Source organism: Hyalella azteca, unplaced genomic scaffold, assembly GCF_000764305.2.
Source record: "Hyalella azteca isolate HAZT.00-mixed unplaced genomic scaffold, Hazt_2.0.2 contig9910, whole genome shotgun sequence".
NCBI lineage: Eukaryota > Metazoa > Arthropoda > Malacostraca > Amphipoda > Hyalellidae > Hyalella > Hyalella azteca.
In genome coordinates, this window is record NW_025939966.1 from 14,416 (window position 1) to 125,209 (window position 110,794).

Consider the following 110,794-nt stretch of genomic DNA (forward strand, 5'->3'; position numbering starts at 1 on the left):
TTAACAATTTTAATGAAAATCCTGCCGCAGAACGATAGTTGTACTGAAAATCATTCCGCAGACGAGTTATCGCTCTTCAGCGAAGAACGTTGGTTTCACTGCCAGGGCTTAGCCCCAAAAATCGATAGCTGGCGACAACGTCTGGGTTTCAATTTTTTTCTCAATAGGAACTTTTGCATCTCGTTTTGTTTCATTTCTTTGTAGTTTGCATAATTATTATAGTTTTAATTTTCAGTGCAAAACTAATGTGATTTCTGTTAACTAATAAATTAGTAGAAGTAATAAAAAGATAATCGATTTAAAATTTAAATCCTAAGCCGAGGTAACGAATTAATCGAAAAAAACTTATGAATGAACATTAACGTTAAAGTATGAAGATGAAAATTTAGTAACAACATTCACCATACTCCCATCGTTCGAGTAATTGCATTGTGATACATAATCGCATTAATTGTGAAACTGACAATTGTGAAATAAATTGTGATCATCTATGATTAAATTAACTATGAATTCTTATTATCTGCGATTAAATTGACTATGAACTGTGAGACTCTTCTACGTTTCGACGTCAGGGCCAAGTTAAAATATACATTGCTATTTATTTAGCACATCTTCCACGAAAGAATGAACATTTTATTCGATACGCTAAATAAATCATGCGATGTATTTATTTTGAAAGGATTATTTGGTGCTCTGCGTGATGCCTGTGCTTAGACTCCCCGGATTTTCGTTATTTTTCATTACCACTATAATACGCTTATCCTTCGTTTTAAAATATACATTTTTCAAATTGCTTTTAAATAGCTGACTAATTGTTGATGTCACTAGGATTTTCCCTTTTCTCCCATTATCTCAAATTCGCTCTCTCCAATTCAGTGTTTGCCATCTTTTCCATTCTCACTTCCAACTTTCTGTAATGGGCCTGTTACTTTTATATCGCATCCTTCCTGCAAACAGGACATTCATTTCTTCAATTTCCCTTTTCTTCCTCGTCATTTTCCCTTCTCTTCTTCAAGTCTTATTTTCAACCAGCTCGTCCGTTCATGCATCACTCTACTTTTTAAGCTCCACTTATTCAGTTTACCTCTCTTTTCACCCTCTTTTCCAAACTCTCTTTAAGTTTCGAATCTTCCCTCTCCCTCTTTCCCTCTCCTTCTCTCCCTCTTTCCCTCATCCCGCACCGCACACGTCAGTCGAGTGCTAAGGTTTCAGTCACTTTAAAGCTCTCGCGACGATCGGTGCGCGCTCAAGGAGCTCCGCAGCTTATGCAAACAAAACCATTATTCCATTATTATTTAGCATTCGAAAACCAGTATCTATTAGCAAATCGAAGTGTAAATATTCCGGGGAGCTCCCGTAGAGTTTTGTATCTGTATATCGTTGTGTTGTCGAATGTAAAATATTCAGCCATGCTACCAAACACATGGAAGTTTCCCCTTTCGATTTCCCGTTTCGTGAATTATTGGATTTTAAATGGCTACAAGGCAGAATAAGTTTTATATATAAGTCATTTTACGTGTTTTTAGATTCCCTACCATCTCCACGAGCATGTAGTAATTAAAAAAAAATATGCGTTTACCAAATAAGTAGAAGAGAAAATCGTGTGTTTGCTCTCAAAATTTATAACCCCCAAGCATCTCGTTTACTTGAGGTGGGCTTTGGTTTACCATGTTTGACATGAACGCGTTCTCGTATAAACGCATAATTTATTTCCCGTATAATCAGGTGCATGTTTTTCATGAATTTGATCCTTTTTCAATATCTTTTTATAGGCTTAGGTGTTGTGTTATTATGACGTGAGATGCAGTAGGTAAAGAAACATAACGTTGAAGCAATCATAAGAGGAACTATTTTGAAATTTGAAAAGAATGTTTTTCCACGGAAGTTATACTGCTAGGGCAATAATTTGGAAATTATACTGCGAGAGCGTATGCAATAATTAATATCCTCTATCATACAATACTGAATTGATCAAAATCTTACACATATCCTCTACAGACTCCATTGTTACGTGATCGAAATCAATGTTTAACTGATCGAATAATTCCATACATCAGATTTTTATGTTAACAGATTTTTCCGATGAAATTCTCACTTCGCAGTCGATCATAACTTATCAACGATCAATGTTTTTCGTGGTACCATGTGTTTTGGATGTTTTATTTTTTACAGTGATGTCTTCATAAGGACGGATAGGGATATTTTATTGCAATGATTTCTTGATGAAAAGTAAAGTTTGGAATATCGTGAAGAATTGGCAAGTGATAAAAACGTGATGGAGGCACACGATGCAAGGATTAATGGTCCTGATGAAGCAAGGAATAAGAAAAGTAAGCAAGAAAAATACTTATTAATAAATTGAGTTTGTGTATTAATAAATTATTTTAAATTTTAAGTAAATGAATTTGTCTACAATTTGCTTCTTGTTTTGGCTAAATTCAAAGTTAATAACCAGCTTGGAAGGTAGTATTGAAATTTGCGAATGAATTAAATTTAAAATACGAAAGTTCATTCAAAAATCAGATAATTTCCTTTTATTTCATCGTTCAAATTAGAATCGGAACCCAAATAAGTTTTCCAAAATTTCAGTGGATAATTTCTAGGATAATTAGTGTTTTTTGACACACTTAGCTAATAAATATTTACTGATGATAATATTAATCAATATATTTTAACTCAAAAGGTTTCTTCCATTTTTTCTCCTATTTTCATTAATTAGTTTTTGCATATGTTGAGATAATATTCTTACGAATTAACTTTCACAGCTGATCTTCAAGTCTATCATTCAAATCGAATAAAAATTTTGCATTAGATGGGAATGGAATAAATAAAAATAAATTTATTGTGTTTCAATGATTCAAAAACATTATTTTTAGAGGGGTAACTTATTCTCTTTTAACCATTTTAAGCTAGTTGATCATGATAACAAATTATTTATTCTCATCCTCATTAAGATATGGCTGGACATATATTCTTCAAAGATTTTTTTTATAATTGATAACGATATTCTTCGACATAACTAAACACTGTTAATTTCTAAATGGAAAATGTTTGTCCACCAGGGGTGACCCTGTCAGAGCTGTCGAGTAGGAAGGCAATGGAGGCAGAACGACGGGCTTTGTTTTTCCAGGGGCTCATGGATGCCCTGACCTTCTCCAGCGTCATGAAGGTAGACTTCTTTCGTTATATTGCAATCCTAATGATATTATTAATTTCTATTGGACTACATGCTGTTTAAACGCCCAGCGTCATGAAGGTAGACTTTTTTCGTTATATTGCACTCTTAATGATATTATTTTATTTCCATTGGACTACATGCTGTTTAACCGCCCAGCGTCATGAAGGTAGACTTCTTTATTAATTTATTTTCTTATATTGCACTCTTAATGATATTATTTTATTTCCATTGGACAACATGCTGTTTTTCCGCACACATATCATCCACATATCGAAAGCATTTTGAAAAGCACATATGATTATATTACAGATTAACTTGTTTTCTAATCTCAATGTACATCATGACTGTGAAGTCTCCCTAAAAAGTGCAGATTAATAAATATGATATAAGCGGCAAAACGAATATTCTATCTTGTAATTTCTTATATCCATGAACATCCATCAAAATTTCAAATATATCGTGAATGCCAATGTTCTCCAAGTTCTCTTCTGTCAATTAGCCAACCCAAAATTCAAATTGAAAATAAAGTTCAAAAGTGTAACGTTGAACCTTTATCAAAATGCAAGTAATCGGCTATAAGTTATAATAGATTAAAGTGAAAATTTTTAAAGGTTATCTCTCCATGATATAATTTGATGTAGCATTGGTTCATAGAAAATCTGTCGTTAAAATTATCATGACAAATGGTTTGGCCTAATGTGAAAAATCATAAACGAATTTACCAGTAAAAAAATAATTTTTGGAAACATGTTTTACATCGATATAGATAGAAATTTTTATTTATATACTGATATTAATAGAATATTATTCATGCAAGTAACCATACCTACGAGTGAACTGCGAGTCAAGGAAATCAATCATTAAAATGGCTTTTTAATTTGGAATCAGCGGGTAATCAGATGGATTCTCATGATTTACAGTGAAATATCGTAAAGAAAAACTGCTCCTGTGTCAAGAAATTGAGTGATGTTATCAAATAAAGTTTAATAATAATTATTAATTATTCATGAAGTTGTTAAATCAGATTAAATTGAGATAATTATTTTTTTATTGCGATAATATAAATAATCGACTTTTTCACTTTAAAATTTTCGATTTCGAATAATTATATGTTATATAATTTAAAATGTGGAGCATCGATCATCGAACAATTGCACGAAAGTCATACAGTGAAGCCGGGCATCTCTTTCTTTTATTTGCAACTTGTGAATTAAAACTTGATGGTCATAATGGTGCACGAAATTCATCATTCTCTCAAAGCACTGACGCGTGACTTTTTTTTATATTATGTTGACTGCCAAAAGTCATCCCGATGAGTGGTTCGAAAAGATTATGTAAATCTGTTAACATATTAGCTTACATGGATCTATAGACTAAAAATTTCTTCCGGTAGTATAATTTAAGTACATATCGCCTCAAGTTTATTGCCCAGCTTCATCTTCTATGAAGTTTTTATTTCAAGATTATTTTTACAATGAACATAAACAACATGAGGACTACAACGGCAAACGCTGAAGTTATCCAATCCAAGTGGCACTCTGTTTAATTGACGAAGAAGCTTTTGCCGCAAGGAAGAAAATTTTTCATAGAGAGATATTGCCGCATGTTCTAGTATGCCAGCTCATTCCACATCAGCATCTCAAGATCTTTCCAGACTATCATCTCGAGCTATTCCACTGCAGAATCCGGAGCTCATTCCACACCAACATCTTGAACGCATTCCATACGTGCATCTTGAGCTCATTCCATGCCAGCATCTCGAGCTCTTTCCATACCTACAGATCCAGCTCATTCCACACCACCAGCTTGAGCTCATTCCATACTTCAAGCTCCAGCTCATTTCATGCCAGGATCTCAAGCTCATTCCATACCTCCAGCTTCAGCTCATTCCACACCATCAGCTCCAGCTCATTCCATACTTCCAGCTCGAGCTCATTCCATACCACCAGCTCGAGCTCATTCCATACCACCAGCTCGAGCTCATTCCATACCTCATGCTCCAGCTCGAGCTCATTCCATACCACAAACTCGAGCTCATTCCATACCATCAGCACCATCTCACTCCATACCATCAGATCCAGCTCATTCCATACCACCAGCTCCAGCTCACTCCATAATCCTATAAGACGTTCATCAACCCTCAAAACCTATACGTTTTTACGACTTACTTCTGGATGCCAACGAATTTCTTTAGCCTCGTCGTACGTCGTTGATTTTTTGCGTGTTTTATTGCACTATCAACTCATTAAATTAGCTTGATTATCGCCGCTGTCATGAATGATGTATGAATAGGAATAGTTATAGTGATAAAATTATAACGGATAGATTCTAATAATATAATTAAATCCTGAGAATTTCGTTAACTGTGAAATCCTTACCTATAGATTATTTTGGTTTACATTTTATTTATATAATTGGAAAATGAAAACTATGGGCCTCGTCTAAATCCCACTGATTGGAATCATGAACCATAATAATTTTTTTATTATATATTTTTATTAAGTAATTACGAAATGTAACCTTTTTGAATAAATATTATATTGTTTGGCAGTAACGAATTTAATTGCGACGCTATCTTACTTTGTCTCCAAGAAGTGAGAGTAATCTCACATTTATTTATCGAATAATTATTGAGTTTATACATACCCAAAAATTAATTCATAAAATAAATGTGTTCAAATACGTTTGATACTTAATTAATTGAATTTATTTAGCGGGTTTTTGTTAACTAAGATTTTGCTTCAATTTATTATTATTATTATTAATAAATTATTATTTATAAAAACAATTTGAATTCAATTCATCAAATTACATTTCAAGGAGGAAGGCATTTTATTTGAATTACATCCATTGTTTTACTACAATTAGTTTATAAACTTTTAATGTCTACAATTTTTTACCCAATTTCAAACACAGAATCACCAAAGTACTATCAATCATTTGAAATATTGCAGACGATCAAGTTCGACTTCTGAGATTAATTGTTATTATGAAACATTGTGGTCGTTCAAAAAATCCTGAGATGTGACCGGTCGTTTGAAACTAATTTACCGACTCAAGTTTCGATAGATTGACAGCCTTCGAACAATCATGTAGTTTCTCTTGATCTGGGGACTCAATTTTAATTGTTATCGAAAAAGTTTACTGTAAATATTTTAGCAAGAAAGTGGTTAATAACTGAAATCAATGATGAATATTTTGTGTGGTTCAGTGAGTTCCTTAAAATAAAAATGCATAAAAATGCTTCTCAGTTTAAGCTAGAATCGCATAATCAACACTGATCGTGTTTAGTCGAGTATATAACATTAATGTAACCATTTAAAAATTTTCCCTTTATTATTAGTAAATATTTTTCATTGAATAAATGTTCGAATCGGATATTCAACGGTGCATTTTATAATTGGATTATCTGTATTCACTTCCATAAAAAATTAAATAAATTTGAACAATAAAACCACGTCCTGGAGCAAACGCCAGATGTTAAATGATCAGTAAATATTTCGTTGAAACCAAGTAAATGCAAAGAAAGTTCAAAAGATCCTTCGATTGACTGTGCTTAATGATCGTTTACGATATTTTTTTAATTATAATAAATTCGAGATATTTCTAAATATCCCTCTAGGTAAATTGAGAATATTTTTATTGCTGTTAAATTAATAATTGATATAATCTACATGAGGTTTTATTACTAAACAAAATTCATACATAAGATGAATACCGTTTGTAATAAATTTCATAACTGCCAAGAACTTTCTAATTCCAGCTGAAACTAGGTAATGGAAAATATATCTCATCAAATATTCTCTCACAGAATAAGTATTCTCTAAAGAAATTCCTATTAATCATCAGTAGTATGGGCTCACTGATATTCAACGTGATAAAATTATTGTGAAGAAGAATACAATCCATCAATGATCGAAGCTCGTCGATAACCTGTGATAAGTTAGGATTGAAAACATTGTAAGTCGTCGCTAAACTGGCATAAGTTATGGTCAAAAACATTGTAAAGTTATCGTCGTATATAAACGATCTATGTCGTAGATCAAAGACATATCAAAGACGTCTTTGTTTATTCATGTCTCTAATTGTTTATTCGTAATGATCGCACATATTTATCCTAATTATAAGTTGTTGCCTTTTTAGTCATCACATGCCCAGGTTTGGGACGAACTGGATGTCTTTGATTTTTTATTTTTAACTCTCTCACTCATTCATCATTACAATAAATTATTATCAATGTAATCATCACGAGCCAGGTTTACGACGAGCAGGATGTCTTTGATGGTTTATTTTTATGAATTATCACCATTTTAGTCATCACGAACCAGGTTTACGACGAGCAGGATGTCTTTCATGGTTTATTTCTATGAATTATCACCATTTTAGTCATCACGAACCAGGTTTACGACGAGCAGGATGTCTTTCTTAGTTTATTTCTATGAATTATCATCATTTTAATCATCAGGTGCCCAGGTTTACGACAAGCAGGATGTCTTTGATGGTTTATTTCTATGAATTATCATCATTTTAATCATCACGAGCCCTGGTTTACGACAAGCAGGATGTCTTTGATGGTTTATTTCTATGAATCATCACCATTTTAATCATCACGAGCCAGGTTTACGACGAGCAGGATGTCTTTGATGGTTTATTTCTATGAATTATCATCATTTTAATCATCACGAGCCAGGTTTACGACGAACAGGATGTCTTTCATAGTTTATTTATATAAATTATCATCATTTTAATAATCACGAGCCAGGTTTACGACGAGCAGGATGTCTTTCATAGTTTATTTCTATGAATTATCATCATTTTAATCATCAGGAGACCTGGTTTACGACAAGCAGGATGTCTTTGATGGTTTACACAGAACGGTCGCACGGGTATGTCGTTAGGAGGCAATTGTAAACAACTCGGCGCTCTGCAAAACATTTATCGCAGAAGCGGAAACTTGGCTGAGAGCTCTCAGGTGACCGCGACAGAGTTATCTTATAGCATCAAAAATTATTCGTCTGCAAGGAATTATTTTTTAATACAAATAATTCTTTCATTTTGGTGGTTATAAGTCCGTCGAAAAATTTCTGACCCGGAATAACCTTTGAATACAAAAAATCATCTATTTTGACAGTAATATGTGTGTGCGAAAATTTTTTAATGACATTCATATCATTTGTTTATGTCGATAATGGGTCTGCAGGGAAACATTTGAAGAAAAATAAATAATTTATTTTAGCGAATATGAGTTATATGAGAATATGAGATTTCCAGAAATATATGCGGTGACTCAACGGTTATTTAATTATATTTTAAACAACTTATATATTTAACGACGTAAATTATTTCCGTACATCCATGCGATTCATCTATAGAATTCATCATCTAAGTAAACTGAACTCCAGCAATCCTCCATCCTCCGCAATCATCCATCCTCTGCAGTCATCCATCCTCTGCAATCCTCCATCCTCTGCAATCATCCATCCTCTGCAATCATCCATCCTCTGCAATCATCCATCCTCTGCAATCCTCCATCCTCCGCAATCATCCGTCCTCTGCAATCATCCATCCTCTGCAATCATCCATCCTCCGCAATCATCCATCCTCTGCAATCATCCATCCTCCGCAATCATCCATCCTCTGCAATCATCCATCCTCCGCAATCATCCATCCTCTGCAATCATCCATCCTCCGCAATCATCCATCCTCCGCAATAATCCATCCTCACAATCATCCATGCTCCGCAATCATCCATCCTCCGCAATCATCCATCCTCACAATCATCCTTTCTTCACAATCATCCATCCTTTACAATCATCCATCCTCCGCAATCATCCATCCTCCGCAATCATCCATCCTCCGCAATCATCCATTCACTGCAATCATCCATCCTCTCCAGTCACCCATCCTCCACAATCATCCATCTTCTGCAATCATCCATCCTCCGCAATCATCCATCCATGCAATCCTATATATATAACGCAAGGCTACACGTCCTCGGTATGCAGGGCGCCTGCTGCATGATAAGGTATTTGTGTACGGCATCCGAGATGCAGGTGCCTAAAGCTAGCATGAGTAATACAGATGAGTATTGATACCGATACAGAAAATACCGCTGCGCATGGCAATAGATGAAAAGAATCAGAAGGTATCAGGGAAGATATTACCGTGTTGTTTACTGTCAAGTAACAGTTGAATAACTTTAGTTCTTAAATGAATGTCGGTTATTAAATAGGGTTGAATTCCTCCTTTGAATTTGCGTCTGTTAGCTGATAAGATGCTAAGGGTGGCCATGTGCTGTTCGCTCTAATTTAGCGTCTAAAACTTATATACAATGCGATGAATATATTTACTATCGACGGAACCAACAGAGAACTTATTACTCTTGAACTCCGAATAAAGTTCGGTATTCAGTAATGTTACGAACTGAATAAAAATAGAAGAATTCTAACCGATATACGAACTTTGACCAGTAATCTTACTGAACATTTTTGTTCAGTAAGTAACACCTTCTTCATCCTCTGCATACTTACTTTTTTACATTCAAACCTGGCCAAATAGAGGAAAAAACTGCTAAAGGGGAACTACTACGTAAAAATTTGTCACTTTTAGATATAATGTATTACCAACTTGGGGATTTAGGCATTGAGGTTTGAAGTTTCCAATAATGCTCAAACTGAAGGTCTCTAAACCGTCTCCGTATTCTTCAATATGAGCCTGAATGACACCATAGTTCCACCAGTGTAGTGGCAGAAACCATTTTCCTTGTACTGGCAAAGATATATCACGTTAAAATGAAAAATGTAAATTTTTTCTTGGTATGCGTAATTTTTTTCATGAACTCATTCCCAACCAATAAAATAGAAATATTGAACAAATAAAAATTCGTTCATTCGTCTGCTGGTGATTACTTTCTAAAAGCTAATAATATATTATTTAATAATTATTAACATACATGTCAACCCTTTGATCATAATCATTAGCAATTGTTTTTTTTTCACTTTAAATTTCGAAAGTACATTGCGAAAAAAGTACTGCCAGCGTTCTAGACATGTTCATTTATTAACTAGTATTAATGTACTTAATAAACCGTCAAGTTAAAACAGTTTTTTTATTTGTGACTGTTAAATGATTTCGTAGAAAAAAAACATTTGTTATTTGACACAAAATCCCCTGGCAATAATTTTATATTTACTATTTTCATTGTTTCTCTATACTGACCATTATTAAGGAAGCTGAATAAATCAACAAAACGACGGAATTGAAACTTCTAAAAAAATATTCAATCAAGTTATTTATTATTTTATACCGTATTATAAAAATATCATTAAGCTGTTAATATGTTGGTGATACTTCAGTAAGTTGGTTATGCTGTTATTGCTGCTTCAGTAAGTTGTTGGTGCTACTGTTATTGCTGCTTCTGAAAGTTGTTGGTGCTACAGTTATTGCTGCTTCAGTAAGTTGTTGGTGCTACTGTTATTGCTGCTTCAGTAAGTTGTTGGTGCTACTGTTATTGCTGCTTCAGTAAGTTGTTGGTGCTACTGTTATTGCTGCTTCAGTAAGATGTTTGTGCTACTGTTAGTGCTGCTTCAGTAAGCAGGCAATGGTGCTTCATTAAGCAGTTTATGCTGCCTCATTAAATTGTTCATGATACTGTTTATGCTGCTTCATTTAGAAGTTGATGTTACAGTTGGTGTTGTACTAATGCTCTCAGGTGGTATTTCTACTGTTTTTCCTGTTTTTTTGCTGTTTTTGGTGGCATGGTTGTTAGTGTTGTTGTTGCTGTTGCTGTCGTTTGGTGTTGTTACGGTCGTATATATATTTAAGAGTCTATTGAAGCTATAGATAAATTATATTTATATTATAAATATATTTTTATTACTATATTTTATTGAACATTGTAACAATTTTTGTTGTCATTCTAATTTTTTCATAAGCAACACATGAAAAATATTGTCTTACTATGCAGGAGAAATCTGTGAACCGACTCGTGCAAAACTAATATTTGTATATGATGACAATTAATTTTAAAATTAATTAATTTCATTAATATATGTAATTAATGTCTATTTGATGCAAGTAAGGAATTACTCTGAATATTTTTTTCAAGGAGATTTCATCAAAAGCTACGCTATTTTGCATATGAAATGGGTTTATATTACTCAGGGAAGCAAGAACTTGATAACAAATAGGACGAAGGTCTTATTTGTTATCAAGATTAATATAATAAATATAATAGATATAATATAAACAAATATAATATAATAGATAGAAGACTCCTTTGAGTCTTCTATCTATTATATTTGCCTGGCATCCAAGGACCAAGCTACACGAAAATGTTCTGTCCGTTAAAACATTTTAAATTCTGGTCATACAGGTAGCGTCTAGATGCAATATTGCAATTTATCTAACATTAAATGATTTTACTTCAAAATTTGTTAGCTTTTGTTCAAAATAATAACATTAATTATCATTAAAAAGGTTTAGGAAGCATACTAGCAATGTTCTATTGATTAACCATGTGGTGATACTATTTCTTGACAAGTTGTTTCGTAATTCCAGGCGGGATAATTACGGCTTGGCAACTTTAGCGTTAATCAGGACTGAATCAACAGGTTAGATACGTTCATGTAAACTCTAGGGAAATTTATCGAACAGCATATTATAAATGTGCGGGCCGTTTTTTCGTAGCGGAGACATATATTTAATTACATAAACGAGTATATAATGGATGTATATTAGGGACAAAATTTCCAATGAAAAAGTAGAATTTTTACTCGCTTCTTTAGGAAAATGTTGCAATTGAAACACTAGGGAACCACCTACGCTGCAATACATTCACCAGACGTACTGCGATTGCTCATTAATTATTAAATAAAACTAATGCTATAGAATATATATACTTTCTGAAATATGTACTTTGTATTAGAAAATTTTCCTTATTTATACAATTATATTTTTTTAAGAATACGCTCAAGATATCAAACCTCGGCATCGAATTACACTATCGTGAACGCTCAAATCACCTGGAGAAGCGCTTTAAAGTGACGCCATGCGTTAGTTACCTCCTGGCTGTCGGAGTGAGAGGTTACGTTTGTTTTTTCCTCCGCATTCTTTACATAGCGTGACGTACCTGAGCCACACCTCTACAACACAAGTGCGTGCATACGTTCACACTCCTATGGTGTATTTTTGTAGTGTATTTGTATCGTAAAGAAAGTGTTTACGTTTGCGTATAAACACGCGCTGTGTTGTCCTTGCTACCTGGAACTCACACACACAGAGTAAGTGTGTAGATTCTGTACACACCTGTTCTTGTAGGAAACGCCTGTGTGAGAGGCGCTTCCGTCTCATTACGTTGAGTCTCCAAGCATACTATTTTTACATGGCTTATTTACTCATATCACATTAGTGCTTTTAGATAAGAAATAATAAAGAATTAATAATTGATTTGAGAAATAACATATTTTCAATAATAATACAATCTTGGTGGCTACAAACTTGGATTACATTATAGCTTATTGATAATTTTACTTGGCAATAGCTTTCAGATAATTAGGACAATTTCCTTGAAATGAATGTACAATTCTAAAGTTTAAATCTGACATTTCTTAATAAAAACGGTTGGGGGGGGGACGCTTAGCAATTAATCGCACCTAATTTATAAAAGAGAAATTTAGAAATAAATTTAAAACGAAAAAAATATTAGAACCTAAATATTGATCTCGATATTTTCCCTTTTTCTGCAAAATGTAAATATGCATATTCAGACTTTACTTATTGAGTGATTTTTATGTAAAAAATAATCTAATAATATTTTATCGCTAATGTAATCGTGAGATGCTTTAAAAAAATAATAATAATAGTAAAATAATAACTGGATATTTCAATGTTCTTTGTCACTCTGAATTTAGCCAATCGGTAAGTGTTACCTTCTTTTGGGCAGATGATTGGGTGTTTCTTTCTTCAGTTGAATGATTTTTTTTAATATCTCAAGCATTTGAATATCTAATAATAAAAGCCGTAATATCATTTATTACGGCTTACATTTATACAATTACGTAATATCATTTATTACATTTATCATTAACACAATAAAATCATTTTGTTACATGCGTTTCGTCGTTCATAAGAAGCTTTAATAACGATGCATAAATGAACATCGATAATTTAGAAGAAATTCATACCAGAGATGAAAAAAATTTATGTCAAAAAATGTTTCTACGAAGAAAAAAATTCATTGCGATTCGCCAATTCTAGGTCGAGCCACCTCGATTAATCTAGAAGATTACTAGACAAATTCTGATCATTTTTTATGCTGTTTTTGCTAGTCATTTCCTAGGATTTCTTTTTTAATCTTTCCTTATGTTTTTTTTCATTTATGATTTGTTTAAATATTTCTCTACTTCTCTTTTCCTTATATTTTCCCGCGTCTAATAACTGCTTATTTAAATTATCATGAATAATTTATATACTTTTTTAATCAAATTCATTCATCGAATAAAATTATATAAATATTTTTACTATATCTCTTAATCACCGATTGCGTCTTCATGAAAATCAATATTCCTTATATTCTTAAAAAACGAACACTTACAACACTATCTAAACTAAAATTCGCATTGAAATTCAATGGAAACACAGAAAATTCGCATGCATTTGTCGTGATGGAGTGCAATCATTATATTAAATTTCTAGAAACAATTGCAACTTGCATGTGGTCGAAACTGTCGTTGAAAAGTGAGAGTTATTCATTGCTGGAAGTGACGTGGCATGTTCAAGTCTACATGTATCAACATGACTTGGAATAATGCTTCTGACAAGGTCTCGTTCAAACTTCATCCAATTTTACCAATGAATCTTCCTTTTGATTCATCAGATCATACGTTTAGCTATTCATTTTATTCATTCATTCATCAGATTTATTTTAGCTATTCATAGACATTCATAAATTTTAGACATTCATCAATTTTGCATGTGTGTTGAATGGACTCGTTCATCAGTACTCTGTTGTTGATCATTCCCTCAAGGTCAGATTCCAACGGCAAGCTTGTCACCTGTGTGAAGTTTATTAGAAGTTTACAGAAACTTCCTGCAGTTTAATTAACGTGCCATACAACATTTATTTCTTCCATTTAAAATACCTAAAAATTGTTGAATTTCATTCACATGACTCTCGTCCATTAACACTTTTGATATCAACGCCCGAAAAAAAATATGATATTTACCAACTGAACTACTATGTATGTAAAGTGAGATGTAAACTTGTCTTATTCATATGGGTTGTACACAAATATGATCAATAATGATCATTATTTTGTTTCATTTCTCAATGTATACACGCATGAATATTAAAAATTGGTTAATTTATGTTGTACAATTCTCGGCGTAGTAGGTTCACTGTTGATCTCATTTGCATTGCTCGTTCATGGAATCAACTTTGAGTCTAATTATACGGCAAAAGGTTCTATACCCTATTGAGAATCATAGCAGTGCTAGTGGCTTACATATACAGCTTTGTCACCCTTACCGCTGGCAGTTCATTTGCCAGCTATACACGCGTGCTCTAAGTTTTTATGGTGATGCTGAAATTGTCATTGAGACGTATTAATTGTGTTATATTGTCAGGAGGCATGCTTACAAAGTATTTACTCTAATTTTATAGATTTTCTTATGTTGCATCAATACGGTAGTAACGTTATGATTTGTTAAAATATTTGTCTACTTCTCTTATCTTTATAATATTTATTATATTAGAATCAATATAATAGGTTATATTTATTCATACTTGAGTGAGTAGCTGGCATTAACAGAAGAATATTATGCTCTTGTGTATAACTGCTTAGTGAAATATATTCGTATTCGTTAATTTCCCTTTACGGCTGCACTTCAGTGCTTAAACTTAGCCAAAGTAAAAGCAGAGTTCACCGAGTTTTTAAGGGTTAAGGCGTCACCACCGCAGTGTTAATAACGAAGTTATGCCTACAGCCATTTGCACTCAATGTTGCAGTATTTCAATAAACGTGCCTCGCAATACTTGATTCACTTCCGGAACTCCGGCCGAGAATTTGTTTCTTGAATATCGCTCGTTCGGCGATATTCGGTTAAATCTCGTTATATTATAATTATATGTTAAAATAATTTTGTTTTCAGTAAATTTATGTATCTTAGGAAAGCCATTCAAGCACATTATTCAGAGCGATATGACTGATTGTTTCTAAACTAAAAATAATGTGAAACTTGTACCATAAAAAATTAGGTGGAAAATTTTTTGGTACAAGTTTCACATTATTTTTTTTGGTGGAAAGAAAGAAGTTTAGGTGGAAAGAATTTTGGGCCTAAATTTATTTTCTTTACGTTGAATTTCCGTCCATGGATTTCCATATCATTATTAAGTTCCTTCAACACAAACGCAACACCACTATTTTGTTATTGCTACACGTTTCATGAAGGTATCTTATTCGGACTCTGAATTCTTCGAAAACCTTGTGTTTACAAAGGCTTAATTTGGTTATTAATAACATTTTGTATCCATGCTATTGGTCCGAGACATAATTTTGTCTTCGGAATATTTTATGTAAAATTTGTTTCGGTGTAATTTTCGTTCCTGTGACACATTACGTTACCATAACTTGGTTCCTGCAACGCATATTCTTTTAGCAAATTGCCAAGGGACTCACAATCCACAGGGTACGATTTCAAGGCTATAGCGTTTTAGGAAGTAACATAAGAAAGAAAAAAAAATAAAGCGATGCGTATGTCATGGAATTTTTTTTAACGAGGAAGTATACGGTGAGCTTCGCATCCATACTTGTACAATAATGTACTTCGTATCTATGCAATTTTGAATGCTGTTCTATAACAGGCAATGAATGAATAGTGAATAGTATTAGGACAAATATGTTATCGATTTCAAAACATGACATTTACGAAAATGTGAAGTTAATTTTCCTGCTGATTAGGATATGAGACAAGATGTATTCAATTTCAGAATGCTGATTTATTAGTAATGCCTTGGAAATTATTATATAAAACCCTGAATAATGTGTAGGTCTCCTGATCGATGTTTAAAAGATAGTTCAAGATTTTTGAAAAATAATTTAAAGTGTTTTCCAATGCAAATATCGGTGTCTATACATGATTTTTAAATTCAGTGCCATGAGCGATGTATTTTCTTATTGATCAAATGCAAAGAATACATTCTTTCCTATGATATTCAAAAATTATTGTGTTTTCGGTATTTTTACCTTATCTGTCTTCGCATCACCGCCTAAATAGACGAGGTGAAATTTCCCTTACTCTATAAAAGAGCAGCAAATATGCAGTTCTCGTCATTGTTTCTTTTGCTTCCTGGCTCGACATGTTATTTATTTATTATTATTTGTTATTTTATTATTTGTTATTTATTTGTTATTTATTTATTATTTTGTTATTTGGCTCGACATGCTACTTTATTTATTAATATTTTCTGCAAGAATCGACTCGACTTTTAAAATTTTTTTGCTATTTTTATCGGTGTCGCGAAACGAAAAATTAGCCGCAATCCTATTTGTGGCCAAGCAGAATTTTTTTGCTAACTATTATATAGGTGAGAACAAATTTCTTGATCTTTCGTCAAACAGTAGTTATACTTGACAACAAATTACCTAAAGTAAATTCTTTTGATTACTACCGCTTTGAGATTCATACAACTCGAAAATTTGTTTATTGAGTTTCCAAGTCATAAGAACTTGGAAGTGATTCTATACGAACCTGCATAAACTTGTTTTATTAAAAAAAAAGAAAAATTTCAGAGCAAATAACTGGCTACTATTCCACGTTTCAAATATATTTTATTTCATATAACGATTGCAAAATGAGATATTGTTGATTATACTTTTTTAAAGTGCTAATGTATTTATTTGATTTTCTTGTAGAATTTATTTTGAAGACTCGAAGAATAATTTCCAAGCTTTGCTTCCATTTGTACATACAAATTTTCTGCGTGGCATCGCTGGCTATAGGCTTAGCAAGGTAATACAATAGGCACAAAACATCAGTACTGATACTTTAATTTTTGATATTTTTAGCGTATTTTCTCAATTATGGAAAAAGGCGCCATTGTGCCCGTCATGTCCGTCCGTCTGTCTGTCCGTCTGTCTGTCTGTCTGTCCGTCCGTGACTTCACGTTTTTGCGCTCTCAGAGAAAATGCGCTCTCTGTCACTCACTGCAGTGAGTACTGAGTTATATTTTTGCATTTATGGAAAAAAAGGCGCTATTGTGCTCGTCATGTCCGTCCGTCCGTCCGTCCGTCCGTGACTACACGTTTTCGCGCTCTCTGAGAAAATGCTCTCTCTGTCACTCACTGCAGTGAGTACTGATCTAATTTTATTAATATTGCATCAGCGGTTGAACAATCCCCGGTTACCGGCCAACGTAGAATAGGCCGTGATTTGTACATAAGGATGACGTAATGAGCTATTGCTGGCCATGAGTCACTGCAGTGGCTGTTGTGCTGCTGGTACTGTGTTGTTGCTGTCCATGAGTCACTGCTGTGTGTGTTGTGCTGCTGGTGCTGTGCTATTGCCATGAGTCACTGCAGTGTGATCATATCTGGCTGAATGGAATCATACAAGGTTGTATGTTCGGTAGAAGTATGAATGAAAAACTTGGGTTTCATGTGTAGAGACCTAGAATTCAGAATTAAAAATCAAATCGAATGAAATCAAAGATTTTGCTCTCGCAGGAAATGATTTTTCATCTGTATTCAAATGGAAGTGAATGGTGAATTTTTCATTGAAAACGTGAAACACGACTGTTGCTCTAAACGAGAGTCCTATGTTGTAACATATTATATTAATTATTATTACAAGGCACATGGAACGCCATCGATAACTAATTTTGAACATCATTATTTGTTACATATCGTGAAATTCTACAGCTTTTTGTTACACATTATATTACTTTCTTTCTTTTCAAGGGCATTCCTGCCGAAACCTGTAATTTTCAATGCACTGCGCATGGGTATTTCCCTTTATAGGAGCAAAAATTTTTGTATCATTTTATTATTATGACAAATAACATTGCCTAATTTTAGCTTACATCTAAGAATTTTTCCATTATCAATGTGTGGCCATTTGAATTTTTCTGTCGGGCATTGAGAGCGCGGGTCTTAATCGTTGGCATGGCAACCTACTAACAACACATATGTGTTCTCCATGAAAACAACTGTAAGACTTTCATAGGCCTTATTGCTCTTCATTACTTACTGTGTACCTATCTAAAGTCCTTGAATAAATTTTCAAGATTCAAAATGTTCATACAACTTCAACATTGTTCAGTTGCATAGTTCAAAGTTATTTTATCTCATGTATAAACTGTAGGAAGTTTTGTTTACAATGCCGAGAACCAATCGTAAGTTACATAGCTAAAAGAAAGGCGAGCGAAAACAATATAAACAGGCATTTATAATACATCAATTCCTATACAAACGGTAACACAATCCTTTAGTAATGATAAGAAATTTTTCTTTCGCAGTCAGACAGAGATGCGAGCCATTTTGTGGAATTATAGTCGTACTTGTGTTGTAAATTCCATGTACTGTGACACGGATTACAATGAAGGAGAGAGCTTGCGTGCTGTAAGATCGTTGATACCTTGAACCTTATGTCCAGGCTTCGTGTTCTGAATATTTTAGAGAAGTAATAACAAACAGTTTGCTGTCCCTTCTATTCTACAGTAGCAAGTTTCTTCAAATGTTAGACTCGTAATGTAATAATGTTACTGTTAATCTAACTGTTTGGCTATGTTTCTAAGGAACTTCGATACATGGAAATTAAAGTTAATAATTTTAATGAAGAGAAACGAATGAAAGAACAACGCAATTTTAATAAAAACGTTGAGAAAATCGACAAAGAATGTCTCATATTAGGATTCCTTGATCAATTAAAATGGATTAAGTTCATTATCGTGAAACTTAAATAAAATCTTATCCAGTTTTATTACAATATCAATTCGCAATAGTTTACCCAATTCTTCAAATACAATTAGTTTACAATGTTTCGTCATTCAGAATCGCGTGAAAAATTGCGTGATTTAACGGACGTTCAACTGGAAGCGCACGTGAAGAACGTTACTATTCACAGACAGGTGACTTTTCGGGGAGAATTTTGAGGTCTATCCATTTTTTTAATTTTTTTCTGTTTGCATGAAGCATAGTATGCAAAAAAATTATCCGAAACATTTGATTTTGTCATTTAAATTTGTTAAAATAAGCCCGAATTTAAATTTTTAACACTAAGAAGAATAAAATAGGACCCATCGGCAAAAAATTATAATTGAATAAGCAATCTTAATCTTTTGAGTACAGAAGGTAATTCAGTACCAGACTTTGGTGAATAAACTGTTTTGTAAAAGATTAAATTGCAGTCGAAAGAATGTCAAATCGCATTTTTTCGTTCAATATTTGCATGTTTCACCAGCGTACAAATATCCACTGGCTACAACTTTCTCCGCGCACTGCTTCTACTGAACCGTGGCTCGCTTCTTCTTTTACGTCTGATGTCACGTTTCTTGTTCCGTTTTGTCAAACTTGAACGATGTAGCTAGTTTCTAATTTGTTTGCCAATGCATGCAATTATTGTTTTTTTAGTTATTTACCTTTCTTGCTGATATTTCTATTCCACTGATTGAATTATTGCAAGTGGACTGGCTTCAATTTGTTGAATTTAAAAAATTCCCTTGCTTCTGATTTGCACATATTCAGAAGATGATAATGAAATTAAAGCTGAGATGCGTCACTCCAAATTTATGCAAGAGTTACAAGTGCTGAAGTGGCAAATGTTTTAGGGAACGTGATCTGAAAGTTAAATTGCACCGCTAAATAAGTTGGTATTATTGAATGAGTTTTCCACGCATAATTATCTGTTCCATTGAAATTTCTGAGACTGTATATTTGTTGTTACATAACTCTTACTGAGAGTACATTATGGTGATGCTACAGCGCTAGTGCGCCAATGGTCACTGCTTTGTAGTCTTTCTCTGCAGCGTAACTCTAATATTATCAATAATGCTTCCGTATTGGTAAATTCGTACACAATTCTTCCATTGTGAATAATATCTCCCGTCATATTGTAGATATATTTATTTATCCTCATTGGTATTTTATACAGTATTAGAATAAAAGCTAAGATGCGTTTACATTGCAATTTACATTGTCATTCATTAAATTATTCATCATTCATTACATTGTCATTCATTGTAAAAGCAATTTACATTGTCATTCATTAATATTGATGGTTCTCAAATGAATGCATGTATGTGAATTGAATTTAGGGATGTACTTAGAAATATTTTGTCTATTTATATGCCGACGATTTTCCTGAAGACTGTTTGAAATTAATAGTTATATATAATTATTGCTGTTCCTGTTAGTAAACTATGACCTCTGATATATATAATTCATTCATTTGAGAATGTCTGCTCTTGCACATGTATGTGTTGTTTACGAAAAACTTTTCAAAAGTTTCATTTCGTTGCAAACTACAAAAGTTATTGAAAAAAATCGTGAATGAGTTTTGTAATTTATATTCTTAAATCGTATCATCACAGAATACTTGAGCAAAAGGAAGCAAAGTGAATAGTATATCTTCCAAATGCAGTTACATTGCTAAAGTGACTAATAAGGAAAATGTTGTTATTTTAATTTACAATTTCCATCCATTAAGTCGTTAAAGAAAGATACTTTAGGCTCAGTCTTTTAGATTTCTTTACATACGTAATCCCTTTCAAAAGTTTAAAAAGTAATCAATTTTGCATTTTTTTATTTTTTAGTGGACGCTTCACTCCTGAACAATAGGGTACATAAAAACAATGCAGTCTGCGAAACAACAATTTTAGTTCCTCGAATTTTATGTCATGTTCATTTCGCTTCTCGTCTGCCATCATTTCCTTTACGGAAACAACTTGAACTAAAAATCACGGTATTGTTTTCTCACGCACGCTATTCCTACTCACGATTTTCTTCATTTCTTTTGGTCCATATCGATATCTTTACTGAAAAAAATATATTTCCATACTCTGACATCGCATCATTTTTTCAAGGGCTATTAAATCAAAGGAGGGGTATTTTTATCTCATGCACCCTATTTCTCCGCCCGAATTTTTCAATTGATTTGGTCCATTGCCGATTCCTAAACTGAAAAATATCTCTTCCAGCCTATAACATTGCATATTTTTTTTTTCTATTGCTATCCAATGGAAATACCGATCTATTTTCCTTGTGATCGCTACCCAATTTTTTACATTTTCTCCGGTCCACCATCGATTCCTTGACAGAAGAAAAATATCTCTTCGGTTCTTTGACATGGCAACATTTTTTCCAGGGCTACCAAAGCTTCGCGAAGACTGAGATAAAAGAGTTGGTGCCAGTGACGCCTAGTGGGGCTATATTACGTCGTGACGTCATACATTATAGTGAACTATCAACCACTCCAGCCGCCCAAGCTTTGGGCGACCTGCTCCTACGACCACACGTCGTGGTATGGCAGCTACCAAGTTCGCAACCGGACCTGTAGCTACCCTCTCCACATCCTTGTTCTCGCCTTATGTGAGGTTAACTAGCGTTAACTTCACAGCCACGGCCGATAAATCGGCTAATTAATATTTTAGTACTTTTTTTCTCTACTCCTCATCGAAATTTTGAAACTGATTATCTTGAAAATCAATTCCAACAACCTTATACCGACCATGTTTATTAATTGTTAAACTATTCGTTACAACATTATTCTTAGTGGATTTTTATATATTCATTTGATTTCAGTCTTTCACTCCTTGTTTTTTTTATTGTAAATCCTTGATTAATCCACATTTTTCTAAAGTCTTTTTTCGGGGATTTGGCACTTCAAATATCACCGAGTTTTCTAATATATGTTTGAGTTTCCCTGAAGGCTGCAAGGCATGCTAATGCCTTAGCCTGGCATCCTTCCTTGCTTCCTGGGATCCTTCCGCAGGAAAAGTCACTAGTCGGTGTATTAAGTGAATCAATTTCATCGTTTTACTTGGCCAGTTATTCCCTTCATTAAGGCAATCACTGAATTAATATAAGTAAATTAATTAAATTTAAAGTTCCATTTTGTGTCGGAACATTTTCTATACATTTCAGGTGCGCATAGCATTCTAAGTATAATTATGTTGATGAATTCTTTCGAATCAAAATATCATAACTAAAAAGCTTTTACTCGCTAATGTGATGAAAAATCACCCATAACTTCTTCTACCTTTTTTAGCTTCAATTCCTGATCTTAGTTCCTACGATAATTTGCCAAACTTCATATGCATATTTCCTTCGATTTTTTACCACATTGTTTTCTACCATATTGGAAAAATTCACTCACAATCTCTTCAGGAATATAACTATTTACCTCCGTTTCTAGCCTAATTTCGTATTATAACTGAACTGAATGAATATAACTCAATGAAAAAAAAAATTCATTGAGTATCCCAGCATGTTCTATTTTCCATTGATTCCATTCCCTAACAAACCTTTTCGGTGTTGCCCCCTGTTTCCTGTACCTTATTCCGGGCATCTGTCATATTATCGTCAATAATTTCCAAACGGACTGCCAGTTTTCGTTAATTAAGCAAATTAAGTTGTGCAGAAAAACGAAAATTTAAATAAATTAAAGAATTTCTGTTGAGAACAAGGATGGTGAGCGAGTCTGGTCTTCTGCATGTCTTTATCTTTGTGTATATTGGATATTTCGTACATACTGAATATATTTTTTATAGTTGTGAAGCATTAATTATGAGACATTGGTACCCAGGTTTTATGACATATGCAAATAGAAGGAAACCGCGCTCTTATACTATTGAATGAATAATATAGGCATGACTGTAAATAAAATAATTCATTTCATGATTCTACGTAGTTCATATTTTTCTACTGTTATTATACCCCAATTAAATTGCTTCACGACGAAATGAGCACAATTATCTCAATTTAACATAAAATATTTTCATGTGAGACCATCACTGATTTTGTGAAGTAAGCTGCATGAATAACGCCATAATTTAGCATCCTCCCCGTTTGCTTCTGTTTTAAATAATCCAGTTGTAAGAAATTTTATTGTCCTATTAACAATTTTTCCCAATATATGCGCGACATCGATGTCCCGCACTCGTGACCATAATAATGCTAACTCAGCGTATCCTATTTCATCATCCGTTCCCAGCCTAGTAAATAGAACAAGCTAACTAAATTTCCAGACATCCTAGACTACAATTTTATGTACAAGACTCGAATTGTTAAAATTATAATGTAGTTTTAAGTTTATATTCTTAATTATTATTGTAATTTGGTTCTCCGCAACGATCACAAACGTGCAGGCTCTGTTAGACGCGCACGACAGCATAGCAGCTGATCGTCTGCCCCAGCCTTTCCTTCCTTTCAAGAGCAACAAAGCTGTGCACGAGCGGCCATCTAATTCTAGGTGAGTGATTGCTCTGGAAAATGAGTAATTCCCTTGATATGTGAGTCTTGGTAGATGAGTCATTTGCTAGATATGGGTCATCTCATTGAGAGGTTAATAAATTACTTGATAGGTGAGTAATTTCATTAAAAAATTAAATTTCCCTCTCTTGATGTGTGAGGTTCCCTCTCTTCCTTTATTGGGTAAGCAATTTTTTGATGGTCGAGTAATTTTATTGCAAGGTAAAACTTTCTTTATACTTGAGACATTATCTTGATATGTGAGAAATTTTCTTGATATTTCTATTCATTGAAAATTTTATTCTTTGATGATAAATTACTTTCTGCAGTATTAAGGATTTTTGTTCTGGAATGAAGATTCGACATAAATAAATTCTATGTCTATATTAAAAATAGATCATTTTTGTTATTTAAAGCAATATTTAGTATGACATCAAATTAGTTATTTTATTGAATAATAATATTTAATTTATAAATTTGGATGTTACCAGATACTTTTTCCACTCAAGTCCCGCGCAATGTTAACTTCAAGTTGTTCCAATTAAAGTTACTAGATTATAATAACAATATTCTGGTTGTTTGACGAAATTTAAATGCTGAATGCATTTAGGCTGAGAGTTTCATTTAAACCCAATTTATTATTGCGGATAACTTTTTTTATTTTAATGATGCGTTTAACATTTTTCATTTTACCTCGCAATAATCTAGATGCTGCCTTGAAAGAGGATATTGAAATTTAGTGAAAATACTATTTCGTGGGTACTACGCTTCAAAATCTGATTAGCCAAAGGAACCAGTTATTATTAAAAATATTACAAATGCAAATTTTCGTACCACAAAATAATGACATGTTCCTAAAAATAATTTCCGGTTAATTGGTATTAAAAAAATCATAAATAAAAAATACTCAAACTTTCTTATTATATGTAAACTAATTAAGAGATTTTTTTAGAATATAACTGGAAGATGGTCAATATTATGGTTTATTATTTTAGTAATCCTGCAAATTCCCAATCAAGTCAGATAAGTCAAATAAAAAACTATTCATTAATCAGGCCATACTGATTCCCACAGTCAAGTGAGATACGTCAAATAAAAAACAATTCATTAACGCGGCCATCCTGATTTCCGCAGTCAAACTGGTCACGTCAAATAAAAACTTTTCATTAATCCGCCCATTCTGTTTATCGCAGTCAAACCGGTCACATAAAATAAAAATTATTCATTGATCAGACCATCCTGATTTCCGCAGTCAAACTGGTCACGTCAAATAAAAACTTTTCGTTAATCCGTCCATCCTGGTTCCCACAGTCAAGTCAGATAAGTCAAATAAAAAACTATTCATTAATCCGGCCATCCTGATTTCCGCAGTCAAACTGGCCACGTCAAATAAAAACTATTCATTAATCCGTCCATCCTGATTTCCGCAGTCAAGTCGGCCACATAAACGAAGTCTTCATGCCTGAGGAGAATGGCCACCTCGTGGACACCATCAGGATGGTCGGGATACGTAGAGTGCCGAAGGACCAACCCCTCGGCCTGACGGTGAAGGAGGACGAGTCAGGATACGTGGTCATCGCCAGGATACTCGCAGGAGGCCCCATTGAAAAACAAGGACTTTTAAAAGTCGGGGATGCTATTCTCGAAGTCAACGGAGCTGAAGTAAATTCAAAATTTTCAAGGAATATGAAAATTATCACATGCATTTATTCATAAAAATAAATATCATTTTTTTAGCTAATAAATTTGTGTATGCAAGTATCTTCTTGCCACTGAATATCATTTAATTACTGGAATTTGCAATAAAGTTCGAAGTTATTCAGTAATAAATGAAATGTTATATAATATTAATTAAATTTTATTGGTCGATAAATCGTCTTATATTTATTTACCTGAAAAAGTCTCCACTCTTCTCTGATGATTTTTTATATAAACGGAGCTTAAGAACTCTTCTGCAACGTCTCTTTTTTTGAGTATAGAGCAATATAATATTTTTTTTCAGCAGCGAATATTTATATGTTTTGTTGAGTTCTGAGTATTTTTTGAGTACCGGATGAATATCCATCTGGTACTCGTGAATGAAACCAGATGAATATTCATACGTAATGGCTTGCTTATGTTCTGAGCATGAACTTATCTATATTGTGCAGATCCTCTCTTTGGAAGATTTAAACAAAGAAATCAGCAAATGTGGAGAGACTGTCAATTTAAAAGTTCTTCCCGCCCCAAAAGACGTTAATGCCACCAATCAGGTAAACCAGAAGTCATCAAACATCGCTGAAACTGCCAGAAACATTGTGAGTATTGAGTTCTTTTTTGATACGCGTAAAATACAAGCTTTGGGCATTTGGTTCTTCTATCCTTTTCTTGGAAATATATCACGGGTTCTTTTCAACATTTACACTCCACTAACTAACTGATTTTTGAATTTAAAAAATTCATACAAGAACTCCACTAACATGCACTTCATTGTAAATATTCTCATCCCAACTATGCTGAAATTTTCTCTACGGCGAAAAATGATTTCTGATCAAAATTTTCTCCTCTAAAATTTTAACTGGATTTTCGAGTGTCCGCCAAAATACACTACGTTAAAGTGAAGCAAATACCGTCGAGTTATGAGTAACTTTACCTATCACAGTCAATATCTACCCGATGAAACCAGGCTTTTTCGCAAGCCCTTTCCTTTCTGCATTTTTGCGACACATTTTCAGCCTAAACAATTGAGTATGCGCAATTTGGGTAAGAACTTTCAAAATTAAACCTTGAAAGTCAAATATTCGTTGGTTGAGTCTATTAAATTTTTATAATTTCCTGTGAATGTTGAAGGTGAAAGCCGCAGTTTCATTTTTCTACCATAAAATAGTTGAATTTAGTCAGTTGGAACATAACAATGGAAGTTTGAGTGCATCCTGTTCGTAGAGGTTGCAATGATTTCTGCCCTTCGCCAAGGTTTGTACCTACATTTTGGAACTATAGTATAATTTTATCTTTTTCTTTGTAACTATGCTTATATAACCCCAATTTAATTAAAGATTTCACTTTTTTCTAAAATTCCTTCGCTCGAGGCTGTATTTACGAAATATATTATTCTCGCCTTACTTTTTTGACATAACGATCTCGTCTTTCGGTTCTTACAACGCATTCATACTCTCTAACCCTTACCAACTTCTATCGGTTTTCGTAACGTCTTATCGTTGATTTACTCGTAAAATGTTTTCTTAATATTATTTCTAAATATATATTGAATTATATTTATAATTATATATTATTATATAATTATAAATATATTTATTATAATATATATTATATAATTATATTTTTTCATTTACAAATATGTATCTGTGAATTAATTTTTGGTTTATACCTATTTAGTCTTGTTTAAATTTTACAAATATTTTTTTTTCTAAATAGATAATTACAGCCGACCTTTCAAAAAACATGTTTCTCTAATTCTATTTAATAAATTTAGTGTGCTATTGTGCTTATTATATGATGAAGTTTAATTTTATATATATATATTTTTGTAGTATTATACATTGAAACAAATTATTCAAAGTCAGCTTTATTTACATAACGTCGTCCCAGTAATTGTAATCATGAGGATTTTCAATAAAATTTAGAAAAATTGGAGTGAGGTTGATCTACAAACAAGCTCTTAGCTTTATCATGCTGCAATGTTCCATTATCATTTCTATTAAAATTTCCTTATCAAAATATAATGTAGATTTATATCACATTCGCAGTGCTACCTGCGAGCGTATTTGTAAATAATAAAATAAAATTCAGTTTATATCAAAATAAAATATATTTATCAAATACATTATCAAATAAATCTGCATTATTAAATAAATTGTAGATTTACATGACAAAATATAATGTTGATTTATATCACATTCGCAGTGCTACCTGCGAGCGTATTTGCAAACAATTTAAATAAAATTCAGTTCATACCCCAATAAATTATATTTATCAAATACATTATAAAATAAATCTACATTATAAAATAATACATAGAATTATATGACAAAATATAATGTAAATTTATATCACATCCGCAGTGCTACCTGCGAGCGTAATTGTAAATAATAAAATAAAAATCAGTTTAGATCGCAATAAAATATATTTATCGATTACATTATAAAATAAATCCAAATTAGAGAATACAATGTAGATTTATATGACAAAATATAATGTAGATTTATATCACATTCGCAGTGCTACCTGCGAGCGTATTTGCAAACAATAAAATAAAATTCTGTTTATATCACAATAAATTATATTTATCAAATACATTATAAAATAAATCTACATTATAAAATAATATATAGATTTATATGACAAAATATAATGTAGATTTATATCACATCTACAGTGCTACCTGCGAGCGTATTTCTCCTACGACCCAAAAGACGACAAGCTCCTTCCTTGCTGCCCATCGCAGAGTCCTGAGGTCATAGGACTCAAGTTTGAGAAAGGAGATATCCTTCAGGTAGTTTTATTAAAGAATCCCAGGGGACTGGAAGTATTAAGTATTATTATTTGTATTAGTAATATTATTATAATTATATTTCTGGAAGTATTATTATTTTATTAAGGAATTTGGTAGGAACTCAAATTCCAAAGTAAAGAAGATGCGCAATGAATGGATTCTTGTATGAAATATGTTATGGTTTATCACGTAGCGGACGAAAATTCTGATGCCAGTGCCTGTTACGATATTTGTCCAAGTTTAGAGATACGCCAATTTTATTTAAGCTAAATCGAAGGATGTTCAACAGCGCAATTTATCACAGCTAACTACTGAAAATATAGAGAATCGTATTGAATTTATTTTACATAATCTAACGTGTCGTCGTAATAACCTGATCTGATATCTGAAATTTTGATGGATTGAATTTCACACACTATGTGCTTCTGGCTACAGGGTTTGGGGGCCATACTGTACTTAAACTGTTCAAAGAAATTAAAATATAAATCACTAAATTGCCACATTTAGGACACAGTGTAGACCAGAGTGACATATGAGTTGGTAGCAGGCTACACATATTTTATCCTCTCAATATTAAATAATAATTTGATAATTAATTCTTTAAAAGTTAACAGTTTAAACATGTGGTGGATCAGAGTGACATGACTTGGCAGCAGGCTGCACATATTTTATCCTCTCAATATTAAATAATAATTTGATAATTAATTCTTTAAAAGTTAACAGTTTAAACATGTGGTGGATCATAGTGACATGACTTGGCAGCAGGCTGCACATATTTTATCCTCTCAATATTAAAAAATAATTTGATAAAGGCCAGGAATTAACACTTTAAAAGTTAACATTTTATACAGCTTCTGGATCAGAGTGATATGAGTTGGTGGCAGGCTACATGGGATCTATTATATCCTCCCAATATAAAAAATTAATGTTAAAAATGTTAATTAAAAAAATTATCGTTAAAAGTAATTACTAGAATAAAAATAAAAATTTACTGCAGGTTGTGGACCAGAGTGACCTGAGTTGGTGGCAGGCGCAGGTTGTGGGGTCCGAGGATCGAAAAGTTGGTCTCATCCCTTCACAGGAGCTGGAAGAACGCAGGAAGGCCTTCGTGCCGCACGAATATGACTTTGTACATAAAATTGGCATCTGCGGCGCTAGGGTAAGATTGTCTGTGAATAATTGGCATCTGCGGCGCTATGATAATATTTACAGTAAATAATTGGCATCTGCGGCGCTATGATAATATTTACAGTAAATAAATGGCATCTGTAGCGCCAGGGTAAGATTGACGTTAAATAAATGGCATCTATGGCGCCAGGGTAAGATTGCCAGTAAATAATTGGCATCTGTGGCGCCAAGGTAAGATTGACAGTAAATAAATGGCATCTATGGCGCCAGGGTAAGCCTGACTGTAAATAATTGGCATCTAAGGCTCTATGATAATATTTACAGTGAAAAATTGGCATCTATGGTGCTAGGGTAAGATTAACTGTGAATAATTGGCATCTGTAGCGCCTTGTAAGATTGACAGTAAATAATTGGCATCTGGCGCGGGGGTAAGCCTGACTGTAAATAATTGACATCTGCGGCGCCAGGGTAAGATTGGCAGTAAATAATTAGCATCTAAGGCTCGATGATAATATTTACAGTAAAAAATTGGCATATGTGGCGCCAGGGTATGACTGACAGCAAATAATTGGCATCTATGGCGCCAGGGTATGACTGACAGCAAATAATTGGCATCTATGGCGCCAGGGTATGACTGACAGCTAATAATTGGCATCTATGGCGCCAGGGTATGACTGACAGCTAATAATTGGCATCTATGGCGCCAGGGTAAGATTGGTGACAAATAATATAAATCTGCGGCGTGTGGATAAGATTGATATTAAATGATTGGTTTCTGCTGCACTAAGGTAAGATTGATGAAAATAATTCAAACGTTAGGGTGCGAGGGTTGGAATGAAAGTAAGTATACGGGTTATGAACTCTACAAGCTTAGAATGCTTGGCATAACATTATGTTGGGCAATGATACTATACGATCTACATACAGTAAAAAAACTGTGAAGTTTGGGTAGCAGGTACAATTTATTGCAGGAATGCTTTTGAAATAACTTAAATTTTGGAATTATCTGCAAATGCTCATTTGTAAATTTTTATTTGAATTTCGGTAATACCATAGCGAAGAGTCGTGACCTGCCTCTCTTAAGTGATGACTTCCACTACAAATATTTTATCCAGGATTGTTAGGGATGAGTAATGATGGGATTAGTGAATTAATATCATACATATTCCTTGAATTCAATTAGATGCAGTGTTTTTTTAGGCTTACGCATCTCTTAGAGCGCAGACTTATGATTAGTAAATTTTTCAGAATAATTGTAAGATTTCACCCATTCTCAAAGTCTCGAAACACCTATATAAGTAATTTATTTAGGTTAGGATTTTTTATTTTAATCTAATATTTTTTGTTCAAAATGCTTTTCAACATATCTAATATATTTCAACATATCTCATGTTCAAAAAATCACGTTGACTGTTTATGGTATTACAAAATCATGGGTTCATCGAATTGTGAGAAATCACTTGTGTATTTTATTGACCAATTTTTTATGGATGACCGAAGGTTTTAAGCGCTGTATGAATATAATGAAATAGATCATAAATATCTCAATGTTCCAAATTCTCATTATGTCAAGGTACATTAGATAAAAAGTGTTTCTCAAAGATCTTGAACATCTAAGTGTAAAAGGTTGAATTCCGACCTTTGAATAAATATTTCCATCTTTGTGCTGTACTGTTTAAAGGTTACTTAATATTTTTCGCAAATTTCGATGTGCAAAAAGAAGTTGTTATTCCCATCGGAAGTTTCCATTTCGTGTGACAAAATATAAAAGATTTCATCTTAACCTTTGAAAAAGTGATCCATCCGATCGTTGTGATCTATTTTTTAAGGTTACTCTAAACTTTTTACAGATCTCAAAGCGCAAAAAGAAGTTGATGTTCTCATCGAAGGCGTCTAGTTCGTACGACAAAATACGAACGATTTCAACTTAACCCTTGAAAAAGTGATTTGTCCGTTCACTATGATCCATTTTTTAAGGTTACTCCAAACTTTTTACAGATCTCAAAGCGCAAGAAGAAGTTGATGTTCTCCTCGAAGGCGTCTAGTTCGTACGACAAGGCAGAACTCATCATGTACGAAGAGGTAGCAAGGATGCCACCTTTCATGCGCAAGACTTTGGTGCTCGTCGGCTGTCATGGCGTCGGCAGAAGAACTATCAAAAACCGTATAGTCAACTCAGATCCGTCCAAATTTGGAATTGTTCTTCCACGTGAGGGCTTTGAATTAGTGCGATATTTCGTCAATGTACAATAACTAATTCAGAGTCACATTTTTGAGGAATGGAAGACAAAAAATTTGATTTTAACTTCGAACTGTAAATCCGCAGATAGATCTTGATAAATTTATTTTCGTCGGGCTTCCATTTCTTGCCCAATAAATATTTTTCACCTTGTGCCCGATCGAATTTATTGCTTTGCACGTTCCGAATTCACTCACATCTTACTAATTCTCTCTTAATACTTCGCTCAACCCAGTGTATTTTACGTAATGACAAAACAAAATTTTATTTTTTTCTCTACAAGAACGATGTATGTATCCTAATGGTCGATAAGAATAACAAATGAGAATGTCACTGATACATATTTTTATCATTTCGTAGTAACACGAAAGATAGAAGAATTCAATGTTGTTATATTAATAAATTCATTTTCTAGACACATCTCGACCAATACGTGAAATGGAGGAGGATGGCAAAGCCTATCACTTCACCAGCCGTGATGCCATGGAAGCCGACATCAGGAACGGCCGCTACCTGGAGTACGGCGAGCTGAACGGTCACTTGTACGGCACCAAGATCGACAGCGTCTTGGCTGTCATCCGCTCTGGCAAGATGTGCGTGCTCGACTGCGCTGCTGATGTGAGTGCATTATCCCTTGAAATGTAAATGTAATAGCCTATGAAATATAAATGTAATAGGTATTATTTACTGAAATGTGAAATGTAATGGCTTATGATAATGTTTAGTTGAACAGTCGATTATTTTCGCTGCAAAATCCGAAATATCCCTTTAGATAGTTTATACTTTATACTGCTCATGTTAAGTTACACAGTCGATTCTTTTCACTGGAGAATCCGATATGTTCCTTTAGATAGTTTATACAGATGATGCTTAGTTACGCAGTCGATTATTTCACTACTAAATCCGATATGTTCTTTTAGATAGTTCATGCAGATGAGAATATTCAATTACGCAGTCGATTATTTTCACTGATAAGTCTAAAATCATAATTAGATCAGTATTCCCAAAGTTAGTTTGTATATTTTTCATTTGTGTTGAATTCCTTCTATTTTAATGCTAGGCGAATTTTCATTATCTAAAACACATTAAATAACTCGTGAAATAAGTTTTGTAAATTTGATTCTAGAACTTGTTTACAACAGCCATTCATTATTAGGTATTTATTTTGCAAATTCCGTCCTTGAGTTGTCAACGTTATCTCAGGTACAAGTGATACTTATATTGTCTGAGGGCAAGGAGGAAGTGAACTGAAATTATGATAATCGTTGCTAAATTTTGAGGCTCTTTATGGGATACACAAGCTGTAACTTGTATCCTATTTAAGCGGATATCCATACTAAGTTTCGAGTAATTGAGCATGGTTCCTAAATTTAATTATTAACCATCATGCCTAGCCTTCCGCCTAGCCGTGCGACGTCTCTAATGTTTGTTAATGATCTTTTCATTCCCAAAATGGTTTTAATCACCAAAAAGAGTAGTAAAAGACTTTTTCCGATTATTTACTTGGTTTGAATTGTAGGAGCAGTGCCATCTTCTTAAAAAAGTTCATTTCTACGGTTGGTTGAATTCCATAATGTCTTAATATAAAAATGTATGAAATTTACAGTAAAGGTAGCATTCAATACCTTTACAATTATTCTTCCATTACCATTTTTTCATATTATTATTTCATTCATATTAGTAATAATTTTTATTCGTCCATTTTAAAAAGCGAGAATTAAAAAACATTATTGACTTTCATCATACATATCCATTTTTACAAATATTTTTACTTACAATTTGAAAGTGAAGATAAAAAAATTTATTCTACTTCATCAGAGTCTGAAGTTCCTCCACAACTCCAGCGAGCTGCTGCCGTACATTATATTCCTAGCGGCCCCCGGCATGGACCAAATCAAGCACATGTACGCCGAGAAGAAAGGCTTCTACGGTTCCTCAGCCAAGAGCATGACGGTGGGTGTTCAGTATCTGCCAGAAACCACTACTCACCATAAAATTCACGTTGAAATAAGGTTGATTCAACGTTGTTTCAACTAAATAATGTGCGTAATATCAGCTAGGAACCCCTACTCACCATGAAATTCACGTTGAAATAAGGTTGATTCAACGTTGTTTCGACTAAATAATGTGCGTAATATCAGCCAGGAACCCACACTCACCATGCAATTTACGCTGAAATAACGTTGATTAAACGTTGTTTCGACTAATTAATGTGTGTAATATCAGCCAGGAACCCCTACTCACTATGAAATTCACGTTGAAATAAGGTTGATTCAACGTAGTTTCTAATAAATTAACTAGTTACCAACGTTTTTTCAACGTAATTTGCCGGATTGTAGCGTCTGCTAAGAGTAGGAGTGGCCAAGTGTTAATATCTCAAAAATTAGAACAACTTGACTAGAGGGGGAGGGCTAGAAAACCCGCAACAAGTTGTCAGAATTCCGATCGTAATAAGCAAGTTTGACAGATAATTGAAATTTGACCACAGTCCAGCATGGCCTAATCAAAGGTGGCACTTCTATACTGAATTATTATAAAGAATTCTTAACGTCAAAAGCCTTTGGCACCAGCCAACAGCCCTTATCATCTTTCAAGAGCCCTAGCAACTGCAGCCTACATGGAAAGCTGGACTCACACGTCTGACTTACTTATCTTGTGTTCATTCCACCTTTGTCTTCATTTTTTAGATACCTGGAAGATTTCAATACGTAAATAAATTGCCCCAAACCTGCAGCGTAAATATATATTGATTTAAGACTGGACCAAATTGCAAAACGGACGTTTTACTTTACCACGATAGAATACCCAAATTATTGTCTGGTACAATGTTCCCATGCTAATTCCAAGGAAAAGTTCAATTTTGAGTAAGAATGATTTGGAACAGAGATTATTGTAGTTAACATGTTGGTAAAATTAAGTACAAATTCTAATCTAAACGATGTTTTATGATTATTTTGAGACTTTGCTTCTTACTTGCAGTTTGATCGGCAAAGCTCCAGCCGTTACAGCTCCCGGAGAGCTCGCACCCTCGAGTCGCTTGCCTCTCTCTATGAGGTTAGAATAATCACCACATTCATGATTATTAATTTAATTTTTCTCTGTCAGGTGTAACTAATCAAGTTTTTATTTTGATAATTGAATTGTAAGAAGGCTGTAACAATTTTTGATAATCATCCCTTATGATTTTGGGTTAAGCATTCCTACTTATGAGTGTCTTGCTATTGTCATATAAATTACCCGCTTCTATACTATCAAAATATTGTTGTTAGAGAATTGAAGTTCTGAATATAATAGTCCTTACATTATTAAAACCTGTGGATTATAAAATTTAGTGTTTCTTAATCATTTGTAAATAAGTACTTAACTTTATTTGCGAATATTTATTCTAATTATCGTCATCACTAGTTCACAAAATCCCAAGTTTCTTTTAAAAAGCTAATTACTCACGCGGAAAATAGATTGAGACATGACCCTGATAATATTAGTCATTTTAAAATATACATATAATATAGTGTTACTAAAATACTATTTGACATAGAGTAAAAGATTCCAAATAGGTGGAAATTAACCCCTTAAAAACGATGTATGCATCCTAATGGTCAATAATATTAACAAATGAGAATGTCCCTGCTACATATTTTTATCATTCCGTACTAACACGAAGGATAGAAGAATTCAATGTAGTTATAATTTTAACGAAAACTAAAGACGAATAAATATTTAGTTAATTGCTCTTTAATTATAAGGAAATATTTTTTCAAGTCGAAATTTTATTTATTTTGATCAAATAAATAAATTGAACTAAGACTTCAGAGAGAAAATATAAAGCTAGTTGCTATCTAATGGTAATGATATTGTATTTCAGGAGGATGATTTTAAAAGAACTATCGACGAGAGTGCTCGTCTGGAACGCAACTACGATAAGTATTTCGACATCACGATCATCAACAACGATCTTAACGATACCTTCGACCTTATCATGGATGCTCTCAACAGACTTGCAACAGAACCACAATGGGTGCCAGTTACCTGGGTCTACTGAAGACCGTTTCGTTGTCTGTTGAATGTCTATCAATGGTTTGATTATAGACATCTTCGGTATTTTGATGATAATTTGACAGACTTCTGATAGTGTGGATGATATACTGTTGATGAATGGGTTCTCCAAGATCTGATTAATGGATCCTTCAAGATCTGATGAATGGTATCTTTAAGATGATATGTATGATGATTTTGGTCTTTCGATCTTTTGAATTTTCTGTGTATTCATATTGGCTTAATTTGGTTTGATTTGGAGGTCGCTGATGCAATTCCGTTGACATTTCCAACGACACTTTTTGCAAACAATATCCTATTGCCTTTGATATTTTATGTAGGTCGATCGGTGGATTTTCATTCCTGGTATAAAATTCAAAACAATTAATTGTAACTGATAATTTTGCAATATGCGAAGTAGGTTGAATTCGGAATAATGGTTCAACGTGACAATAGAATCAGCAAGGCAGATGTACTCAGATGTACGAATTTATTAAGCGTGGAATTATTCAGGTAAGTTCACTTTGATTACTGAGAATCAGTAACAATATTTTTGTCATATTTAAGAGGGCAAGTATTGCCACTACTGCCTCTACACAAGTTATTTTAATGAATTACTGATGTTGTTGGTATTTCACCACATTGGTAAATGATTCACAAGGTAAGTTTTTGACGATTGCTAATCGTTGAATGATAAAAGTTTTACCATAAATCGAAATATAATGAAAACATGTTAATTAAGTCATAGATCGCCCTTGAATGTGGAATTTTATAACTGATATTTCCATTTTCGACTGGGGCCATTATGAACGTTCTTGATTATTAATGATTATTTACAACACAGGAAACAGAAAACTTCATGTTTGCCTGTGGCATATGATTTATGCCGATACATTACCGCTATTATCTTATTTTCCGCGCAAGGCCATCGTCTATTCATTAATAATTTTCGAATGAGAAGACCAGCGAGTCATACATTTTAATTTTCAATCCGAAAATAATTTTTTTTTTCATTCAACTGACCATGCTTGATGCCATGATTTCTATCTCTGCGGATGACATTGGAGTAATATAAACAGTGTTACGTCTCAATCCAACACTTACCAATTTGAGAACCAGTTTTATTTCAAAGTAACTCTAAATTTCTTAACCCTCACTATGCTTCCTTCCATCTTAAATGGATCTCTTAACGATTTCAGCATGATTCGAGATTCGGTTAACATGTCAATGACGGACATCATGTATTGTTTTGGCAATCAAGTCGCCATTATAAAATTATTGTGAACTGTCCCTTGTAACATTTATTGCAACGCTCAAATTCATCTTGCCTGTGAAACTTCACTACATTTTAAAGAAAAAACTAATTCTTTCTCAAAAAAGCTTGTTTCATGAAACTTCATATACAATATACTTTCATATACAATATACTTTCTTTGGAACTTCATGGAAGCCTCTAAAAGAAAATTTCATGCATCACTTCAGACATTTAAAATATTTTTTACTTTTGACTACACTTCTTTTAATGCATTGTTCAAGTTCGATAGAGCCCGTTGAAATGTTATCTGACAGTTCGCATGCACATCAATTCTTCTTTCATTTAATAATTTTTCTGATTCAATTTGTGTTAAAAATAAAAATTCTAATGAAGAAAATCTTGCTAATTAAGACGTACCTAATCTATTTGTTGTCTGCTGTATATTTATTACATAAATATTCTTCTCAATTTTAGATTTCATCTGATGTCGTTCAGTTTTCTATATTATGTAATCAATATAATACTGATAAAAACTGTTGATAGTGTGCAATATAAACTCAAAATTATCGGCAAAAAAATTACCTTCGATGACTTAACATTTTTCGATAAATGAATACTTTAATTATCTTTTACTTAAATTAGTCACAATTATGTAAAAAACCAACTTACATTTACATGCACTTGGTTAAAAGTTATTAGCTCACATAATTAATTTCATGTGCTACTTGGAACAATGCATACTATAATTATCATTATTATTATGTTTAACCCTTATCATCCCTATAGTTTAAAATCTGTGTCATAAAGCTTACAATGAGCAATGAACAAAAAAGTCATTTTAAGTGATATTCATGCTAATAATATTCAATTAGTAATGCAATTCACGAAATTGCAATATTCGTGCTCAGTTCATTTGCATTGTCATGAACGAATGTGAAAAAATGCAAACAAGATTAGAAAAATGCGTGATAAAAGGCAGTATTAAAATTGTTTTAATTAAATTTTGTTTCTTCGTCAAGAAAAAATTTGAATAAAATATGTGTGGAGCGTTAAAAAAATTTTATACTGTTTTAATGATTGTTGAGAGTTCTAGCAGCCTGTGCGCAACGAAAGAATGTGTATAAGAGAATGACGCCTCATATTAACATAATAAAGTATAACAAGCGAAATTTATTCCTACATGTTACGATTCTGTACAAAAATATCACACCTTCACAGACCATGGCCTATACTTTAAAAAAAGTTAAGATATAGTAAGTTCATCCGCCAATCATTGACGGCCTTTCAAGCAAAATCCACCAATCACAGACAAGAAAATAGAGCGTAAGTACTTACGTTCACTAAGCGAGTTTTGAAAGTAAGGCCCCAGCACAGTAAATATTGATAAAACGTATGAGCTCCTGAATACGTACGTACACTCAAAGAAATGAGTGGAACTCTGCCCAAATAATATTGCACTTTTCACCCTTGATTGGATCATCCTGACCCAGTTTGTCCTGCTATAAGGGCGTATAACCAGCAGAAACACTGTTAGAAAAATGACCGTTAACGGTATTACCGGCGTTTCAATGGCCGGTCGGCACGTGAAAAGAAACACCGTGTAGCCGTTTTTATTCCAATTTAACACCAGAAATCCGTAAGACATCTGATAAAAACGGCAAAACAGTTTATTTTCAGGGGGCGACAGGACACTAGGATGCCGGTGGGACCGTTTTTTCACCGTTTTTTCTAACAGTGAAGTTAGTTACAATTTGAACAATATTACCCAATAATTCTTCTACATGCATACGGGTTATAGTGGCCTTCGTGTAATCGTAGTTTGGGTTCACTGCCGGAATTTGAACGTCAAACATAATATTCAACCACATAACAGATTTAAATACAACGAATATTCATCTTAATTCCACCTATAATTCCTGCCGTATAACGTAAATTTTTTTCAGAGTTCGTAAATATCAGAGTTTCTGTATAGCGTAAATTTGTTTCAGAGTTCAGAGTTCTAATTTGTTTCAGTTCACATAAACTAATTTCTAATTTCAGAGTTCTAACTGCAAACCTTTTTTTAATTCTTTGCTGCATTAACCTTGAATATAATTTAGAAATCGATTCCTTTATTCTCAACATGAATAAAGTCATTTAATTTATTATGTGTTGAAGGTGCAATGGTAATTTAGCCTAATAATATTTTGATATAAAAATACAATGTATGATGTTCAGTTTTTTTTTCGACCGAAGCTGTTGTTCGAAAACATAGTGGGTCGAATTTAACTTTATTTTATTAGTTGTGGAGTCATCAACTGTGGAAAAATATGAATTTATTTTCCGAGATAATTCTTCTCGAAAATAACATAACTTTAGAACATCAATTCCTCATGTCATCACCAAGACTGTGCGACCTCAATAAAGTTGTTTACAACTTGTAAGTTTCACTACAAAGTTTTACAAAGCAATGAACGATTTAGTTTTATTATCCTTTATCTTAAAGTTTCCAGGATTGAAAATTCATAAATATATTGACTTTCACTAGCTAAAAAGGAGACTGTTTTGAACCTGGTGTCTTTACGGTTAGTTCTGAAATAATTGATTTACAGACACTAAAAACAATACATTATTTATATCGAAGTAAAGTCTTATCGCGACGCTTGCCTGCAGGTTAGATATATTAAAATATGTTTCACCAATAACTGCTAGAGAATTTAAAGGGAAAATTATTTCACTCTCACTGATTTGAAAATCCCACGTTATTTGAGCGAGTTTAAATACCAAAGAAAACATTCTTCAATTTGACGCGAAACGTCGTTAAAACAGGATTTATTAAGTTAATCTGGCATGCAATATCGTAGTCTAGGAAAAAACGATCGATAAAGTTAATTTTTTCTAGTTTTGTAGAAAAAACAATTGAATTAACATTTCCTCGATAAAATTGAACCCACTTTTCCTCGACAAAATTGCTTTAATCTCGTTTGCCCGAATCGCATGTGCCTATTGGAATCGTCTTGCCAACCATGCAGGCGCATGTTGATAATCAAAAATATAGTTATATATTTAATAAGTGCATTTATAGTGCTGTATGACATAATAAGAAAAAAAATTTGCTGTTCGAATTATTTTTTGTCGATGTACACTATTTATTAGCGATTTTAGTATTACCTAAATTGAGTTTTGATGTGTTCTCGTTTTATTATGTGCGGTTTTCAGTTCGGACACGATTTTCCAGTGTATTAATTTTATTAAGTGAACAAAAACAGATTATTGATTAAAACGAAGAATAGTATTTGCATATTTTATGTAATGTTATCTCAGGAGCGCAACTGTAATGATATTTAGAATATACCGCCATCTCTTTTGCTTCTCAACAGCTAGCAATTCCTCTTTACTTGATAAAATTACTAAAAAGTCATGTAATACTATAGTGGTATTAAATTATTGTTATTAAACTTGCTTCTGTATCCAGCCGTACTAATCAGTATTACTGCAAGAGTAATCTACTTGCAGTAATAATAACCCCGTAGTAAAATTAGAAATCTTTTGTAATAATGATACTGTAATAATATGATTAAAATGCCCCATCATCAGATAAACTGCGTGAACAATGGGTAATAGTTCTTGTATATAATTGTCTTTAAGAAGAATCTATACTTTGAAACGTGAGTTAAATGGGAGTTCAATATTATTTGTAAATGATGCATGCGAATTGGTTTCTTGATCTGCAGCAATTATCGAACGCGGTTAGTGCTGAGTTAATCTGATTAAATATAGCATTTGAGTCTTAAGGAGGAGTTCTCAGTTTATTTTTTGCATATATGAATTTAGTCAACGTTGCGGAAAGATAAATTATTTGCATTAATGTTTAAAGTTGAAAATTCTTCCTAGTAAATGAGCGTGTCGTTTAAAGAGATATGTTCGTGCGTTTCATTTTTGAATCTAAATTATTGTTGTTATTATTTTTCATTATTATTACTACTCGTACATACTCGTACGATTGGTTTGGGTAATATAATTGGTTGGGTAATATAATGATGAAAAAGCTTTAGCTCTATGCAAATAAACTGATGTACAATGCTTTTTGGCAATTTTATATCACTGTCTTGAAGAAGAATTTGGTGTAAGCAAATGCATTTTTCCTTTCAGCGATGGCTAGGCATATCAGTTCGAGAAAATTTGTACCTTTCGTACTATTTTTTATTTTTTTGGGCCATACATGGGTTATTTTCATGATATTATATATTAACAGTGCCGGTGATTCTGAAAAAATTCTTTACGACGATTATCATGAGAAAAAACCCACAGAAAATTATTTAAATGCTTCTCCGAAAAACAAGAATAATCTCAACCAAAAAGTGCTAACAAATATTTATGGGAACTTAATAACTAATGAAAAAGTTGTATGGGATTATACTCCTGAGATTATACAATACGTGTTAAATTATACCATCGATGACCAAACCGTTGTCGTGCCCGTGTCCGAAGACAATTTCACTGCCAAAATCCAGGTAGTGTTGATTTTGAAAAAAGAGTTGAATTTCAAATTGCTGTACAGGATTATTTTAAATGAAGGACCAAATTTAATAAATTCGTATTTATTTAAATATAAACTTAAAATGAATAATTTATACAACAATGGAAAGAGAAAGATTCAGAGTTGTACATATTTATAAATGATCTATATATGTATAAACTTAAAATGAATAATTTATACAACAATGGAAAGAGAAAGATTCAGAGTTGTTATAAATGATCTATATGCCAGATCTTCATTCATTTCCACTTGGAATTGACGATCTATGAATAAATACGAACTTAAATAAATACGAATAAATAAAATTAATTATATATGGGCATATTTATACGAGTGAATATATTTATTGTATATATATATAGACGTCTGTAGACGTCAACACTTCTCATAGTGCAAGTATATTCTTTTAAAACGTATATACACGTTCATAGAAAATTACTTTGTTTTTTCCAGTACAAGTTAGAAAATTGAGGTTGTGCATTTTGTGCAAATGCAACACAACGGCTAAAGCCGTTAGCGAGCGTTAACGTATTAAATCGTCAGTGTTATTGATGATTTTGATACTATGAATAACATTTAATACCTCATGTGCTGCTGATAGGCTTTGAATTTCCTTTACACCTGTGCACCAGCAGCTTTAATTAAATTATTATATATATTTATTATTATTTATTATTACATGCTATTATAGTCGAAACCATAATATCTTAAAGCATTATTGGCTGTTGTATTCGATTTATACTATGAATATTTAATGAAAATTTCGTTTTTTTCACAATGACATCAGTTACTTATAGTTATTTTTTCGCAGGACGTTGATTATTCTGCATGGAGTCCGGATGACCTGATCGAGAAACTATCAAAACCGGAGAGAAGCTGCCGCAGACTTTTACGTATTGGGGGCGGCATGCATCTCTCTGCAATGGACGGACACAAATTTGTTTGTTTCGATCCTGACGTAGCACCGAAGCCAGTCCCCGTCATTAATAAGAGCTTACTCGAAAATTTGTTCTGCCCTGATGAGTATCGCGTATCGAATACAACTTCCGAAAATAAATACCTGCTGAAGAAAAATTCTGAATCAGCCTCTGCAAAGTCCAATACCGATTCCGAAGAATTTTATTCATGCAGTATAAGTACTTTAGAAAATGGAAATACATGTGAGAAAGATTATTCGTTTCCAAAGCTCTTTGATGAGCCTAATCAGATCAACATTAAATCTGATCGTGGTTCTTACATAGATTTGAATTTATTGCGTTCAAAGGATCACCAATGTCACACATATTCATTTGGAATTGGGAACGACACAACATTCGACTCTGCAATGCAGAATTTTGGATGTAAAGTTTATTCTTTTGATATGACCATCGTGAATAGCACCAGTACATCAATTAGCCCCAACTGGAATTTTTTTCCTGTTGGGATAAACTCGAAATCTTTGATCGTGAGTTTTAAATTTTCTTCTTGAAACTATTCACCACTCCAACATTTTTTTTCTAATTTTAGACCATCTGTAATTTAATTATAAATATCGTTCTTGCCAGTCAAAGCAAATTCGATTCATTATTCTGATGTCACTCGTTATCCTTCAGTTTTGCAAGTCAAATCATACATCCAGATAGACAATCAAGTTTATTTCTTTCCGCTTCTATCGACCTGACGTTCTATTTATTGCATATAATAATAAATTTGCATGAATTATTTAATTATGTATATAGACACATATATACATATGTAATATATGCCTATACCTATATACATATGTATATATGTATCAGTATATATTAGAGTACAATCATTTTAAAAGATTATAATCTTTGTATTTTCAGAGAACCGTCATCTTACTACCGGTGAGAAATCCTATCGATGTTACTTTTAAAACAATGCAAGACATCTTAGAAATTTTTGACCAAGAAAATTCGGTTATCGACATTCTAAAGGTGAATTTTTAGTTACGTCTGAGATAATCAATGTAGTTTTGAAGCTTGTGTGAATATTGAATATTTGAATTCCTTATTATTTTTTCACATATTTTGTGTCCTTCCGAAATAAATGAATAGATAAAATTTATTTATTTGATTGGCTAGATCTGAATTCATTCGTGAAATAATAAATTTCACCCAGTATCCACTCCGTTGAATTAAATTCAAAAATATATAAATACGGTCGCTGTCACGATGACGTGATACATTTTTTGCGGTAGTTTTCATCATACTATTTAAATTTTTACTGGATGTTTACACCTGTGGAAATAAACAGAAACCACATCGCTAACATTAAATACTGAAACCTACCGAACTACCACATCACACAGAAGTGGGAGGTCAATTTCAACGAAATAATTATTTTAAATCTATCAGATGGACGTAGAGAATTCCGAATGGGAAATTTTACGTCAGTTACTGCGGCAAGAAGATGGGAGAAAACTTTTATCCCGTGTCAAACAAATGCACTTAGAGGTGAATGCATAACGACTTCTATTACAATCATACGTACATAAATAATCATACTTATCATATATACTGATAAATAGGAATACAAATCAGATGAACGAGATGATCAAATGATGATCTAATTACCTGTTCATCTGGCATTGCAAAATGAAAACAAATAATTACATTTAATTAGAAAATATAGGATATTATTCGAATGAATTGCGAAAAGTTGATTATTGTCTATAGATTAGCTGAAATAATATATTTTGCATCAGCTATAACTGTTTAATAAGTCTTAGATTCGATGTGTTTTGTTTTGAAATATCATTTCAGATTCACCTGGAGGATTTACTCAATGACTCAGAATCCGGCAGGATTGAAGCAGGAAAATATTACGAATCTGTCTTAGACGGCCTTCGCGAAATTGGATTTGTTCTCGTTCATACTTTCATCAACGAATTTTCTCAGGTAAGATTTGAACATTCAATGGATTCAACGATTTGTAGCAATTAAGTAGTAATATTTAACTGTCCCGACTTTTTAATGCAGATGCAATATTGTTTGGAATGTTGCATAACATGTTTGTAGCGTGGCAAAATATTAAGCTTGTTCAAATTTTTGTGGCAGATTTCAAGATAAATTAATTCAACCCCTTCTTGCGGGTTGTAACATCCACTTATTTCCCCTTCAATTATTCAGTTAACGGTTTATTCAAGGACTTCATAAAGTAAACTCAATTAGTAAACTTTGCCAGTGAGCTTTTCTGTGGGAATTGACTTCGTCAGAAAACTGTGCAACAACAAGTCTTTTTATCTTTTTTTTGTTCTTCTCAGGACACTTGAAACGTTTGAATTTTTGTTGAACTCCTCTCGGAACTAACACCATTTTTCAACCATTTTTCTTCCCCACAACTCTGTGTACTTATTGATTGTAAACTTATTTCAAAAACATGCATACCATTAGATGAAAAGTTCATTTGACAGAATGTGCCACGTACGGAAATTCTCATATAAGGATTCATATATAATAATTTTCTTCATTATTTTACTCCCCCAAGTAATTCCGTCTTTTGATCTCATACAGTACTACGCGAACGTGAGGGGCAAGCTTATTCCGATATACAGAGAATCTCTGTATGTTCTAAGTCCGTAACTACAGAACTGGAGACGTGCCGCAAATTCAGTCCTGCAGAGTTTACAGAATATGAAACAACAGAGTGATGCTTGCAGAACAAGTATAAGCACACATTATAAACCAAGACAAGGCAGGAGCAATTCCCAGACTTTCAGTCTCTGCAGAGCAGCAAACAACAGAGTACATGTGCGCAGAGCAGAAGCACTTCTTGAACCTGCAGACTTAACAGAGCAGTTCTTACTCATGGGACATGAGCAACCTAATGACCAAGGGAATGAGGACATCGTATATCATTTAAAGTCAATATTTAAATTCAAGTGCTAATTGTTCTTAAACGCCCAGTTGCTAATAGGAATGTGGTATAATAGAACATTTAAAAATTATTCGTTGTTGGAATGGAGCGTCTAGGTAACTTTTATTATCACGAGGCAATAAAAGTTACGTTATGTCATAAAAAGTTATGTCAATGTGTTATAATAGAACATTTTAATTTTATTCATTATTGGCATGGAGCGCCTATGTAACTTCTATTGTCACTAACGAGGCCAATGAGTGAGCAAATTTGAAAAATCGGCGATTAAATTCTTCGCTTATAAAATTCTTTGATAAATAACCTCTAATATTTTTCTTCGAGCATTAACATCGCGCACTGGACGGTTGAAGCACTTCAAAAATTAAACGTTGGTTGATTTTTAAAACAGGATTTTACCGGAAAAACTATAAGAAAACCTCTAATTTTTATCGAGTTTTCCTGTAGACTATCAAGTCGCCAGCGCATGGCATCGTTCTGTGTAGGATAGTGTCATTGAATTTGCTTTCCTCGTATGTGCGTGCCTGTATTTAGCTTACGAAAAAAACGCAGAACAAACTTCTTTATTCACACTCATGTAACGATACTTAACGTTGTGATTAAAGTCATTATTTACATTTCGTGAACAAAAAGCATCTCTCATCATTGAATTCTATTTTATTTTGATTGGAATAAGATCTGTATACTAGCAGGAAAGAAAGAATTAGAATTTCAGGGTCATATATAATAGAATTCCTACGTCATATTCACACTAAGTGTAATATACAAAGCAAAAGGTACGATAAATGAATAATTATCGGTCTCAGCATTGTAAGTGAACAATATTTCAGTTTAGAGATCCGGTCTACTGACGATGCCGGTGGCTTTACAAGTTTACATCATACAATAATGACCCGTTGGAGTGAAAAAATTACCATTGCTAACTTGATATACGGTGTGGTTGTGTGAAACAAAAAACTCTGCTTAAATAAATGCAAATATATATATATTATTTTCAAACATATCGTGAGCAACAAATTAACAGGACTGATTTGAGATGAGAAAATAAAGTGAAAGGCAAAACATGCATTTCTGAGACACATGTGCAATCGCTCGAGGATTTGCTGTGATCAGGAATAGTTCTACCTTAAGAATCTCCGACGAATTTTAGATCAAGTGTTTTGAAAGTTAATCAAGATGAAGTGTTTGAAAATAAATTTTGTGAATTTATTTTTTAAATTGACTAAGAATAGGACTCCAAGGCTTAATTGATCAAGGGTCATAATTGGTTAAGGCACCATAATTTCCTGAGAATTATCTCAGGAAACGAATTTTTAGGATGCGTACATGGATCCATGATTTTAGGATCCGTACATTGAATAATAGAACCATTGCATTTCGTATACCAAGGAATCATATAAATACATGGAGGATTAACACTCAAGATTCTATATGTATTATTTTGGCAACAAGTCAGTCTCCTAAATTTATTTAAATAAAAGCCATGGAAAATTTACGGATTTAATCTGCCCTGAAAGCTTAGTGATAATTGAGCCAGTGAATTCATTTAGTAATTAGTGGAAAACGCAATTGGTGTTTATTTCAGTTAATTTGTCATGAGTAGATAATTGGCATTTAACAAATAAAGCAAAACTGTCTTGTCTGAATTTTCTTATCTTTTCAATATTATCATTAGTGGCAATAATCGCTTTTAAATTTTTTTACAGCATTCGTTTTAAGCAATTGATCTAACACTTTGATTATATGCGATCAAAACTTTCTCAAATCCGTATTAATTTGAATTGTTGATAATCCGTTCCACGAAAGAGCCTTGAACGAAAATTCAATTAAATGGCAGGCCATGGTAAATTATTAATATATTTCATTAGAATATTATTTTTACTGACCTGTGCATGGGCGATTTTGCTTTTACAATTTATTAATTTCAGTAATAATAGACCCAATAAATTTTTTTCGGTGAACAGCAATTCCCGTGAAAATTTTAATTTAGGTGAGAAAACGCATAGTTTATTTAAAATCCTTTCAGCACGAAATAATTCTCATAAACTTCAGTCAAAAATAATCTCTGATGTATATAAAAATTCTGAAGAAATTTTGCGTAATGGCGTCGTACATTCCAGCGAATACTCCACTATCAGCGCTACAGGTTCCAATAAATATTCCCTAGTTACCGAAACGGGAATTAATGACCAGAAAGATGAAAATTATCGATTAAAAACGATTTCCAGTCGTGAACAACGCAAACAAATTCATGTTTGGAAACATTCAGTCTCCGACGTGCGGTATGCGATCTCAACAATTGGAGAGCCTCTCATAATTCTACCACCTTCGAGAAAAAACTTTACTGCCAAAATACAGGTAATTAACGGATGATTTATCCACAATAGTTCTGAAGTTTCGTGCATTGTTGGTAATGAGGTTAAAAATTTACGTTTTAAGATAGCAAGTTAGCATGCGGTTTACTTTTTTTAATTTCCTCCTGTGGAATATCTTAGAAGAACAACGTTTCATACGTGAAGAAAACAATTGGCTGATAATTTTTTAGAATACCGGAGTTATCGTACGGACTTTCTTTTCATAATCGAAAGAAAACCCATGCTATTAATACGTCCCTCTATGTCCAATATATTTTTTGAATCCGGTAGGATCGATAGTCTGATTCAGGATGCTATTTGTTCAAGTGATTAAAATGAAATCATTCCTTAAAAATCAATTAGTAAGTCGAAACTTTCGTCGAAATTTTTTCAGCAAATTTAAGTACATAAAAGATGTGTTATTGATTATCGTACATTAGCAACATAACTAATAAGGCTAAACCCGGTAGAAATAAAAATGACATGGTACGATCGAATAACTCTATTTTAACAATATATGTTTCAGCTGTACTGAAATATTATTTAAAATTAACTATAGTATGTCTCTGCTTATAATAATTTTCATTATATGAACGATTGGTTGAATAAACTACTAATATCGTGTAATGTAAAAGTCTCCCGTATCTACGTATGTCTATTGCTTTGATATGTTAAACTGCATTGATTTCGTAAGAAAAAAGATTATTAAAAAATGCCAAATTTTCAAAGTGATACTCTTTTTTATCTATTCATTAATCATTAATTTATTTTTCCAGGACGTCAGCAACTATTCATGGAATCCAGAGAATCTGATGAACAAAATTTCCAAACCTGGCACTAGATGCCGTAGACTTTTGAGGATGGGAGGAAGCTTGAGCTGTGGTGCCATGGATGGTCATAAATTCGTATGCTTTGACCCAGACGTCGCGCCGAAGCCATACATTATTGCAAATAAAATAATTCTTGAAAGCTTTACAATAAATGAATCGGCGCCCGCCGTGGCGTTGACAAAACCAATGAGCGACAGCGAAGAGGTTTTCTGGGAAATCTACAGCCAAAATTTTGATACTGAACACAAAAAAGAAGATTATCCCATGTTTAGAATCACAAGTCCCGAATTTAATATCGAAAATTTGCAAAACACAAGTAATCAGCAACACCTAAATAAAACAAGCAGGACTAAAAATGACCGAATACCAAATAAGGAACCCAAATTTGATACCCTTTTTAAAAAACCACCGAAAACGAATATAAATTATACTCGTAATTCCTATATACATTTTCTTCCTTCACGCCCGATGGATAAATTATGCAATGTTTACTCGTTCGGTATTGGATCAGACACAACATTCGATTACGCCTTGCAACATTTCGGCTGTAAAGTTTTCTCCTTCGACATGACCATCGTGAACAGCACCAACACTCACGTCACTCCCAGCTGGAATTTCCTCACTTTAGGAATAAGCAACGAGTCTGTGGTGGTGAGTCCTGTTCACTTTTTTTGTATGTAATTCATGGAAATATTTTGTTTTGTATTTCATTTTTGAGGGAGATTTGCCGTGCGTCAATATTCTTCCAAGCGAGTATTTTTTTAATTAAATCATAATTCGCATAATAGAAGTTCAATAAAATTGATGATTATAAAATTATGTAAACTTTTGTGTTTCCTCCATTATGAAATATGAAAATTGTGAAATTCACATACCTGTATTCGATAAGGTTATCGACTGAAGTAAATGCCACTTTTCTTATCCATGCTATCGAAGAGAGTTATAATTTCACTACACTGATACTATGACAGTGATGATATAATGTACGAAGGGTAATGTATACACAGTATGACGATATTATTAGTCTTGTTAAGTATTATTAACACTTAATAATAACACTTAACACTTAACATGTGAGTCTGGTTAAGTATTACGTATTAACACTTAACAAGACTCACTAATTAACTAGCAAGCAAGGTTATGTCGTACGGCGGGTCTTTATCTTGAACAAGTTTTAAGTTAAGGAACCTAAGCGACATAGGCAAAGGATAATGAGATAATCGGCCCATAAATTTGTTAGACTCTGCACAAAAACACAGATGAATAATCATGAAATATTTCACTTTCGGAACGTTACCATTTTTGGTCCACAACTTCATACCTATACTTAATTTATGACGTGTTCATCTGATTCATAATACAATCTATGCTTAAAATTCATATGCATAGTGGCACACGATACGTACCAAATGAAACTTCAATGACGCTTAATATATATCAGGACCGAGTCGTTGACGTTGACGTCATCGTTGAGTCGTAAATTGCTATTGTTATTATTTATTCTCCTCTAAAACGAACAATTTTCATACCTTAAATGTCCCTTGAAAATAGATCTTATTGAAGCATTCAGTCTCCTTAAAACGGTTGAACATCTTAGCATTAAGGAACACACTCTAATTATTAATTTACTGTTAAAATATACAATTATCTTGCAACAGTTAGACATGACTATGCGACCATCGGGGAACACCATCGTTGCTACCCTGAGGACCTTGGAAGAAATCCAAGAAATTTTCGACAGAAGCGATTCAACGATCGACATCCTGAAAGTAATTTACTTCCTTATACTTTACGCTGCTAATATTGCATTATCTTTTATGAGAGAGTTATTGTGCGGTGGTGATAGCGAACATTGTCCGGATTATGATGCTGAGTTAACTTTCACAATTAAAACTCGAGTGACAGTAATGAAATTATTTTTAATTTGACATGTGAATGGAATGCGAGTCTCATTTTAAACTGATTTTAATAAAACCGGCGGCATCAATATCGGTTTATTCATTAACATATCAATTGTTAGCTAGAACAAGGTTGAAAAAGGTATTTTTCAATAAAATTATATCTAAATTGGGCTCGTGAAATAACACACTTATTAATTTTTTAATCGTGGTATGCCGCGCTTACAGCATAGATTCCGAGTCTACTTAGCATCAGTAGACGTTTGCTGGAATTTTTTAACGCATTGTTAAATTTTTGTGACCACAACTTATAAACTCCGTTGAAAAAATGGTCTGAGCGTTCAAATTATTTTTTACTATAATTTCGTTCGATTGTTTTGTTTTGAGGTTGACTTATTTTACCCTTTCCCTTATCAACCTCCGATTAGCTGGACGTTGAGGATAACGAATGGAAGATATTTGACCAACTACTTCAGCATGAGGAAGGACGGCGACTTCTGTCTCGTGTGAACCAGATGCAGTTAGAGGTGAATTTGAAATAATTTTTATTTTCTAATCACCGTTGAAATGTTTTCTACGATGTAAATGATTTTTTTTTTAAATTGACTCAGGGAAAATTTTCAGGTTATTTAAAAAAAACACTAATTTCCTAATTAAATGTTTAGCGAAATATATCTATTTTCGTTATCATTATCAATTATTCCGTTTTTGTATAGATTAAATTATTAGCCATCAATACTATTGCCCCGCATCAAATTTATTTTTTTTTCAATTATACGTATTGCATGATTTGTGTTTCAGATTCACCTCGAGAAACTGCTCAATGACACAGAGTCTGTAAGGGTCCAGGCTGGTCAATATTATGAGTCTGTTCTGGACAGCCTCCACGGGCTGGGTTTCCGTCTCGTACACACTTTCCTCAACCAATTCTCCCAGGTACGAAAGTTAACAGTGATTAAGTTTTGAACTTCGCTCTATGAATTTCAATGATTTAGTATTTTTCAATGGAATTCAAGCGGTGAATTATTATTTTTTAATTTTGAATTGGGCTGCAATATAAGGAAAAAATTTCTTCATGTTTTTCTTGCTTGGCCGCATTCAAGCTTTCATCACTAAGACGTATACTTTGTAAATAAAATTGATATTTATCAATACAAGGGTCATTTAAAGGATGTTATAGTGTTTAAATTTGTATTGCTTTTTCTCTGTTGCTACGAAACGTATCTATTTTATAGACCATCTTTTCAAGTCTTATAAGACATAAAATTTTTAAAATTATTTACTTATTTAAAGTGCAACATACTATGATTTTCTGAATGTTGCAAGTGCATTTTTGAAAATACAAATAATAATTTCATTTCACTCGAAACTATCGTTGCAAAAATTACGTAGAAATTGTATAAATTTCACAGATTTAATGACTTTTTAGTTTAAATTTGTTTTAATTGCCTGGAGAAAATTTTCATCATGAGAGCATGTTTTGCTATAAATCATTTAAATTTTTGTTAGCAAAGTTTTAACTTTGTTGAAGATGAAACGTAGTTTGTTCGAGAACGTGAATTTTTGCAAGTTGGATTTATAATGGTAAATTTATATTTTTTGGTGAGTTCGATTTCACTTTTTGAATGGGTTTTGTCGGCGGGTCTTCATTCAAAATTACATGTAAAATGATTTGCTTGACTACATTTCAGCAGTAATTCTTATTTAGCTTCAGATCAGCTTTATTCACTAATCTCAAACCTTCATTAATGCTCTTTTTCTACAACGAAATCTTGAAAAACGACCCAAATAAATGTGAAATTCCCTGCTTCCAACCACTCTATTCCTGATATGAAGTATTATCTTCTGTTTGTTCTGCTTTAAATATAAACATTTTTCGTTAATTTATGTTTATTCACAGAAATACGTTGACATTCGGGGCCACGTCATCCCTATCTATCGAGAATCGCTCTACATTCGACGGCCGTAATCTACATAACTTAGGTCATAATTTCTTCATAATTATTTATTTGAAAGTCATATAAAGCTAGAGTGTGCACTTCGTAATTTATGCATTGAATGCATCCATTTTGATGATAAATGTGTGACTCACAAACGCGTCAGCGTAATAATAAGTGTGTCTACTTTCCGTGAATGACACTATCCTGATCTCTAACTGTATTAACAGTAGGACTTTCATTTCGTATGGTTATCGGTGTTTATTCCCATTTAAATAAAGAGTTTTTTTATTGATTTAAAATCTTCATGGAACGTTCAACGAAGATTTTGTTCATTTTACAGTTTGGATGATAATGCTCACTGGAGTTCTAGGCGTGAGGATCTATGTAAAGGATCTATTTAGTTTTTATTTCAGGATTTGTTTGAAAAATGACAAGCTAGTGGAAATACTTTGACGATTTATTGCGTCAATATTTCAAAGAACTGAAGACATCTTCAAGTAGCTAGGTCGCTGTTTTTCTATTGAAAGGAGGTTAATTAATGTTCTTTACGACTCAAAAGTTCTAATTAGCCTTCATACATATAAAGAGCATTTTATTCTGATTTACAAGATTATATTCACGAGTTAACCTGATTTATTTTTCCCATAATAATAGTTCTATGTTTACCCTCCTTGCTTTCAGCAGTGTGTCATATGGGCTGGGCTTTTGAACATAACAAAAATATCCAGATTCGTCTAGTTTAAACGGAAAGTTCGACTCGTGTGTGATTAAAAATTATGTATTAAAAAAGCTTCGATATTACTTTGTCCTAACTTCACTCAAAATTGTTCACCAGTTAGAATGTGACTTTTCTACTATTCAGTACAAGTATTTGAGCCTTTTGCTAATCTGTTATGTTCAAATTATGCTATTTACAATTCTTGACACATATTATTCACACAATCCTCATGAACTGGGAAAAACTTCCCTGTTATCAAACGAAGCACGAAGCACTAAATGAAATTGTGAAATAACCAACAACCAAACTATTGTTGGAAAGTTGTAATTTCATCATCAAATCAAAGAATTAATGCACGAAACACCGTAATTTGATGGATTATATGATTTCTATATCGGTTTATCGTTCTCTCCAGCGTCTCGCTAACACTACTTATGATTAATATTTCGTAACCCTTCGCCATCATCAACATTTATTATATCCCATTTATATGTACGGATTCACTTTCGTGTACACGGAAACTAGAAAATGAATATTGACCATCATTTATCTAGCATACTATTAGTTAGCTAACAATGCTGTTGATTTACAGAGTGTGAGACGATGATGTGCCGCTCTGGCCAAAATGTCCACAGATATGTTTTTCTGATTTGAAAACTTGATAAAAGATTAGGCTGCAGTTTTTGGTGAACTCAACACAAGTATGACATCGATGCATCGTTATTTTATATATTTCAAGCAATGTTAAAATATCCCATTGTGCAAATAAAATATTATAGGAAATTTAAAATTCAATAGTTCTGGCAGCATAAAAGAATTTTAGTGTTTGCTGATAAAATCTCCTGATCTCATATCGAAGAAAATATGAAAGTCGAATTAATAATGTTTAGGTATCTTTTTCTCAATCTAAACATGCATTGGGATATAAATTTAACAAATTTAATCCATTGTGCCAATCGCATGGAATGTTTGCCTTCTGATAACTTATCATTGATAGAGTATCATGATAAAGGAAACCTTTCGGCACAGCTGCATTGGTGAAGTTTTTTCCCGAACATGATGACTTTCATCTTCTAGAGTCTAGACCAAACCTAGTCTTTTATAATTCATTTGATAACATGAAAAATATTTACTCTTAAAGTTCTGTCAGGGTTTTTGCAATAGTAGATTGATTTCCGGCACAAATTTGTTACTTCCATTTTTGAACGCAATTGAAAAAGTTCTTCATTAAATTAACAACTCTCATTCATCCTCAAACAATCAAAATGTACCTACCCGTGATTATTTTTTCACTGTAATTTTTTTAAGCACGCAAATTTTTATTCGCGCCAGAATCTAAACATTCACTGTCGGATTAAAATCTAAGCTTAAATTTTTCGTATATGAAACCATAGCAATTTGCAAATAACAATATGAAAAAATATCTATAATACTATAAATAATATTAGTGAATAATGATATTAATAAATAATAATATGCATTTATTTGCAAGTAATACGATCCACAGTTTTTGCAGATAAAATACTTTTCCCACAGTTCTGATTAAATAATAGATTTTCAAACAACGAAAAATATCAGCTGGCCTCCAAGGCCAGTATATAAAAGACAGCCAATCAAGGCGTTCACAAGCCTCTGTGACAGTTGCCCAAATTATTTCTATTCTTTCGAAATCAGTTTGGCAAGAAAAACAAAACACATCACAAACATCTGCAAGCCACTATCGTTGCAACTTCACTAATCACAATTGAATTTAATTCCAGTACGAGTAATAGTAGTAATATGCAACTTGGTGCTAATGAATTAATATTAATTGCGAATTTAAAGAGGACGTTGAGGTTATTATATAAACAGTCAAAAATATCGTCATCATATCATGCTTATATCACAAATTTTCTAAGAATTTAAAAGCAAGGAAAATGGCCAAGAATTCACTACTTCTTTATAAGAAAAAACGTAAAAGAGAGAAACGTCCAGTTCCATTGTCAGTTCAAAATCTTAGAACACAAGTACAAAAACTCTCTAACCTAGAACTAAATTAGTAAATTAACAGTAAATTTACTTACTCATCCCTCTCATTTATGACGATCAGTACAATATTCCGGTATCTGATTTTGATTCTGGAATTTTAGCAAGTAATACAACCGATGTTTCTAACAAGAAAATTCAATAATCCCTGTATATATTTTAGCAGATGACTATAGTTTAAATGCCGCCTTCAGTTCTATCCTCTTGAAATCGTTGACTGATGGGTCTGTTTCTTCATGTTTGTTTCATCTCTATTTGTTTTTCAATTCATGTTTATAATTTGACATTTCCCTCGTGAATTTTAGTTTACTAATTGTTTTTTTGTATTCCAATATTTTGAACAATATATGGGTGGAGATGGACTCTGAAACGATAGTTCCTTGATACTAAAGTTCTTATTTTATACAAAATTTCTTGAAAAAAAAACGTCAAAGTCAAGCTTAAGAGTTTAATTTTATTAACATGAAGCTAGTACACACGCTCGCTGTATGCCTGCAACTATGGGCAATCATAAGCACCGTACACGGAGGTAATGTCATGCTGGTGGGCGGAGGTCTCACGGATGAGAATGCGGCCGTGTGGAGTCGGTTCGTCGAACTCGCGGTGAGAATATTAAAAAATAGATAAAATATCATCAAAGATTACTAATAATGCTACATTCATATCTAAATTATGTATTTAATTCTGAAATATTATTTGGTATTGATGCGACATTTCATTCTTTGTAGATCTGTAAATCCCATGCTTTTACAGGGGGGCGAAGGCGTTGCAAGAGTCGGTGTAATCACAACTGCTTCGAAAACTCCTGAAGACGATTACCCTTATTACCAGGTGCTTGATTTTATTTTTCTGTCCATTACTAAAAGTTTCTGAATGAGTCATTGCACATCTCATGGATTTAAACTGAAGATATTGCCACCCATGATTGGTGACATCAGGTTAATGTGAGACAAAGATAAATTGTAATTATGATATTTCCGATCTCGAGTTAGGATCTGTTATCGCCAAAAAACTCTTCATGTTTCAAGATTCGAAGCATGAACTTTCAATATTATTCATGTATTAAATAATACCAGATCAATTGAATCTATAAACACGTATTGCCAATCTAAGTTCAAGAATCCGTTAAGAATTAATGGAACCATTTCTAAATCGACTTTGGACTATACCTGATGATCATAATAAGATTATGATATCATTAATTTGTTTATGATTATTTTCATCATAATTATGATTATTCTTATCATCATAAGATTATTATCATCGTAAGAAATTGGTGATTGGGGATGCTAAAATTTTCGCAATGAGGTTTTGGGTAAATATTCTCGCGCCTTTATAAAGCATTGAAGAAAATCTCGTAGATGTAGCGTTTGAGCAAGAAATTCATGTCATTCAGCCCAGTCAATTCATTCCTGGTCTGTAGCACAAAGTAAATAGAATAAATTTCTTTCATTCATTATAAGTAGGAAGGACAACCATGAGTGGCTGGTTTGAATATTCTATAACGAAAGTAATTGTAATAATAACATATCAAATGTTTGCAAAAATTTATGTATCTGAACATATTAAGATAATTATGTTATCTTAAATCTATGGCATTTCTTACAAACTATATTTTATTTATTGATAGGAATTTAACAAGTTCAAGTTGCAGATTCTGTTTTTACAGGAGCTGTATTGATTTAGTTCATTGCTGGAATAGTGAGAATTGACAACTCGAAGTTCGACTTCGTGTTCACGATTATAAAACGGAATGTTAGGTAATTTCATAAATACATTTTCAGTGTGGATTTTTTTCACCATACTTTTTCTTCCCAGGACATGTTCATGGCGTACGGAGCAGCTTCAGTTGAGTGGATTCCTATCACACAGAGTAGCAATAATGCCAACGATGCTGAGGTGATTATTATTTAATAATATTTTTCATTAATTTTATTATTCTCGATTTTATTGGTACACTCATGGCTTGGGAGTGTCTTTCTCAAAATTTGAACGAAACTTACTGAATAAGCTTTATTAGATATTAAGAAAAATTTTATTAAGAGAGTATTGTGTGGAGGTAAAATGTAAAAATAGTGGATTTCTCTAAAAAATCTTCATATGGATTCAGTCTATCGATATATAAAGTGTAACATACACATATATATTATGAAAATGGGCTGAAAAATCGAGAAGTAATATTTTCGTTTATTTAATTATTTCTTCATCCTTCATTCATTTTAATTCAGAGGTTAATTGCGTGCATCGTTAATTTCTATGCAATTCAGGTTGCAGACTTGGTGGCATCACAGACTGGCCTCTTTTTCGACGGAGGCGACCGGCTCAGAATATTGGCAGGGTGGGTCAACGCAGATGGGTCAGGTGAGGCTGCAGGCCAGAATATTGGCAAAGTGGGTCAACGCAGATGGGTCAGGTGAGACTGCAGGCCAGAATATTGGCAGGGTGGGTGAACGCAGATGAGTCAGGTGAGACTGCAGGCCAGAATATTGGCAGGGTGGGTCAACGCAGATGGGTCAGGTGAAGCTTGAGGCCAGAATATTGGCAGGGTGGGTCAACGCTGATGGGTCAGGTGAGACTGCACCTGCTGAGCTCATACGGGCGCAGGATTTCAAACGTTAATTTTTTTGTACTTGATTAACCTTTATCCCTAAAAAATTAAATAATTCCATCAAGAAACTTTCGCTGATTTCAAATCAGACAATTTATAGCATTAACTGTTAACTTGAGCGCTGCGGTTGTAATTTTCTTCTACTGGTAGTGATAATAGTTCTATGTATTAAAATGAACAAAAGCTTGATGTTACAGACACTACGAGTCTGAACGCTTTACGGGGAGTGCCAAAAAGAATATAAATATAAATTAATTTTAATTTCTGCCCCAACAAAAGTTTAATAATGTAGACATCGTGGGTCAGAGCGCCGTCTGAGGAGAGGCATATTGTATAAAAATTATAATGATTTCAAGTTCAGCACCAGCAAGAGTTTAATATTACAAACACTGCGAGTCTGAGCGCTCTACGAGGAGTGTTGTCTGCTGTAGAAGTTGTGAAAAAATATAACTCGGTACTCACTGCCGTGAGTGACAGAGAGCGCATTTTCTCGTCGACGAAAACATGAAGTCACGGATAGACAGACAGACGGACGGACATGGCGAGCACAATAGTGCATTTTTTCATAAATGAGAAAATTCGCTAAAAATATATAATTCATACAAGTCTAGGTTTAACATTAACAATAGCTTAATATTACAGACACTGCGAGTCTGAGCTCACTACGAGGAGTGTTGTCTGCTGGGGGCATCGTTGGCGGCACGAGTGCAGGGGCGGGATGCCAGGGCACCGGACCCATGATTGCATATGGACTTTCTTACAATGCAGTCGAGTGAGTTTATTTTTCCTAATAAAAATCTCGCCAATTACAGGCATAAAGGGAGCCGTTACGTATACTTAGACCGCTGTGAGCACTTGGGTTGCATCGTGTACTGATCGAAGACAGTTTTGAAAGTACGGCCCAGATCGATAGAAATGAGTCTTTTTTCAGGGGTTTACGAATGGTGATGTTTATTTTAAAGGCTAAGCTCGCTGATAGCTTGTTTGTTTAATTTTGGTACATTTGCTGATTTTGATGTTTGGCAAATTCCTGATCATTTATGAGTCCAATATTACCCGCAATAAATGGCGCGTAGAGATGAAAATTGTTTTGAACAAACTGTAATCGAGTTTGCATTTTTCATATCAGTTCCGGTGCTCACGAGGGAGGCTGCGAAACTGCCAACAGAGACGATCTGTGCTACATCGAGGACGGCGGGCTGGGGCTGGTGAGGGGCTATGTGGTGGATACTCATTTCTCCCAGCGCGGCAGAGAAGCCAGGTAATCGAAATTAAAATACATGGTATTTTATTTGCTTCAAAATCAACTTGGTAATTCTTGGTATGTGCTGGACACTCATTTCTCCCAGTGCGGCAGGGAAGTCAAGTAATCGGAATTAAAATACATGGTATTTTATTTGCTTCAAAATTATCTTTGTTAATTCTCGGTATATGTGATGGATACTCTTTTCTCCTAGCCTAGCAGGGAAGCCAGGTAATCGAAATTGAATTGCATGGTATTTTTTTTCTCCCGTATTCCTTTAGTAACACATATTAAGTTCAAAAATTTTTTAACTAAATATGTGTTAATAAACTTACCTGCATCCCAAGTTAAAATTGGGATGCAAGTAATAGCGATTATTAAAAAAATTATTTGCATCTCTTTTGCTTTTGTATTTGATTTTTATTCATTTAGGAAGGCTAAGAATTAAAGTATTCAGTAGCAGTTCCAGAACTTATACATACACAATTTGTTATCGCAAGTAATCCTTCTTCTTTTGTACCTTGCAGTCTTAATTCAGCATCCTTACTTCACGAAACTTGATAGGATTAAAACCTTTCGTGTGTTGCCTGAAGATGAAATTGTGCCATATAAAGTTAATATTATTTGACATGCCAGTATTGCTGGTTATCCATTTAAAATATTATGCTTCTACGGCTGAAAAAGTGAATTGGACGATAAGATAAAATGATCAGGTATTTTTATTATGAGTTATTACAAATTTTTCGAGCAAAATTCTGTTAATTGCGATTTATTATTTTTTTATTCTTTATTACTGGCCTGGCTATGAGAACGAAAGATAAATAAAGGCATGTTCGCAAGTGACTACGCAAGGTTCAATGTGAATGTTTGTTTAAGCGTACAAAATTCAACGAATGAAACATAATCTACTTCAAACTTTCCTGTTAAGCAAAATGATAGACATGTACAGTATGTAGTATGAAACCTAATTCAATGGAAGATTGCCAAATGAGTTACGTAGGATGAAGCAAGTTTATTTCAAAATTGATCGATTGACTTTTCTAAAAGTTTAGACCCAACATGCGTGTGAAGAAAGTGACAACTTTTTGAACATTTTAAAAGCATGTTTGAGTTCACCATATCAATGCACGATTTAATTCCAGGTTGATTGAGTTGCTGCTGGACACGAAGACTTCAGACCCCAGCACGCAATTGGGCATTGGCATAGACGAAGACACCGGCGTGCTGATAGCCGAAGACGGAACTGCTGAGGTCATTAGCCTTCAATTATTTTGAACTTTTTAATGAAAATAATGCTATTTCGGAGAAAAAAATGCTAGTTCGAAGACAACAAGACTAGTTTACTATGGACAAATACAATTTGAAGACAACAGCATTAATTTGAAAAAAAACTAAGCTCAACCTAGTGAAAATTTACAGACGCTTCAGGTTTTGATCTGGAGTACCAGAAGCTGGGGCGACTCTAAATTTTGTTAGGGGAGACAACTATATATGTTTGACGACCACACAATTAAATTGAATACAACACATGTTTGAAGAGACATATACCATTCTTTATGTAATATCGGCCCTCGCGCCCCCAGATCCTGGGCTCGGCGGGAGGAGCGATGGTCGTGAGCGTCGCCGCTGCTGTCAAGGACCCCGCGGCGCCCCACACGCGAACCGCGGGCGTGCGAGTCTCATACTTCACGGAGGGCGACGTGTTCAACCTATACGATGGTGAGGCTGATGTGTTCAACTTGTACGATGGTGAGACTGATGTGTTCAACCTTTACGATGGTGAGGCTGATGTGTTCAACTTGTACGATGGTGAGACTGATGTGTTCAACCTTTACGATGGTGAGAGTGATGGCAGCAGGAGGTTAACGTGTTCAACCTTTACGATGGTGAGGCTGATGTGTTCAACCTGTACGATGGTGAGGCTGATGTGTTCAACCTGTACGATGGTGAGGCTGATGTGTTCAACCTATACGATGGTGAGGCTGATGTGTTCAACCTTAACGATGGTGAGGCTGATGTGTTCAACCTGTACGATGGTGAGGCTGATGTGAGCAATGCTGTGTACAAAAGGCTGTTGAGTGCAGTAGGCTGAAATGTGTGCAGTATAGGCTGAAGTTTACAAAAGGCTGATGGGTGCAGTACGCTTATGCGGGCAGTAGGCTGATGCAAGCAGTAGGCTAATGTGTACAGTAGACTGATGTGTGTAGTAAGCTGATGTGTGCAGTAGGTTAATGTATGCAGTAGTCTGATTTGTATACTGTACAGTAGGCTTATGATTGCAGAAGGCTGATATTCAACTGATGGCGTACACCCTATCGAAATTTTTATTCCTGTCAGCCGCGTTACAAGGACGCCCCACGCTCGCCTTAGCGGCTTTATGTCCGCTTTAGATTCCGGTTGCCGGAGTGAAATAGTCGCCGAAACGGAATCAAGTGAAATACCTGTCGAGCTTAAATTGGAGCGATCGTGGGGTGCGCGTATTTGGTACCTGATACGTTCGGGACAGGCACGGCCGAATCTGAAAAATTCGTTAAAATGTAGAACTACATAGCTCGAGCAGACTCGAATGGAAATAACAACAGAAGCTCCGGAGGTAACGTGGTCAGCGCCACCAAGCAGGCCCACCGGCGTACCTTAAACAAAAAGGACATGGTCAATGTCAGGCTGTAGGTGCTGCAGCGCCATGGCGTTCAAGCGAGCAGACCGTTGGGGCACGGACACCATTAACAAAAAAAAACCTAAACATGGCAACCAGCAATCAACATATTGCCAGCGCAAATACATCTCAGGAGCCTACAAAGGCCAGACCTAGCCGCAAGTGGGAATAGGCCGGACAATTAAAGTCACATCCACAATTTAAGCAACCCTCCTTTAATATTTACCTTAAAAATATCAATAATTTAGGCGAAAGAATGAACGCGGTAAACGAAAATTATAACACCGGAGATAAAAAGCTATAGTCCTACTCAACTCACCGGGCTAACGGCAAAACGAGGAGCGGGAAGTGCGCGTTCCTCCACGACGGAGATAGCAGTGAGGCAAGTTTGCCAGCACGCATGTTGTGGCGTGCAAGTATGGCAAGAAATCTGAAATTTCGTGAGCTTTCCCTCAGTCAGTTATGGAAAGATCGGGTTCCAAATGCCGGATCCCTTGTGAATCAAGTCCCGAAAAGTTCATGAATCGGCAACAGGCCATGGGCCTATTTCTTCAATGCCCACACTTCTATTCTATTCTATAGCAAATGAGGATCTTTCTGCATCCATCGTCTGCTGCTGCAATGACAGTATTGAGCTTCACATGTAGTTCTTCTCACCTATTAAAGTTATCCTGCACTCTAAATTCCTGGAGAGACAATCAAATAAATAGCTGAATATACAATAGTTATGGAAATCCTCAAATCAAGTATGTTAATCACAGAGGGGCTCCTCAAAAGCGATAGTTCATAAGCTATCTTATGCTTGAGCAATAAGCTCAAGCATGCAGACATATGCCATAAGCTGAACAGTTCTTTTGTTGAAGAAATCATTCGTCTAGCAAAAAATTTCACCCGGGTTTGAAAATACTGCTTGCAACTGCTACAAAATGAATAATAGAAGCATTTCTAACGTCAAATACCATTCCAATATTGCTGGGCTCGATGGAGATTACCTGAATCTATCCTCATATACTTTGTAGTTCTTCAGAAATAACCAAATTCATCCTTAAACTTATATATAACTCAATAATGAAACCTGACGATACAACGAAATAGAGTAGATAGAACAGAACAAAGGCAACTAACTTGCTTGCGAATAATCGGAATACGCTTTGCATTGCAAACCTTTTCCATCGTGCATCAGCTGGCCCGTCCAGTGGTGTGAGACTTGCGACATCCTGACAACGCGCCGAATGTTGGTTAGGTAGCATCGTAGTCAATGATAAACTTTCGATTGAACAATTGATTCAGTTGACATGTTTATTTAGAAATTAGAACCTTAAGCACGTGAACCGGAACAGCTTGAATAACATGCTTTTGTTGACATGCCCGAAGTTGAAAATTTCTACCGCTGCCAAAATCTTGAACTCACAAATGCGTTGTCATGATGAATTTCGCCTGCCGACGAGAAGTATTGCAACGAACTTCACTTTTGAAAGCACATAACAGCAAAAAGTAAGGAATTTTCATTTCTGAAAATGTCAAAAACGGTAATATTCAGTTTTTAACACTGAGTTGTTTGCAAGATGTACACTTCCTTATTCACGATAAGATTACACAATTCGAGTGAGATGCGTGTATCAACTAACGTTCGAACGGAACGAACACCAGTAAGCCACTGCTCAATTTGGGTCGCCTGCCGAAGACCACCATTGCCCTCGATATAATGGACCATCATGATTCTTGCCTTCCGGAACGTAGCCTTCAATACTTCAAGCCGTCCGTATCTAGGCCGTGGGTCGAACCAGCCCTCGGTCGAACGGCCACTTGTCGAAGGACGATAAATTTTGGAACAGAACCTCAGATGCGGTGAACGTAAAATTACGTAATTCAACGATGCCCGGAAGTCTGATTCGATCCGCGGCCTGGTGGTGCACGGCAGGTTCTAAGCGAGACCGAAGGAAGACAAAGCCGAGTTGTTCACGGCTGATTGGTGGATGTCCAGAGAGATCCAAGGCGTTCGATTCAGGGCTTATTGGTGAACAAAATTGGTGGTGCACGGCTGCGCTCCCCTCAATTTCAGCTCAGCGCAGTGCCTCCTCGTCCGAAGTCCGAACTACCTCTCACTGATTGTCTCAAGCCGGGTAGTTGATAACTAACCTCCCACTCCTTATTAGGGAGTATAAAGGGGAAAATTTTGGCACCCCTGCCTCTGAAACGTTGGTGTTTTGGTGAACACATGCAATACACGCATATTGACGCACAAGCAATGCACGCGTGTTCATGTACACATATTGCAAGGGAGTTCGCACAAGCTTAAAGCAAGCGTGTTCACTGAAACGCAACGCAAGCGTCTTGACACGAACGCGCTGCATGCGGGTTGAAAACAACGCGACGCAGTCGTGTTAGTTAAGCATGCGTAAAGGTCTCGTGCCGATGGACAATCATTGCACGCGTAATGAAACGCTGGTGCGACCCTAAAATTTCGTATCAAAATATTGTCTCAAAAATTTCGAAGCGGTTTGCGTGTGCATAAAAACATTCCAATCAAGAAGACGTAACGCCAACATGTTGACGTACACGCAATGCATGAGGGGTGAAACGCACGCGTGGAGAAACTCGTGCGCCTACTCTTGCATCGTATTTGTATGGGTTTTTTGAATCAGAGGCTTGTCACGCTTGCGCTGAGAACTAATGCCAGCTACTGAGCAGGGCAAGTTAATGGTGGCCTGACCAGCCGCTAATATCGTGTGTCATTTGACCCTTATATTTTTTACCATGGAACTACCCAAAATAGCACCTATTGGGCAGCTGATTAGGGGAAGCGGACATTTCAGATCTGATTCATCTCTAATCCGCGAGGGCGGCAACTGAAACCCGAACGACAGCCACGTCTGAATTTTGACAGGGCAGTGGCTCCTGTGGGCACTTAAATATCATTATTATTTGGAATTTATACATATCAGAGTGCACTAGTTTTTTCTCATTTTTCTAATAGTTTACTGAGCGATTTTCCTTTTTCTTCGTTTTTAGTTGGTAATTAAATAATTCAATAAGACTATTTCAACTTTACAAACTCTAACATCCCATGTTTCTTGAAATTATTCTGAGATATTTTAAATGTAATAAACGTCTAAAATGTAACCGTTTTTCTGTAGATTCCGTAGTCTACCCGAGCTGGAAAACGCCCATAGCTGACAACGAACTCTACGTTGACGCCACAAGCAGCAACAATATCTTCTCGTCGCCAAATAACCCAACTGCCGAGGACGGAGTTTTCAGAGACGTTGCGCACCGACTTTGGGACTCCAAGTAAGTATAAATTAAAATTGTTTACGGGTGATTGATTTCTGGTTTTTATTTTATTAGCTTTGTTGGGTAGTCTACTTTTTTATCATGCTTAAAATTGTTTTATATGATGACTTCTGAAATTTAAACGCATGATCTGATCTGCGACATATGCTGTTGGAGCCTTTAGAACTCTCAACTTGCGTGAATGATCGTATAGGTTGAGAAGGTTACAGATCAATCAGTATCGCACAACTCTCTGAAAGAACCTCTATATAACACACGGGTTGTGGACTTGACTAAACTAAAAAAAACAATGAACATTAGCACCTTGAATTGTATCTTCCTTCCCGAGCGGTGTTATACAGCTCGAAGTTAACCTTTTTTACAGCACTTCTCTTTAACTTAACTTCTTGTTTGTTTGTCTGTCTGTCTGCTACAAATCTTATAATTGAAATTTAAAGCACTTCTACTTATCCTATCTATCTGAAATTTTGCACACTTGCGTAAAGTTGGAGACAATGCAAGAATCAAATGACAAAAAAAATGATTTTAAAAACTAAAAAAAAAATTCAATATTAGAATAATTGAAAAAATAATTTTGTCAGCTACAAATCTTATAACTGATATTTGACACACTTTTACCTGACCAATTGATCTGAACTTTTGCAGACTTGTGTGAAGTCGGAGGCAATGCATGAATCAATTGACAGAATAAATAATTTTGAAAAAAAAATTTATATATTAAAAAATTGGAAAATTAATTTTTTTATATTCGAAAATAAAATGAGAAATTCATTGTACACCTTTAACAATGGAGACATAGGATTTTTTAGAAGTTTTGTATTTAAAAAGTAATTCTTAAACGTATATTATTAATTGAAAGAATGCGCTACAAATTTCAAAAATTTAATTGAGCCTATTTCAAAGCTACAAATTTACACAAATTAAATAATTTTAGTCCGGTTTAAGCTTGTTAAAGTTTTTACTTAAGGCTAAAGCGGGCAAACCAGTTTTGAAAAGATTTGGTCCATCAATCTTACTGAAAAATTCAATCCTCATATAACAGGGCGGACTCGGCCACAAGCTATTCTTACGAGACCGGCCCGACATTTTCCGTGACCATGAAGAAAGAAGGAGGCACAGCCGTTGTCGGGGACTCTCCAACGCTCTCGACGCGCGTGGTGTCTTACCTCAACATGGAAGTCGACATTGACTATACTATTCTTGAAGAGCATTAAATCTAATTAAAAGCGCTCAGAAGTTTTAGAATGACTGCTAAATTTTCATGGAGTGCCGTAACTTGGGTTAAAATTTATAAACGTGTAGTATATCGCTGATCATGCATAAGCGACAATAATATAGAAGTTGGTATTGACTATACTATTATCGAACATTTAACATTAAATATTAAATATTATTAATATTAATAACACATTAAAATTAATAGTTAACATTATTATTAATACTATTACATATTAAATATAAACATTTAATAGTAAAACCTATCAAAACACGAGGAAAATTACCCTTGTATTAAATTGCAGGCCGATACTAAATTTTGACAAAATTGTAATTATCGTACTATAATTCCTTTGAACGAATCCCGAACTCATGAAATTCTTTGGGCAAAATTCAAAAAGGTAATCACTATAGTAAATTCTGTACCTGTCTGAATTTGTAGGGGAAAATGTGCATGAGACGGAAGCCCAGCCCATGGAGGCTGTTCAGAACCGGTTCAAAATTTAGCATAACTTGGACTCTTACAGACTCTGTATCATCGAACAGATTCTCGGGTGAATCTGTAACGCAAATATTGCAATAGAAATTACTTATATATAATTTTTTTTGCAGGAAAATCTTATATATGCCTGATAATTTGCACAAAAAACAACAACCAGGGAATGTTTATTATTGACAAGGAAAACAGACCTATTTTACCCAACATTAGAAAATGGGTTCTACTATGAATTAACGTGGAAATGGTACTGAATCAAATGTTTGACCCCAATATTTGGAGTAACAAACATATTCTTCCTAAAAAGTTTACAGAAATTAATCTGCTTATTCTTTCACATGATAGAAGACATTCCAACGACGAAAAGGAAATAAATAACATCAAAATTAAATCAAGTTCATCTCAATCTTTATGTTTATGGTTTATACGAGACAAAATTCGACTTCTTATTTCTCGTTGAGTTGGTCTGATATTTTCATTCATACTCTTATGCGTCCATATAACTGAAATCAATAATTAAAAATTAATCTTCCCCAAAAAGTAATGATGTAGTAACAATTATGTGTAAAGAATATATTTGAATCAACTGAATACATTTTTTCTCAGAAGAAAAACTAGATTCATTAGTTCGCATAACCATCACAAATTCCTGCATATTTCTTAGTTTGTTGCCGCAAAGATTTTATTTCAAGAAATTAAAATATTTTTAGTCTGAGAAAATGTGAGATTAAGTGTGAGCAGATGTGTGTTTTATCTCTCGAAAAAATGTATCTCTTTTAAACAAAATTTCGTGTTACTCGTAAAGGAAATATTTAACTCATAAAAATATGAACGTAAATTTTTTTACCATTTATACCCAGATCTACATGTAAACCGTAAAACTAAATACAATAAACAATGGCGGCAACATTAGGGATGAATTACCACAAAATGTCATGCAAAATTTTAGTTTACGAGTGAGAAAATTACTGCCACAAAAAATCAGCAAACAAATTAAATGACTAACGATAGCTCATTAAAAGGAAAGAGAACGTGTTTAGTGAAGGAAAGTTGAAGAAAAGAAAACACATTGTACCATTTGAGTCGTTGATTCACTTAAATGAATGATCGCCTCTACAATTCAATGGGTCCCAAACTTTATCAGGCTGACGCTCCCTTTGGCTCCCCAGTGAATCTCTAGCGCCCCTCCCTACAGACACATATAAAAACAAACGCATCTTTCTTGATATTTAGTACGCTGCAATTTTAAAAGAGGAAGGTTAAACACTGTGAGATTGTTATGTCAAGGTTCAATAAACAAAAGATCTTTACAAGTCTAATTATCCTAACTATTAAGCAGAGAGGCGCATAAGAGTTATCTGAGAGCAATAATGAGAGTAGCGACGTAATGAGAGGAGTCGCGAGAGAAGAAGGACTCCGCTGTGCCCTAGAGGACGGACAACAATACTTACAATTAACACCAATGAATAAATAATCTGACTATATTCGCACGACATAACCTTCACTAATAACAAATATAGAAAATAATAGTTAACCTCGTCAAACTCATACCTTAGAGTCGTGCTCTGCAGCCTAAGTAGCTCAGACCACCTCGCAGGGACATACAGGACGAAGTGCATCTATAATTCTATGACTAGGCTCAAAGAAAGCTTGCATGCCTGTCAGTAGTACGGAATGGGCTTACAATACTACAAACACAAAGGTGTATTTTACAAATAGAGCCCCATTTTGTAAACCAATATATTTTTTTACAGTTTTAACTGTTTCAGCACTAGAAATTCAAGACTGCTCGGGCAAATTTAGGGCCGGACTCGTGGCCGGTCTCGCAGCCGGTCTCACGGCCAATCTCCAAATTCAGTGACCAAGGAATATCTCCCAAACTAATGAACGCAGCACTATAAAACTTTGAACACGTATTCATTAGGACCTAACGGTGATGTTTAGCACGTTAAACTTTTTAAATTTTACATCAATTCGGGAGTTTTATGGTGATACCAGTCGAAGTTCGCAGCGACCAAAGAATTTTTTCCAAACTAGTGAACATACTCGGACGAAAATTTGAATATAAATTCCTAACAACCAAATTGTGATTTTTAGCTCGTGAAAATTTATTCCAGTCGGAGTCATGTTCTGCACGTGTTGTGTACAAATCGTCAAACAAACGTACGAACTTCTGACTTCGATTTCGCGGACTGCCGCCCACTACTGCCCTTTCTTCCTCACCGCCCCCCCCCCAGATCTTTTCACCGCCCCCAGGGGGCGATATCGCCCACTTTGGGAACCGCTGCTCTACATTCACGCTGGACGCCACAAAAATGCAACAATGTACCGCAAACGACGACTAATGGTTGCCAAAAAAAAATAATTGATTACAAAAGAACTTCAGAATAAAAGTATTAAGCAAGGCATAATATGAATGAGGAAATAAATGATCGTTAATTTACATGCCAACCCATGTGTACAATTTTGTAGGAATTAAAGTACCAAATTTAATCTTAATCTAGCAAACGGAATGAATTTCATTTTTTATATTCGATAATAATGAATTTAAAAGCATTTTCTAGCAAAAAATTGAAGTTTAAATATTTTATTTAATTTCAATGAATTTCTATTAAAGTTCACTGTCCATACGTGTTATATTTGAATTAATTTACGTAACCATAATTTGAGATTTAATTGTGAAACTTAATTTAACATAGTATTTCACACAATATCCACCTTACTGACGTACAAAAACTTTCACATAGAAAGTAATGCAATATTAGCAGCGTAAAGAGTAAGAAAGTAAATTACCTTCAGGATGTCGATCTTTGAATCGCTTCTGTCGAAAATTTATTGGATTTTTTCCAAGGTAATCAGGGTAGCAACGATGGTGTTCCCCGCTGGCCGCATCGTCATGCCTAACTGCTGCAATATAATATTGTACATTTTAATTATAAAGTAATAATAAATCATGAAAACTATTTTGAAAAAAATCGTCATATGCGAAGCAAAATTATGCGTTTTAGAATAACATTATGAAAACACAAGCAATTTATAGATTATATATACGTGGACAGGTATTGAAGACATAAAATTATTCGTAGACAAAACAAGGTCGGTTGAGCTAATTTCAAGATAAAAAATGTGTGCGCTCTAATTGGGAAGTCAAAATTTTATCAACAGCTTGCATTTAGTGTGTATTGATAGAAATTATAGTTTCCTTTGCTGCTTTTAGTGGGCTGTCGCTGTGAAATTATTCAAATAAATGTTTAGGAGATGAAAAATTTTCAACAGATGTTCATGTAGGAAACAAGAATAGGTAAGATGTTTTAAAATAAAAAGCGTGACAAGCTAAAATAGAACGATTTAAGAATTATTTTCCAGTGTCCTTGTGAAAAGGCGAGCAAAAGTCATCCTGAATCTCATTATTCTCATTTATGTGGAAATTATTAGTGATAAAGTGCCTTGATATGAAACCACTTTGTTTGCTAGTTAATTTCTGTGTCTTGTTTAATTTTTAATAGTAAAAAGATCATCATACGGTATTTAATTAAGTATCCCTAGGGAAACTTAGCTCATCATTTTTAATTTATCACACAAGGAAAATTATGACTTTCGTCGATATCGTAGATATGACCTCATCGATCGCATATACGTCCAATTAACGATTATTTATATTTTTTATAAGCGTGCATAGTCATTCAAAGATTACAGGCTTATCGTCAATACTTTAATCATCAACAATCGTCACTGCAATATTTTAATTACGTGAAGTGGGATTTCTTTAAAACAATGCACCCATTCGGAAAAATATCGTTGCACGGCACATCTCCCACGAAAATTAATTAGCCATACAAAAAAAGGAATATGACTCACCACCACAGACTCGTTGCTTATTCCTAAAGTGAGGAAATTCCAGTTGGGAGTAACGTGAGTGTTGGTGCTGTTCACGATGGTCATGTCGAAGGAGAAAACTTTGCAGCCGAAATGTTGCAAGGCGTAGTCAAATGTTGTGTCTGATCCGATGCCAATAAATAAACTTGACATAATTTGTTCATCGGGCGTAAATGAAGAAAATAATTTTCAAAATTAGGAAGGTAATTTATATTCATCTTCGGAGATCTTATTTCTGAGATTTTACTTTCTTTCGGACATCCATAGTTTTTCTGGTGTTACCCTATTGTTTTAATTGCTTTACTTGTTCGCTTCCAAGTTTTCAATATGAAATCATGGATTTGTGATTTTAAATAGGCTATAATCACTGTTGTTATATTCGGTTTCAACTTCATGGTTCACTGTCAGTCATTTATTTTCTCAACACCACGGCGGGGGCGGATTCGTTCATAGTTAAGTTCTCGAATATTATTTTATTCGCAATAATGTATGGCTTCGGCGTGACGTCGGCGTTAAATAAAATACGCAAACTCCTATTTTACTAGCAATGTTCTTATTATAAGGTGTGTGAAAATTTGGAGTTCGATTTTTGAGAAACATGCAATCTTGCTAAACTATGGCAAGCTGCTCTAGTCAATATATAGGCCCGTATGCTAAATAGGGTACTAGCACTTCGAAGTAGCACTACGCACTACAAGCCGTAGTGCCTACTATAGTGCGACATGGAACACTGCGGTTGGCCTGCTAAATAGGGCACTAGCACTATGAAGTAGCACTACGCACTACAAGCCATAGAGCGGCATGGAACACTACGGTTGGTATGCTAAATAGGGCCAAAAGCATAACGCGCACTACAAAAATCTGAAGTGTCCTACACACCGCACTTCACGACGACACTACGGTATATTTAACCTTGTTTACTTCGTCAGCTATGGATCTGTTTGGCTTACAGCAAAGGCATCATCGCGTAAAAACCTCAGGAACTACATGCCATGAATATAAAAAAGTGTACCGCTTCAGTGAACAACATGTTATTCTTATGGCTGACATTTTCCTTGGCGAAACAGATGAACAGCGTAGTAGTAGAAAATACTTTTCTTGTTTTTGATACCATGCTTAGATTTTTTTTCTGGAGCCATTTTGAATTTTTCTGCAAGAACTTTCCATACTTCTCTCTTTTGTTCGATGTCTTCGATGTTCGATGAAAAGCGTGGCCTTTGAATATATGATGGGAAAGGTGCGCAGACGCATTGCGAATTTCAGCTCACCATTACAATTTTTAATAGTACCATTATATACCATCACAATTAGACATTTTACATCAATCTTCTGCAAAGAATGATAATTACTTAGGGAATAATTAACTATTTGAACACTTAACTACCATTCTTCAATAGACTCATAGCGTAGTGCGGCACTATAAAGTACTCCAACAGCGAAGTAGCACTTCAAAGTCTTTCTGCATACGAATCAGTAGTGCGACACTAAGCGACACTAAACATTGTAGAGCTACTTCGAAGTGCTTAGTGTCTGTGACGTATTTAGCATACCAACAGGACACTTCGTAGTGCATAGTGCTACTTCGTAGTGCTAGTGCCCTATTTAGCATACGGGCCATAGTCAAAGATACTTTCCTGCTTTTATTATTAGATAAAAAATTCCCGTGATATTTCAGTTTACTCATCCTAAAAACATATTACTTCGATACATCATCTATATACCTGATGCAAGACAAATATTCGGTTATACAGATTAAATCTCATGAGAAAATGAATGTTTATTAATTGAGGTAACATATTACTATTTCATTATTGAGATAAAATTTATTAATTCATCGAATAATCAATACTTCAGGCAACAAAATAAAAACATTCTAAAGTACAGGTAACAAATTACTTTGTGCTGGTTATTAAGGTTATGAAGTGGAAGGAAATTAATTATTAAACTTTTGAATTTTTTAATAATAAGCACGTATTAGGATGGAAGTTATTCAAAAATCGTCTATGTTCTCAATAACATAAAATGTTTGCCATCTGAAGATTTATCTTTGATAGATAACGTAACGAGAGAGAAAATCAGGCTTTTACCAATATTGCGCACACAGCTGACATGACGAAGCATTTTCCCAAATATCATTACTTTCATCTTCTGAAAAAAATTTATTCTACTCGATTTCATTTTATACAATGAAAATCATTTATTCACTGAGTACTTAGACAATTTTCCAGCGTAACTGCAATAAAAAATTAATTCCCAACAATTTTTTTTTTTATTTTAAAACCAATTATAAGTTATTCATTAAATTAATTCCTCCCAATCTGCATTGCAAATTCAACATCCATCAAACCATGCCAAATTTTCACTGCTATTTTCTCAAGCTCATAAGTGTTCAATGGAGCTAGAATTTTAACATTCACTATTCCTTTGAAACCAAAGCTAAAACTATTAACACGAGAAATCATACCAATTTGCATAGATACTCAGAATACGAGCCACTGTTACTGTAGATAAAATACAGTTCCCACAGTTCTAGTGCAAGTCAGATTGACTTGAACAGAACACGTCATGTGTTCTGGAAACCCACGAAAAATATCATCTGGCTATCGAGGCAGGTATATAAAGGACAGCCAAGTCATGGTTACAGTCTATGTGACGTTTGTCAAGTAATGACACTTATCTTATGAGCTTGAGAAAATAGCAGTGAAAATTTGGCATGGTTTGATGGATGTTGAATTTGCAATGCAGATTGGGAGGAATTAATTTAATGAATAACTTATAATTGGTTTTAAAATCGAAAAAAAAATTGTTGGGAATTAATTTTTTATTGCAGTTGCGCTGAAAAATTGTCAAAGTACTCAGTGACTAAATAATTTTCATTGTATAAAATGAAATTGAGTAGAATATATTTTTGAGTTTGGTAGGGAAAAGAAAACACTCTACAAGCATTTGCAAGTGACTAATCACGGTAGAACTTCTGAAATAGCAAAGAAATATAACTTAATTAATATTATTAATTTAGAATTGGGTCCATATTATATAATTTTATAGGTGAATGTCACGGAAACGAATAGGTTATCGGATAAACAGTTATCATTCAGAGATAAATTATGTGGATCGATACGACAGTAGCTCTTTCATACAATAATAATATTTAATTTACTTTAGTTTGATTGGATAGTTTTGCATCTATTTAAATATTGCAAACATTGTTCAATAATTCTGTTAAACGGTTGTAAATCGTATTATTTTAGGTCAATAAATTAATGCGATATTACTAACGTCCCTGCTTTGAACCCCGTAGGTCTGAAAAGAATTGTTAATTTCACATTTGATAGTTTAATTTTATTAACATGAAGCTAGTACACACGCTCGCTGTATGCCTGCACCTATGGGCAATTATAAGCACCGTATACGGCGGTAATGTCATGCTGGTGGGCGGAGGTCTCACGGATGAGAATGCGGCCGTGTGGAGTCGGTTCATCGAACTCGCGGTGAGAATATTAGAAAAATTAGATCAGTACTCCCTGAAGTGATTGACAGTGAGCGCATTTTCTCGCGTCCGTCCTTCCGTCACGGACGGACAGACGGACGGAGGACATAGCGCCTTTTTTCTATAAATGAGAAAATGCGCTAAACACAGCAAAAATATCATTGAATAATAGTAATTTCAATAATGTCTTTATTTTATAAAAAGTTTATTAAGTAGTAGAATCAAAAAATATTGATTGATATGTATATAATTTTTTTGTTGTATAAATATTTATAATATAAATATTATAAATATTTATATTAACACCCTGTGCTCTTGCAGGGTGGACAAGGCGTTGCAAGAGTCGGTGTTATCACGACTGCATCAGCAACTCCTGAAGACTCGGCCACTTATTACCAGGTGCTACATTTTTTGTTGAATAATTTCATTTGTTGTTTAATTTACGTAATTTGTCTTGAATTAATAGGAGTGTCTTAATAGATTATTGTCCCTTTCTTGGGATTAGGCTGAATATGCTTTAACCCACAATCGGTGAGTACAGGTTAGTACTGGACAAATATTAAATGCGAATAATGAATACCCGAAACGTACAATATCGTTAAGGAAATCATCATGATGAAAGATTTATCGCGTAAACTTTCGATAATCTGCCTTCCGGATTCAATAATCTTCATTTCACATCTCCGATGCGAAATATATTGATAGCTGAAGCGATAGCAATCTATCCTGCTAGTACTCCTTCACATGAATACTGGAAATTAGTGGGGTATATAATCACGTTAAGTTACGTATATTTAAAAAAAATCGTTAATGGGTAAATATATAAATTTTATTTCGTCTTGAGCAAATGCACCATGCCGTGTCTAACAAAAATTTCTGTGTGTGGACATAATGATATATACATAAATACATAAATGTTAACTGAAATTTGAAGAATTTCTAACAAATTAAATTTTATTCATTGAAAGGAATTTAACACTGGACTCAAGTTGTAATTTTTGCGTTCACCACAGCTGTATTAATTTTTTCATCGCTAGATTGGTGACAATTAATAACTTGAAGTTCACCTTCATGTTCACGATTATTAATTGGAATGTTTGTCATTTTCATAAGAACTCTACAATATCAATGACTTTTTTGCCCTTACTTTTTTATTTCTGCCCAGGACATGTTCTTGGCATACGGAGCAGCTTCAGTTGACTACATTCCCATCACTGAGAGGAGCCATAATGCTAACGACGCTGCGGTGATTATTATTTTATTTAAGATTCATTCAAATTTATTTTATAGACCAAATTCTGTATTATTTTCGTGAAGTCGTGGCCTGAGTGTTAATTGCATTCAATTGCAGTCGAACTGGTAATGGAACCTGGGGATTTAAAATGGGGAATTTAAATGGGGATTTTCAATGGGGATTTTATCTGGGTATAAGTGTAAGTGTAAGTTTTGCGATCAGTATCATATCTAAAAATAGTTGATTTCTGAACAAAGTGTCTTAATGGATATATATTTTTTATTTCATAGAGTGAAACGATGCAAACAATGCCATTAAAAGTCGAGTAAATGCGATTAAAACTCGAGAAGTCAGATTTATACGTAGTAACTTTTTTCTTTTACTTTGTTTATTTGTAATTCAGCGATAAATTAAATACAGAATTTATTTCTTAGGTTGCAGACCTGGTGGCTTCACAAACTGGTCTCTTTATGGGAGGTGGCGACCAGGCCAGAATATTGGCAGGGTGGGTCAACGCTGATGGGTCAGGTGAGGCTGCAGGCCAGAAGATTGGCAGGGTGGGTCAACGCAGATGGGTCAGGTGAGGCAGCAGGCCAGAATATTGGCAGGGTGGGTCAACGCAGATGGGTCAGGCGAGGCAGCAGGCCAGAATATTTGCAGGGTGGGTCAACGCTGATGGGTCAGGTGAGGCAGCAGGCCAGAATATTGGCAGGGTGGGTCAACGCTGATGGGTCAGGTGAGGCTGCAGGCCAGAATATTGGCAGGGTGGGTCAACGCAGATGAGTCAGGTGAGACTGGACCTGTTGTATTCAAATTTTGTTCATGTTTCGTAGTTTATTCACATTTTGTGGTTAGTCAAATTCCATCAGGCATCTAACGTTAAAATAACGTTGATTGAAAGTTTCAGAGGAATCAATTCATGAACAACGATCTTACAACGTCATTTGCCTAAAGGGATTCTAGCGTAAAATATGTATAATGAAGACAATCAAGAATTTTCTTACAAATTTCATTAATACTGTAATAATTTGAAGCATTATTTAATTATTAATTTGAGCATCTCTCATGCGATTATTTCTTCTAGAGAAGGTAGTGAGTGAAATCAAGTTCCGCAGCAACAAAAGCTTAACATAGCAGACATAGTGAGTCTAAGCGCTTTCTCAAGGGTACCATAAGTCGAACAAAAGTCTAATAATTCTAATTTCTGCGCCAAACGTAAGCTTAATGTTGCAGCCACTGCGAGTCTGAACGTTATCTGAAGTGCTATGAGGCATTCAAAATTATAATATTTCTAAGATCTTCATTAGCAATTACGAAAGCTTAATATTAGGACACGGCTATATAGTCTGTGTGCCCAATAAGGAATTCCCGAGGGAATATATACACTGTAAGTCAAGTAATTCCAAGTTCAGCAACGAAAAAATTCTAATGTCACAGGCATAATGTGTCTGAACGTTCTGTGAGGAGTGACCTAAGTTCTACTAAATTCCAATAATTTTAAGGTCCACGCCAACAAAATTTAACAGTGCCGATACCGCAAGTCTGAGCGTCCTACGTACAATGAGTGTTGCCTCCTGGAGAAGTAGTGAAAAAAATATGATTAAGAATAGATGTAAATAATATTATATATTTTATTGATACAAATATAGGTTAAACATTAATACAAGCCTGATATTAGACACTGCGAGTCTGAGCGCTCTACGAGGAGTGTTGTCTGCTGTAGAAGTAGTGAAAAATATACAATTCATACAAATTTGGGTTAAACATTAACAAAAGCCTAATATTACAGACACTGCGAGTCTGAGCGCTCTACGAGGGGTGCTGGCAGCGGGGGGCATCGTTGGTGGCACGAGCGCCGGGGCGGCCTGTCAGGGCACCGGACCCATGATAGATGGGGGACTATCTTATAATGCAGTCGCGTGAGTGGATTTATTGGTAGTGCAGGAGTTGTATGATCAAGAATAGCTTCTAGTTCGAAACTTCGTCAGACAATCTATGAGGGTTTTTCTAGCAAAACCACCAATCATAAACGAGGAATAAGCCACTAAGTGTCCATTGGCCGCTACTTAAACTCATGCAACTACGTGTATTTTAGCCGCTCTGTGTACTGAAGCCGATGCTTTTACTCAAGCGAGTTGTAAAAGTACGGCCTCATTGCGATTGCAAGGTGGTAATTTGTTAGTTAATTCGTTCGAATTTAGGTTCAACAAACTTCTATTTATTTTTAGAGCAACATGTTATCAACCGCCAGAGACGAATTGCTATGAATGTTCAAAATCGACATGAACAATTCAAAATCGATGGTTATGATCCATTTTGTTCATCCATTCTCTAATTTATTCAAGACAAATAGAAATTCTAAATATATATATCTCTCATAAGAAGGATGAAATAAAAAAATTTTTGATTGTTGAAGCGCTATTATTTAATTCGAATTTTTCACTTCAGTTACGGTGCGTATGCGGGAGGCTACAACCCTGACTACCCCGACGATCTGTGCTACATCGAGGACGGCGGCCTGGGGCTGGTGAGGGGCTATGTGGTGGACACCCACTTCTCCCAGCGCGGCAGGGAAGCCAGGTAATCGGAATTGAATTACCTGGTATTTTATTTGCTTCAAAATCAACTTGGAAGTTCTTGGTATGTGGTGGACACTCTTTTCTCCCAGCGCGGCAGGGAAGCAAGGTAATCGGAATTATAATACACGGTGTTTTATTTGCTTCAAAGTCAACTTGGTAATTCTGGTCATGTTGTAGACATTCACTTCTCCCAGCGCGGCAGGGAAGCCAGGTAGTCAATATTATAATACACGGTATTTTATTTGCTTCAAAATCAACTTGGTAATTCTGATCATGTTGTAGACATTCATTTCTCCCAGCTAGGCTGAGAAGCCAGGTAATCGGAGTTACAATACACGGTATTTTAATTACTTCAAAATCAACTTGGTAATTCTTGGTATGTGGTGGACACTCGTATCTCTCAGCGCAGCAGGGAAGCCAGGTAATCGAATTATAATACACGGCATTTTATTTGAATCAAAATTACCTTTGTTAATTCTCGGTATGTGGCAAATACTCTTTATTTCCCTGTGTGGCAGGGAAGCAAGGTAATCGAAATTGAAGTGTATGGTATTTTATTTGCTTCAAAAATACCTTTGGTAATTCTTGGTCTGCGGTGGATACCCATTACTCCCAGCGCGGTAAGGAAGCCAGGTAATCGGGATATCAATGTTAATGGCGATCACGCATTTGAGTGAGTTACCTGCAATTTCCTTTGTAAAGATTACATGGAATTATAATTTTCCATTGTTTATTCTTTATTATTTACTTATTAAGATAAAGAAGAATAACTAAAACATAATCGCCAGTGACGATGATGGTTTCCTAGTTGTGTCTGTCCAAGCTTGTAAGATTTAGAGTATAAAAAGTGATTGAATTCAAGGTTGCTTCTCTGAAGCTAAAGGAACATGTTGGATGAAGAACGGTATTAATTTGCTCCAAAATACTTGTTATTTGGTGGATACTTATTACTCAAAGCGTGGCAGGGAAGCAAGGTAATCGGGATTGAAATTCATGGTATTTCATTTGCTTTTGATTTCTATTGAGGAATTAATTATAAAGTTAGGCGTGTTTCTGAAATTTTTATACATGCAACAACAACCACATCAAATTGTTTGCCTCTCCCGAAAAATTCCCATGAACGGTAATTGAAATAATCATTGCCATTTTATAATCACAAATTCCATTAATTATACCAAACATTAACTAACCTAATTAATGGAGAGAAGTTAAAAAACAGATTTTACATAGGGCGTAGAACTCGACTATATAATATGGAGGAAAAGTATTGAGGAAAAACTCTCACACAGCCTCTATATTCCTGGAACACATAGAAAAAACTTTGAGAATAGATTTAATATCGTGAAAGCTAATAACGAAAGGCCTTCGTTGCAGAATACTTTTATCTCTTATTGGCCACACAGAATTTTAATAATTGATGAGGAGCATTACATTTAGTTTGACGCAACGAAAACATTTGACTGACGACAAAATTGTGTCATATTGAAATAAATTACTTTGCTGAATTATCTTTTCTGCACTTACAACATTGTGCTCCTAGGTGTGGAAAGAAAATTGTTTTAATAATTAAATGGCGATTACGCATTGGAGTGAGTTTGACATTTACTTGATAAAGATTAAATGGAATTCTAATTTTGCGCTGTTTATTCTTCATCATTCACTTAATATGAGAACGATCGAAGCATAAACACGATCGAAGCTTCCTAGTTATGTCTGTCCAAGCTTGTAAGATTTACAGAATGTAAAGTGAATTAATTCAAGGTTGCTTGTCGATCTGAAGCAAAAGAGACATGTTGAATGAAGCGTGACACGATTAGAAAAATAATCGATTGACTTTTATGTACAGAAATTTCATTTCAAAAGCAAAAAAAAAAAAAACTTCTCAAAATTCAACCAATCATCATAGAAAACGTTTCGGATTCCTACTCCATCGTCCGTTTGAAAATTCAGGCAAGCAGATAAAAAATATAACAAAAAACGATAGAGATGATAAAACCAAAATTTGCAAAAAAGTCACTCACTCTGTCTGTCTCTGTCACTCACTGCAGTGAGTGACAGAGGGCGCATTTTCTCGTCGACGAAAACGTGAAATCACGGACGGACGGACAGAGAGACAGACGGACGGATAGACCGACACGGCGAGCACAATAGCGCATTTTTTCCATAAATGAGAAAATGCGCTAAAAAGAGAGAAAAAAGTCAAAGCTCATCTATTCACACTTTCAAGTGGGTAAGAGCTAAAAGCTGAATTCAAACTAGGACACTGTTCTTCAGTTTTAAAATACACAAGGACTCTAAAATATGCAAGTCATAAGCCCCAGGAGTGGAAGCTAAAACCTCAATATCACTATCAGTAATAAGAACATCACGCTGATAGGCGTGAGCAGCACAACCCAATGAGGGAGGCACGATTATAAGTGGCCAGTCCTAAAACTCCTTCCTTTATGCTCCGTGACTCTAGAATAAAAATCACGTGACGTCATACAAACAACAACAAACAGTTTTATATGAATGGGGAGAGTATCTTTGTCTCTTTTCTTTGAAGAAATGTTGAATTTCTATGGAAATCTCTTCGTTTTAAAACTCATAAATTTCAAGCCTAAAAAATTGCCAACTTTTCAAACATTATTCAATCAAGCTAAAGGTTGGTACATTTAGGTATGATCTATTTCATGGGTGATGATTGAGTTGCTTTTGGAGACGATGACTTTAGATCCAAGCAACATGTCAGTTCGTGCTAAAATTTTGAACATTATTAATACATGTAAAAGTTCATTGTATGTAATGCTTAATGACTGATTAATTATGATAAAATGATTAATTTCCAGGTTGATTGAGTTGCTGCTGGACACGAAGACTTCAGACCCGAGCACGCAAGTGGCTATCGGCGTAGATGAAGACACCGGCGTGCTGATAGCCGAAGACGGAACTGCTGAGGTCATTATACTAGCCTATAATTATTTTTATTATTTCTGTATACTAATATAAATTTCTTATTGTTATTCATTTACATCGTCACAATAGCCTCAAATTATTCGGAATATTTCGGTATACTGTCATAAAATAATTATTATTATCTACTCACGTTTCAAACGAATTTAATTGTATAATTGCAGTAAGTTTTAAGTGAATAGGATCATTTGGAATACAAACATATGTGTTTCTTTTAAATTAAGAGTGAGCTTTTGAAAAATTGCATTTTTGGAAATCTTTTCGGACTGATATAAATGCAATGAATGCCCGCATTGGGAGATAAAATCCTTAATTTGATACAAGTATACTAACTTATGATTCAAGAAATCTTCAGGAATTTTCGCAATTAAAATTAAATGTGATTTTTCAAATAAATAATTTGAGTCGTGCATACAACCCAAGCACATGAGGACGCAAACTGCAAAACTTATTACATTAACTACGTAAATGCTTTATTAAAAATATTGTGAACTAACCGTTTCAAAGAGCAGACTAATTCAGATACAAACTTGAATACTACTGCTTATGTGGCAGTGAAGATTTGTTGAAAATAATTTTATCTGTAAAGCCAATTTTTATCTGTAAGACCAATTTTCCGTAAAATAACGAAAGTCCAATCATTTTTGTCCCGGCAATATTTTAGTGTTTTTACACTATTACATAAAACTTTGTCCCTGGATTGGCTGCTGGTTTACAGTCAAATTTAAATTTAATTTATATTTTACCAATTCGGTATGCATCATGCAAGATGCACGCTTCCAATATGCCCTTTGTCCATTCTTTTTCACGTCTCATTACACGACAGGCTTGAAGAAAACCATTACAGCTTGTAGATATTAAAAAATGTTCAAATAACACACAGCTATAGAGTTATTAGTTTAACAAAAATAACACAAAACAACAAATAACGCACAACAATATTAGTTTGCATTCAACAATACCAGTGTGAAGACATCTGCACTAGTTTAAAAACAGCAACAATAGTTTAAATACCTCTTTGAACATGACACTAGTTTAAACACAGCGTCAATAACTATGGCCTGAAATCAACGATACCAGTTGCGGACGACAATATCTGTTTGTAGACAAGAAAACCAGTCTGAGGAGAAAATACCAGTTTATTGACAGCAAATCCTGTTGATAAAAAATAAATACAATTCCTCGTGTAATATCGGCCCTCGCTCCCCCAGATCCTGGGCTCGGCGGGAGGAGCGATGGTCGTGAGCGTCGCCGCTGCTGTCAAGGACCCCGCGGCGCCCCACACGCGAACCGCGGGCGTGCGAGTCTCATACTTCACCGAGGGCGACGTGTTCAACTTGTACGATGGTGAGGCTGATGTGTTCAACCTTTACGATGGTGAGGCTGATGTGTTCAACCTGTACGATGGTGAGGCTGATGTGTTCAACCTGTACGGTGGTGAGGCTGATGTGTTCAACCTATACGATGGTGAGGCTGATGTGTTCAACCTTTACGATTGTGAGGCTGATGGCTGCAACATTGAAGTTCTCCAGGAGCTGCCAGACGGTAGAGGGTTGGAGACCATTGAGTTTGGACCGGAAGACATGGAAATAAGTATCAAGGAGCTGGCGACGTTTTCAGCGCCAGGACCCGACGGAATTCCGGCTGTTCTGTTGAAGAAGTGTGTTGGAGCACTGAAGGCTCCACTCACAATGCCCTGGAAAGCCTCGGTAACAGAGGGAATTATCCCTGAGGGTCTCAAAGTGGGACTGGTAACGCCAATCCACAAAAGAGGTCCGAGGGACAGACCCCAAAATTACAGGCCTGTGACCTTGACCTAACATGTGATCAAGGTTTTAGAAAAGGTAGTGGTCAGGAGGCTTGTCCGGTACATGGAAGAAGCTGACCTGTATAATAACGGGCAACATGATTTCCGCCGCAATCGCTCCTGTTGGTAGCAGTTACTAGAGCACCATCACCGTATTGTGGCCCAGCTGGAGGAGGGAGCTGGCGTGGACGTGGTTTACAAAGACTTTACTAAAGCTTTTGACAAAGTTGACCATGGGGTGCTCTTTAGAAAGCTGAGGCTGTTGGGGGTAGGAGGAAGCCTGTTGAGGTGGATCCACAACTTCCTTACAGATAGAGTACAAGCTGTCGCAATTGGAAACTCGAAATTGAGAGATGCGAAGGTGAAAAGCGGAGTTCCACAAGACTCAGTGCTTGGGACGATCCTCTTTCTCATCCACATTACAGTTATTGACTCGGAACTAACCCACGCATCTACTCGTAATTTGCGGACGATACAAGAGTGCTGATGAAGCTCACAAATGACCTAGACTGCGGGAGGTTACAGGATGACCTATCGTCAATCAACGATTGGGCCCTAGTGAATATTATGCAGTTCAACGGCACCAAGTTCGAAGTAATGAGATACAGAGTCCTCACTGAGATCGAGATGCCACATCGCTATTTGGCATCAGATGACACAGAAATTGAGGAGAAGCAACTAGTTCGAGATCTCGGAGTTTTGATGAGTAATGAAAGCCACGTTCGAAGCCCATATCGAAGAAATTGTCGCCCGCAGCCGACAACGGATAGAGTGGATATGGCGTTCATTTAGAACAAGAGAAGCAGCACTAATGATTGCACTCTCCAGAGCCCTTGTGCTCCCCAATCTTGAGTATTGCTGCCAACTTTGGTCACCACTCAAGGCGAGTGCAGTGCGGAAACTAGAGGCAGTGCAGCGGCCTTCAAGTACAGGATCAGCTGCATGAGGGAGCTGAACCTGGACTACTGGGAAAGGCTGAAACACCTGGAACTGTACTCACTGGAGAGAAGAAGAGAAAGGTATATCATACTGTACACTTGGCAGATGATAACCAGACTGGCTCCCAACTTTGAGAGTGAGACCTCCAGAATAGTGTCACGTTACAACGAAAGGAGGGAGAGACTGTGCGAGATTCCCCCATTCAATAACCGAGCCGTGGCCATGAGGGATATCTCCGTGAGGGATCTCCGTGAGGATACAGGCTCTCCGTGAGGGATCACTGTTTCCCTCACGGAGGGATACAGTGAGGTTGATGAGTTCAACCTATACGATGGTGAGGCTGATGGCTGCAATAGGGTAATAAGTACACAATAATTTGTGCAGTAGGCTAATAACGCTTGGCTAATGGGTGCAGTACGCTAATAAGTGTCGTTAATAAAGCGGTAGGCTGATGGGTGCAGGAGGCTGATGAGCTCAGTGGGACAATGTGTACATTTATGAATATTACATGGCATTAACACAATAACACAATAACACACTTTAAAAATGGTGGACTGTGCAATGTTCATTTTTTCTCATTTTTTGTTGTTTATCGGATGATTCCGATAAATTACCCACGATTTGAATATTACACACTGTAACCACTTTCTTTCTTAATCATTCATATTCCTAGAAGTTTGTTTGTGTTATTATAACTGTATTAAAATATTACATTGGTTTCCGCATATCCGCAGATTCCGTGGTATTCCCAAACTGGAAGACGTCCATAACAGGCAACGAACAATACATTGACGCCACTAGCAGCAATAACATCTTCTCGTCGCCTAACAAACTAATTCGCGAGTATGGAGTTTTCAGAGACGTGGCGCACCGACTATGGGACTCAAAGTAGGAACAAATTTTATATTTTAACTGAGCGATTGATCTGGGTTTTTTTCAGCCACAGTATAATTTTATTTTTTTTTTTGATAGCGCATCGACTATGGGACTCAAAGTAAAAACAAATTTTATATTTTAACTGAGCGATTGATTTGAGTTTTTTCAACTACAGAATAATTTTGATTTTTTTTTTTTTATAAGGTGGGGAACTAGGACATGACTAGCTTCCATATGACGATGGATTCAGAAATTTAAAATTCTGCTATACGATGGGATGCATGCATTTGTAATTAATGCAAGTAATTTAAAAACGTGTTGAAGTGAGCATTGACTCAATGGTTTGGAGGATCAAACATAAGCAAATTATTTTTTTTTTTTGTGTTTTTATTGATGTTCAATTTTTTATCACTTGAGCTGCGTGTTAATTAATGGCTCAACTATTAATGCATGAAGTTGTTGTGTTTTAGTGTATGATATATTTCACCTTTTTTATTGAATGATTGATCAATTAGCTCAGGAGTTAGAGCAGAATGAACATCAAATGCAGTCAGTAGAATAATTGCAATCGGAAACAAATTTTTTGGACTCAGGCTGTAACATACTGTAAAAATAGAATAGTATAATATGGTAGCGTATAGTTTAATATAGTATAGTATAGTATAGTATAGTATAGTATAGTATAGTATAGTATAGTATAGTATAGTATAGTATAGTATAGTATAGTATAGTATAGTCGTATGCTACCACGTATTATAGTTTAGTCAATACGAAAAATCAAATTTAATTCCTAAATTGCAGAGTGAACACGGTCACTAGCTATTCCTACGAGACCGGCCCGACATTTTCCGTGACCATGAAGAAAGAAGGAGGCTCAGCCGTTGTCGGGGACTCTCCAACGCTCTCGACGCGCGTGGTGTCTTACCTCAACATGGAAGTCGGCATTGACTATACTATTCTTGAAGAGCAATAAATAAAATCTATCTAAAGCTCACTTGAGTTATTATAACCTAATTCATCAACATTATAACATAATTCATCAATCCACCCGATCGGGCGGCCAAGCAGACCCAAAATAACTTTGCCTCGAGTAAATCGACGATTCGTCCACAGCATAAGCAGTCCCCGAATTTAAGTACTAAATAATATGAATATTCATACATTTTATCATTATTATCTGTATAAGATCTTTATAAAATTCAATTTTATTTCTTTAAGTTGTCGTTGTTCGTTGAAGTTTATAGAGAGCAATTGTGGTGCAGTTAGGGGATAGATAAAATACATATACAATAGAATTTGATAAATAATTTCATTTGTTACGATTAATCAATACCTCTTTTTTCACTAGGTCTAACCCATCACATGCTGGCCAGTTCAATAAATTATTTTACGAGTAATAAGAAAAAATCCAAATGCGTTATTATAAATCTGCATTGGATAATACTTTATAAAATGTTACTAATTAATTAAACCTCAAATATCCCTTTCATGAAGCGATTGAAAATTTTCACAAACTCAAGTTGCGTTCGTCCTAATTAAAAGCAGTCAATATAAGTGGCTAGAAAATTTACTTTCATCACTTTAGCGTAGAGTTCAGTATGATAACAACTTTTAATGCTTCTCTGGTTTAATTTTGTTATAGTGTTTTCACTGATTACATTTCTTCTTAGTTAACTTCCCTACATTGGGTTTTGCATTAACGTTCCTAGCGAGGATATTATTCTATTCATTTATAATGTGACATAAAGTGCTCCTTAAGCAGTGAAAAATTGAAAATTATTTATACGTTATTTCAAATCAAACCCTTCGACGTCTTTCATCGTCATGAAATAAATTCTAATTGTTTAATAAATAAAAAATATTATACAGAACTATGCAAATTGGGAGAACCATTAATATTTTCAGGTCCAAATTATTATCGAGATTTAGGATAATATTACCTTAATTTTACGATTCATCTTCTAATTATTTGTTTTTTAGGTATTACTCAAACACAAGATTAAATCATTCTGGGGACAAGACGCGATGCTAATAGAGATAATTTTACAAGATTGAATAAAAATATCGGAGATGTTTTTCGATGTTTTTTAAAGTAATATATATTTGTCTAACAAGTATAGAACGTTGAATATACGTACACTGTGCGATCCGTCACTAATCTCAGCCATCTCAATGCGGAGCCGGATTTAATACAGTTATGGATTCAGCCAATGTTTCGAATACATAAAACCTAGGCGATTAAGTAAAATCTTGGGAGCCTGCCAATTATTAGTTTAACAAAACTGATCCCAGCCACTATGTGGAAATTTATATTTATATGTTGTCTCCCTCATCTCTTCTTTGCTGCTCTTCCTCTTTTCCTTTCTTACTCTCTTGATCAAAAGTTACTGCAAAAGACACGCATCAACCGAACCAAATAGAAAACGGGTGTAATAAAAGCCGATACAGCGATGCTAAAATTATCTGTACCAATAACATATTTTTAACAATTTTTTACCCAAATAAAGAACTGCAATGGTTAATTCAATTTTAATCATAATTAATTGTTTTTCTACATTTCGCAGTTATTTCTGAGTGTGTAGTATACACAATTATGACCATTTTTAGAAGTAGTGATTCGAAAAGGTAATATTCCGAATAATCCGAGTAAAGTATCGTTGTACATCAATGAAATGTTTGTGAAGTCGCATTCAATGTTCGTAACTCATGTTTGGTCGTTGTATCTATAAATAGTAATACCAGTCAATTATTCATAGATAAACCTATGTAAGTAAGCTAGGATATAAAAATGTGCCTACATAATCTACAATTTATGATCATGCTACCTAATATATCGACTTTAACCTAGAAATGTAATCATTTTGAGAATAATCATAGTCTACATCCCGTTTCTTGACTGCACCATGGTTCCGAACCTAGCCGCGAGGTGGCGGCAGTTCGTTCCTTGATCGATTCCGCGGTGCTACAGACTTGGCGTGCTCAGTCTGCGGCTACTCGCTTCAACTGTTGCGTGCAAAATAATCGACGGAAGCTGAAACCGCTTTTTTCATGCAAATTCGAATAATTTCAAAATAAAACTTCTGTTAAATTTGTTTTATTACTAGTTGGTTCAGCTGTTGCGTCTTAAACGATGTTAACGGTACCCAGTTTAACAAGTTATATATGCATATTTTTTATCACCAAAATAAGAAATGATATTGAAACAAAGAAATTAGAGTTAAAGTTGACGTCGATTTGAAATAAAGTGAAAGTCAAACGTTTTATGAATATAGTATGATACAAACAAAAATATTTTTTAAATACAAAAATAACGATAATGCGCTAATTCATCCGGATTTATCCAGGCGATTATTGATATATTTCTCTACTCACGTGAGGCACAAATATAATTTATTCAATATTAATCATTACCTAAAAATTAGAATCGAGATCAATCAGTCATTTTAATTAAAATCAACACCTGACTGGGAGGAATTTGGAAATTTTACAGAGCATTCCTCATTTGATATATTGCTCCTTTCTCGTGTAAATTATTTCAATTTATCCAGGTTTTACTTTAAAAATCTCAATTTGTGTCAGGATATTTAAGAATAGAGTGAAACTTCTGTGAAACGTGATATATAAAAAATTGTAGCGAACTGCAAGTCTGGAAATCGGTACTCTTCAAGTATTGGCGCCACAAGGTCTTTTGTGCACTGCTCAGCCATTGCATCCCGGAAGCTTCCATTGCAGTGTTTTGATACTGCGTGCTGCAGGCAACCGACTAAGCTGAGCGATAGAGAAGTAAATTTTTGGAAAATACTTGCACATAAAAAATTTCTTTGATATACCAATGGTTTCTTACACTGCACGCTGAATATTTTAATGAGTTTTTTGTGTGAGTTTCTTCCGGTGCACAATTTTAGTTTTCTTCATAAAAAACGTTATTCTCCAAGATGGTTAAGTCCCGGAAAGTTCTCAAAACCTACTTTTTACCATTTTTTAATCTATATATTTCATTCATTATATTAATGGTAACAAATTTCACTCTGACCGTAGATTCTCCTGGAGAAAGTAAATTGAATGTTGGGTGCAGAATCCGTGGACCATTCGCATGAGAATCATACGTATCTCTTTGCTCCTATATCAATTATAATAATTGTCTGCATAAATATTTAGTGTTATTACTAGTATTTCTATAATTCTTCAGCCTCTATTTTATAGTAAAATTTTAAGCTGGGAGTTGTTATGTCTGCACGAGGCATTGTATTGGAAATATATCTGAGCCTCAACAATTACATTTTGGTGCTCAAAAGTGATGATACATTTTGAATCCTTTACTGTCAATTTACCTGAAAATTCAACCCAAAGCAGATTTACTGTATTTCAATTGTGAATGTTTAAATTTTTATCGTAGACAAAAATGCTTTTTCTCCTGTCAATTTTTACCGGCCATTTGAAATTATTTGAACTGACTGTCAATCCCTCTCAATTTGACTCTCAATTTTTTCCACTAAATAAAAAATATTTTCATTGGCAGTATAAACGTAATTAAGTCTACTATACTACTATACCATACTAGAGTAGTATAGTCTACTATACTACTCTCTACTATGAAGCCGTTAATTGAAAAATTAAGTTTATTAAAGAAAGAATGAGAGAACGGAAGTGCTGTGTTGTTCCAGGTCGTTCCCTGGTAACGGGCGAGAATTTATAATTCAGTTCAGCGATATGTCTGCATCGTCGCTGTGGTATGCCAGAATATTATTGTAAAGATAAGCCGAGCATTATTCATGTATTAACTCTTATTCAGTTCAATCATTATTTTTAGTATCATTCGATTATCACCTCTAATTTTGTTTGTGACTTAATCCAGTATTAATAATGTATTAATGAAATTTCCCGAAAATTGTTTAGCTTTTAATATGTGAACCAACCGAACAAATTAAGCTACAATATTCAGATATGTTTAGATATTTCACGTAAGCTCATTTTTTAAGATCAAACGTGTTGAAAATTGTTATCGTTTTAGGTTTAGAAGTTTAAGAAGTGTCATTAAATAAATTTGTGCTTCAATGCAGGGCTGAACGTGTGGTGCGATCGATCGACCTCAATCAAAAGACACTGAACTGCATGTGGTATTGTGGCTATCGTAGCCTAGGCTACCAATGCCGAGCTAGACTGGGGCCATGCACGTAGCGGCCTTAGTACACGTAGAGATATAATTTTGCATAGCAACATAAGTGCACGTAGTGATAGAAGGACAAGTAGCAACCTAAGTAGGACAGGTTTGATTGAAAATTAGAGCATGCTTTTTATTAACAGCTTTACCATGGTTATAATAATATATACAGTTTTTTCAATCTGTATTCATAATACCCTTTGTTTGTACTAAAGTCATTTCATCGTAGCGATAGACGGATAAGTAGCGACCTAAGTTTGGTTGAAGACGAGAGTATGCTTTTTATTAACAGTTTTATTATGGATACAATAATGTATCAGATTTTTAAAAATGTATCCATAATACCCTTTCTTTGTACCAACGTAATTTCAAAATTTCGAAATCAAGTGTTGCCAAACTCTTTCTCTACTAGATAAGGAATGTAATTTCATTATAAACGTCATAAATAATAATAAAATGTCCCTTGTAAACCTAATATTTGAATTTTCAAGTCCTATCTAAAGCCAAATTCGTCGAATAGAAAATTTCCAATAAGAAATATTCTGTAGTCTTCAATGAAACATGCATTAAAGAACAAATTCTGCCGAACTACAGCAACAATATGTATCGTAGCCTCGTCAAACCTAAATCAAAACCTAAAATTATTTCGAGAGCAACTTTAATGTTCTGACAAATCCGGTGGTTTGCAAATTGATAGTTGGAAACTAATCCTTGCTGATGAGAGCATGTGATATCGTCAATCTTGTATTAGAATGGCACCGCATGATGATGCCGGTGCAGGCTTCCAATGTCATGCATTCGACGGGTGATATTTTTGTTGTGAGCCTCTCGCATATTGTTCTTTGGTCCCCTAGATTGAGGTCTTCCTCTTGAGAATGAATATTGAATATTCTAAACTTCATATTCCAGTAAAATGTCGTGTGTTAACCTGCTTTTCTGATCTCCAAGCACCAGCAAGAAACTTTGTTCGACTTATTGAAAAGAAAAAAAATAAGAAAATTGTAATGAGAAAACAAATTAAGAAAAAAAGATACTCTGGTCTTCATGGTCTTCAATCGAGCCTGCATAAATATAGGGATATTAGTACACGTCTCGACACAAGTCTGCGTAGCAGCCTATTACCGGGATTGTATGCCCTTAATGCATGCCTTCCTCGTTACTTAAACCTTACAACAAAGAATTCAATTTTTACAATGAATATTATTATTGTATATATATATACAAAACGTAATTATATTATTATTATATTATGAAATTTAAAGAAGTTGACGGTAGAAATCTAAATTGTAGGAACTTTACCTGGCTAAATTTCCTAAAATTAATCATCCACAGATGCATTATCAGTACTGAGTCTCTAAAACGCTAGGCATGCCTTACACCAAAACCCTCCCAGCCATCTTCGTGGCTGCGGTCTGGCTAGTCTGTCAGGTTGAAGCAGGATGGCCTTTATGCAAGCAGAAATGTGATGCAAACTTCAGCAAAGACCAACTACTTGAAGTAAGTTTATAAAAAAAATATCAGTTATTTTTATTTGGTTCTAGTGAACTTCCAAATAAATGGCCAAATTTCTGCAAGCAGAAATGTGATTCAAACTTCAGCAAGGACCAACTACTTGAAGTAAGTTTAGAAAAATATCGGTTATTTTTATTTGGTTCCAGTGAACTTCCAAATAAATGGCCAATTTTCAAAAACCCCATCGCTAACCTTTATTTTTATTCATTGTTCCAATTAGAATTTTTTGTTTATTGAATGTTAATGATTGGCCAAAATTTAGGAAACTAATCACGAACGGGATACATTTGTAATGCACGCAGGTGGGTTTTTAACCGTCCAATACCTCTATTGAAGCTCGGTGTATTTTAATTGTATTCATGAAAGGTTTTAGATATTTTCACAAAACCATAAGGTTAACATATTCGCTCATAGCCTTTAACAATATCGCTGGTCACAATAATGACCAGAATATTACTTTTCAGCGGATAGACAGACGGAGATTTATCACAAATCTATGATGGACGATAATTTTTATTCGCTTTGCCACTGCAAAACATAATTTATCTTATAATTAACTAAAACCGTTTTCCAGCACCCGGGCGTAGCAGCTGTTTGTCACCGCGGCTGCGAGCTTTTCACAGTTGCATTGTTAGCGACGCCACAGGGAGAGCTGCCCATGATCAAAGGAATGAGTTTCCCGCACGGTCCTCTCAATGTGAACCTGGAACCAAAACTAACCAGCCTACTCCTTGGTCTCCCTGTTACGATGGATCAAAAGGCAAAAGGCGGTGAAACCAAGGAGAGCAAGAATCAGAACAATCGAACATCGATTAAGAAAAAAGTACTCGAAGAGAACGAAACAAAAGTGCAAAAAGGAGAGAGGCTTCGTGCAATTTTCGAAAAAATGGAGCATGAGAAGCAAAAGATACGGGAAAGGCTAATGAACATGGAGAAAATGAAAACTGGACACCTGAAGACAGATGGAGAAACAAAGAACGAAAACATCCCCAAGCTGCCCGATGAAAAGCACCAAAATGACAACAAGAAGTTAGTCGCCATTGCAGAGCCCGAGAAGAAAAATATTCACCAACATGCGATCGTTTTTTCAAAACCAGTTCCTTCGGCTGCTCATCAAAATAAAACTCTTCAAGAGTCAATTCATCCTCCGATTAAAGTTGTGACAGGTCAAGAAGCGAAGGAAATTCTGGATGTTGTTCGCTCCGCTGAACACACGACAACTAAACCAGCAAAAGCTCATGGGCCCGTCAAGATCGAATTCACAGAAAAAAACAAACTCAAGGAACAAACTAACAATTCCAATGGGAAAGTTAACATGAAAAAAGCAGTTGATGACAAATCTACCAGTGAAAAATCAAAATTGAAGCCTCATGAACCGGTGTCGAAGACCACTGCACAACCAGCACCCCATCCAGTCCAAGACCATCCAGTTCAAGCAAGTCGGCAAATCACAACGGACTCCAGTGATGGCGACGAAAGGAAACCTACCACGCCACAATCATCCAACCCAGCGTCGGATCACAAGTCCCCTGAATTCGACGTATTCACCAAACTCGCCAACAAATTGAGCTCATCAGTTAAAAATGAAGTGCACCCATTCTTCCGTTTAAGCTTCAACGAACCCAAAAGTTTGGTTGTTGTCCCTGCTGATCAGGAACTGAACATCATCGAGATCATCAGGAGGAAGAACAACATAGACTTCGAGAAACTGCACGAGGACCACATGAAGGAAATCATCCACTGCCCCATGATCATCGATCACTTTGAAGAAGCAAAACATTCTTGCAGACTTGGTGAGATGGAATATTTCTCTAAAATGAGCCACGTATCAATCATTATAATATTCAAGTTTTTGATATTCCTAAATTTTTTGAGTATGAAGAGGATTTTTTAGAAGACTTCCGAAAAGCTATTTGCTGTTTTTGTTTTTTACGATTCCTCAATTCACATTCATAAGAAATGAGTTAACGTTTATATGTCAATTTAGGATTTATTTCAAAATTACTAAACTAATATCTCATCCCCTATGTTAATTTAGGATTTATTTCAAAACCACTAAACTAATATCTCATCCCTTATGTTAATTTAGGATTTATTTCAAATTACTAAACTAATCTCTCATCCCCTATGTTAATTTAGAATCTATTTCAAAATTACTAAACTAATATTTTATCCCCTATGTTAATTTAGGATTTATTTCAAAATTTCTAAGCTAATATCTCATCCCCTATGTTAATTTAGGATTTATTTAAAAATTACTAAACTGATATCTCATCCCCTATGTTAATTTAGGATTTATTTCAATATTACTAAACTAAAATCTCATCCCTTATGTTAATTTAGGATTTATTTTAAAATTACTAAACTAATATCTCATCGCACAGCTTGCGCCACGGCCTTTAAAGTCATCAAGGAGCAAGAAGCGTGCGTGGTAGGCTGTCAGTTCCAAGCCTCATCATCCACCGATCAGGTCCGAGCTCAGACAACGGAACCAAACTTCGGGAGCCCAAGTAGCCTCTTCTCAGCTGTACGACAGATGTTCTCCGGCCTGGCAACCAAGTTCGGTCAGTCTGTGCTGTCAGCTTGGTCTACTCTCACCAGCTCCCATAAGGAAAACAGTCTTCCAAATGTCGGTAATGATATTTCCGAGATATTATATATTACTACAGCGATCAAACATAAGTTGTAACAATGAATTTATTCCAGTAAATAAGTTATCATTAATAAAGTTCTGTAAGTCTATAAAGATAAACACAAAATCATTCCACAAAATTTTTGATTCATCTAAAGTCGATTTAGGGATAACTTGTGCTCGTCTAGTGATTGCGACTCTGAGTTAGTTTTGGGTCAATGACTGTTTCTTGAATAGGAATTTGTTAATGAAAAACATATAGTTATGCTAGCATTATGGACACATTGGAAATTTACTTACATTTTCATCGAGGAAAACACATTGGGGTCAAACAGAAAAAATCTTGTATTACTATCTATGTTGACAAATATTAGCAAAAATCAGCTTTACTTCGTACTCTACAGTCAGTGTTATAAGAAATTAATCGCGAATTTGCATGAATACAGCGTAAGAAATGAATCATAAGAAAGAGAAAATCGTCATTATTATTTGAGAAAGTCAGTGACCACAGTAAGTGGGCTATGAATTGACGACTGCATTCTATGAAATATTCTACCTAGAAACACTTTCACTAATATGGAAACTATTTACAATTCTTCGCGACAATGCATTACATAAACGATTGTGGCATCTCAATAATAATTGATCCCAATTATAAATTATAGATGAAATAATAATTGCGATTACAGCTGAATAATTATTTGTCGTTTTGATAAAACTTTTATGCATGAAAAAATTCGGATTAAAAATGAATATTGATTTTTCAGGATTTGAAAAGGCCCCAGACTTCTCGGCACCTGATTTCATAGAAGTTTCAGTCCAAGAGTGAGTAATGGTCAAATTTTGTTCGATATGGTCTTTACTTTTAATTCTTATTAGTCGTTCAATTTCAATTTTTCCATTATGTGATATAATTGAGCAAAGCTTACAGAATGACATGAAAATTTTTGTGTCGTGGTATTCAGAAATTTTCTTTTGGGTACTTAAATTTTTTTTTCAAACTTAGGGTTTTAAACTATTTCGTAAATGTACTGCTTTCTAAATCTAAACGAAAAATTTGTGAACATTAAAAAAAATACTAGAGGATGTGATATAGTTGGTTTTCAGTTAATTGTGTTCGACCTGAAAGCTAGCATGAAATAATTGTCAGAGAGATTCAAAATTATTGTTCATCAATAGATAGTATTCGAAATTATTTCAGTTCAGGCGATGCATTACATGGGAAACCAGAAAGTGTGTAACAGACAAAAATGTATCTTTCAGGTCTCCGGAGCAGAAGACAGTATCGCAAGTTGCTGTTGAAGTTTTCCTTGACAAATCTGGGCCACAAACCATCGAGACCAAAACCATCGTAGGCCCTCGAGGGCGAATTGTCAACTCGGAGACGGTACAGTTTGTCGGAGGAATGCCGCTCGGTACACCCAATGACCTGCTGCATCAACAGCTCGAGAACCACAAAAAAATGCTGCACAAAGAAATGGAGTTTCAAGGCAAGCTTTTGGCAGAAGACCCATCAGGCATCGATTTTGAACTCAATCGACAGCTGGAAATCATGGGAAAACACTTGACAGAAGATATGCAAAAAGCTGGGGGTATGCCTCCGTTTTTCCCATCGTTCTTCGGCAAAACGATTTTCCCTAAAACAATCAAAATTGAGAAAGATGACGGCAAACATGTACCAGAAGCAAAGAAAACTGGTCTTGATGGGAAAGAGAGAATAACTTTATTCGACAAACCTTTCCCGGCGCTGTCCAACACCGAAGATGTTGCATCAAAGGCCAAGGTAAACGTCAATAAAAACCAACCAAAAGAGATTACCATCAACCAAGACAAACCTGAAGGCAAGGACAGGGAAGTGATAAGTGTCCGAGACGATCTTGGCAACACTCTCATCATGGAAGTTCACTCGATGGCAGGTAACAACAAACAAACTCTGGAGACGTCCATTGCTCAGCAATTGGATCTTCTGGATTGCATCTCGCGAAAATCCGGACTTCCTCGCTGGCTGATCGTATTCTCGCTGTACACGTCGGTGCTGGTCGTGTTTTGGCTCTGCTTCTTGCTCTACGCCTACATCGATGAAGCGAAGGCTACCAATAAAAAGGTGAGAGCAAAGCTTTGCAGTATTCAGAAAGAAATTGAGAGAAAACATTTTACTAAATTGCCTCATTCAGATAATATATAAATAATTTCGTCCTCATTCATTATCATTCAGAAGCATCAATTGCTTAGAGAAATTCATTACTATTGTCCATTGACCATAAAAGATTCATTTACTTTAAGTAAAAATATGATCTATGTACTGGTCATTAGGCTGCAAATGTTCACTGCCAAACTGTTTTGCGTGAACATTAATTTTTATCAAAATTTGATATAAAGATTTTATCATAAGGCCTCGTTGTTATTTTTTAATTGTCTTGTTGCTTTCGATTCAAATACCTAATATGAAGTATGTGGTTAGCTTGTTTGTTAACAAAACTTTCAAGTACGAAAACTTTCTTAGAAGGTAAAATCAGCATCGAGATTTTTTAGTGATTTAAAAAATTGTTTGCTAATGGTCTGCGTGAGAAATATTCATTTGATTTTTTAAATATAAAAGTAGTTTCAGCCGGTGGCATGGAAAACGTAGCTAAATGATAAATAACGAAATCAATAGTGTTTTTATTCACTTTGCTTTAACAAAAATATTTCATTTCATACAGATGAATTTTATTTTTGCCTAACGTATTTCATCTCAGATAAAATTATTTCTCTCCAGAACGGAATTTTTCACTTTTTTACAACTGTCGTGTCACAATTCGTAGTGTGGAAGAAAAATTTTTTGAAAAAATCTACGACATTGATTGACTTTGATCTGAAGCATTTTCAATCTCATATAATAATGCGGAAAATAGGACCAAAGACTAACTTATATTTATTCGGAAAATTGTATTACCAGGCGTAACCTGTTATTCCATAAATTAGATTGAAAAATCTATATAATGTTTTGAACCTGAAAGATTGTGCCAGCTAAGAAGTGCCGGACAAAAATTTCGGAGTTCATGAACATTGATGCAATTTCTTTCTCTTATTCACCTTTCAAGTTCACTAAACTGAAAGTACTGCATAATTCTACTTTATAACCTTTTCATCACCTCATCAACCTTTTCATATTCAACATTTACTTTGAACACGACTTTATGCAAATTTCAATATGCATCATTTATTATGTAACTCGTTCGTAAATAATGCCGTACTTAATATTTTCCTGTTACACCATCCCTTACCCGCGAAAAAGGAATTTGCCCCCAAGGCATAATTTACTTTGGAAATTCACACTTCAGAGACTGTAGGAGCATCCCAAGACTGAACAGGCATCATGAGGTCCATGAAAGCCCAATGAAGATCCATATTTTTTGCACTTATAGTACATAATAAATTAATTAATTTTATAAATTACTAATTTCTTACAAGATTTTTATTACTAAGGAATTTTTTATCCCATATTCATATTTCGGATTCTACAACTAATTGTCGTTGCAGATTGGGAAGCTATCGTACGAGGCAGTGAAGCAGTCGAGCGACATCGAAGATTCAGACGACGACTGCACTGAAGTCAAGAAACTCTTGATGCACGAACCCTCTTTCGACATCCTCGTCCGAAAAGTCTAACGCATGTAATCCTGGAGCAATTACAGTAAGTTACTTATTATGCATAGGCGGTCGAGTTGTCCATCTGTATTGATGGTAATAGCATCACTCTATTAAATAAATACGATAGTAAAGTTACGAACGTCTCTTAGAAAATGTGATCAAAAATACGCGAATAAAATTGCAATATCATGGCGCGGGCAAATCAATTACTAAATTCAATGCTTTTACTCCCACTTTCGTGAACACAAAAAAATCAATTCCTGGTAACAACTCAATCAAAGAAAATATTATTGAGCATGAAACATATACTTACACAGCAGACTTAATAGGGAGGCAACATTTATTGGAAACTTTGAATTGAAAAAATCTTTTCAATAAAGAATTTTTCGGCTGTATACTAGTTGCACATGGAAACTTATCTAGATGTTCTATCTCCAATTGTGGAATACTATATCCACACTGACACATTTTACGTGGAAATTAAGAAATGCGTAGAACGCAAATGTTCATCGGTTTTTTCACTCAACTAATTTTTAATCCTCGCAATAACAACGTCATAGTATTAAACTTCATAGATGTGTGGTATATGATATCTATTACTAGATTGAACTTTATACTTACTGTCAGCTGTTCGTTACTGTCTGTTATAAATTTAAAAATTCGAACAATAAATTCGCTTAACAGTTACGAATGAGAAATAAAATAATTGTTGAGGGAGATGTAGGACATTATATGTACCCTATTCGAAATTCATCCCGGATATTTTTGTCACGTATAAATGTAACTTTATTATGTTTCTTACGATATCATTGTTAAAAACCGCTTTCATATATTGAATAACTCTCTATGTCTGGCGTGAATCAATTTGTTATTACATTTACTCGTTGCATTGAATTACTAACCACGGCATTCGTTACTATTGAATATTATCCGATTCAATTACAAAAAAACTCACAAAAGGAAAATTTCGCTCGCCAACGAAAAAATTCAGTTTTTTGGCATCATCAGTAATAAATTAAATGTGGATTTTGATGTCTTTTTTGGAGCAAACTCAAATTTTTTGTGCATGACCAATTCATACAATTTTTAATGGATTTCATGTTCGAAATAATTTAAAATTGTCATTAATTTATTACCACACGGCGGCATCGAATTACATTTATGACTAGTTATAGTCAGAGAAATTTGTGAGCTACAGTATTGTACCTTAGTGAGTCCAGTGCTTATGTTATTTTTTTACTCACTCAGTACGTAACTCACCTTTTGGACAACCGCGTGCGCATAACTCACCAACGTCAGGCAGCGTGGAATTATTATTGAGTGTACTGACGGTGATTAAAGATCGCAGGCGTCGAAAATTAACGAGTGAACTAATGTAAATTTAGATATTAATCAAACAATGCATGCGCACTGCTTGGAGCTTGCGTCAACTTTCTGGTTATCTAAGCTTAATTGAAAATATTTTTGCATTCATTCAAAATTTAAGATCATGTAAGAATTATATGCAGCAAAGTGAGTTTCGATTATAAATAACTTCCGTAAGTAAAAACTACTACTCTGGAAATCACCTTTATTTTAATTAGTTGATATAAATATTTTTCGTGAAATAGAGTTGTACCTGAGATTATTTATCAATATTATGTGGACCCGTAATTGGTAATTTAAACAGTTTTAAAGAAGAAATTCGATGCGCTTTTCCGTAGTTTAATAGAAGCATTTAGTGATTTAGAGAAATTTTCTCCTGCAATCAACTTGAAAGTATTGTGGCCTGCAATGCATACACGTAGGATGTGAAAAAAATGTTTGTCCTAGAAGTCACGAGTTATTCACATCTTTGTATTATGCACATCTATAAGTTATTATATCCAATATGTTGTTTTATTGATTTTATATTTCTGCGTATAACATTTCGAGGAAAGTAATTGTTACCGATGCATAGCATGCTGAATGTAACTGAATAGATAGTTTGGCTTCTAAATATATACCTGCATAGAATATTCTATAGCCATACGTAGGCTGCTTATGTAGTTTTTTGCACCGGCGTTTTCAACGCAAACTTTCGACCGTATTAAAGTTCAGTAATGTTCCTCATGCGTGTCATGGATGTCCTAAGGATTCATTTTAATTGTTTGGCTGTTATATGTAATATTTGAAAAGGAATTCAACTTTTTTTCGTATATACTTGTGAATATAATAGCAAATATTTCTAATTAATCGAGTGTCGTGTGCGAGTCGAAATAACTTTCAAATAAAAATATTATGTTAGATTGTGAGATTAAGTGACGCTTTGCTAAGTCCTTTCTTCATTGTTATTGTTAACATAGAAAAGTTTTTAATTCATTTGCATTTCAACTGACAAATCATTTGAATGCACGAGATATTCTGTATTGACCATTCAGATAAAAAATGCAAATAAAAGTTCAATTCAATGCTCAACTGCGCTATTCTAGATATCTAGTAGTTAATTGCAAAGCGTCATCCTCGTTAAAAGTTTGCTGGTTAGAAACTATTTATTTTTATCTTTAGTTAGAATATTTTAGAATTGCTGTTGTCTTCTTATTGGAATGAATTAGTTAACGAAGATAGTGAATTACTTTAAAAACAACGTAAAGTTACAGTAAAATGCGAATTCTGGTTTAGCAGCGTCACTTGTTAATATTTAGGTCTTTTATTCACATTTGTAATCATAATATGAATTGAAGATTTCATAATGTGAGACCTTCTTCTTTTCATTCAATAAAGATAATATAGAATATTTGGCATCAATCATGAGTCACTTATTTATTTATTAATATTTCTAAATTTATATTTAAATTTTATTTTCAATCATTCGGTAAGCATGAACATTGCCAGAAATTGTGTTATATGTAATACCATATATTTCATGGAGTAGAATCTTTTCAATTATCAGTATTTATTTACATTTGGGGTAGTAACAGCATTTTTTACAGCCAATAATCCAGCTGTGATTAGCTTTTTATTATGTTTAAAATTTGTATTTTAAAAGTTTTCTTGTACCGTGTTTTCTTTTCGGTCACTAAATAAATATTATAGTCACAAGTTATTTTTACTTTCCTTGGCAATTGATTAGCTGAAAAAATCTATTTTCTTTAGTTGTAGGTTGGAGCATTTCTAGTCCTCCGTTGCATACATCAGGTTGCCATAAAAGCAACAAACTTTTGTTAATAATATCTTGGTTCAAGCGTCTCACAATATTAATATAAGAAAATGTTGTTATTATTTACATCTCGACTACACAAAGATAAAATAATTAGTCAGCGCATAATCTCAAAAAATAAGATAATTTGATAATCTCGTATTCCTTCAACTGGAGATAAATCAATCAAATTCATTATTAGGCTCTCCAATTTCGCTTAAAATTGAAAATGGTTTACTAAGCATAAATTGACACATAAAAGAATGTCTACGCATGGTCACGTCTAGATTGGCTCGAAAATTTATCCAAAAATTTAATAATATCCCAGTTTCAGATCTATTTATTGCAGTTCTTTCCTTTACAACGTTAAACTCAGGTCTGCAAAAATAAAATTATGAAACGAATAGCATTAATTAATTTAACGAATCAAAATTGAAGAACATTTTATAATTTATTTGCCAAAATTTTTACGATGTGAAATTATTTTCCAAAAATAACTTTAAACTTCACAAATTGGTTTCGTTTCATTTCCCGTACGTTAGAAGCTTCACGCAATGTCAATAGAACTTAGATTAATTAACATTCTTTCTAAGTTCTCGTGTCGGTGCGAAAAAAATTTCTCCTTTGTTGAGCTTGGCGTCATTTTGCAGGATCAAGTTTGATCGAAGACTCGAGACGAGAGAAATTTAGATTTTCTGTTTACTAAATCTCTTTCATCTCAACATCATTTCGAACGACATATATTATTAGTCGACTTTATTATATGTCACAGATGAAAAATCCAGACATTTATATAAAAATGTTTGGAACACAAATAACAACGGAAAAACTCTTTCAAATTTCCCGTGGAGAAAAAAATAAAATTCTGCATAAATTGCAGACGCAATAAGTTCGTATTCAATAAAAGCAAAGACGATATTAAAGTATGGATTGCACCATAATAAATATTACCGAAATATCATAATGAAAATTAAGAAGTGGATTTCTGGATGAACAGCAAGTTTCATAAATCAAATGAAAATGGTGCAACTGGTAAAAAATAAAAACAATTATTTTTAAAAAGATATGAAAATTATTTTAATAAGTTGCTGGACACATGTGGAATATTATTACATTTTTCATAATATGTAGGGAAAAGTTTATCCTCTACCAGCCCAACCTTCCTTATATAAATTTGTCAACCCTAAACTTGGGAAATCGATATCATTTATTGATGCATCAAATGATAGACAATTATTAGTACCATCATGATGATTTTCTAGATGACAATATTTGATAATATACTAAATTAAAGTCAAGGATGAGAATCTTCATGATTTTATTCTCGTCCCCCTCGTGTGAAGCATTGGATTTTAATGCTTAGCATCAATGATGATCTTCGTTTGGTATTGATACTATTGCTAGCGTGATGATAATGTATATGTTTAAAATTATCAATTTTTACAACATATTCGAGATTAGGAAAAAGCCCAGAGGAAGTTTTTATCCATCTACAAAAAATTAGTTTCATGTTTTAGCGATATATCGGGATTTATAAATTTGTATCCGATATAGAAATTAATAGAAGTGAATTTTAAAAATGAAAGTTTTATATCATGATGCTAGAATTATGGTCTCTGAAAATTCATTGTCATGTTATTCAAAAATAACTGACGATCTCGGAAAATTAGGATTGAATGCGATTCAATTTAATTTATGCGATTTATTGAATTCATTCAATATATTGAATTCAATTTATTGAATGCGATTCAAAATTTAAGTTTCTCGAATGTGAAAAGTAGGAAAATGAAAGTTGGATTTTTATCGATGGAGTTTTATCAAGATAATCTTTACAACGTGGATGGTATCAAATTTTATTCCGTGAAGAAATTGCACCTTGCGACGTCAGAGACGTCATATTGTCATATTATTGTTACTAATCAACAGTATGTCAACAAGTTATAAACTACAATAAACTTCCACAATATTATGCTATTTTCATCTGTAATATCAACATGTCAACTGAACTTGCTACGATTTCACGCGCAACATGGTTACGCTCAATAACATTTAGTCCTTAAAATTACAAGTTTCTTTTTCTAAAAAATTACGCAGTAATCGCTTACTAGTATATAAATCTTAATAGAAAAATTGAGATTAGACGAAGCGAAGCAGGAAGAGGAATTACAAGTGGGCGAAGTTGGATACTTCAGTTTAAATATAAATTGTGTGTAAAACAATCAAAAAACGTTTATTAAATGTAAATTTATTGAGCGCTTGCCGAAAAAATTGCTAAATTTGACTATCGTTAGTCTTCTGTATCACAAAATTTTTTATATAAAATCTCAGAACTGAAACATTTGTATACTCGAATATAGAAAAAATTAATCATAAATTATTATAATAATTATAGATTATTATTATATTATTCATAATTAGTATTTATTTATATTTTTATTAAAATTATAAAAACATAAGCCTGGTAAAATTTTGCTATTTATATTCAAACTGCAAGTACCAACGTCACTCCATCGTTGCCATCGTTCTCAAAACAGAAGGAGTGTTGACAGAATGGTTGACAGAGTAGTTGACAGAGTGGTTGACAGAGTAGTTGACAGAGTAGTTGACAGAGTAGTTGACAGAGTAGTTGACAGAGTAGTTGACAGAGCAATGACAGAGCAAATAGCTAGAGACAGCACTAGACATGGAGCAGCACAAACGTCACTAAAGCCACAAACGTAGAGATTAATGATAAGTTCGTCATTCTCCACCCAACTTCCGGAAAAATCGTTACTTTAGTTATTATCAATTAAATTTTATGAGGAATATCATATTGATTATGTGGGTCAATAAATACATAACATCGAAAAAAATTAAGCTCATAATTATTCTCCGACGCTTCAGCAAGATAATAAATTTTTTTATTTCTCAATGACTTCGTAGCAATTATTTCAAATCGAAATATAGGCCATAATATAAATTCAAGAGATATTCTTCAGAAATTTAAAATTTCCCCATAAGAATACCGTCTCCATGGAGACGGTATAGAATGAAGTACAGAATCAATAATTATAGAATGAAAGGCAGGTATTTAAAATTTTGTGTAGTTAAACTCCACTTGGCTAAATTCAACATGATTATTTCAATTTTCATTCATTATTTCAGTTTCTTGGAAATTTCAGAATAAATTTAGGCTTATTTCTGAATGTTTACGATATGAAATAAGCTGCGACTGAGATAAAATTCAGTTCGTATATACTCGCTAGGAATGTGTAATAGGAATTAGTAAAAAATATTTATGCTCTTTAATATTCCAAATCTTCAAAATCACACAATGTAACGAACGAGCACTGCAATTTCGCTCCACTGACCAGAATAAAATAATTCTCAGGCTTAATTTCATTCAGGAATGTTTCTTCACTCGTTAAATTTGACTAAAAAAGTTATTGATGGACCTGTTCTGACGAATAATTTGGAGGAAACAATCGTCTATCTATTGTAAAATACAAAAAGAACAAGAACAATTTTCATCTGCACCACTCGGATGCATATTGTACAAACAGTTGAAACTGATAATATTTCGAGACACATACGGCAATTATCTTTTTTACCAAAATATATTCGTACCTAATAAAATTTATATTTCTGATTTATAAAAATTGATTAATCAGAAATATAATTTACAATTGTATTAAATTAAATATAATTTAGTTTAATAATTTATAAAACTAAACACAGGGAACGTGACACGACATTTGAAGCGTCTGACCTCTATGCAGCTTCAAAAAATATTACAGAATTTTATACGCTCATAAGTTATGAGATCTAAGAGGTGCAAGCAAATTTCGAGGATTTTATGGAGGCTTTGAACCTGCAACCAATTTTTTCTGACCTCTAACACTGGTGTAAAACTAGACGCGCTCCCCCTTGAAAAACTGACATGAAGGTAATGAAGCTGGCAATTTTTTGAGCTGCAAATAGAATTCGAGTCTTCAAATGGCGCAACAGGGCAAAGAAAATTGAGGCAGAGAATACTGAGGAAAATTTGAGTTACTTTAGACCAGTAACTAATAAAACTTGTCCTGAACGATCATGTCATTATAAATGACATGATGCGTCTTCATGACTTCAATCGGTTTATACATTGTATATTTATAGCGTTTCAAAGTCCATCATGTATGAGGCGAGTTTCAGACAAATTTTTACGATTATGTTGGGAGAAGAGCCGTTTCGCAAGAATATTTTAGTCCTGAATTTTATTTATTGATTTGTACGCAAATTTAAAATCACGAATAAAAGTTTTGAAGAGACAGTAAAAGGTCGTAAGCAAATTATAATGTAATATTTTCATGCTGAACCCCAAATTCATTTCCGTAAATCAAAAACTCCTAGGCCAGTTATAAAACACAGTTTACTGACATAAATGAGAAGAGCATCGAAAACTAATAACTAGCATATAGGATTATTTAAAGATGAAACAAATTTGCAGTTTGTGGTTTCAAAGGTCGTAAAATTAACAAAATCTTTTTTTGAGGAGATGCTTGGGGAAATTTATATACCAACCGGAAGATCGTTGAACTAAGTTAAGAAATGGCCACGAATCAGTATATGATTCATAAGATAAACTAAACCTTTGAAAACAACACAAAATTTCAGTCCCTTAAATGTAGGAAACCTTGACACCTGTTCGAACTAAAATCTAATTCAAATGCAAAACCAAAGAAATTATGTACTTATTTACACAAGTTCTCACGAGTAGAATAATTATTTTATAATATACAGAGCAATTTCAGGAAATTCATTACCTCGCAGGATATAAAAATTAGCTGATACATATTGCTACATCATTCTTCAGAGCGTATAGATCCCCTCAAAAATTAGTTTATTTTACAAATAAGACTATTTAATTTAATCCGTCTAGGAAATTCGAGTTTGAAATTAAAGTAAAAGTAAAATCAAAATATTTGCTGAACAAGATCGTAGAAATAGTCAGTTTTTCACTTCTATGTTAAAGCTCAAACTTTCCGGAACATTTTACGTAATTTGAATGAAGTTGTGTGTGGCATTTTCACTTTTGACTTTACGCGATGGTAACTTAGAAATGTTTTCTGTAAATAATTGTTGTTATGTGTGTCATCTTATTTTAATAAAAAATATTCTTCTATATGACAGAAATCCGAAAAATAATGACATCCTACTGCAACGAAATAGAACCATAGAACCTAATTTTAATTTGTAACTCACCGGCATCTTATTCTCCGATCCTGCGTGTTGTGTCTCATACTTTCACACAGATTAACAGATTGAATTAAATTGCATGTTTTACAATGGATTTCAACGACACGCTATTTTCAGTTTTTAAGGGGATTGATTTCATAATGATTGATTTAAGTTCAAAGGGGATTGATTTAATTTCATGAAAATGTTAGTTTTAGTTGAACCCTATTTCAATTGATGCGTCCATTATTACGTTGAGCAACATTCTGTATTCTAACATTTAGTCGTGTCATAGTGTCAGCAGACAGAAAGAACACTAAACATCCAATCAGAGGTAATATAAACTTATAAAAAACTACTTTCTTTGAACCGAAACAATTTCAAAATATAATTTGAAAACCTATCATGCGAGAAATGGTTGCTAAAAATTATTTTATTCGATAGGGAATCATTTAGGCAATAGAATTCGTTCACTAGACACACATCTACATGAGTTACTACAACCAAGCGAAAATATAGTTCACAATTACAACAACTTACCTCAATGACAACGTTTCGTAACCGTTACAATATGGTACGGGATACCCCCTCCTCGAAAATAGCAACAAACAATTAACTATAGTTGCAGTTATGCAAAGAATTGAGCATCTAGGAGGTGTGCGAAGAATAATTTATACATCGTTTCCATTTATGTTACCCTAATATATCGAGCAAATCAAGGAACTTTCTCAATCTCATCAGCTTCATACATACTAGAAATTTTTTGTTAATTCTCAAACTATGGATTGGTTACGAAATGAAATAACAGTTATTGATGGATCAATTTCAAAACAACTGATAATTCTATCCATGTAAAAAATATTTCCGCTAGTAAATATTTAATTTATAACGCATGAAATAAAATTTATTCATTAATTTTGGTTTGCGCAACACATTTATATTATGATAAGCGTTTTTTTTTTTAATTTGAATCAACGTTTAAGTTGAAAGAAATGTGGAATTGTAAGAAATTATTATAAAAATTTTTTTTTAAATATTTCGGGTTAAAAAACGTTGTTAGCATTATTAGCGTAAAAAATTAGGGCTAATAGTCCCTTGTATGAAAAGATTCCGTTTTTTCATACAAATCTTTGATGTTTCATGTTTTTTTTCAGTTGGGATGGATTGAGCGTTTTTGAATCGGATCAAAAGTATGAAGAAGATATTCTGCGGGCCAAATATTGAAAAAATATGTCAAATATACATATATTTAAATAGCATTAAAATATTCTAGCTAGTTAGATCGAATCCGGCATTGACGCAATTACTAATTTATTTAGCTTTCACTGCTTAACTGGGATGAAGGCCATATGCTAGAGTTGGACTTGAATTTGTTATTACCTGAAAAAGTCTAAGGGCCAATGGAAAGAAATGGTGAAAAATTCGATGGGTGATTATGTCTGATGCTAAACTGTACGCATAATAAAATACAGAACCATGCAAATTCTTGCAGCTCATTGCATGGAGACTCACGATTGGTTATCAAATAACTTCCAAGATATGCAACATATTCAAATTTCTTGGAAAATATAACCATCAGATATAAATGTTTTAAACAAAATTTGTATATATGGGTCGTATTGTATGCTCAATTAATTTCCACGACAATTTAGAACCAAATTTTAATGTCATTTAGGAGATGTTTCAATTGAAGAAGTACTCATTTAGGACAAAAAGTCGTACAATTAAAAGTGCAGTAAATATTCAGGTTGATAAAGGTAGCAAGAAACTGACAGAATATTCAGAATTATTTATAGAATATTATATTAATTGCTTGAAATTTTATTGCAATCAGCAAATGCAATGCATATTCAATCGAAATTATTCATAATAAGAAAGCAAAATTATTGTCGATAATGCAAGTTTTAGTTAGTAACTCATTCACATAAGTCAAAAAATTTAAAGAAGATAACTATGCAAATTTTAAGTATCTATTCATCGAATATAAGATTATTTATTGTTGCTGTGAGAAATGACAGAGTTAGAATTTTAAGATGCTATTTGGAATTTGACCGACTTTGAGATCGGCAATAGTTAAATTTCTCTATGACTTCTCGACTATTTTGAGATTTTTACAATTAGATGAAAATATTTTGCTGGAAAAGACAAAAAGATCGGTAGATTTCAAGAAGAAGGTGAACGCAATTGCTAAGGCAAGCAACCCGAAGAATCGTTTATATTATTCTGATATATTATTCTGATTTTGTATTGGCACAACGACAGTTAAAATTAAATATTTATGTACATTTGATTACAATGCGTAAAGATGGATTCGAATGCTACAGTTTCCTTAAAGTATGTATAAAAGTATCGTGGATATACACATCATAGTAAATCACCAGACCTAATGTACATGAGCTAATATACTTTGTACCAAATAATGTACAAAGTATTCAGTTCTTTATCTACAGCCTAAAGTTTACTACCCCTGTTTCTCTCGAGTATACTCGTTGCTTTACAAAATCCAAATGCAACTTTACACATGTGAGCAAAGTTAAAACTAAGTATTCTATTCACACATTTCGTACACCTTAAAATTACGAATTAAAGTCTATATAGTTAATGGGGCTGTCGACTCTCACACTGTAGCACCACTATAATATAATCCTCAGTAGATTACAGAATACCCAGGGTTTTACAATCAATTTCATTGCAAATTACCTTATCGTCACAACTACAATACTTTTTTTAATAATACCGTTATTGTTGAATAAATGGATGAACGATCATAAATAAAGAAAAAACACGAAGTTTGTGAAATCACTATGAGAAATTTCCGTGACGAAAAATTTTATTTGATTAAGTAATCACAGCATTTCCCAAAGATTCAATAATGACCTTTTTAGTATCAGTCAACAATTTATTGAGAAAAATGTAGCGATATCTTATGCCGTTCAACAAACCATATTAGCTAGAAGCTCTTAATCAACTATCAACACCTAACAGTAGCCTAGAAAACTACGTCTTTCTCCTAGAAAGCATTTGCACCATTCGCAATACTTGAGAATTACCAGTTTCCACGTGAGCAATTTATTACAACCATTGTTATTAATGCAATCCCCTATTTTAATTCTAAACTATGAAAAATCCTATCCATTTCCTTCTTTTGAATGAGGAATTTTAATACAACATTGATTCGACCTAATTATCAACTGAAAATAAGGTCAACAATAATTAATGAAATTATATAAACCTGTTTTTCAATTAATTCTAATTAGAATTTTTTAAATATATAGATAGAATAAAGCGAACGTACGTCATTTTTGGGTGGGCATCAAAGTTTAGAGAAAGAAATTTGAAATTAATTAAATGGATTCACACCAAATTAAGAAAAGTTTAAACATTTTTCATCAATATTCCTTTGTAAATAGAAAACTATTGACATTCTTATAATTTTAAAATCAGATGTAATATCAATATCAGTTTTGAATGGTGGAAACGTATAGAGAAAACAATTTGACGAAACTTTCGTTATGTAAAATAATATCAGAAAACACAGATATCATTCCAACTTAATTTTGACCTGGTCGTTTATTCGCAAAATTTCATATAAGGCGCCCAGACCGGCAAAAATCTTAATAGATTTTTTAATTAACTGACAAATGGCATTAATTACGATGTTTACAATAATCTTCAAGAATCCTTCACCAGAGCTTATTTTCAAAAATTGTTTGCAACGATTTCGGATATTACTGAATAATTAGCTGATGTCCAATTGCGGCACAACTTTTCTATTACTTGATCAATTGATTATTTAATAATATTTTTCTGTTTTCCTGTTCAACGAAGCATGAATGGGACTTTTTCTTCAAATGAGAAAAATTAATCTTATCGTAAGTGAAAAAATTACGGAACATTTCCGGCTCTCTGAGTTCATACAGTTCTAATTATAACGCAAATTATTCCTTGTGACCTCAGCTGAGGGAGATAAGAAAATGTTCCAGATTCCAAAAATTCTATTCGTCAGATTTTTTATATATATCAGATCATTTGAATATCTCTTTCATCGTCCGCTACCCAGCTTGAGAAGTAGACCATGAACATTCATAAAAATTGTCGCCCTTAATTATACAATAATTGACGCTCAGCGTTTTCAAAGTAAGAGAGGAGTAATATCTCTTCAATTAATATTTGTATCTTGATGATATTGAAACATGTCAAAATAACACAATTCCAGCTCACAATTGCATGTTTAATTTTTTATTAATGTCAATTATAATATACTTTCTTGCACGAGGATGAGGAGTTCGAATTTATACGTACCTTCATGTCCGTCCGTCAAAGGGATCGAAAAAATATCTAATCTTCTGTCACTTATTCTGTCTTATTATTATTAAAAGAAAGGGACCGATCATTCGCTACAGTTTACATGCTGCGAAGCTCAAAACCTTTCACAAATTAAAATATAATCTGAGATCGCCTGCATTCTACGTTTCAAGATCTGAAACTTACACAGAAGATTCAATTCTATCAGAGCTGAAGGAACTTGGGAACGGTTTCGAGGTCGAAGAGAACGCGTCCTGCGGAGGACACGGGTTGGAGTGTCCGTAGTTTGGGGTGATGCAGACTGTCTCTGCCACGACGATGGTGCCATCACCTGAATCCACCAGAGATGCTGGAGGAGTGGCGTAGGAGGGAGGAGGGGCGATCGGAGTCGTCAGTGGGTCCTGCAAAATGTAATTTCGTGAAATTCATTTTAATTATTTAGATACCTGAATTTGTTCAGAAATTTGTTGATAAATTTTGGTACAGTTAACACACCGTTTAAGATACAGAGAGATTCTCAGTGCCGTGCTGCATTGACCGCACTTTTATTATCTCTACAAGGAATAAAAATAACATTAAATTTCCTGAATAATGATGCAAGAGTTGAGTAACTCACAATAAATAGGCTGGCTCTGCGACCCAGTGTTGCAGTGTTGACAGAAGAGGCGTTCAGAGCCTTGTGCTGGGAGCGAGGGTGTGGTAGAGTCTGTGTGCTGCCTGGGCCCAAGCTGGACAGAAGATTTCCTCGGCTTCCTGAGTGCTCATTTCGAGCTGAACAAATTTTTCCATCCTGTTGCTGCTGCAGATTATTATTGTTGTGATTGTTGTGGTGATGATGATGGTGCTGTTTGTGATGCTTGTGATGGTGGTGCTGAGAACCCTGTTGTTCCTGATCCTGGCGAATGTTGCGATGGTTTTTCAGGTGCTTTTGAGCAATCTGCCCCTGATGTTGATGCTGTTGCTGATATTGTTGTATCA

At 34.2% G+C, this 110,794-nt stretch overlaps 6 protein-coding genes across 9 annotated transcripts; all 6 read left to right on the top strand.

The window, feature by feature from the left end:
- Positions 1 to 2,086: 2,086 nt before the first annotated feature.
- On the top strand, positions 2,087 to 37,547 carry LOC108675611 (protein PALS2). Of its 4 annotated transcripts, none has more exons than XM_018163635.2 (13): positions 2,087 to 2,330; positions 3,063 to 3,169; positions 21,539 to 21,694; positions 23,541 to 23,644; positions 25,074 to 25,305; positions 25,794 to 25,895; positions 28,019 to 28,135; positions 29,133 to 29,294; positions 31,262 to 31,472; positions 31,918 to 32,120; positions 33,321 to 33,455; positions 34,482 to 34,556; positions 35,368 to 37,547. In XM_018163635.2, exons 1-13 carry the CDS (start codon positions 2,276 to 2,278, stop codon positions 35,542 to 35,544), a joined length of 1,836 nt encoding a protein of 611 aa, XP_018019124.1. In that variant the 5' UTR covers positions 2,087 to 2,275; the 3' UTR covers positions 35,545 to 37,547. The 4 variants fall into 4 exon arrangements, with proteins under 4 accessions (XP_018019124.1, XP_018019123.1, XP_018019125.1 ...); XM_018163634.2 differs by having other exon boundaries at positions 2,089 to 2,330; positions 25,794 to 25,940; XM_018163636.2 differs by lacking the exons at positions 2,087 to 2,330; positions 3,063 to 3,169 and adding an exon at positions 19,098 to 19,304 and having other exon boundaries at positions 25,794 to 25,940.
- Positions 37,548 to 41,069: 3,522 nt separating this feature from the next.
- On the top strand, positions 41,070 to 45,474 carry LOC108675609 (probable methyltransferase-like protein 24). The gene is made up of 6 exons (XM_018163631.2): positions 41,070 to 41,285; positions 42,123 to 42,755; positions 43,141 to 43,251; positions 43,672 to 43,770; positions 44,080 to 44,214; positions 44,830 to 45,474. Exons 2-6 carry the CDS (start codon positions 42,219 to 42,221, stop codon positions 44,896 to 44,898), a joined length of 951 nt encoding a protein of 316 aa, XP_018019120.2. The 5' UTR covers positions 41,070 to 41,285; positions 42,123 to 42,218; the 3' UTR covers positions 44,899 to 45,474.
- Positions 45,475 to 47,163: 1,689 nt separating this feature from the next.
- On the top strand, positions 47,164 to 53,706 carry LOC108675608. Its single transcript, XM_018163629.2, has 6 exons — positions 47,164 to 47,548; positions 48,321 to 49,025; positions 50,033 to 50,143; positions 50,701 to 50,799; positions 51,074 to 51,208; positions 52,173 to 53,706. Exons 2-6 carry the CDS (start codon positions 48,357 to 48,359, stop codon positions 52,239 to 52,241), a joined length of 1,083 nt encoding a protein of 360 aa, XP_018019118.1. The 5' UTR covers positions 47,164 to 47,548; positions 48,321 to 48,356; the 3' UTR covers positions 52,242 to 53,706.
- Positions 53,707 to 54,633: 927 nt separating this feature from the next.
- Positions 54,634 to 66,151, top strand: LOC108675614 (cyanophycinase-like). The gene is made up of 10 exons (XM_018163640.2): positions 54,634 to 55,558; positions 55,709 to 55,786; positions 56,774 to 56,854; positions 57,223 to 57,316; positions 58,206 to 58,335; positions 58,693 to 58,824; positions 59,949 to 60,057; positions 60,390 to 60,525; positions 64,600 to 64,753; positions 65,799 to 66,151. The coding sequence occupies exons 1-10, from the start codon at positions 55,418 to 55,420 to the stop codon at positions 65,968 to 65,970; spliced, it is 1,227 nt and encodes a 408-aa protein (XP_018019129.1). The 5' UTR covers positions 54,634 to 55,417; the 3' UTR covers positions 65,971 to 66,151.
- Positions 66,152 to 73,649: 7,498 nt separating this feature from the next.
- LOC108675612 (cyanophycinase) lies at positions 73,650 to 85,214 on the top strand. The gene is made up of 10 exons (XM_018163639.1): positions 73,650 to 73,834; positions 74,155 to 74,232; positions 74,999 to 75,079; positions 75,502 to 75,595; positions 76,857 to 76,986; positions 77,516 to 77,647; positions 80,475 to 80,583; positions 81,810 to 81,945; positions 84,079 to 84,232; positions 85,022 to 85,214. Exons 1-10 carry the CDS (start codon positions 73,694 to 73,696, stop codon positions 85,191 to 85,193), a joined length of 1,227 nt encoding a protein of 408 aa, XP_018019128.1. The 5' UTR covers positions 73,650 to 73,693; the 3' UTR covers positions 85,194 to 85,214.
- Positions 85,215 to 87,940: 2,726 nt separating this feature from the next.
- LOC108675610 lies at positions 87,941 to 97,265 on the top strand. The gene is made up of 7 exons (XM_018163633.2): positions 87,941 to 88,003; positions 90,714 to 90,878; positions 91,468 to 92,686; positions 93,278 to 93,457; positions 94,293 to 94,350; positions 94,789 to 95,629; positions 97,048 to 97,265. Exons 2-7 carry the CDS (start codon positions 90,750 to 90,752, stop codon positions 97,174 to 97,176), a joined length of 2,556 nt encoding a protein of 851 aa, XP_018019122.1. The 5' UTR covers positions 87,941 to 88,003; positions 90,714 to 90,749; the 3' UTR covers positions 97,177 to 97,265.
- Positions 97,266 to 110,794: the final 13,529 nt, after the last annotated feature.

Bases quoted from the DNA above. Each gene is read 5' to 3' on its own strand.
- LOC108675611 (XM_018163634.2), top strand. From the start codon at position 2,276: ATGGAGGCACACGATGCAAGGATTAATGGTCCTGATGAAGCAAGGAAT. The intron at 23,645-25,073 runs GTGAGTGATTGC...TGATTTCCGCAG, and splicing joins GAGCGGCCATCTAATTCTAG to TCAAGTCGGCCACATAAACG. The intron at 33,456-34,481 runs GTGGGTGTTCAG...TCTTACTTGCAG, and splicing joins CCTCAGCCAAGAGCATGACG to TTTGATCGGCAAAGCTCCAG.
- LOC108675614 (XM_018163640.2), top strand. From the start codon at position 55,418: ATGAAGCTAGTACACACGCTCGCTGTATGCCTGCAACTATGGGCAATC. The intron at 55,559-55,708 runs GTGAGAATATTA...ATGCTTTTACAG, and splicing joins GTCGGTTCGTCGAACTCGCG to GGGGGCGAAGGCGTTGCAAG. The intron at 56,855-57,222 runs GTGATTATTATT...TATGCAATTCAG, and splicing joins ATAATGCCAACGATGCTGAG to GTTGCAGACTTGGTGGCATC.
- LOC108675610 (XM_018163633.2), top strand. From the start codon at position 90,750: ATGCCTTACACCAAAACCCTCCCAGCCATCTTCGTGGCTGCGGTCTGG. The intron at 90,879-91,467 runs GTAAGTTTATAA...ACCGTTTTCCAG, and splicing joins GCAAAGACCAACTACTTGAA to CACCCGGGCGTAGCAGCTGT. The intron at 93,458-94,292 runs GTCAGTCTGTGC...TTGATTTTTCAG, and splicing joins CGGCCTGGCAACCAAGTTCG to GATTTGAAAAGGCCCCAGAC.
- LOC108675608 (XM_018163629.2), top strand. From the start codon at position 48,357: ATGAACAAAATTTCCAAACCTGGCACTAGATGCCGTAGACTTTTGAGG. The intron at 50,144-50,700 runs GTAATTTACTTC...ACCTCCGATTAG, and splicing joins CAACGATCGACATCCTGAAA to CTGGACGTTGAGGATAACGA. The intron at 50,800-51,073 runs GTGAATTTGAAA...TTTGTGTTTCAG, and splicing joins TGAACCAGATGCAGTTAGAG to ATTCACCTCGAGAAACTGCT.
- LOC108675609 (XM_018163631.2), top strand. From the start codon at position 42,219: ATGCATCTCTCTGCAATGGACGGACACAAATTTGTTTGTTTCGATCCT. The intron at 42,756-43,140 runs GTGAGTTTTAAA...TTGTATTTTCAG, and splicing joins TAAACTCGAAATCTTTGATC to AGAACCGTCATCTTACTACC. The intron at 44,215-44,829 runs GTAAGATTTGAA...GATCTCATACAG, and splicing joins TCATCAACGAATTTTCTCAG to TACTACGCGAACGTGAGGGG.
- LOC108675612 (XM_018163639.1), top strand. From the start codon at position 73,694: ATGAAGCTAGTACACACGCTCGCTGTATGCCTGCACCTATGGGCAATT. The intron at 76,987-77,515 runs GTGAGTGGATTT...TTTTCACTTCAG, and splicing joins CTATCTTATAATGCAGTCGC to TTACGGTGCGTATGCGGGAG. The intron at 77,648-80,474 runs GTAATCGGAATT...ATTAATTTCCAG, and splicing joins CAGCGCGGCAGGGAAGCCAG to GTTGATTGAGTTGCTGCTGG.